The sequence below is a fragment of the Candoia aspera genome, chromosome 1 (assembly GCF_035149785.1).
Source record: "Candoia aspera isolate rCanAsp1 chromosome 1, rCanAsp1.hap2, whole genome shotgun sequence".
In the NCBI taxonomy this organism is placed as follows: Eukaryota; Metazoa; Chordata; class Lepidosauria; order Squamata; family Boidae; genus Candoia; species Candoia aspera.
In genome coordinates this window covers 72,263,053-72,384,948 of record NC_086153.1, presented here as the reverse complement: position 1 = coordinate 72,384,948, position 121,896 = coordinate 72,263,053, and the positions used below count along the sequence as shown (strand labels likewise).

The 121,896-nt window shown below is 38.1% G+C and overlaps 1 protein-coding gene across 2 annotated transcripts; it reads right to left on the bottom strand.

Annotated features, from left to right (window-relative positions):
* Positions 1-2,737: 2,737 nt before the first annotated feature.
* On the bottom strand, positions 2,738-92,134 carry LYST (lysosomal trafficking regulator). Of its 2 annotated transcripts, XM_063306540.1 has the most exons (52): positions 92,050-92,134; positions 90,414-90,612; positions 88,586-88,676; positions 85,681-87,763; positions 84,353-85,331; positions 82,107-82,268; positions 80,870-81,026; positions 79,807-80,033; positions 76,997-77,063; positions 75,397-75,506; positions 73,960-74,383; positions 71,975-72,116; positions 69,652-69,825; positions 65,082-65,242; positions 63,190-63,380; positions 62,378-62,623; positions 61,308-61,481; positions 60,786-60,935; positions 59,677-59,814; positions 58,556-58,754; positions 56,019-56,147; positions 54,805-55,435; positions 53,737-53,914; positions 50,562-50,731; positions 48,170-48,400; positions 46,827-46,993; positions 46,573-46,725; positions 45,983-46,174; positions 43,901-44,070; positions 43,204-43,410; positions 41,535-41,711; positions 40,857-40,933; positions 39,972-40,160; positions 39,226-39,371; positions 39,047-39,143; positions 37,935-37,996; positions 32,726-32,781; positions 32,133-32,285; positions 30,966-31,210; positions 30,742-30,808; positions 27,314-27,470; positions 26,708-26,848; positions 24,823-25,040; positions 23,269-23,499; positions 20,746-20,935; positions 19,990-20,126; positions 18,708-18,806; positions 14,909-15,048; positions 14,530-14,627; positions 6,608-6,764; positions 4,429-4,500; positions 2,738-3,288 (listed from the first exon to the last, which is right to left on the bottom strand). In XM_063306540.1, the coding sequence occupies exons 2-52, from the start codon at positions 90,603-90,605 to the stop codon at positions 3,150-3,152; spliced, it is 11,343 nt and encodes a 3,780-aa protein (XP_063162610.1). In that variant the 5' UTR covers positions 90,606-90,612; positions 92,050-92,134; the 3' UTR covers positions 2,738-3,149. The 2 variants fall into 2 exon arrangements, with proteins under 2 accessions (XP_063162610.1, XP_063162622.1); XM_063306552.1 differs by lacking the exon at positions 45,983-46,174.
* Positions 92,135-121,896: the final 29,762 nt, after the last annotated feature.

Sequence of the window (121,896 nt, the reverse complement as noted above, 5' to 3'; positions counted from 1 at the left end):
GTTAGCCTGTAGCTTTGCAGGAAACAGAATCCAATTCAAATCATGCTTTCAAGAGTAAGCAGTGTGTGGGCAACCCTTCAGCTGCTTCCTGCAAGAAAGACGAATCTAGACAAAATATTAAAATGGAAAGCCATCACACTGACAAAAAAAAGATATGCATTATCATGGCTATGATCTTCCCAGTTTTAATATGGCTGTGAAAGCTAGACATCAGAAAGGCTGAATGAAGAAAAAATCCTTTTGAATTGGGGTCCTGTCCTGAAAAAAATGGAGAATACCTTGGACCACAAGAACAAATTGTTTAATCCTAGTTGAAATAAACCCAGAGTGATCACTGAAATAATAATCATGAAGCAAAAGTTAATCTATTTTGGATACCACATGCAGAATCACTGAAGAAAGCTCTGATAGTTGGGTCAGATGGAAGCTAATTGAAAAATAAGCTGGCAGAAGACAAGATGGCTTGACACTATTACTGATACTATGAGTGTGAGCTTACAAAAATCGTTGACAGTCCTGGTGAACTTTTGTCTATGAGGGCATGAAGAATCAGAAGTAACTGAACAGTAGCAAACCCCCTTGTGATATCTTTTTCTGTATAACAGTGTAATGCTTAGCATGCTTCAGTTTAAATAAAATAGCCTTTTAGTTCTATGTCATTCCAATATCCAATAACAGGACACCTTGTTCTATTACCCCAGCTTGAGTCCACCCAGTCATTGTTTCTTTATTTGAAGTCCCTAACTACCCATGTATTCAGGCACCCAGCACTTAGATAAGCCTGCCTGTAAGCACTCCTAATACTCTCCCAAATTCTCTAGTACCTCATCCAAATTTCACAAACCCAAGGTCCCTGCTGTTTTGCATGCCCAGATAGTTTCACTCTCTTGTCAAGCTCCAGAGTGTTCACAGCATTTCTAACACAGGCAGCCCCTGAAGCTGTAAGTCCATTTATTTATTACAAGGGGAACCCCACCAGACGTGTTTTGCTACATCATAGGGTGCTAACCTGACCAGCCTCTACACATCAGAAGGAAGTCATAGGATAGTTCATTGTAGACCTTAAAATCCTTGTGCTTTTTGGCATTTAAGCATGGAATTTAAGGTATTTAAGGCAGAATTTTCCACGACTGCCAAGCATAGTCATTTTAATAACATGTATTCCTAAATAAATTTGCAGATACCTACCTCTTATTGAAGTCTACCTCATTCTGAAGAAAAAAGAGAAGACTCCAGTATCATAGCAGCCTTAATTGAAGAAACATTATTTTCTAAGAACAAGAGGAATGCCTGTATTATGGTGTTTGTCATTGCTGGCATTTTAATAAATACTTGCATTCAAATGTATTTTTAAAATAGCTGGCACTCATCTTTTTTCACTCCATTGAAAGCTTCTACAATACAATCCTTATTTTTAGAAAACAGTTTTACAATTATTTGAGTTCTGCTGCTAACCTGCAGAAATAGTTTACTGAGTCCAGTCCTGAAGAGGAATGTATAATACAGCCAGGTGGTGAAAGCATAGTGCATATTATTCTTATTTTTTATTTGTACTCATTTTTAAAAAGTGTTATCAGAATCCTAAAAAAGTTTCTGATATAACAAATAATATTCTATCCATTCTTGGCATATCTTCTGACTGCTAATTATGCTAAAGACAAGTCACTTCTGGGCATTAATTAAGGAACAAAAATTATCTTTATAATACAATAGGGAAGCAATATATTTTTTTCTGTTTTACCTTACATCTCTGTAAGGGCTAATTTTGTCAAATGTTAGCTGCTTCATATTAAGCCCTCACACAAGTGATTGTCTGCAAAACTTTAGGCTTGAAGTCACTCATGCTATAAAAGGCAAAAACAGAGAGCTTCCTGTAAATGGAAAATTCAAAACCTTACAGGCAATTGTTTATATGGAGGTTTGCACAGGCATTAAAGATAATTACTTCTTTTTAAAAAAAGCTAAATAAACAGTGTTCTATTTTGTGAGAGCAATGTCTTCTGCAAACTTCCAGATACATTTCAAAAACCATGTTGGCTGGGATTTAAGAGTTGGAATCCCAAGAGATCCTAAGGACACTAAGACTGTCTCAGCGTAAAGCCATGATTATTTAAGCTATATGCAAGGACAAAGACTTTCAGAAGGAAAGCCAGACCTGGTTTACAGATAATGCCAGGCAAGACTTTTTCAAACAATTGCTTCTTAGACTATCCATTGTGGCCTGGTCATATAAATCACTAACTGCAATGAATGGATTTGCACTTCACACTAATGAACAAATCCCCTTATCGATTGACATCATTTATGAACTAGGCCAGTGTACTAGTTATGTCATTTCCCAGTTTCTGCAAGATAAATCTAGTTAAAAAGTGGAGGGAAATGTATTCCATGTAAAATCAGGGGTCTGGTAGCAACTTTTCAGAGTAATGCAATTTATTAAAAAGCATAAGCTTTCATGAACTGCAGCTCACTTCATCCAGACTCAGTCTGTAGTTCACAAAGGCTTTTGCCTTTTAACAAAATCTGTTGGTCTAGAAAGATGGATAAAGATGAAATAACACACTTCACAGAATTATTAGTATTATTTCAAATAATTTTGGTGTAGAGACACCTACTGAATTTATCAGCTTCTACATAAAACAAATTTGAAATTCTGATTTTTAAAACACCTGAGACCATTATATGTATGGTAGAAGGAGGTAGATTACATTAATAATAATAAGTTAGGCACAAAGACTGGTATTTATATAAACCTTTGAAGTATTTTAATTATATTTTTACATCACAAATAAGCAAAAGTTACCACTAGTGCTTCAAGATACAGAATATGGGTGTCCAGGAAATTATCCATAAAAATATGTTTATGTTACATAACATATTGCAGCATACATACTTCTGGGTTAGCGCCCTAAGCATCCTCTTGGTACCAAAAAAGGCAAGCCAGAATGTTCCTATCACTGTGATGTGGTTTATAAATTTGGTGCATGAGCATACATAGCAGCCTTTCCTTGACGTCATCAATGATCTACTTGCTGATGGTAAAGTCATTTAATGTACTTCAAAATCTAGCAAAACCAAAGAGGCTCCACAGTCCACTCTGTGTTGAAAGTGCTTCATAATTTACTAAGGGTGAGAAGCCTGCAGAGCTGTCAACCAGCTGCATAGCTGCTAAGGAATGAGTAGAACATAGGAAGCTTCAAGCGCTGTTGGTCCTTGCGACACCAAGAGATCACTGTTCCTTCATTATTTGCTGTGTACAAATGATGGCCATCACACGAAAAGGTAAGGCTATAAAGATATTAAAAACACACAAATGAAAACAAGTCTGTCAGATAGCTTAGGGTATATTAAACATACACCATTAAAAGGCAGAGGGAAGGAGAAAGAAAAGGGTATAGCATATAAATGGGCTAAAGCCAATACAAACATTAAGTTTACTTATTTTCTGCATTTCAGTGTAGAAGACCTATTTCTGCTCAAAAGAGCTTTAGTATAGAATCCAATGAATGTGTGGTCCACATCATAGCTGGTGCATATCAAGTCTACTTCCATCTTTTATTTATTTCATTCTGTATGTTTCCCTAGCTAATGGTGTCTCTTGCAGTCCACTGCTTATTTAGCTAGATTTACATTTGGGTTTTATTATTTACAGAAAAAAAATCTCTCTACAATAAACTGGCATGTAAGCAATCACATATTTGCCCATCCAATGTAGCCTTTCAAATGTTACTGATGTGGCCTGGAACCCCATGAAATGGATGTGCAAAAACATTACTTGAACAAATGTAAAGCATACAGGTAGTCCTCTGTTGACTGCTTTGTTTAACAACCTTTTAAACTTATCACATTAAAAAAATAGCTTTGTGACCATTCCTCAAATTTATGGCCATTGCAGTGTCCCGCAGTCACATGATTGCCATTCGAGCACTTCACAACTGGTTTGTGACAAGCAGAGTTAATAGACAAGGCAGAAGTAAAATCATAAGTTGCAGTCATGTAATGTCTTACCTAATGACTGCGATGATTCGCTTACAACCAAAGAGGAAGTGAGGTCGTACACCTGTCATGGTCACATGTTTCATTTAGCAACCATGGCACTTAGCAACAGAATTGTCAATTCCAATTATGGTTGCTAGGCGAGGACTACCTGTACTCCTATTAGTACAAGAAGTCATATTAACAATTTTTCCAAACTTTCCCCTCTTTGATTTATTCTGCATTTTAACAAGGAACACATTATGGGTATAGTTTAATGTCATATTAGGCAGTAGGCACTTTTACTAAAATCAAAAGTTATTAAGTGCTCCTTCCAGAAGACAAACCTCAAGGGAACTCTAAAGATAAGCAAAGCATTCCAGCATTTATGTTGACTTTTTAGAAAAAGCATAACAATAAATTGCTAAATGCTACCAAATGTTTATTTTTTACCTGACAATTGGTTTATTTGATTTAGGAAATGTAATTTCCCGCACAGGTTTCAAATCCCATGTGCTCCACAATCTAAGAAAAAGAAAAGACAGAATGAATGCTACTTTATGCAATCTAAATGACAGAAATGGGTTTTATATCTTGCCATGGTTTCTGCTCAAAGTTACGTTGCAGATTTTTATAATTTAAGAAAACCTAATATTGAAAAACATGATCCTGATGTACTAATACATATCAAGCTAAAAATTGGGAGACCATGAGTTCTAGTCCCACCTTAGGCACAAAGCTAGCTGGGTGGCCTTGGGCCAGTCATTCTCTCTCAGCCTTAGGAAGAAGGCAATGGCAAACCACTTCCAAAATCTTGTCAAGAAAACTGCAGGGATTTGTTCCAGGCAATCATCAGGAGTCAACACTGACTTGAAGGCAGAGAGAGAGAGAGATCTCCATATGGACTTTAGCTTCCTGTTCTGTGTATAGGTTTTGCATGATGACAATGAGATGTTATGGGATTCCCATTTTCCTAAGGACATTCCACAGTTTGATATCATTAATACAACTGAAGGCCTTTCTTTAACCAATGAAGCCCATCTCGACTTCTTTTTGGTATTCTTCAGCATGAAGATGCTGATACAAAGGTAGTGGAGTCTATCTAGCTTGCTGTAAGGAATGAATGTCTTTTTGAAAGAAACAAACATGGCTGTGTTTAAAAGCTTCTACTGTGGAGGTCAAAATGAGAGCACTTACTAAGAGATGAACTCTTACCTAATATAAGACTTCAACTGTCTATGATGTGCTTGACTGCCATGTTTACTCTGAGCCAAAGTAATGCCATATTAAATAACCTACTTAGATAACCTATTTAGAGATGAACTATTTTGGAGCTGTTGCTTCTGTCAAGCATTATTAATGGCAATAGTGCCTCAGACCAATTCTAGAAAGGTTTAGGGAAGTAGGCTAAGCTAGGACACATGCACAAAGACCCTCCAAATACATATGTGACATATAATCCACCCACATCCATGACCTAATGATGTAGAAATTCTTAGGAATAGTATAATAATATAATGGAACTGCATAAAGCTATCTACGTAATTGGGGGGTTGGTGGGCTTGTTTGAGCTTTATGGCTGAAGTTTATAACAGAGAATTGCTCCTTCATGCAAAGTAAAAGAAGTGAAGCTTCAACAACTCTCCCTCTGAAGACTATCATTTCCCAGTTCCATTCAGTCTGTGGGACTGGCCAATCTCTTCAATCTCAGATCCTCAGATGCCACATGGCTTCTTGACTGCAGCCTATTTTCACCATGCCTAACAGCTGTGCTGTGGGTTGCCAGTCATCCTATTCAATTGCCCACAGTTCACAATGCCAGCACTGGACTCCTCCTTTCATAGTATTTCCAAATTTTATTTATTTCTTTTTCTTTCAGTGTTCAGCCCTTAAAATGGAGCTGAGAGAAAAACCACTGCTTCTTCCTAAAAGCCAGAGTTGAAGACTGAGGAGAGTAGGTTTCCTCTATAGTACAGGAAGAAGTCTTAAGCTCTACCTTTAGCTCGAAGAGATGGAGTTATCCTTTTCCTGTCAGCTCCATCTTTCTTATTGGTTCCATTGTTGATGACAGAGAAAAGTAAACTAGCATTCATCAAGAAATTCAACTTCGTTCCTGCCCATGCTACAGATTAATGTGCAGATTTTTTTCTTTATAAATCCCACTGCATGTATTACCAGCTCACCAGTGCAACACTGTCTATATTCTTGCCCAAAAGCTATTTGATGAATTAACACTACTAGTGGGGCAATTATTATCCTATGTACCTGTTGTATTCCTTTTCTCTCACTCCTCATTGTTTACAGTCCTTAGGATGACCAGACCACATCTGATGAAGTGGGCTGCAGTGCATGAAAGTCATTCCATTTAAAAGTTACATTTATTAGCCTTTAAGCTTTCTAAAGGCTCTTTGTTGTTTATACTGATATAAAGCTACAAAAGTAGAATCTTTGTAGAACAATGAAGGAAGATGTTTTCATTGCACCATAGAAGAAAGCACCACACATCTCTTAAAATCATGTATTTTGGGGGTGAAAATAATATACACCATAAATAGTATCCAAAAAGTGCATTATAGTCTTTATAAGCTACATGTATCATTAAATATGAAAATGCTCTATTACAGTCACTCACCTCACAACTCCATTTTCTAGCCCTCCAGCAATCACATTGATAGAGACTCCTTCAGGCTGGTTGGAGAAAGCAACAGAGCATATGATTTCTCTGCAATGCACATGTCCCACCAGGTCACCATTGACAGTCCAGAGTCTGAGATCACTACCACCACCAACTGAAATATAGTCAAATCATTGAGTAAGCAAAATAAAATCTAGAATACAATGAGAACAAAGCAATATACAGGGCCCAAAAGACTCAACTAAAACAATTTTTAAAAATTCTAGTCATATAAAAGCAGTGAAGTGCATAATATTTTGTGACAGTAACAATGTCTGCAAGAATATGTAATAAAAATTGTTGTAAGCATAAATAATCACCACTAAAAGACAAAAAATGTCACTGGATTTTAGGAAGGCTTTTTGCCAATGGAAAGATAAAAAATTTCTTACATTTGAGGATGTAAGAAACATTTGAGAAATTATAGTATTCACATGCCACAGAAATGTTCAAAATGAGCTAAATAAATTGAAAACGCTTATTTTGTTCAGTTTAAACACTTCTGTGGTTCTTTCAGGTGTAAATAATTTATCAGTATTATTTACAATCAGTTTTTATAGTATTATTAACAAAATATTAAACTGATTCTTTTAAAACATTGGAAGAGAAAACATTATCATATATCACTTGACCTAATGGAAAAATACTGACCCAATGCAAACTATAGTAGTCTGTATCTCAGGTTTCCTAGGCTGTGCTAAGAGGTGCACTGGATAAAAGTACAGGTAGTCCTTGCTTACGGATCACTTGTTCAGTGACCATTCAAAATTACAATAATGCTGAAAAAGGAGACTTGTGACCAGTCCTTGAAGTTGCGGCCATCGTAGTGTCCTCACAGTCATGTGATTGCAATTTGGGCACTTGGCAACCGGCACACATTTATGACAGCCGAAGCATCCCGCGGTCGCGTGATCACCATTTGCAACCTTCACAGCTGGCTTCTGACAAGCAAAGTCAATGGGGAAGCCAGCAAGAAGTTGCAAGTTGCGGTCAAGTGATGTAACTTTGAGCTTAACAACCCACGGTGATTCGCTTAATGACCTCAGCCAACTGACAAACTGACATCATAAGTCGGGCGTGGTCACATTTCACTTTTTGACCGCATTGCTTAGCAACGGAGTTGCCATTCCCAATTGCGGTTGGTAAGTAAGGACTACCTGTATCTACTTTTTCTTGCAAAATGTATGCTGAAACATAGGAAGTTAAAAACACAGGAAGCTACCTTTTATCCATCTCCTAGTAAGCCTGGAAAGTGATGATTCATCATACTTTCACCACTGTATTAAGATCAATATGGAGGGAGCATCCTCTCTCTTTCCTCTAAACACTCTGAAGGAAACAGTTATGTGACGCCTATTCCTGGTGTGCAGACTGTCAACATAGTTTATTGGGCTATTATTCCACAGAATTAACAGAGCTGAATTGAACCTCTTTGTTCAAGCACTCACTGTTTGAAGGTCATACCAATCTCCAGTTTGGTTCAGGAAAGAGAGAGATAGGGATTTCCAACAAATAGTTAGCCAAATTGTCAACAAGAGAGACCTCTATACTCAGCTATGCAACTGGTTTGATTTTAAATTGCTTAAGCTATTTAGATGCTTTTTTTAAATTAATCTATCCTTCTCTACTAATAATAAACACAGAAAATTTATCTCCATTACAAACCATTTGTCAGACTTGGAGAAAATCTGTGGAGACAAACAAAATAGATCAGAGGATCTTTTGTCTAACCCTACACTTGATTATATTTTTATATATGAGATTTTTATGTCCTAATAAAACCTTAAGAGCTTCAGATGAGAATCTTTGTAAGAAGACAATGTGCCAAGGACTAGCTATGTCTTGAAGTTCCATGCAAGCCCCTGGTACCTGCACACTATAGGATACTAGTTAGGGGAAAATTAGAAAAATTAATGGCCATGCATAGCCAATAAAAACTGAGATGATTATTAACCCAACCTCTACCTAAGTGTAGTCTCACCTTTCTCTTCTCTTCTCCAGACCTAAATGGACCTTCATTTATCCTATCTTAAAGAAATTTCTCTGCAGGGAGTTGATTTCTATTTATTGTTACTTCTTTCCAACCAGGACTCAAAAATACCCTCCCAAGTTGCCCAGTTTTCTGCCACCATCTGCAAAATACATCATACCATTAACTAAGTTTGGATACTTATTTATTCATCACTTTTATAATATTTTTATAATATTTTATTGTATGTGTTCTTATTTATCTTTAGATCTTATTACACTCATTGTTTTTCCATTTTATGTATATAAATGTATATAACAGTTCTATTATTGGATATTTTACTGTATCTGGCCTTATAGCTATAATAAACAATTTGATTTGATTTTATATTGGGATTGAATCTTCAGTAAGACAAAATTGAAAATAATGATGCAATGAAGTTATCATGAAGACTTCTTTATTATGGTGGACAGAGGACATCCTATAGTTGAAATCTCTTCCTCCTTTTTCTGTAAGAAGGCTGAAGATTTTAACCTTGACTAAAGAGAAAGCAGCTAATGCCCATTTTCAGATAACAAGTGAAGAAAGTGCCATCAAAATTTAATGGAAAAAGAGAAAAAAAAGCTACACTCCTGTAAATTGTCTATGGTTGATAATAGAGGATTAGATACCCTCTCCCCACCATGGAAATAAAGTCATCACAGTAAGTCCAGTGCTCCATTTTCCAATGAAGGAGGGCATTATTTCCATGGAAAGTATTTGAGAAAATCAGATACAATGGTTTAAATGATGGCTATAATAAAGTCTTCAAAACCAAGTGTAATGATATAGTTGGGAAGCTACAGTAACTTCCAAAACACTGTCCACAAGAGTAGGAAGAACAAATACTTGCCTCTTAAATATTATTAAAGTTGAGATCAGGAGGAACATTAACATCTAACTGGAGCTTTAATCATCACTGACCCTGTTGGCATTTAGAAAAACTTCCATGACATGGCTATTTAGAAAGCCTTTGGATATGATAGATGGTTCCCTCTCTGCAGTATGGGACTGCTATGTTGTCGAGAGTGACATTCCTCAGTATGATTTATTTATTTAATTAATTTTTATCCCGCCTTTATTGTTTTTATAAATAACTCTAGGTGCGGAACATACCTAATACTCCTTCCTCCTCCTCTTTTCCCCACAACAACATCCCTGTGAGGTGGGTTGGGCTGAGAGACAGCGACTGGCCCAAGGTCACCCAGCCGGCTTTCATGCCTAAGGCGGGACTAGAACTCTCAGTCTCCTGGTTTCTAGCCTGTTGCCTTAACCACTGGACCAAACTGGCTCTTGATAGGCCTGTTATTATTATTGTGGGGTTTTGTATTACATTATTATTATGAATTGTTTTAATCCTTCTACAGTGTGGGAGTGTGTGCCTAAAAGCCAAAATAAATAAGTAAACAAACACCCGAGGAACAGAAATCTTAAAAGCAGAAGACCTCCTCCTCTAACACTAGCAACACAAGCCATCTGAGTCATCTTGTAAGCACACACTGTAAACCCCGTGCAAGATGGAATAATAATATTATTATTGTGCAAAGGGCCAAGACTTCTATCTGAATTAACTTTCTTCCAGCAAAAGTATGTGGAGAGAAGGCAAGCATTGCAGCTCATCTGAAGATGCACTCACACTCCAGTGAGTGTTAAAATCCTGATCCTACTTACCAAAGCAACCAAGTATAGAATTCCCTTCTCCACCATTGGAAAAAAAAAATAGGAAGTTGTTTTCAGCTTTTAGGAACTAAAATGAATTAGGCAGAATTATTTGATACCTCTAGCCCCAGTAAACATGTGGCTGAGGAGGATAAGATTTTAAGAACTTAAGCTTTAAATCAATAGAGGAAACAGGTTGGAAGTAATATTTACAAGTCTCATATTTCATTCTTTGTGTCCTTCCCACTCAACTGATGTTTAATTTATGATCAAAACTATCTTCAGCATCTAGCAAGCAGAAGAAATGAATTAAGTATACGTATTCTATTAATATTTGTCAAAGGAATGGATGAGGAATTTCTGATCTGAAGGCCACATGTACTCCTTGGATGAGTCATGTTAAGAAGAGTTTGGAAGCTGCTCCTCCTTTGCTTCCGTACTGTTTGCAGAGGAAAGATTTCCTCCTCTTACCTAACAGATCGCAAGCGTGGGGATGGGGACCTGATCTGGCATGTGAGATAGAAGGCTGTTTGGAATGTGTGTGTATAGAAAAATATGGGATGCCTCCTTTATGATGTTAAAAGCTTGCCAATAAATATTTTCGGATGCTAGGGACTTTCAGATAGCTCTGGAATTCACACTATCTACTGGATCCTTCTCTTTTAGGGACACCTAGATTGCTCATTTTGAGAGAGAGGGAGAGAGAGAACACAACCATTATTTGCTTGATTTTTTCATCCACAGTTAATGAACATTTTAATGTAATCCCTATGCTGCCAATTATTTCGCATCAGAAGGTCAGGAGAAGATATAATTTCAACAAAAGCAATTTGGGTTTTATTTTCCCCATGCTATATCTTGGTTAACAAATCTAATGTCACAGCCATAACTTGAGAGAAATGAAACTCGTAAAACATGATATAATTTCGAAGCCACAGTATCACCCATATGTGCCTGATACATTTACAAAGCATATTCTCATTAGCATGCACAGTAAACATGTTGCTGAGATTCAAAAACATTAAATGGTGTTCGGTGTTTCACATACAGAAGATTCCAAATTTAATCCCATATCTAGACAGAATGTCAAAAACGATGGAGAGCCACTACTAGGCCATGCAAACTGTGACAAGGATGATCAGTCTGAGTCAATATAAGATAGTTTCCAGTTCTTGCCAGATACAAAATTAGAGTTCTCCTGGATACATTTCTGAATTCAGTTGATTTTATTCCACTGAATCACTGAACAAGTGTTTGTATAATTCTAGATTTCAACCAGTGAGATTATTTGCTAGATTTCTATCACTTGTGGAAGACTTGCTCCTTGAACAAGTGTCATATCCAATACTCTGATTCTAGTTGTACAAGTTCTTGAAAAATTCCCTTCTCTGCTAAAAATATAGTGGTGGATGAAAGAGATTCAAACCTGAGACCTTGGGAAAGCAGCTCTCAGTAATGAGTTGTTATAAACATCTATGTTTTTACAAAGGGTTTGCTGTCTGCCATAGTAAAAACAAACAAACAAACAAACAGTTACATACTGGCACCATTACAGAATGGTCTTGGCTTGGGAGCACTAACTCAGGAACTGAATATTTTAAAGGAGAGGAGAGTTCCAAAAAACTGAAATGGGAAGGTGTTCTTTTTAATTTAATTTAATTTTTATCCCACCTTTCGTTTCCTTTCCCCGAAAGCATCCTTGCACAGTATTAGAAGTGTGGTCATGCCTCTTCAAATAAGTAAACATATCTGGGCTGCAAAAATTTAGAGCAGCAATACATGGCAGCAAAAGTATACAAAAATATAATTTTCTGCTACCATCTAGTGGTGAACTGGATTTTTGCAGCCCAGATATGGTATGCCTATCTATGGAAGAGTCTTCCACAGAGAATAAAAATACAAAGGCTGCATGAGTTCAGGCTTGGTCCATCATAAGAATGTCAACCCTGGGTCCAAATCAAACAGAGAACCCAAAGCCCTGAGAAGCTCTAGGATCCAGATCCAATAATTCAGTGTATAGATAAAGAACAGGCTTTCTCAAAACAGGAAAGGGTATTTCTAAAGGGTATAAAGATAGCGGCTTGATCACGGTAGACTTGCTTGATTAGCTTTACAGTAACTTATGACCAACTACTGTTGGGAAAAGGGATTGGGCTGACACGTTGTACTAAGCTGTTGCTTATTTTAATAATAGTTCACTGAATAAATCGTAGAGTCTTGGTTCAGACATAATGCTGAGTCATAAGGCATGTTTTACAAATCACAACCAAACAAATAACACTCTGGCTTAGCACACTTCTTCCAAAAGTGCGAATTGTGACCTCCAAGGAAATCACCAGACAACAGAAGTCCTTGCTGAACTGGCTTACCAGTTGGATGCAGATCTATGCTAAATGCAAAGCAAGGAAACTGTTTCAGGCCTGCAAGAAGCCTGAATGATGTTCTTGTTTTCTCAACACTTTGCTCTTCCCTTTCGAAGGGAGAGTGAACATACCTGGTGGGCACAAGGGTTCTATAAAAGCTCTAACCATCTGACCTGACCCTTACTCTGAAGAAGGAATTACAATGGAGAGGATGCTGCAGTGAGGAGATTACAAAAGTGGGGGGAGCAATCTACAAGCACAGATCAGCAAGCTAGAAGTGAAAGAGAAAATGGGTTGTGGCTGTTATCTCTGGGAGGATGCACTGGGAGAAAAGAGGGCAAAAGCAACGTACAGCTTGCAAGTGATCTACAAGCTGGAGCAGTTTAAGAGAAGGTAATGCAAGAGAACACTTTTTATTCTCCCCCCGCACCCCATCCTGGACTTTGGTGAATGAGTTTTGGCAGCTGTCTTAATGAAACCCAGATTTCAGGAACTATGCAAAAGTAAACATTAAACAGCTTGTCCCCATTAAAAATATGTTGGGGGGTGTTTGTTTTCAATAAAAGTTTTTTAAGTTGTATGGTTCTATTGTTGTTTTATTTATTATATACTTTAAAATTTAAGTATTAAAAGTACTCTGTATGGTGTATTTATTTCTTGCACAACCTAATTCCAATAAAATTATTATTTTTATTTGGGGAGAGATAATTGCCTAAATTCATGCATCATTTTAGGAAGTCACAAGTCAGTGAGTGAATCCAGACAGCATCTGGTTCTATGCTCCTATCTTAACCTTATTACTGATAACCTCACTCTTAATTATTGGACTGACATATGATGAATCTAAACCTATCTGTTTATCATGGAAACGCTTGGCTTTTGCATAACAAGTGGTGAATGTGCACTGAAACCCAACAGCTTATTTAAGCAGGTAAAAAGTTATTTCTCTGGCTAGACTGTCTGTCCATACTGATTTTAGCTGGAATTTCTTTGTATGTTTGATTTTTTTCCCCATTTTTTAAAATATTTTTCTTTTCCCAACAACCCCCTTTTTTTCCTAGAGATGTGGCTTGTTATTATTGGTTGAATAAGTGAATTTGCCATTAAAACCACATGAGACTGCATAGTTGCATCTTGTGTTTCAGGACACATTTGTTAAGTTGTATACTTCTGAGCTTTGAGTTCAAAGCACCTTCCTTTCTATTTTTTCTTAGGGCTGTAAGGAAAAGACTAGGTGGTGCCAGGAAGCTCACTTTGATCCATGTTGGCTTGTCATGAGTATCCATTATTCGGAAACCAAGAATCCATTACTGGAAGAAGAGTTCCTCCAGTGAAGTTTAAAACTACCCCTTTCTCAGTTTGTAACAACCACCCACCTGCTTGAACCATGTATTGAACCTTAAACTATCTTCTGACTCCCTTGTATGCCAATGACTTTCTGATACATTAACTGGCTAGCCAGGTACCCAGGCTCTGGATAGGAGACAAGCACAGCAACCATTCTTCCAATTCTAAACCTTCTTCCGAGGCTATTTACTGTATACTTTAAAGACAAATGAGGGCCTATTAGGTAAGCCAGATTCACTTGCAGACACTCAGCCACTTGAAGTTGCTACTGGAAGTTAAGTTATCTAGTTAACTTGTCCTCAGTATAGTTGGGAATCAGTTACATTTTTCTTCTGGCCAATGGAGATTTCTGTACAGTTCAAAAGCTTGCATATCCTGACAGGTTAAGGTAAAGGTTTAACTTCTTACTATTTCCTTTGTAATTTGCTGAAAAGTTGTATACAATAGACTTCATAGACTTAAAATCGCTAGCTTGTATAGCTTCCATTTGACAGGGCACCTACCTGAATCACAAACAGTTGCAATGTCCCCTGTTGTTTCGCTAGCAGACACTGCCGTGACAGGACTTTTGTGCCCAGCAAGACTTTGCACATAGCAGAGCCTGTAACAATGAGTGGATTGTTCAAAGAATCAGCTCTGATCATTACTAGTAATAGTAGTAGTAACTTTTTAAACTAATGCTTCAAGCTCTTATTTCCAATACTAATTTTGAATATCTTATTACTTAATGTTTATCTAGCATCAACATACAAGTGGGGCAAAATACACAGGTTAAGCAATCTTACTGTTAATTTTATAAAATGGAGTGAATCAATCTTCATTATAATTCAAAAACTGGGGTCATTTCATATAGTAAGGAGAGTGATTTAAAGATGCTTCTACCTGTTCAAATCCCATATGATGCAGGTTCCATCTTTGCTCACACTTATCATGATACTATAGGGTTTGCAGACTAGCAAGCTGGTGACCTCTGCAGTGTGCCCATACAGATGCATCTGAGACTCCATGTCAATTTCAGAGGGCTAAAAAGGAAGACAGACAACCACACATTTACCAGAAGGAGGGGACAAAGGTAGTGTATTAGAAGTCAAATTTGAGACTAGATTCGAAGGTACACCTGCTTCAATCATTATTTTACTGATTCAACATGTACCACTTTATGATTTTTGTCCTATGTAACTGTTTTTTCCCCTATTTCAGCTACAAAAACAGTAAGCCAAGGCTGTTTAGGGCTCAAGTCAAGCTTTTATTTAAAACTGAGTGCTTGATTGACAAACAATTGGTACTATGGTATTAGCTGTGAAAAGTAGCTTCTTTAGATCTCTCACATAGTTATTAGCACAGAGGAAAGCTCTATACAGCTGCTTATTTTACAGCACACATTGTTGCTTAAATAATTCATGAGTGGTATATCCAATATATTTCTACAGTTGAAACCAAATGGTGTGCAAAATCAGAAACCTTTACCCCATGCAGTTTTTTTATTTTTGCTTTTTCCTCTCTTAAACGTGAGAGAGCTAATTAAGATGCAGGAACGTAATAAAATAAGCTGATAATGACTGAAGGCAGAGGTGACAGACAATAGCTTTGATATGCCAGGCACAGCATTGTCTTGTTGGAATTCCAGAAGAAAGGCTGCTAGACTTCAGAAACCCATTAATATACCAACCCTAAGATTTCATATACTGGAAAATAATTTTGGGCAAATTATCTATGGCACATATTCAAATCATACACTGAAAACAGTGTTTCAGCCTCTGACCTATCTTTTATGGATAAAAAGGGCACTGAAAGGTATTTAGACCATATTCAATAATTACTACATGTAGCTGACAACTTGTTTCATATTTCTTGCTCTGAACAGAATCTCATTGTTTCTCTAAATTAATATTCATTGTGGAAGAGAAACATAAACAGATGTTGCAGAGCATGTTGTCATATCACATGGCCTCTTCTCGTAATACCAACTGCACTCTATATTGTCCAGAGTGTGAGGATCCTGAGAAACGCAATCCAGGTCTACAAAGGGACATACAACTGAGCAGCAATGACACAAATGTTCTCAATTATCTTTAATTCACTGAGCATGTTTACAAACCGAAGCTAAGCCTGCATTGCAATAATTTATTTTGAACCCCTTAAAGTAGTGCTGTTATGAAAGTACTCCTTTCAGATTGCAAAATTACCCAATAAACTGCTTAGCCAGTGGAATAAAGAGATTAAAAGGTTTTAGATTTAAACAAACAAGATTATGTTTTCAATTTTAAAAGTCTTTTAATAGCAGCATATTTTGGATACAATTTCATGCAATGATCGTCTCTTTTCTAAACCAGAGAACAGTTGCTTTTACCCACACAATTCCTTTGACGTGTATAACCAAAACCTGGTTGGATGCAAAGAGGGGACTCCCCTCTAAGAGATGTGCCCTCTGGGTTTTGAGTGTGGCTTCAGCTGTTACACATAGAATTTTGTGGCTTTTAGGGGCACTGCAGTGCAATAACTGGAAGTGAGACCCTGTTTATGAAACTGTGCTCTAGGGATCCTATAGAAGGTATATACGTAGCTCAGAGTTGAACTGCTGGGTTCTGTTGGCAGAGTGCTAGAAAGCATTGGCCCAGGAGAGATCAGAAAAGTCACATACCAGGCATTTCTATAAAAATAATTTTATTTACAGAAAACAAACATATTTAAAGGCTGTTTGCTGAGAGGAGAGATTTCTCTCAGCTGCATATTATCTGCAAGCCTACACAGAAGGGAAACTGAAACTAAAACAAGTCCAGGCAAGTTCTTCCCCTTAGGCAATGCAACCATTAACACGTGAAAAGGGGACAATTAAATTCAACCTCTTCACCCGGCCAAAAAAATTAGTTACCATAGTAACCTTAATCTGTAGTAGAAAACATATTAACAGGTTCTTGGTACACTCTGGGCTTGGTTGTTTTCTTGAGGACATTTCATTACCAGGCTAGGCAACATCATCAGTGCAAGAGAAAGTGGGGTTTGCTGACTGTTTATATATAATACCTTGCCCTGCCAGTCTTGGTGGGGGTTGTGCTTTCTCCTTGATAGTTCCTGGATTAGAGTATTGACTCTTCCCTGATGGTTTATCTGGTGCAGTGTCCTGCTTATCTGGGTGCTGCCTGCTAGAAGAGATACATTCTAGCTGTTTGCTTCCTTCCTGGAAGCTTACCATTGAGACAAATCAGCCATCAATAGACACATGGAGATAAACTTAGTTTACATACCATTTAAAAGACACAATCAAGAGCCCAGAAAGGAAACAAACAGCCTACAACACTTCCACTTCAGCAGCCTGAATGGAGAGAAACAGGCTCAGACTCAACCCTGGCAACACTTAGTCACTGTGGATTTTTAGAACACTCCCCCCACCAAAGTTGAGGACTTACCACCTTTGGCTTTGAAAGTGGTTACACTGATGCACAACTTAGGGGTGTTCCTAGACTCTCAGCTCCTGCCCAAGAAACAGATGGCAGCCATGGCTAGTGTCATCTTGTGTGCCAACTGTGCCTGTACCTACACCAGGAGGCCCTACTCACTGTCACTCATGCTTTGGTCACCTCAACATACTCTACATGGTGCTGCCCTTGAAGATCATTTGAAAGTTGCAGCTGGTCCAGCATGCAGTAAGGTGGATGCCTCAGTTCACCTATGTAATACCTCTACTCAAGGAACTGCACTAGCTTCCATTAGACTTCCAGATGCAATTAAAAGTACTGGTTATCACCTATAAAGCCCTTCATAGTTATTTGTGGACTGCCTGTCTCCAATTATAAGGTCTGGCAGGGTGGTATGCTCCTGGACTCCTCTATTAAACAGTGCCATCTAATGCAACTCAGGAAGCCTGCCTTCTCTGTCATGGCACCCGCCCTTGGAAAAACATACCCTTGAGATTTGGATGACCTTAATCTTGCTAGCCCTGTGTAAGGCACTCTTCCTCCAAGCACCAGTTGTCGGCATCAGGTGAGCCCATTGTGGTGTGATGACTGTTTTGCCAGATTGTGCTGTGCGTGCAAAACTTGATTCTAATTGTTTTTAATGATCACTGTGTTTATTTTACTTACTGTTAGCCATTCTGAGTCATGTATTGATTGTGTAGCCATATAAATCTATATGATAAACAAACATGATCCTGGAGGGCTTTGAGGTCTGCAAAATGGGGCTGGGTGCCTTGTAGCCCATAGGTTTGCTTCTTTTTAAGTTTATAAATCAGGACCAAAATACATGAAACTCAAGAGATTCCTAACTGGATTACTTGATATATTTATATTTTAAGCTGATATTTGAAAGGAGCAACAATATTTGGTGGCTATACATGTGTACATGTATGTATGTAGGTAAAAAGACAGATATAGCAATTTTATGGGAAAGCACATTTGTTTGCAATTATTAGCAAAATGGCAGAGGTAAAAGACTTAACACTTCTTTTTTAGATGTCCAAACTTTAATCTAGCTATTCAGATGAAACTGGTATGTTTGGCAAAATAAGCAAAGTTAAATCAAATTATTAATATTTCAGTGGAGGGGTGGGCAAGAAAGACACCAGACCTAGCAGAGGTGTTCCTTCTTTAAGATTAGGAAAGTAGGACTATATTAGGGAAATTAAGTAAAATAAACTATAGCAAGCTTTTAAAACGTTACAGCCTCCATTTTATATACTTACAGTACTACTAGTGAATCTGTTCATGTATGCTGTGATAACTCCACATTTGCTACCAGTAAAAAGTTGACAACTGTCTGGCACCCAGGCACAACTTGTTACCTTAGATACAAAAAAAAGTGAGACATTGAAATGGTATTCATGCTTTATCTGTTGTTCATTTCAAAGAGTGCCAAATGGGATTATATTAAAAACAGATACATTTAAAGAGAAACACTTTGTGTTCCTTAGTTCTTCAGCTGTTTTGCTCTTGTACTGATTCCATTCCTCCACTAAAAAAAAGGTACAGCCACACTTTCAATAATTAATTAGGTTGCAAATCCACAAGCACCAACTCACATATTCAGCAGAACTTTCTCCTACTTTGAAGGTGCTGCGGTTACTCAGCATCATATAGCAAACTACAAGAGAAACTTACAAGGGTGCTAGAAACAGCTTTCCACGTGACAGAGGGAAAACTGCAGCTCAAAAATCAAAAGCCGTAATGCATGTAGCTTGGGTGTACGGTATATGTAACTGGGCTCTAGAATCAAGTAGCTTTACCAGTTCAAACACTCCCATTTATTCAGACTGAGAGAATCATTTTCTGATGACTATCGAAGTAAGCAGTGATTCCCTAAGTCTAGTTGCTGGTGGTATACTAGCCACAAATAGCAACTTCGTCTCTGTAGATATGATCAAAAGCAAACACAGATTTAAGAAAGCCAGGGAGCAGCATGAATGTAAGAGCAGTTTATTGTGGTATGCATTTGCCTGGCCCAGAGGCCATATGATCAGGTACACACCTACACAAGTGATGTAGGTGACAGGGATTGCAAAAACACTTATGAATTGTGGGGTCCATGAGAAGCTGCAAAAACAGCAGCTGGCTCTTTGTTTGCAACCAGGAACACTCAACCTTTAATATATTTGATTAAGCAAGCTCAAAATCATAAAAACCCACATCCTAATGAAGACTAATTACAACTCTATGGATTGCCTTCTGTTTTCTTTTTATGTTGTACCATAAAAACACATGCATAGACTTAATAAAATAGTTTTCCATTATTAAGAAAAAAATAAATTATGGGTTATGACAACAGAAGTGTTTATGAGGGAGTTTGTAGCAAAGTCATAAGGTTCATTCTCAGTCTGATAAACCATGACTTATTAGACTAGGATCAGTACATCTAGAGCAGATTTTATTTGTTAAGATGCCATTGGATTGCATTGTTTCTCTTTTTTTCCTAAATGCTACATTATATAAATTAAGTTACTTGAACAGAACAGAATTAACAAGTTTTACCTGGTGAAACTGTGAGCTCTGTATAAAGTTTACTGGAGGTTCACTTTGCTTGCTTTTTAATCTTAAGATATTGTCTGCATATCCCCAACTCAGAATGGCCGACCACTGGATATCTGTACTGTGCATGCTTCTAACACCTGCAACAGCGGTGAAATTCAGTTGACATTTCAAGGTATTCTAGCACATTTTTTTAAAAAAGCAAATATTGTAATCTATTTTTTTACTTTTAAAATCACTCTTATCCTAACAACTGGATGCCTTCGGTTTTGCAAACCCATTAAAGCCATAAATAATGTGGCCGTCATAAGAAGATAGGCTTTCTATATTCTCTATGTTAAAATCTCAAACAATGAACTTGTCGTAACAAGAAAAGGTGTTGGAGTCCCTAGGGTTTCTCATATGTTCTGTGTTGTAGTCATGAATCCATATTAAATAGTATTCCTGTAACTGATTTCTATGGGATCCAAGATGTACGTCAGCTAGAGATATCCCTGACTATATAGGAAGCTAGCTAAGCCTGGTTACATCTGCTGAACCACTTAATTGTGGATGTTTCTGCAGATGTCATCAGAATTGCGCCTTCCACCCAATTCAGGATCTCTATAGCAATTACGCCATTTAGTAATATGCAACTTGGGCCTCGATATGTTATTTGTCATCTTTGGACAACTGAACCAATGGATAAAGAGGATAATTTGGTCTTTTTTGAACTCTGGTTTCCCAGTTTCTGCTAGGACTGTGTACTAGAATGCTTACCTTGCTCTTTGCTATAGATCATCAGGAGGCAAAATTTTCGGGACAAACCACAAATTGCTCTAGTTGGTAAAGCCTGCAAGGAGCCAAATCTTTCTCCATGTGGCTGACTAAAGCAGACAACCGGATCGGGGGCACTGGGGGAACCTACATATTCCCCCCATTTTAAGCCTTTGATCCAAGGTAAAGGACTCTAAAACAAATAAACAAACAAGAAACACCTGTCAGTGATACCATTTTAAAACAATATTTTAAACAACAGGTTTAATGTGATTTTATTTCTAATGAAATTAATGTTAGATAACGTATTTACCCATCAGAGATCATTTTTCTCCCAAATGCTTCCTTGTGAATTGGAGGGTGGTCATTAGGGCTGTGTAGAGCTTCTCAGTAGAAAGCAAAAATGTGCTCCAGAGCTTGTGAGGGGGCAAACATAGCACCTGTCCCTAACTCCTTACCAAACATGTTTTTTCCTGGGATAGAGCCCAACTGCGAAGGGCAGCCATGTGATCCTAGAGAAAGGGGTTGCAGACATCTGCAACAATCATGTCCCCATCCATTCCAAAGTACCTTTTTACCTTTGATTCTGAAAGAGCTGCACAGCCCTAGCGGTCATCTTAAATTGGCTGATTTGCATAAAAGCAGCCACTGAAGACAAAATAATTAAACAGAAGTGCAGATAACTATACCATCCCTGTTACAAATGATATAAGCCTTTGAAAATAAGCTGCTACTTGGGAGGAGCTGTTTGGCTGGTGCATTTAACTCCAGTCTTTTAATAATGCTTAGAGTATCTCTCTTTTCTTTCCTTTTCTGTCCAATTGCCTTTTCCTCTCATGTCCCTCCAGTTTTATTCCCCCACTTTCTCCTTTCTGCCCTTTCCAAGTCAGTTACCTCTTTCTCTTACACTAACCCCATCCTTCCTTTCTTCCTGTTTCTGATGGAAGGAGGGAGAAGTGTGTGCTTGTGTCCGTGCAAGTTTCAGTGTCAGAGAGTAACTGGTGTGAATGTGACTGAGAATGGCTGGCATAGGCAACTGGGGATCAATTGATTACCTGTAAATAATTTTAATTAATCAAATTAATTTAACTTAATTTATCCAATTAATATACTGTTTTTTTCTTGTTCCTTTTTGGCAGGTATTTATGTCATTTGTTGGGCAGCGGACAGGAAATCTCCTTGAATGGTCTCAGCTGGAGTTGGCAACTCTCACTAGATGAGATGAGGAAGCCGGGCATAGAACAAGATTTTTGTACGTGTTATTCTCTGTTATATGTACAGAAAGTTAACTTCAATGGCAGCTATCCTAAAACTAACATCAAAAGGCAATATATGAAGTATAAAATTGTAGAAGGCAGAGAGCTACAGTTCATAATTCACAGTGCCAGTCTATTAAATCATTATTTAGTGATCTGGGAAAGATCAGTCATGATGCATATCCAAGTCTGAAGAAGCCCTTAGAACAGTTACCCAAATCAGAGTCCTGAGAAACTATAGATTCAGAAACCAAGGAAGGGTCCCTGAAAACAGATGGGAAGGGAAAGGAAGGAGCATACAAACCCTGTAGAGTGTTCTCTGATCAGTAAACCATGATTTATCAGACTGGGATTATTAAGTCTAACCCAGGTCTAGAGGTTTAGTAAAGGTGGGTCACAATGCTATCTTCGTTTTCTAAGTTAAGGAAATGTAGTTGGTCTGACACTGGATTTTCATTAAGCATTTCTCTGAAGAAACTGAGTGACAATATTTGAAGAAACAATGTTACTTATAAAGCATTATTTAAAAAACTTTTTTAAAAAAAGCATTTCTTGACTTCTTTGTTGGCAGACCCGGATCTTATAGTTCTTATAGAAATATAAGGTAAAGGTAAAGGTTTCCCTTGACGTAAAGTCCAGTCGAATCCGACTCTAGGGGGCGGTGCTCATCTCCGTTTCAAAGCCTTGGAGCCGGCGTTGTCATAGACACTTCCGGGTCATGTGGCCAGCATGACGACTCGGAACGCCGTTACCTTCCCGCCGAAGCGGTACCTATTGATCTACTCACATTTGCATGTTTTCGAACTGCTAGGTGAGCAGGAGCTGGGACGAGCAACGGGAGCTCACCCCGCCGCGTGGTTTCGAACCGCCGACCTTCCGATCGACAGCTCAGCGGTTGATAGAAATATACGTAAGCATAAAATGAACAAGTAATCTAAAGCATGAAGAAGTACTTGATGCTCTGCAATCCAGGGGGAAAAAATGTCTTATTGAAGGAAAAGAGGTGTAACACATGATAATCATTAAGACACAGCCTTGACACACATTTTGACAAAAGTTTTAAAAAGAAGATAGATTTCTTTACAGATATTCTCCACCCAAGGTCCTCCCACCATTAGAAAAGCAGTAAGAGATAAATGGACAGACAGACAGAGTGTATGTGAGTGTGTATGTTTGTGTGTATGTGTATACATGTGTGTATACAATGCAGTGCAATACTATGCAGGAAGAAGTTCTGTTATATAATAAACAGTAGCATTATGAAACATACTGGATAGACAATCTCTTTAGCATGCTCCCTTGTTTCTCGGAATGCAAACTGCACTAATAATCCCATTGCAGCAGGGAGTTCTCCTTCTATGATAAGCTTCGATCCAGGTCTGCTGACGTGTGCATTGTGGAACAGCTGGCGAGGGGTCTGCCCATATGTTTTTATCATAGTCTCTAGAGCTCTTCTTTGGACTGGATCTTCAACAGCTGACACATCCATTCCAAAATATGTCTAAAAAATAAATCAAAAACAAATTATATCTATGTACATGTGTGTGTGTGTGCGTGCGTATGTGCATTTAAAGGGATAAGAGAGAGGAATTAGTTCTTAGTGCATAGATATGCTCCTGACTTTATTAGATTTATGTTTCATCTTTATTTTTTATAACTCAAGGTGGTGTACATAATGCTTCCTCTTCCTATTTTCCCCACAACAAGCACCCTTTGAAGTGGGTTGGGCTGAGAGAGAATGACTGGCCTAAAGTCACTCAGTTGGTTTCTCTGCCTAAGGGAGGACTGGAACGCACCGTCTCCCTGTTTCTAGTCCAACACCTTAACCACTACCTCAAACTGGTGTACATAAAACTGTTTAAATAAAAAAATTAAGTAACTAAGCAAGTATACTATGAAGCTGAGGCAAAACAATAGTACCAATGCTCCAAGATAGCAAAAGCTCTTCTTACTTCCTCTTGGCTCAGTTATCATCAAAATAAAAAATCCAGAAAGCAGAAGAAAAAGATGAGTTCCACACTTGTAAAGCACTAACGGAAGAGACACCTATATTTCCAGTTTCTGAACCCCTACAAATATACCTTTGATCCTTCTATGATTTAGCCAGTCTAAAATATGTTTAATTTTTATCACCACAGAAGCAATCTACACTGTAGTGTGAGCATCTCAGTGCAGGCCTGATTTTAGAACTGATACTGCGTTGGATGCCTTAGTGCAGTGTTTCTCAACTTTGGCAACTTTAAGGTGTGTAGGCTTCTGGGACCTGAAGTCCACAAATCTTAAAAGTTGCCAAGGTTAAGAAACACTGCCTTAGAGGATGAAGTTCATTAGGAACTGGACTAAGAGAGTTTGTTTCTGTTGATCCTGCTTGACTTCTTCACAACCTTCAATTCTACCATCTTTAGTATCCTGTTAGATTCTGAAACAGGAACTGATGCAATAGTTCCAATTCTATCTGACTAACCGATCCTAGAAAGTGATGCTAGAAGATTTCTGTTTGGTTATTTAGGGCCAAGAAACAACTGAAGAGATCATTCAGAAACTGAGCTTCATCAACATATGGATGATACCCAGTTTTCTTTTCTTTTGATATAAAGGAAGCAGTAAAAGGTTTGAACTAACAGCTGGATATAGTAATGGACTGGTTGCAGTCTAATAAAATTCCTTAACCCATAGAAGACAGGGATGCTGTTCTTTAGTAGGGATTCCCAACTAAGAATGGGAATATGTTACACTTTAGATGAGCCTGAATCCCTCATAAATACCGGGTCTGATACTGTCCTTGAATGAAAGATAAATGAATTATGAAAAATAGGATACTTACAGCAGGGTGAAAGACATTAATAGCTTGAACTGAGGCCTTGCCTTTTTGTTTATACCCAAATACTAAATCAATCCAATGGCAGATGGTTTGGGAAACATGATCAGACTCTAAAGCTTGACGGTGGATCAGGATAAATAATCTTGGATCATTTCGAGCCCATGGTGGGAGGTTCACATGGTTTACTCTTTCACCATTCTGACGTACCCCAAAATCAAAACCTATAAATAGAAATAATTTATATTAGTTGGCTTAGATCTAAGTAGCTAATGTAAGAATTTATTTTCATGTTTTCACCATCCTTCCTAAAAACCAACTCAGAGCAGTAGTCACAAAATTATCTTCTCCAAAATTTTACATTAACAATTGGTTAATTGTTGGTTAATTATGCATCAATTGCATAGTTTGCATATAGCTTTAAACCTTAGTTTAAAATAATGAATATGAATCTTGGACCTGTGCGGTTCTCCTGTTTCTCTCCTCCTCCAGGAAAGCTTCTTTTTTCATCAATCTGCAGTTTATTATGAGTGAACCAAACATTTTGAATGTATTACAGACCCATTTCTTAATTTTTTAACCTACATATTTCAATGATACTAATGGTGCTGCTGAGTTCAACCTATGACTAGATAGTAAATTCTGACACAACAGTTGAAGGTCCATGGTCCAATTTATTTTATTATTTTTTAGATTTCTAGAACACTGCAATCATATGACTTCCAGCAGTGTATAGAAAAACAGTTAAAAACATATTCAGTCATGGAATAATAACAACAATAATATGATTACAAAAATCAAAACCAACAATCTAATTGGAGCAATATGAATACTGGCATTTCACCAGAGGAGATCACTTAACTTGCTTCCAGAAGGCCAGCAACACTGGAGCTATTTTTATTCAGGGGGGCATAATATGGGGGCCATTTTAGAGAAGCCCCTCCTCCTGGGCTCAGCCTCCCTGATTTCATGATAGTGGGGAACTATGAGTGAATGTTCCACTTCAGGTAGGACAGCAATGGGTATACTAGTTGTTGCTGGGCAAAGGCCCTTTTGGCCACAACCTTCACTTTTCCTTTCAGCAGCAGTCCTGAGTCCAGAAGTACCCTTGAGTCATGGATCTGCTTCCTTGGTGGTAGTGCCACTCCTTGAGAGACAAGACCAGAGGAAGCAGAGAACCTTGTGAATGAACAATGGCTTCATCTTGCTTAGATTCAACTTCAGCTTGTTTCTTCCCAACCATATCAAATAGCCTCCAGGCTCTGGAACAAGATGTTGACTGCACTGTGGGGGAGGCAATATAGAAGATACTGCTCCCTAAACTGATGAATGACCTCTTCCAGTGGCTTCAAGTATAGATTAAAAAGTAGGGTACACAGAACCAAGTCCTGAAATACTCTCTATATAGCAGGCCGCTGGGCTAGTCTCCTGTTAGTCGCAACCACTGATTATAAACACCTGCTGGGGAAGGGATGGAACACTGCAGCACAATGCCCCAATCCCTAACCCCCCACAGATGGTCCAAAAGGATAACACAGTCAACAAAGGACATAAACCAATGCAACCAGTGTAGTTTCCATCTCATACTCAGGCCTGATGCCTGAATGAAATGTGTCCAGTTAATGGCTTTCCAGGAGGTTTTTTTCACCAGCCTCACATGAGTCAATTGAAATAAAGTTTTATGTTTTTTCTTGCCCATTACATCTGCAATCTACCAACAACAACAACAACCCAAACCTATGGTACCTGTCAGGCCAAAAGTTCAAACCATTCCCAGCCCTGCTCCCCAACACTGTTGCTATTTTTAGGAAAGTATACTTTTGCTTATAAATGGAGTGACTGAATGCTGGTTAAATTATAAAAAATATGGCAATGTCTTTTTAAAGCATACCTTCCCTGTTAACTAAAAACTCAGGAAGATAGAAAAATTCTGGGATGAGTTCCTTTACATCAGTCATGGATTCATATGATGAAAGGCGCCAGGTTGTGTTAGTAGAATGGAAGGTTCTGTCTGGAATATCAAAGCTCTGATCTGAAAACAAAACCATATTAAATTAGTCACCCTGTATAAATTAATATATCACCCTAAGTATTTGGTTACAGACGAATGCATTTTAATTCTCCATTACTTTATCTGTGTGTATGCACTTTTACTGGTGCAGACACACATGAAACATTTCAGCAATTCTATTTCTAAGGATGGTAAAAATGTTGAAGTAAATAGTTATAATGGTTTGTTGGTTCTGTGTTATTTTTCACCATCATTATATATCACCATCCATTTTATCTATTGCACTTTTCTATAGAATATTATGCTCAATGCAACTCCCATCCAATTACTGTCAAAGTCTCAGTGTAAAGATTTCTAACTCTATCTAAATACAGTACATGAAGGATGGTGCATTTACCAGACAAAATAGCAATCTATCCAAATACTGCTGATTCAAAAGTAAGGAATTAGAATTATTTACATCATTAAGACCTAGAAAAAATGTACCTTGATAAGCTAAAAACATCTTTGTGAAAGGAGGCATTCTAACCAGAAAGTGAAGAACTGTTCCACTATTTGAGTAATGAGATCCATAATGATAAGGCTGTACGGGAGGCATTGGATCATCTTCTCTAGCTCCTTTACGGTATTCTTCTTCTAGGTACTGCAGCAGGAAACACATTAGAAAAAATAATGCATTTCTGTCTAATAAAGCAATACTATATTGGTGCTGTTATTTAAATATTTTAATTAGCAATATAGTAAACTGATTACTTAATGTTAACTTTGGACTGATAATTTAAAAATAATACTATCAATCAACATGATAAAAATAAAAGTTAAAGATAATTAAAAATACCAGAAACTGCCATAGTACTGTATAAAACAGATGGAAACTTCAGATATAAAAATCAGATGCCTCTGCAAGGCCTCTTAAAAGTGTCTTCGTTAGGACTAAAAAGACAACAAACAGTGCCAGTGAAAACATCTTGCAAAGAGCATTCCATACAAGACAGTCACAACAAGGAAGTCTGCACAAGACATTAGCGATCAGGTAGTTTTGGCACAAGGAGATGGCTCGTTAATAACTAGATCCTGTGCCAAGATAAAAGGGTAGGACCTAGCACCTTAATCATGCTTGAAGGTAGACAAGGACTCGAGAAGATACATCCCCCATTCCCGATCCCAATTAATTGTGTAATAAAGCCATTTGGTTTTGTATTAAAGCCACCCTGCATACAATATATTACACTAGCTAAAAGATTTGCACATATATTTAGCTTTTTGGCTAATGCCTAGCAAAACTGCATACAGCTTCATGTCATAGAGGCCATGTGACCAGTCCTCAGTTAACGACCACTCATTCAGCAACTGTTCGAAGTTATGATGGCGCTGAAAGAGTGGTACTTACGACTGGTCCTCAAAGCTCTGGCCATCCCTGCACCCCCACAGTCATGTGATCACCATTTGTGACCTTCCTTGCTGGCTTCCTACAAAGCTGGCAGGGAAGGTTGCAAGTCACTCCCACTCCTGCTGCTTTTTCTCTGGAGGAGCCCAGCTACAGAGTATGAGATCCTAGGGAGCAGCCACCCCTGGCCCGGCTGGGCTTGCACAGCACCACAGCAGCCACTCCCAGCCTGGCTGCTCTCACACTGGGCTGCAGCAGCCACTTGCACACCCTCTGGACCTCCAGAGCACCCACCCCATACCTGGCCATGCTCACGCTGCATTGCAGCAGCCATTTACCCACCCGCCAGCCCACTTATGAGCTGCCTGGGACTCATAACTTCCTGCCGGCTTCCCCATTGACTTTGCTTGTTGGAAGCCGGCAGGAAGTTGTGAGGAGGTCCTCACTTAATGACCCACGATCTTGCTTAATGACAGCAACAGGGACTGCTGGGATTGCTGTCACTAAGTGATGCAGTCATGTGACATTGTGCTTTACAATCACATTGCTTAGTGACAGAAATTCTGGTCCCTATTACCACTGCTAAACAAGTACTACCTGTATAAAATAAAAATTGTAGGTCAATCCAGAAGCCTGAAACGGCTTTCATAAACTGTATTAAGGTTCCATTAGTGCCTGACTGGGCGGACTTAGATGGTTTCTGCATGAAATTGCTCTTGGGATGAGGCATAAATCAGCTCTATCTTCTACTGCCCTCAGAGCTGTGAAAAGGTATCATAGTACTGAAGTTGTTACCTATAATCCACCAGACTGAAGCCACTAAAAAAGCCACTAAAAAAGCATTTCCATTAAGATGCTTTCATTCATTCACATTTTAAAATGTAATTCCTTAATTATTAACATTTAAAACCTTCTGAATTTGTCCTGGTGAAGGACAAACCGCACATTACAAATAACTGCATATCATAAAGTTAATCTTTTTAAAAGTGGCATCAACACTTCAGGTGGTGGAAGGAGAATTTTTTGCTCTTACTTAAATAGGTCCTAGGTTGTTTTTCTTCTCAAATATTTCTAGGCCCATCATACTTACTAGCTTTCTATTATGATCTCTCAGCAATTACAGTAGACTCTTTTCAAAGATGATAAACCATATAATCCTACATTTATATGTCTATGTCTATGTCTGTATGTATTTATTTATTTTAAGCTTAAGTTCCTCTTTTTACAGTGGGTCTTACTCCTAGATAAATGTGAGTTATCTAGTAAGGAAGGTTTATTAAGCAAGTAAGCCATCAGGAAACATGATCATGGCTAAAGGCTCTAACACTATAGACAAGAATCTTATTTGCTGAAAGAGATGCAGGTACGTGTAAAAATCCTGTACACAGCAGCATGTACTGTAACATCTTGTCTCTCTGCTCTGAGAGCTTAAGGGAAGGCAGACTGTATATAGCATACTGACAGATTCTTTCTCTCTCTTCCAGCAACTCCTGAGCTTCAGGACCTGGATACTTTCTAAAGCTAATATACTGTATACAGTCAACTAAATTGCAAGGGTCCATGAGTTCAATTCCCAGTAGAGGGTTTCAACCACAGAGAACACTGTTTCTCAACCTTGGCAACTTTAAGGAGTGTGGACTTCAAACCCCAGAATTCCCCAGCCAGCATGCTAGCTGGGGAATTCTGGGAGTTGAAGTCCACACTCCTTAAAGTTGCCAAGGTTGAGAAACACTGACATAGAATAACACCTAGTTACCTCTGTCTCACAATGCCCAATAATGATGAAACAAGTCACGTAAGGCCTGCCTTCTGGTGGTTTATGTAACAGGTATGTAACCAGTTTTCCAACCTAGTAGTCTTTGGACTGGACATCCCAGGTAATGGGAGTAATCCAAACATTTTATTTGATTTCTATCCCACTTTTGTACAGGAGGTCAAGATGGTGTACACAGTGCTCCCTCCTCCTATTTTCTCCACATAACAACCCACCGAGGTGGGTTGGGTTGAGAGAGAGGGACTGGCCCAAAGACACCCTTATGGAGAACACCAAGTTGGTGGATACCAGATTATATAGGATTTGTTTCCCCAAAATATCCATTAATACCACATGGGAAATGTACTCTTGAGATGTATCCTAAAATGCAGAAGGTTTTCTTCAGCTGCTAAGTAGCCAAACCATTTACATTTTCACAGGCTGTCTTGTAATATTACCACTAAAGCAGCAATTAACTGAAACTAACTCATCAGCCTAAAGATGGGTTGGACTATGAGCTCTAGCATCAAAGTAAAGTGGCCACCACAAGAAGTTCTGAGATCACTTGAGAAGACACACACAATTATCTCTTATCAAAAACCAGAATGGGGAGGAATATTGAGTACTTTATTCCCTTTTGCTCATTTGAATCAGCAGGCAGGCAGGAATGCACATGTTAGCAGAACACAAGGCAAACTCCATGGTTTAACACTGCTCTCTCTCTCTTACATACCCTTTTGATTATAAATATGAATGGATGAAATATTTCGGTACCTTGTAAGTGTCCACATAACGATCTTCCTTTTCTTTTGATTGTACAGCTATTGGTTTGATCAAATTTCTGAAATTACACAAATATTACAACTTGTCAATTTAAGAACTTAAGGAACACAACAAATGCAATCAAATGGTTTTTTTTTTCATTAGCATACGTGAATTTGACAGCAAGTGGTATATCTAGTAAAACATTTTAAAAGGCAAGTCATTATATTTATTACCTATAAACAGATGGGTCATTTAAGTCCAATGTTTCACTAGTATAGTCGGAAAGTATAAAGGGAAATACTGGATACTGCATGAGATCGTTGAAGGAACGCCCAGCATGTTTGTTTAAGTGAGTGAGGTATTCAAAATTAGTGATCTGTCCTGTATACCACAGGTGGGTTAATGCAGTAATATTGCCATACTCCAAGAGATTAGGAAGATTGTTTGTTAGGATATTGTGGTACACGTCATCCCGCACCTAAAAAGAATCAAATAAAGCTTTTACCAAGCCGCAAATCATGAGTCATCTGAAACATACATTTTCAACATCCTTGAATAATCATATATTTATTTCAGAATTGTAGCCAGATTAACACATATATATCTTCATGCCTCATTCAACTCTTGATATGTAGTAGCATGAATAGATGCTTGTCCTCCATTTCCAAAATAAATTGCATACAGGTAGTCCTCAACTTACAATGGCAATTAGGACCAGAATTTCCACCACTAAGCAATGTGGTTGTAAAGTGTAACTGCATTGCTTAGCGATAGCAATCCTGGCAGTCCCAGTTGCTGTTGTTAACTGAATCCTACGGTTGTAAGGCAAGGCAACTTCCTGCTGACTTCCCACAACCAAGTCAGTGGGGAAGCCGGCAGGAAGTTGAAAGTCCCAGGTGGCTTGCAAGCAGGCCAGCAGGCAGGTAAGTGGCTGCTGCCAGGAAGGGGAGGGTGCAATGGGTTGCGCGGAGGTGCACGAGGGTGTGGGGGAGGTGAGGTATTAACCAACTGATTATAGTGACAAAGATACCTGTGTCTCTTCACACCAGATGAAAATTGAATAAAAGATCTCAATCACAGATGTTAGCACTGTTAAAATACTGGTGCCCATCTGCTGGCCTTTGCCATACCTGCAGAAAAAAATGAGTGGGAAAATGGAGGCTTTCCATCTCCTGGATTCCAAACCCTTCCAGGATGCCTGGGTGTTAGTAAACAATTGTTCCTTTCCCAGACATATGTACATACAAACCAGCAAGGCTTCGAATGCTGAGATGGAACTGCTGCTTAGTTTTTCTCTGCCTGGACTCACTTTGATTTCCTTTGTAAATCTTCATACATATGAAACAAAGTTAACACAAAGCTCCATTCAACACTGCTGCATATTCACCCAACATATTTACCTTTGTGTTGTCAAAAGCCAATAGTAACGTTCTGCCATTCGTTAAAAATATTTCTACAGCATTATCTCTTAATTGCCACCAACGCTTGTGTACTTCTTTAATTTCTTCAAATGTCCAAGAAAATGATGCTGGCTCAGTTTCTCCATGAAAACTCTAAAGAAAATGCAGCATGTTAAAGCCTTTTCAAATAATAATACCCAGAATGTACTTCTTTGACATGGCAATATTTTAATGCTTTTGATAATTTATGTATTCCACAGCAAAAATATTACTGTTACTATTTTATTTTGAGATTTTACAGCAAATGTCAGTATTAATAAATACACTAATTCTTTCTATTCATTGCATTTTAAATAAGTAACAAACATTTCTAACCAGCCTAAACATTTTCAGATGCCAGAGAAAGGCTACTTACATAATCTTTACAAACAATATTTTAAATTTTCTTTCGGCAAACCACATAAAAATGGATGAATTCCTGAATCCTAGGATTCTTAAATAATATTACAGATTATTGCTGGGATTATACTCACTAAATGTACATAAATATATTTAAAAGTATGATTTAAAACAAATACAAAACTTTTGCTTACTGAATTTTCAATAATTTCAGAAGCATTGTCTTCCACAAAATACATTCCACACTTGCCTGCGAAGTGAAAAATATTTAAGAGATATTCTTAATTTATACATAAGAAAGTTATCATGGTCTATATTTAACCTATATAGCACTGTTATCAAAATACTGACATGAAAATACATTTATTAAATTTAGACACTGCCCACCTCCAAACTGACTCTGGGCAGTGTACAATAAAACCAACCGAAGTAGAAAGTAGAATATAATAAAATGATAAAAGAGAACAAGAACCAATGGCGAGTCCAGCTAACAACCACCAGCCCCCCCCCCCCCAAATCCAGTCACCTTAACCCAAAGCCTGGGAAAACAGCCAGGTCTTTATGGTTTATAGAATGCCAGCAGGGTGGGATCCACACAGTTATCAGGGGAACCTCATTCCAGAGGGCAGGACACATGACAGAAAAGGCACTCTTCCTGAGTCCCAATAGATGACAGTATTTAATTGAAGGGACCTGGAATGCACCGACTATTCCAGCTCAGGCCGGCCAAGCAGGCACCACGGGAAATAGGCAGTCCCTCAGATAACCAGGTCCTATGATTGACTACATCCTTTGCAGCCAAAGGTGGCGGACATCTATACAGTCGGTAAAAACAAGACCTGGAGCTGACTGTAGTTCTGATCACGAACTTCTTATTGCACAATTTAGGATCAGACTAAAGAGATTAGGGAAGACCCACAGATCAGCTAGATATGAGCTCACTAATATTCCTAAGGAATATGCAGTGGAAGTGAAGAATCGATTTAAGGGACTGGACTTAGTAGATAGGGTCCCGGAAGAACTATGGACAGAAGTTCGCAACATTGTTCAGGAGGCGGCAACAAAATACATCCCAAAGAAAGAGAAAACCAAGAAGGCAAAATGGCTGTCTGCTGAGACACTAGAAGTAGCCCAAGAAAGAAGGAAAGCAAAAGGCAACAGTGATAGGGGGAGATATGCCCAATTAAATGCAAAATTCCAGAGGTTAGCCAGAAGAGATAAGGAATTATTTTTAAACGAACAATGCATGGAAGTGGAAGAAGACAATAGTATAGGAAGGACAAGAGACCTCTTCCAGAAAATTAGAAACATCAGAGGTAAATTCCAGGCAAAAATGGGTATGATCAAAAAAAAAAGATGGCAAGGACCTAACAGAAGAAGAAGAGATCAAGAAAAGGTGGCAAGAATATATGGAAGACCTGTAGAGGAAGGATAACTATATCGGGGATAGCTTTGACGGTGTGGTCAGTGAGCTAGAGCCAGACATCCTGAAGAGTGAGGTTGAATGGGCCTTAAGAAGCATTGCTAATGACAAGGCAGCAGGAGACGACGGCATCCCAGCTGAACTGTTCAAAATCTTGCAAGATGATGCTGTCAAGGTAATGCATGCTATATGCCAGCAAATTTGGAAAACACAAGAATGGCCATCAGACTGGAAAAAATCAACTTATATCCCCATACCAGAAAAGGGAAACACTAAAGAATGTTCAAACTATCGAACAGTGGCACTCATTTCACATGCCAGTAAGGCAATGCTCAAGATCCTGCAAGGGAGACTTCAGCAATTCATGGAGCGAGAATTGCCAGATGTCCGCTGGATAATGGAAAAAGCCAGGGAGTTTCAGAAAAACATCTATTTCTGTTTTATTGACTATTCTAAAGCCTTTGACCGTGTGGACCATAACAAATTGTGGCAAGTTCTTAGTGGTATGGGGATACCAAGTCATCTTGTATGCCTCCTGAAGAATCTGTATAGCGACCAAGTAGCAACAGTAAGAACAGACCACGGAACAACGGACTGGTTTAAGATTGGGAAAGGAGTACGGCAGGGCTGTATACTCTCACCCTACCTATTCAACTTGTATGAAGAACACATCATGCGACATGCTGGGCTTGAGGAATCCAAGGCTGGAGTTAAAATCGCTGGAAGAAACAGTAACAATCTCAGATATGCAGATGATACCACTTTGATGGCTGAAAGCGAAGAGGAACTGAGGAGCCTTATGATGAAGATGAAAGAAGAAAGTGCAAAAGCTGGCTTGCAGCTAAACCTCAAAAAAACCAAGATTATGGCAACCAGCTTGATAACTGGCAAACAGAGGGAGAAAACGTAGAGGCAGTGAAAGACTTTGTATTTCTAGGTGCAAAGATTACTGCAGATGCTGACTGCAGTCAGGAAATCAGAAGACGCTTAATCCTTGGGAGAAGAGCAATGACAAATCTCGATAAAATAGTTAAGAGCAGAGACATCACACTGACAACAAAGGTCCGCATAGTTAAAGCAATGGTGTTCCCTGTAGTAACATATGGCTGTGAGAGCTGGACCATAAGGAAGGCTGAGAGAAGGAAGATCAATGCTTTTGAACTGTGGTGTTGGAGGAAAATTCTGAGAGTGCCTTGGACTGCAAGAAGATCAAACCAGTCCATCCTCCAGGAAATAAAGCCAGACTGCTCACTTGAGGGAATGGTATTAAAGGCAAAACTGAAATACTTTGGCCACATAATGAGAAGACAGGACACCCTGGAGAAGATGCTGATGCTAGGGAGAGTGGAAGGCAAAAGGAAGAGGGGTCGACCAAGGGCAAGGTGGATGGATGATATTCTAGAGGTGATGAATTCGTCCCTGGGGGAGCTGGGGGTGTTGACGACCAACAGGAAGTTCTGGCGTGGGCTGGTCCATGAGGTCACGAAGAGTCGGAAGCGACTAAACAAATAAACAACAAACATGCTGTGTAGGGCTTTATAGATCACAACCAGCACCTTGAATAGCACCTGGAAGGATACTGGTAACCAGTGTAGCTCACAAAGCAGGGATATCACATGGGCATACAGAGGCATGCCCATCACTGCCCACACCACTGCATTTTGGACCAACAGAAGCTTTCAAGTGGTTTTCAAGGGCAACCCCATATAGAGCACATTGCAATCGTCAGGTAGTGAGGTGACCAGGGCACAAGTGACCAAAGGGCTTTCCAACCCAGGAAATGGTGCAATTGCTGCACCAGATGGAGTTGTACAAAGGTCTTCTTGGCCCCAGCTGCCACCTGCTTATTGAGTCAGATACAGCTGGATATCAATTATAAGTTGATGTAGTTGTTGAGCGAAAACATATCAATACTCTACAAAGTAACCTCAATACTCTAAGACAGAATTTTCACACAGCCAGTCTTAGCATGTTGGTTGCTTATATTCTTTTCTATATTATTGTCTTTTCATTTGTAAGCTGCCCAGAGTTGTTAAGGAGTCAGCCAGCCTTGAAATGTGATAAATTAATAAAAATAGAGTATATTGATAAGAAGAAAATCTCTCAACATCTTTAACAATACTTAAATGTCCACTATATTGGATATAGTAGGAACATAAACTGCATAGACCAGGATTAAGGAGATTCAAGCTCCCACCTGACCACAGAGCTCACTGGGTGACTTCTGACCAGTCATTCTTTCACAGTGTAAGCTGCTTCACAAGATTACTTATATGGGATAAAATGAAGAGAGACTAACCACAGGTAGTCCTTGATTTACAACGACAATTGGGACCAAAATTTCCATCACTAAGCAATGCAGTCGTAAAGCATAACCACATCTTAGTTATGGCAATGGCAATCCCTGCAGTCCTGGTTGCTGTCGTTAACTGAATCTCATGGTTAGGAGAGGCAACATCCTGCTGGCTTCCCACAACCAAAGTCAGTGGGGAAGCTGACAGGAAGTTGCAAGTCCCAGCACACAGGCAGGTAAGTGGAGCAGTGGGGGAGTGAGGGGATGTGTGGGGAGGGCGTGCAGGGGTGCACAGGGTGGCACCATGTGGTTTGTGAAGGGTGATTGGGGGTGTGGCACGTTTTGGGAAGCGTGCGCAAGAGATGCCACCTGGGTTGGGAAGGGTACATGGGGGTGCAGCACAGGCTGGGAAGGGGGTGCAGGGGTGGGCAAGAAGTGCCACCTGGGTCAAGGGGGTGTGCAGGGGTGCAGCGTGGGTTGGGAAGGGCACGTGAGTGTGCAGCGTGGGCTGGGAAGGGTGCGTGGGGGTGCAGCACATTTTGGGAAGGGTACACGAGAGGTGCCACTGAGGTCAAGGAGGGTGCCCAGGGGTGTGGTGTGGGTCAGGAAAGGTGTGTGGGGGTGCATGAGTGGCTGGTGCAAGCGCAGAGGGGCTGGGGAAGGTGCGCGGGTGGGTGATACTTACCCCAGTGACTTGCGACCTTCCCTGCCAATTTTCCCACTGACTTTCTGGCAAATGGCAATTACGTGATCATGGGGTGCTTGGCAACTGGTTGTAAGTGCGAACAGGTTGCCAAGCACCCAGATTGCAATCATGTGACGGTGGGGGCTTTGCAACGGCCATAACTTCATGGTCCCTTCATTCAGCATCATCCTAACTTTGAACCGTCGCTGAACAAATGCTCATAATGCTGCCATGAGCTTCCAGAGCAAGTAAGCAAACAAATGGAAACAAAGTATCACTCTACAAGAGAAGGCATTTTGCACTTCAGTTTTTGGATGGAGAGTCTGGTTCAGTTACTGCTGTCCATAAGTAAAGAAAAAGGCAATGAACAAAGAAGATAGAATGGCCTGGGTAATACAAAAGAGTGGAAGGTAGAAAGGAAAAAGATCACACAAATACCTAATCTACTAAAACAAGTCACACTTAAGCAGTTTGTACTTATTCCTTTGTTTGCCAACTATTCTCAGCTTCACTGACAAATCTGAAGCTTCAAATTTGCATATCTATAAAAAAGTATTGGTTAGCAGGTAGAAATAAAATTGTTCACTAAGTGCCAAATGAGACACAACATTAAAAGTGTGCTTAGTTTTCCCTTCTGAACAACAGCAACACTTCCCAGTCAGAAGTGAGACTACCATGTGGCATGCCTCAAAAAGGTCATCATCATCCCACTTTGGTCCTATTAAAAGTTCCTCTCCTCTGAAGCTTCTATTAAGACTGAGATGAAGGTGATTTTTTTGAAGGTAATGGAAAAATTCCTATAGGCCAAATTGTATCTTTGGATTAAATCACCTTTCCCATGCACTGCAGTAGGTATCCCTGGCTCCCTGGCTGTTGTTCAGAAGAAAACAGCTGGACTCGCTATTTTCCCAGATATCAAAGATGATCATCTCAAAATTGCTACCTTTACATAAAAGCCAGGTTGCCTGGTTAAGTGCACAGCTAAGGGGAAAAAAGATTTACCTAGTAGCAATTCGCCTGGAGTCTCTCTAGATGGGGCCACATTTATACATCTTCGATTAACTCTGCAAAGACATACAATAAAACATGACAAATTCATTTTATGAATATCTGAACCATTCTATTCTCAAAAAAAATGTCATGGCTTAATAACACTCATTATGTTTCATGGCTTTGATGCAACCCAAATATGTCTGAAAAAGACAAGCGAAATTAAACACTAATTTTCCCTCTTTACTCCAGTTCTGCTCCAGAGATGTCTAGAACCCTCTAAAATAGATCAACCCTAAGTCATGCCAGGAAGGAGAGTGAAGGCACATCCTGCAGCATAAATTAATTCCTGCTCGCTTAATCTTGGTTTCCACCCTTAATATATAAATTGTCTAATCTTTTTAGCTTTAACCAATTTTCTTGGTTGTGTTTTATTTACAGACAATAGATAATATTAGCTCAGGGAACAGAGAACTAAAGCAGACATTACATATATGTTTAATCATTATTACAATGCCAGAGTTACAGTAATTTAATAATTAACTATTTAACTATATACATCACAATTTAAGGACATATTCTTTCTAACATTTTATTTTTATAAAAGTATGTCTGTGTGTGTGTGAGTGTACACACACACACACATACATACAATAAGTTGGAAATGTACTAGTCAAAAATTTTAAGTACAGAATATTACAACCTTTGTTAAGTATATTACCCACTAAATCCTTTCAAATTCTTTTATTGTATTTAATATGTTTAGCAGGTTTAGGATGGGAGGAAATGTAAACAGTTAAGGCCAATGAGTGGTATTACCAGACACAGCTTAAATGCATAAAAATACACACAGGGACGATATGTAATTGGTAATAACTGAGCCCTCCTCTTGTCGATTAAGTTAGCCTGCCCTCCCCACCACCTGCTCCTCCATTTATGCATTCAACCATACACTCACATTTCTCTAAATCAATTCTGGCCTAATTTATGAGAAGCTTCCTAGTTACATACAGATGATCCTTAAGCACCACAGGCGTAAGTATTGATGAACCTGCATTGTGGGGGGTTTTTCCATAACCCCCCTCCCCCCCACTTCAAGCTTTTTACCTCTCATTAGAACTAACCTTATATGCTCACTGGCAGCTTTATCTTTCACTGTAGAAGAGTGAGATGAATGCGTTTTGTCTTCAAACAGGTAAGCCAGAGGGGGCTTAAGAACCTCTAATAAGAAGCAAAACAAAACTTTGTATTTTAAAATATTTTAGAGAAAGTAACTGGACTTGTAAAGAACATCGTAGGTTACCTTCCACTTTTTGTCTGTCTTTGAGGAGGTATTTATTTGGAATAGTTAAGTAGCACCTCTGCAAGCGGCGCCTCTCCCTGTTAGGTCCTTCGGTTGGGTCTAACTGCCAAGACGTTGGGTAGGAGGCCGGGTCATACCAAAGAGCCCTGTAGGTAGAAGCACTGGAATAAGGACCACACGCCATCTCGTGGCAGGTTTAAGACGGAGGTCCAGCACACCAAAAGTCTGTACCTTCCCAATTTCACTTCATGCATCAACAATTCGATTCTGATGTGCTTCAAAATATTGTGTGTACAATATACGATTATACTAAGCAGGGATAAGAAACAATCACGCACTTAGGAGAGTTAAAGCTGAAGACGATACTAAATTTGAAGCCTAAATAAATCAGCTTGATCTGGTGTTTCAGCAATGTATTAATTTGGAATGAGACATATGAGTTTTTTTATTTCACGTTTTACATTACTGTAACTTGCCCTGATTTTTAGGCCATACCAGAGGAAAAGCTATTTGGTTCGTAGCATTCTCATCCTATACTGATTTCCTAGAATTGCAGACTTTGCTTCTTTTAAGGGAAATAAAGGCAGAGTTTCAAGTGAACATTTGCAGCTATCCTTATGCAATGCAAATCTTAATGTGAATGCAAATTCTATTTCACAAATAGGAACAGCTATCTCGGATCTTTTTCTCATTAAGCAATAACAGCAGCCACTAATTTTTTGAAAGGTAGATAGGTAGTTGCTTACCTATCGTGTGTAAACTGCTGAATGAGCTCCTGCCAGTGTCTGCTGGCACTTAAGTCTGTCTTATACATCCCCCTGATGTGCTGAATCACCTTCTTTCTTTCCATTCCCTGGGATAGAGAGGCAGCCTGGGTGATGTCCCCTGCAATTTTAGAAATCTCCTTTGACTTTGCATCCAGGCGCTGAAACAGACTAAATGGAGATTCCAATTTAAAAGGATAGCATCTACATTAAGGAATAAATAAAGCAAGCACTATCCCAGTTTATAGCTGAGATTTTCCATTTATATGGAAGCTGAGTTTTTTCTGTTCTTCTCTTTCAGTTTAGCCCCACACGCATACACACATACCCCAAATGTCTCCTCTGAAGTTAAAGATTTTTTTCAGGTTAGAATTCAATATGGCTTTTAGGTTTCAGAAGAAACTTCCCAACTCGTGAGATAATGCTGGATATAACCATGATTTACTTCTATAGCATGTTGCCTTAAAGCTATCCTACTGTGGAAAAACTGGATAAAACCAGAAGACCTTTGATGCTAGGAAGAGCAGCCTTACACTGTTTCACACACACACACACGCTGTCCTGCAATGTATAATAATGAAGCACATGGCATTTTCTATGTTTTCCTTTCCATTCCGTTGCCAAGATGCACAGAGGTGAAGAAAAGCACAATGCAACAATATCATCTATTTTATGCTCTGTCAGTGTTTCTCAACCTTGGCAACTTGAAGATGGGTGGACTTCAACTTCCAGAATTCCCCAGCCGGCAAGGGTTGAGAAACACTGCTCTATGTTATAGGAGAGGAAACTAGACTGGTACCTGTCTTGAAGGCTTCATTGTTGGGGCAACATCTGTTTTTATTCTTAGTAAAAGCAGTAGCAACTTACGTTTGCCGGTTGTTGGCCATTATCTTTTCCCAAGCAGCTTTATTCACATCTTCTTCACCCACATATTTCTTATGGTCCTGATAAGCAGTTTAAAAACAGTGATTCTCTTTTTCAGCTATTTTCCTAATATTGCTGCAATATCAAGTACAGTATTTCCAATACTTTAATATTACTTACCTATTGCAGTCAAAGTTTCATTTAAAGATACATGCTTTTCTATTTTTGTTTGGTATATTATAATAATTTTAAGAAATACGTTTATCGAGACAGAGAAGCTACAATTTACAGTGAAGGCATTAATCATAGGCACATTGATAATTAATTCTTGCACTTCTGCATGCAATTTACCAATTATATGTACTTTTTGCAAATAATTTTCTTCAATTCATTTTCTTTAATTTTCCAAAAATATGTATTGTTGCGCAAATGCTTTCCTGGAATTTCGTTTTTACACACATTTCTTCTTGAGACATCTGTACTACATTAATTTGGAAAAAGGTGGATTTTGACAGATAACTAAATTTCAGTTTGCCTATTGATTTGAAAATACAAAGTTGCATAACTTTCTATTGAAATGGGAAAAGGCTGATGCCCCATCTGTAGTTTTGCAAATATGTTAATGATAAAAATGTCATCAAGTGAGATCAGTAAAGAAAGTGATTATATAGATTTACATACCTCTTTCATTGCTTTTATGAGGTCAGGCTTTGGTGGTGCATTGAGAGGAATGTATTTGTAACCACAAAGTTTTAATGTGTTCATGAATGCTCCAACCGATATCTGTTCTTCTTTTGTTAATTCATCTTTGTGATCATGCATTAATTCAAATAAGTAAAGTGACAGCTTAGGCCCATGCTGCAAGAATAATAATAATAAAAATAATATATACAATAATAGAACAGATACAAATTAAGGACTATAGAAAACATTCATGTAAAAATACTTATTTACATATTTTATAATGCACCAGCTTATTCAACAAGTTTATGCACTCAAGCAGATTTTGAAGCTTGTGCTGTTTGAACAACAGTTCCTCATGTAACATGATAAAGGGCTTTTAAGGTTGAAGGGACATGGATGGCCGATTTAACATATCGCTTGGTAATCTGCCATTCATAAAACTAGTGTCAAAAATCCCACTGAGAATGCATAATCTCCTTGGCATGCTTAAATGTCTTTACAAGCTATTATATAAGGTACTTTCAAAGAAGGCTCAAAAGAGAACCATACCACCAGTGGTGCAACTCAAGACAACTAAATATGGGCCTGGGCCTTTTTGTAACATGAGTTGGTTCTTTTACCAGATGTAACTACTAAAATGCTTCCTAAACAAAAGGCCACAGCTCAATGGCACAGCACAGCTTAAAAAAAACTTCAGAAAAAGAAAAAGAGCTTCCACTGTCGTTCAGGGCCAAGGGAAATGAGCTAAATGGGCCTATGGTCCGAGAGATTCTCCCTACTGCTGAGCTGAAGTGCTCTCAACCTGTCCTTGATCTGCCATGTCTTATCCCCACTGACAGTCTTGATTCTGCCTCTACTGCCTCCATCCCTAGTCACTGCCTTCAGTTGACTTCCCTCCAAGGACACTGGTGGCAAAGCCTAACAGAATGTACACACCTTGAGGCTGCCTTTGGAGAGTGTCAGAACAAGGGGGGAAACACAACTAAAACCAGTACAGCTAAGGATGACTTACGCCTGTTTACCTCATGAGCATAAGACAAAGGCATGTCATGGAGACTTGGCAGAAAAAAAAAACATTGCCATAATTAGTTGTAAGAGGGGAAAGCCCCTCATCTGTGCCTCAGCTACAGTATATCACATTTTGATCTGGAAAATAAGCAGCTGATACAGAACACTCAGTCACTCAGTATATAGCTCAAAAGGAATACTCTGTTATGAAATACCTGTATTATATGTTTGCTTCTAGGTCCAATCCAAGGCACTAATTTTAATCACAAAGGAACTTCATATTTTAAGCCCAATTACCTCAGGGAATAATTTCTCCCATGTGATTTCCTACTTCTTCCAAATTTTGACAATGTGGCTTTGGTTCAAAGTGCTGTCAGCTTACAGGGTAAAGTTGTCATCTATTAAGATCACATTTTTCTTGTAAATTCCTCTTATCAAGGTTTTATTGAATAAATAAAAAACTAAAGAAAGCCACCGGTAGGACTAGAAATCTAAAATGTCATTTCCCATACACACGACAGGCCATTAAGGAATGGCACCTCTCTCCATGGAGTTTTGACATTTTAACCATAATAGAACTTAAATAAGCTATCCAAATTCTTCAAAAAGCATTACAGCAATCTCCCTTCCGGCATTTAAAACATCCCAGAATTCTTACTTGCAAAGTTGTACTTAAACAGTCTCGCAAAATCTCTTGGTGGTTTATTTCATGTAAGAATTCCAAAGTGTCCTTTCTTTCTTGCAAAGAGCGTGCTGGAGACAAAGCATGCACAAGCAGTCGTCCAAGCTGCACTCGAAAAGTATCCTTACAAGACAAGAGAATTTTCTTCCACTGTTGCTTGGGGGTGCTTAACCTGGTAGTGCCCTAGGCATGAGAAAAGCTAAGTTATCTCCCAAGATTCTTCTTTCTCATCTAAGAACAAAACACATGACTAATACAAGACAAGCATTTGACTAAAACGAAGTATCCTTAATGGGTTTTTTAAAAATAACATTTAAGATAGTGCATCACACCATTGCTGGTGAACACAAACCATAAACTTTACTAAAATATCTGGAAGGATTCCAATCAACAAAAAACAGATTCTAATTAGATTGAAAAGTTAGAAAGTTGTAATTCTGTACAATCCATATAAAATAATGGGCAACATGTATATTGTTATTTACATTCTTATTCCCATTCAGAGCATACTGCACCTCAGACAGATATACTAATGCACTCTAACAGATATTCTATAGGTTAAAAGTGGTGTAGGAAAACCAAGAAGGAAGAAATATCTCTCTTCAATAAGGAATAAGACTGGATCAGGGGAACCGGTGAACATAAGGAGGTAATACAAAGCATGATCACTTACAACAGATAATCCAATTCCTTCAATCATTATTTTAAACATTTCCCTCAAGAAAGTGTTTTTTGGGGTAAGTTGCTTCTGTTCATCCTCCTTTTCAGTCTTGTCCATTTGGGAAAGTGAAGATCTATTCTGGAATGGAGCCTCAATCATTTCAAGGCAATTTTCAGAAAGGTCTGCAAATTTTAAAAAGGGTTATATTGTCAGATATAGCCAGTATAAGCCAGACTGTCCTGATCCAAGGCCACAGCCATCCTACTGTGGCACAAGTCACATGGCTGTTACACTACAGCAAATTACACTTTTGAATGTAATTGAATTGAATGTAATTGTATTGAATTTTATTCAATTCTTTATTTTAGGCTATTATTTTCATTGCCTTAAAAAATGAAAGTAGGCTAAGAAGAATTTGTGGTAATTAAAAGACATGTAAAAATATGTTAAAACATTGCTAAAATAATGCCAGCTGGCAAGGCAGGCAACATGTTATTTTTTCAATATCAAATTTTAAACTGTACCAATATATGCATTTAAATGCACAAACATTTCTAAATAAAGGATTTGGAATATTTTAAAAATACAGGGAAAAGAAAAACGAAGTGAAAATAAATGAAAATAAATATGGTGCTGCCAGGAGGAGTAATAGCACGTGCAGCAAGAGGCTCAATTATCTGAAAGCAAATCCTGGCCTTTATGTGTTCCCAACCCACATCAGTGATTGCCTCCAAGGACAGGGTGGGAACAAAGCCTGAAATGAAGAGCCCTGACACTAGGACGTAAGTTCAGGATCACTGATGAAATAACTTGGCCTGCTTAACTTAGGTCTCGCAGTGGTTTACATGCATAACAAATGTTAATGAGGCCAAGAAATCAAAGCCATTATGACTATTGTGCATGTATCTTGGCCACAAATATTAAGAGAAACAGGAAGAACAAAACAATGACCTGCTTTTAAATAGGAACAATATTTGTTTCCAAAGTTCTTTATATGGAATGAAGCTTGGAATGGTAGACTTGGGTTTGAGCAAAAATCTACTTGTTCAGCACTGCTTCCATGCCCTACTGTAATCTTTGTTGCTACTAAAAACTCTCCCTATCCCTGGGGGTGGTGGAGAAATGAATGGAAATTAAGCAGTATTTTGTGCAAAGAACAAATGATGAACTACAATATGAAAGCTAAAGCTTTCTATAATATCCAGAGGACATAACCTGGATTAGAAATGCCAAACTGTACAAATCTGGAAGTTCTAGAAAGTAGTATCCCAAACTAGCTACCATAAAGGGGGACTTGCCATTCACCTAACGCATGTCATGGATAGTCATTGCATTCAGTCACATAAAGACAAAGCTGGTGAGGGTGAAAGGCAAATAATTCATCCAAGAACCTAAATACAAGACCAAGGTATAATCAGAGCCTCCAAAATCATGTGTAATGTTTATATCCTTTCTTTCTAGACCTCCCCCAAACACATATAAATAAATGCACATTCACCTCCCTCCCTCAAGCAGGACACAGCATAGCCTACTAAATTCAGCAACTGACATCTCCATCTGAGCCTCAGTCTTACTCTCCTTCTGTTTCTAGTCACCTCCTACCCTCAGACTTGTCCACCCCATCATTGTCCCACTTTCTCTAGCTCCTCAGTCCATCCTTAGCCTTCCCTTATATGTCTAAGCCTCCTGGTTTACTAGGTGATAGAAATGGAATCTGATCTGTCTTTTATTTCCTAAGAATGCATCCATGTGAAATGCAGACATGCTGAAGAATTCAGATGACAGGCAATTCAAAGCCATCACTTTAAAGCACTCTTGCCCACATTTTTTTTAATTAAAAGCAATAGCCAGGACATGCAAAACACCCTGTCACACAACTTTCCAACATTACAATGGACCATAACCTGCATAATCATTCTTCAGGGCAACTTTTAATATATTATTTAGTAAATAATTACAATATAGGATTCTTTCTGCTATACCTTGACATCTTGCTCAAGAGATGTGCCTTAATGCATTCCAAAGATTCATTAAGAAAGCTGATATTAGCACACTGGATTGATTTTAATAAAAATGTTGAAAGAATATTATTACCTTGATACATGAATCTATTGGTTGTTAGTACAGTAATCCTCTGTAACCTCTGTATAAGCTCTGCTTCAGTGGCACAAACAGAGCTGTCTTGACTCATTCTACGCTGCATCATAAAATTCAGTTCCTCACTTGCAATTGTACGCATTCTCATTAGCAATGTCTCAAAGTGAGCAATAGAAAATGTTCTAGGTGCTTCAAAAATGAAAAAGAAATATCAGTAAAACTCTGATAAACCCCTTGATGAAGTTTTAAATTGCAAATATTAAGTGTCCACAGTATTAGTGTTGACAGTGGGAGAAAAAGTTGTTGATTAATTTTCTTTTGACAAGGACCTTTATGTAAGGCAGAATTATTTAACAAAATGAATTAAAGGATAAAAACAGGTCAAGAGATTCTGCTCATATACTTGACATAATATCAAAGAAATATGTTGATCATACTTTGTTCTAAATACATATTTATACCTTTATTTTAATCATCTTCAATAATTAAACCTTTAACAAACATTGCACACTTCACCACAGAACAATAAGTAAACAAATGATAGTCAAAAGCTGCTCAGTTCAAAAAACTGGTTTTTCATTACTCACCAGCAATGCTTTTACGTTTTTGAAATACAGCCTGATGGTCTGCAACTGATAAATGGAATGAGTTGCTTAAATTCTCTGAATCTTGATTTCCTACAGTTTTGATATACTTTACAGCTGATTGTAGGACTAAGAATTGCAAACTAACTGCCATTTCTGAAAGCAACAGAGATGAAATAAACAAGCAGTCATTTCTTCAGATTATTCCAAAGATTAAATTCAAGCAGGTCATTCACACAAAGGAATTTGAGGCTTACTCTGTGTTCTTTCATTCTTGCTCATCTGCAGATGTGCAAGTAACACCATGAGATCTTCAATAATCCGAAAATATTGTGATCCTGAACAACTGCAGGCATGGATTGTCACTGCTGCAAGTAGCTGCTGTATATCACACACAAGTAATGTGGAGTCATCTGAGAGAATGCTGTGGAAAAGGTGAAATCAATTAATTAAATCCCATATTTTAGTTGCATATCCAAGGTCAACTGATCCAACTCTAGTTCATTCCAATGACTTACTGGACAATTCCTAACATTTCCTTTAAAACTACGTATCTCTTACAAGCTGTACACTTTCTGAAAAGGATTCATGAACTATAAGCACCTGCCTAGCTCTGAGCTATTTTTAGCAACATCATTCAAAGTTATGTAATATGTAATACGGTATTTAAGCAATGCCAACATGTTCAAAGGATCTGTCCAATCCAACGTAGCTCACTCCCTTTGGAAAATGGGGGGTTTACTAGGCCCATATTTTAGGAATGGGAACGTTTTATTTTATATGAAATGTGGCTTCAGTAATCAAACCCAGCTGCATGTAATTATGATTACAAACATGTTGGCATTTAAAAACATAGTTCTTATATTTTATTTATTTACTTATATTTTTTCTGTTATTTAAAAGCAAAATAAATAAATAAATGTTCTAGGACATTATTTGATCCTAGATTATTAGAAGTAAAAGGAAGGAATATAAACTTGGTTTATTTGATCAAGGCTGAAATAGATATGTTGTCATCTCTGGTAACCTTTACTGTACTTTTGCTGATGTCAGGTCTGAAATGACGAGGCTTTATGAATTTGTTCATAGATAAGAGATGGGATATAGCAAGAAGAGATCATTTGTTGTATTTTAAGAGAAAGTGATAAGTTATTAGTTGTTTATAGAAGTTGTTTATACTTGTTGTGATCCCCCTTCATCACATCATGTGATGAAGGGGAAAGTTATTTTCTTTATATATTTTTCTTTTTCTTTACTATTTCCATATTTTTTCTTTCTTTTCTAACTTTCTATTTTTTCTTTTTATTCTTTTATTTTTTAGTTTGTATTAATTTTTATTGTTGTAATTGTAATCTTTAATAAAATTACTTTAAAAAAAAGATGACATTTCTTTAATGGGACCTAGAGTGTACCCATTCTGCCTGAATCCACCAAAGACAGCCAATCCCTCAAATAGCCAGGCCTATGCCACGAAGGGCTTTATTTCTCTTCCTGCAATTCACACCATTCCATGGAAGCCTCCTCCTTGCATGATAATCTCAGAAGTAATCTAAATTATCTCATTGTTCTAAAACAGAAGAAAATTAATGATGCCACTTACTTGGCTTCGAGTCCATTAAGGGTTGCTAAAGTATTACAGAGCACATACAACAAGCCGTTATCCAGCAGCATGTCTGCCATTTTAGAACAAGAATTTATGATTTGCAGCAGGAAACAAAAGGAGTTGTGCAACAGGATGCAATCATGGAGGGAATTCTCAATAAGGCCCAGAACAGGAATTATACACCACTTTTGAAAAAGTCCAGCGTTTTTTACATCTTCTAGATCAAAGCTATAAAAACAATAATAATGCAGTCTTAAACTCAGAGCAGCAAGAATGCTTATAAAACAGAAATATTGAGTATTGCTACTGGCAGTAAGAAACACAACTATAAACATGAATTTATCAATTCATATGTCATAACTTCTGTTCAATCATAACAAGTTGTGTGGATAAATGGAACCTTTAGCAGTAAATAACATCACAACACGACTCACTACATTACTCTTAATTATTTATTTTGCTACCACAGCAAGTTTTAGGATTTAATTCAGCTTCTATATTATCATAGGCGATAGGATGACTAATAGCCTAGAAATGCTAATGAAAGTGCTATTAGCATAAAAATGAAGTAATATATATAAAATATATTGGCCATGAATAGAGGCTTGGATATGTTGCACTGAACAATACTGAAATAATACAATTATGAATAACAAACCGCCCTTCTTTCTTTCTTTCTTTCTTTCTTTTCTTTCTTTCTTTCTTTCTTTCCTTCTTTCAGTGCCTTAAAAGCCAGGATAGTCTAATGACATTCTATGAGTTTGCTCAATTCTTCCTCCCTTTTGTATACAAAACTAGGAATGTTAGACGCTATCATATTATTTGCAAGATCTCAAAGATTACCTCTCTTTCTATTAATATGGAAGCTACTAAGGAAAAGTATCACCTCTCAATGTTTTTGGCTTATAAAGAATTACCTCAAGAGCAAATTCACTCTGAAACAAACTCATTCAAGAAAATGCCAATAATTGAAGCCAAAATAGCACCAAATAAATAACTATGTAGGTAAGAATTATGTTCTACCCCTCTTCCGGCATTTCCCATTGGGAAAGAAAAAGAGAAAAAGAGAAAAAGAGAATAAAATAAAAGGAAAAAAATAGGAGTAAAATAAATAAACAGTCAAACAAACAAACAAGCAAAAATAGGAAATAAGATTACAATTGCTGCCTTATATTTTTTCCAGTACAAGAAGACACCTTATTAATCTTCTGCTGTTTCATAGTAAGTGGTGAATAACCTGCAGACTGCAACTCCATGCAGTCCCCGATCCTGCTTTTGCAAACTTCAGAATCCTCCATGTTTATATCATTGAAATTCAGGGTCAAAATTGAACTGAACTCCCCCTCACTCTAAATGCTTAAAAGTCAATTATTATTTGTCTTCAAATTTCCAGTCATGAAATACTCTGTGAATCTTCTGAATTCAGAAGTGAATCTTCTGAAAAATAAATGGTTCATGGTGTTCTAGACATAGTCTGGCTCTGAAACCAGACCGTGCCCAGAAGATCAAATTCTGTAAGATTTACTTCCAGAAAATAACCAACAAGCCCTGGATTGTCCAGATAGCACATTTCAGAAGAAATGGAACATTCCATGACTGGAACATATAGTTTTGCACAACCTTGCCAAATATTGCTGGAGTGTACCAGTAATGTTATCAGTCAAATATCCTACAGACCTCAGAGGTGGAAAAGAATTAAAAAATGAAGCCTATGAAATACAAATGTTACCCACTTCATACCTAACAGATGCAAATATTCTTTCCTTGGTGTAAGCCAGGAGGAACAGTTTTTAGAGTTATCTATCCGAACACGAGAATGTAGCAGTCTAAGCTAAGGGCATAGGCCTTGACTATTAATTTAAGGCCCAACGAAATGTGTTGCTAAAGGCAAAAAAGCTTTGCTCTGTAAGTAACAGCTGAGAATAGAATGGAAGATCTCTTCATATTGAATACTGTTTAAATTCTATATGGAGGAAATCCATGAACAGCAAATAAAATATCAAAAATCAAAGGCAAAATCAGAGCAAAGTTCAAAAGCACTATGGGAACTGGAATTTTGAAGAATAGCTTACAGCATAAATTGATTTTTTAATGGAATTCTGCAAACAGATCCAGGCATTTTGCAAACAATACATCCTGAATACCAGAGACCTATTTAAAACTTCAAAAAGGCATTTGGGGATGAGTAAGGCCATGCTATCCTCAAAGGGTGGCATATTGCTGTTTATAATTGTATTAATTATAATTTAATAATTAATTAAATTATTCAGAATCTCCAGAAATTGAGCTGCATAAACTAATAGGTAATAGGTTTACAGCACTTTACCAAATCTTTATTTCTGCTAAAAATGCATTATCTATCAAAAGAGGGGGGAAAAGCTGTAGTTACTCTTCATCCAGGCCAACTGATCGACCAAAAAGCATTTCTACAAAGCATTCCATAAGTTCCTTAGTTCCTTGGTGAAGATACAGCTGATTTGCTAACAAGGAGAAACCTCGATTCTTCAAGAACTTCTCCTTTTGTTCTCTAGTTGCTCTGTTGAAATAGGTGTTCAAAAGCTAGAGAAAAAAAAGAAAGAAAGATTCGGAGTTTGTAACGTGTTCTGAGTTTTCGTACAGGATTTGTATTGTCCCACTGCTAGTATACCATTACTGTACATTATTTGTAAAGCTTTCAAGCATTACTTAACTTTCATAAAATACTTTATTAAATTAAATACTCGAAGAAATATACAGGCAAAAGGAAACCCCACCCCAAACTGTTTTTATATATCATTAGTAATAGGGGAGCTTATCATGCACCCTGAATAGGTTTATATTACAGACACATTAACTTGCCCTCTGATCTTTTAAAATATTGCATATTGCCTTCCCCAGATAAGAAAAAATAATCAAGTCCGCTGGATACAATACTGTGAAAACTTTAACTTTATAAAAGTCCTGGTTACCAACATTAAGCAAGGACCACACAGGTCATTAAGTGAGAATCTCACATGATTGCGACTTCCACATTTCTGCTGGCTTCCCCATTGACTTTGCTTGTGGGAAGCTGGCAGGGAAGGTGTAATGGTATGTGGGAATGACCTTGGGAGACGGGGGGGCAGGGGGAAGAGATGCTGCCTAGGGAATGATCAGATAAGAGAAGGCGTAGCCCACTGCTGCATTAAGGACAGAGAAAGAAACTCAGAAAGGAACCTCCCTAACTTATCAGGCTGTAAAAGAGACAGCGGGAGATTTGTACTTTCAGACTTGCAAGATTCTGTTAATGTAGCTTTACAATAAAGTAGAATTAGCTCATTTGGTTGTGTTTCCTGTCTGGTCTGCCTGGGAAGGCTGACATCGGGTCACAAATCGCGATCTTGTGACTGTGGGATGCTACGATGGTCAGAAGTCTGGGCCGGTTGCTGAGCACATGGATTGTGATCACATGACTGTGGAGGTGCTACCACAGCTGGAACTGCAAGGATCAGTCACAATTACCACTCATTCAGCACCATCGCAAGTTTGAATGGTCGCTGAGCAAGTGGTCATTAAACAAGGATCACTTCTTATTTAATGTGAATAAAACTGCTTCACTGAATGAAACATATAACATATTCCAGTCCCTGATTATTGTAAACAGTTTCAGTGAAGCAGATTAAGAAACATGCAGTTTTAATATGCCATTTCTATCACTGGCCACATAAATACCTCTAATTTCAAGTAATTCAGAAACTAGCCCCCTTCTTGTAATAGTTTTTAAACACGAATATTCTATGTAACTAGGAAGGCTGATAAGAACTGATACCATTTCCTATTCTTGTCCCACTCCAACAATACTGCAGCATTAACATTGTTATTTTTCCACTCTTATTGTGTCCACAGATAGCTGCTCAGCCACTCTGTTTAAGTGACTTGGTTCTTGCTAGGGAGGGATGAATTGCAGTATCATCTGAAGGATTGCTGGTGAGGAATATTCTATCTGGCAGATAAAGTTGCTCATATTCACTTGGAGTTGGGCAATTCCTGTTGAGGTAACTGAGGCAAAGTCTTGTGTGGTTAGTGTGGATGAGTTTGAACCTGCCACTCCTGAGTAAGAGGACAGAGTACTTGGGGCTACAAACCTGACCAACTGCTTATTTGATCCATGCCCCTCCTGGCTAGCGAAGGCGACCTAGGAAGTGACATGTGGCTAAGTACATGCAGGAGCGTTAAGTCTTTGAGGGAGGATGCAGGTTTCAATCTGCCTTGAAAGAGGCAGTGGAGCACCATCTCCTCAAGAAATTATTGCTAGACGCAACAATTCTGGACAATTTTTGTCCTGTCTCCAACCTTCCCTTCTAGGGAAGTTGTTGAGAAGGTGGTTTGGCTGTGACTCCCGAAGGCCCTGAAGGAAATGGATTATCTAGACCCTTTTCAGTTGGGTTTTAGACCAGGGCACAGTACAGAGTGATCACATTTGTTGATGATCCCTGGCAGAGCCAGGACAGGGTGGTGTTACCACAGATCGTGGTATTCTGCTAGACCACCTATGAGGGTTAGGAGTGGGGGGTAGTGTAAGCAGAGGGGAGAAACTAGCCCCTGATATGTGGGTGCTGCAGGCTCAATGCTTTGCCCTTCCTGCTTAAAAACTACATGAGACTGCTAGGAAAGTTTATCTGTTGGTTTGGGATCAGGTATCATCAGTTATATAACTCAACCCCCAGCCAACTTAGTGATGCTGTCAAGGTCTTGTCCTCGTGTTTCAAGGCTGTGAGGATAGGAGAAACAGATTCAGGATCAACCCTACCAAGACTGTTATTGTGGATATTTAGCCACCTGATCCCAGAGAACCTCCATCTTTAGTTCTGGATGAGATAGCACTTCCCAATTCAGAATTGTGTGCAGCCCAGATTCACAGCTCCCGTTTGAAAAGAAAGTGGCAGCTATGGCTAGGAAAGTCATTGCATAACTCAGAAACTTCAGCTGATCTAATTCATGGTGCTGGTTATCACCTATAAAGACTTTAATGGCTTAGAAACTGGCTATCAGAGGTAGCTTCTGCCTATCTTGTTGAATCAGACATTGTTGGCATGCTCTGGGTCCCATCAGACAAACATTGCCATCTGATGGGACTCAAGAAACAGGCATTCTTTATCACTATGCCTGCCCTCTGAAAGAGCACTTCCTCAGATTCAGATGGCTCCTTCATTTAAAAGGTTGCTAGAAACATGGCTTTTCCCCAGGCCTTCGTTAGGGTGGGTAGTGAGCCTCTCATAGGCATTTCTTTGTTGTGTTTGTTCTGGATATCTTTTTTCTCTTTTCTGCTTCATTTATGGTTTTTGTATTATTTTTATTGTTGTAAGACACCCAGATTCATCATGGAATCAGGTGATCTTATGGGAGGGAGGGAGGGAGGAAATATTTTCTGGACCAATGCATTTCATCAATGATGGATATTTCTTTTTTTATATATGATTCGCTTCAGTGGATGTTCCGAATTTCTATTTCAATGGGATGTCCTTCCTTTCTTAATTATTTTAATACAGATTTTTCTCTCTACCCATTTCTCTCATTCATACACTCACTCACACATAGGCCCTTACTTTAATGACTCCTTGCTGAATGAGAGTAGATGGATGGTTCACAAGAACTATGAGAATGTCTGGCTGAATCAGCTTGTCCAATACATCTGGAAGCATGACATCTGGCAAAATTAAAAGAATTCTTCGCAGAAGGTGATAAAGACCATGGCATATGAGTACGAGACAATCTTCTGTTGATCTGATGAAAATAAAACCCTGTATTTTTAGGATATCCTATACTGTTGTATAATGAAAGGAGACTGCATCTACCAGACAGATTTGAGAAAGGGGAGAATACCACAGCCTGAACCAGGCCATTTCTTCCATATTTTTACCATAACACAACCTTTCAATAGCACATGGCACGCCAAGGCTTGTACTATAGTCTCTCAGTCAGCCCTTATTACCACTAACAATCAGCAAAAATTAAATAACAGAAGCACAGTAAAATCCTAAACACTGATGCCATTATTAAGCAGAGTTATCGTACCACTTAATCAATTTAAAAATTCACTGAACCAAAGAATTCAATTTGAAGTATATGCTGTCAGTTGTCACACAGAATACAGTTGCACTGTATGATGTACTACTATCTTAGTTGTACCTAGGCAAGAAACTAGAAACATTCTTGCCAGGGACATTTTTTACTGGTGTCTGCAGAGAGGAAGAATTCATGTTCTGTTTGTTTTAACATAGCATTTATTATTAATGTTTAATTTATATTTCTGTTCTACTCTCAATAGAAGCCAGTCTGGTGTAGTGGTTAAGGTACCAAGCAAGAATCCGGGAGACTGTGAGTTCTAGTCCCGCTTAAGGCACAAAGCCAGCTGGGTTACCTTGGGCCAGTCACTCTCTCTCAGCTCTAGGAAGCAGGCAGTGCTAAACCACTTCCAAAATCTTGCCAAGAAAACTGCAGGAACTTTTCCAGGCAGTCACCAGGAGTCAACACTGTCTTGAAGGCGCGCGCACACACACACACACACACACACACACACACAAAACCCTACTCCAATACGATCTTCATCAAGTACCTAAAATATAGTATCATAAATGTGCAAAGTGTTCCAGAGCACAGCAGCCACCACTTACCTATTGGACATGCTTTCGAATTTTAGTGGAGCCCATGTGTTAGCTGAAGAAAAGGTGAGATGTTCCCAATCTTCTGAAGGCACATTCTTACAGCTTGGCCACCGAGCAATAGTAGCTCCACTGTGAATGGAGAAGGCTAATCCCAACCCTGCAAAATTGCCATGGCTTTTCTGTATAGGAGACAATCCCTTCAGATTGTCAGGCCGCTTCAGAGATAACTCAGGAATAACATCATCTTCACTATGTTTCACTCCTGGGATTGTTTCATGGTTCTCAGAGGTTTTATCTAACAATTCTACCTCTTCTCTTGAAATACCCAGTGTCTCAGCAGGTGTTACTTCTTCCAAGCCTACAACTGTTTTTGCAGATTCACAACTACTAATGAAATGCTCCTCCTGAATCCTTTTAAAGGCTTCTGGGTGCTTTACCAAACTGCTTTTCTGCAGTGGCTCAATTCCATTAGGCTCTGTAACTTCATGAAGATTCTCAGCACTCCTGCCTATATTCCTAAAGAAACCTCCTTGATGCATTCTGGGAGAGGATGCAGGAGTTGATGGTAAGCTTTTACAGAGCCTTTCAGGTACCCGATGAACTGTTTTTTGTGAGTTGCTTGCTTCAGAAGAATCATTTCCTGAGAAAACAGATATGCCAAATACTTTTCACTTTTTTTCCAATGGTTCTTAACAAATATGACTGTAATGAAACAAGTATATTTTCTAATTCTGTTCCTGCACCAAATCTGTAAAGCACTTTCAGGGAAACTCTAAGCACACTTTGACTTTTACAGTCTTCCTTGTCAACAAGTATTTCCACGTGGTTCATTCATCACCCTGCTTTCAATTTAATCCAATCCTTACAAGGGCAAAATACTGTATCCTGAGACAATAAAAGACAATGTACATCTCTGAGTTAATGACAAGAGCTCCTATGCCTCCTGAAGTCTATTTCCAGCTCCTCCTGCTGCCAGTCTTTACAAAGAGCCTAGCTACTTTTTTGACAACACTAAAGCCATCTCCTATAAGAAGCTAAGTTGCAATGTCAACTCCACACTTGCTTCCTAACATGAGTCAGGAAGAGTAAGTATATTGATTTCACCAATACAACCTGGATCAATGTGCATTTCTCCTTTCAAATCTCTGTGTTCAGTTTTAACTACTGTAATACAGATAATGTTCCAATGATTAAATCAATGCATATTATTATTGGTTACTTACCTTGTCGGACAGCAGAAAATCTAGCTGGGCTCATCCTAGCCAAAGCTGGACTGTCAACAGATTTTCCACCACTACTGGAATTCCTCATATACATGATGGATTGAACCTTCTCTTGAAAAATGTTGCCATCTAGAAAACGCAAACAGTGTGAGTTAACACCGCAGATGATTTCACTCTTAGAGATAAAATTAAAGACATAGAAGCTTAGACTATGAACTACACTTGTAAATATAATCCTAATTCAACAGTTATCCATCAAAGTCCTCTTGAACAAACCTGTAACATTTCTTTACTTCTGCTGACACTGATCCTAAAAAGGAACAAAACATATGTGTCCTTTGCTCTAAGACACGGGAAGAAGCCAGAGATGTGCAATGCAGTCATATGCATATTTGCTCAGAAGTACGAGTTCAGTGACGTATATTAGCTATGGAAAGAATTGCACCTCAATATCTGTCTACACAGTAAATAGCTTTAATTTCCAAGCCTAAGAACACCAGAAATAAACTGCTGGGCTCACTGAGACTTTAATAAATATGCTCAGCTATTTAAAGCTGTAAAAGGGGAGCTATGTCGGGCAGTTCATTGTTTTTGCTCTTGAAATTAGTGGTAAAGTGCCTGAGGATGAGAAAGGACACCCGTGGAAATTTTACTATTAATTTCAATAGCAAAAACTTACTACCAGCAATATACAATATTTATTCATTCATTCATTTGATTTCTATAGCCGCCCATCTCAGCAAGGGACTCTGGGCAGCTGACAACAATAAAGCCATAAAACAATTAAAACAATTACAATTAAAACAGTTAAAATATAAAATAAATACAAAATAAATATACATGGCTGCCAAGTGAGCAATGCATGGATATTAATACAGCCAAGAGACGGGACCATCCACACGCTCAAGGCCCCAGGCCCGGGCACAAAGCCAGGTCTTTTCGGCCTTACGAAAGGCCAACAGGGCCAGGGACATCCTAATTTCTGGAGGGAGGATGTTCCAGAGGGCAGGCGCTACGAAGGAGAAGGCACACCTTCTAGTTCCTGCCAGCCGACACTCCCTGGCTGATGGGACCCGCAGCATACCCAACCTACTAGATCGAATTGGATGGGCAGAAACAACTGGGAGAAGGCGGTCCCTTAGGTAACCCGGCCCCAAGCCATGAAGGGCTTTAAAGGTGACAACCAGCACCTTGAATTGCACCCAGAAGCATACTGGCAACCAATGCAGCTCACGTAGCAGTGGTGTTACATGTGTTGAGTACCCAACACCATTTACTATCTGTGCAGCTGCATTCTGCACCAGTTGAAGCTTCCGAATGCTCTTCAAGGGCAGCCCCATGTAGAGCGCATTACAGTAGTCCAGACGGGAGGTCACAAGGGCATGAGTGACTGTGAGCAAAGCCTCTCAGTCTAGGAATGGGCGCAGCTGGCGCACAACCCAAAGGTGTGCAAAGGCCCTCCTAGCCACGGCTACCACCTGCTCTTCAAGCAGGAGCCGTGAGTCTATGAGGACCCCCAGACTGCGCACCGGGTATGTCTGGGGCAGTGCAACCCCATCCAAGACCAGAGGTGGAAAAACCTCAGCACCGGGAGGCCCACAAACCCAAAGCCACTCAGTCTTGCTTGGGTTGGGTCGAAGCCCATTGCACCCCATCCAGGCCCTCACAGCCTCCAGGCACTGGGTCAGGACATCCACAGCATCACTCAGGTGGTCTGGGGTAGAGATATAAAGCTGCGTATCATCAGCATATAAATGTACACGGGGGCTATAGCTCCTCCATTTAATCAGGAAGCTTTGGAAGTTCCTTCTATATGCTGAAGAGCTAACAAGGCTGTTTGGAGTGATGCCAAGTAAGCATTTGAGAAGATGAGAATGAACAGCTTTTCAGCAATATTTCACATGAACATAAGGGCCCTTGCACAATAATCCACCAAGAAGCTTTATGATCATATTAAGGCTACAAGAAGGCCATTCTGTATAGGAAGTTGTAACTCGTATCAGCTGGCTATAAATGACTGACATTAGCATGAACTTTTATTGAAAAGATTCTTGGTGATAAAATGTCATGTCACAGCTACTCTTCAACAATACTTCACTTTCACTAAATCATTCCTTTTAGTTTTTTCAAATTACATATCTTTTTTTCCCTAATACAATGAATTCAATATTGTAAGAGCCCCAACATTTAACATAATAGAGCTAAATAAAAATACAATGAGAAGGTCTGGGAGGAATAAATCAAAGCAGAGGTTATAGAATGACTGAGATGGGGGAGTAGAATAAAATATTATTGGGAATAGTTCCACTACTTAGGGTAGTGACCTATTACTGTCTTCCTCAGTGGAACAGCATCCATCTATACAATAGATTCCCGGAGACTTTTCTACCTCAAAAATGCCCTGAAGGGTTGGAAGACTTGCCAGATCAGATTTTGTAAAGGAGGGGGAAAAGAGTTCTGTTGGGTGTCTGAAAGCCTCCTACTGCAAAATTAATTTGTTATTTCCTGACTCATATCAAATGAAATATTTCATCTACCTATATGCAAAGTAAAATAGAAGTCTCTGGGATTGTGACAAACATATGTGTTGGTAGCAGGGTGAACTGCTACAAGGAAATTGAAGATCAGTGTCAGCAGTTCCAAATCTGGTGGACATCCAAGCACTTCTTCAATTATTTTCACAAATGATTTGCAAACTTCTGAAGGAATAGATGTGAAATGTTCTTCTTTGTGCTCCTGGGAAAGAAAAATATAGGCAAAAAAACCCTGAAAATAGCTTCCTACAAAGTTAGTATTCCACTTTATAGTTTATCCAAAGATAACTCAGAGAAAAATATTGTACATGATGCAAGTGTTTTCCTTAACTTTATGTTCTGCTTATATTCGTTGAAAATATGTATGTAGAGAACAAGACATGTTACAACATTATGCACAGCTACTGTTACTATACACCTTTCCCTGAAAAGGGTAAGAAACTTTCAAGTGAATATGTTTTTCTATTTAGGATATTGGATTAGATCCTCTTGCCAATTCTAAATCCAGATCTATAAGGTAATCTATATGGTAATTTGATAGCAATCCCAATCCTCAACAATTATGGCTCAGTATTACCTGACAACTCACTGCACATGTGTAGCAGAAAGCTCTATTTTAAGCTTTCTATTTTTTCACTGTTCCAAAAAAACTAGGATCAAAGAATTGGATATAAATATAAACTAATTATTACTGGGCTTTTGTGAAGCTGATTCCAGTGAGATCTGAGGGACCAAAGGACATGCAAAGCTGAAAGCCCTTCGAGGTTCTTGCCGTCCACCTTCATGATGCTGTGCCAGTGGCAAAATAACAGTATACAAGGTATTTGCCAGGTAGAATAAAGCCACACAGACTGGCAGCAATAAAGTGAGTTGGAAAATAAAGATGTATTTCAATAGTCAACAGCTTCTGCTTCTAATAAAGTTCTAGCTAATTCTTATTTGTAATATATTTGTGAAAAGGACAGGAGAGATTTGGGGAAGAAAAAAATAGAAAAGCATTATCAAAAGCTATGAATCATTCCTATCTATCTATCTATCTATCTATCTATCTATCTATCTATCTATCTATCTTCTTTCACAGATTATGACGGACAGTTATATTCAAATTAAAAATAGCATGGTACCTGCAGAACTTGACACGTTCGCAACAAATGATGCACAACTTGAGCTTTAAGAAGTTGTTTAATGTTAAATAGCTGTTGCCAGTGATTATCTTGGATAAGCGTTTCTAGAGCTGATAACAGTGTTTTCCACACCCCTGGCTAAAGAAACCAAAACAGCAATACCATAAGCAGATGGAAAAATCAATTAAGTTAAAAGCAAGTCACCATAAAAACTGTAGTGAATATGTAGTGAGAAATATCTCACTTTGTTGAATGAAACTATATACAATTGTGTGCAATTTCATGATCATGGAGCTGCTTCCCACAACTTGCTATGTTGGAACCAGAACAATATTTAGAAATACTCTTTTTGTCATTTGGCAACCATTTTGGGATAGGTTGCATACAAGGCTTCAGGGGATGCATGAGCCTGTATTTTACCGACAAAGAAGGAACTTTTCTCTTTCTCCTTGTCATTTGCCTGCTGTTAATGAACAAAATGGAGAACAAGTTCCTCCCATTTCCCAACAAATGCACAGCTTACTATTGCGACATTTATAATGGGATGGAAAACCTCAACCTATTATCTCTGTTTTCTAGATGCTTAGTCTGTGGACTCCCAATATGCCCATCTGCCTTGCATAGCTAAATTTGGTTCCTGACAAGTTAAGGATGCACATGGGGCCTGATCCACAGATTGTTTCAAGGAAAGAAGCCAAGACCCTTGAACTGCTGGGGTATCAACTGGGGCACTCCTGTAAGATGAGGACAGCAAAAGCTTTTTCATTCCATTACACAATTGTACAATGTGACTCTAAAGGTACATGGGACTAAGTTAGCTAACACAGCTAAGGAGTAGCAGATGGGAACAAAGCTTGAATGCAGTGTAAAATTATTTTCTTTTCAACTGAAACTTATGTCTAACTCCATATGAATTAAGTTCCCATTGGGCATCTATAGTTTTAAGAGTTTGGTGAAAATTAGGAAAAGGGGGAATGACCAACAGACGGTCTGCATCTTTCTTTCTAATGTATTTTACTCAGGACAGAATAAAGAGACATTTCATCCTGGGCACAATAATATTTTACCATCAGTTACAAAGCAGTTGTTTTCTGATTAATGCAACTTACCTGGGCTTTAGACCATATCTTCCAATCAAACAGTAGCTCTTCCAACAATTTAACATCCTGGATAATTGCTCTAGATTCCACATCAAGTACAAATTGTCCATTCTCATTTAGATGGATCATTTTCTCATTGCAGCATCCTTCAAGAAGAGTCTTTCAAGGTGTAAAAACATTTTGAATTGAAAATCTTTCAAAAATACCTTTCAGAATTTGTACATGCCCTGTACTGCACCACTAGCACTGATACCTCTTTTCCAAGGACCCAAGCTCCAGCAAAATTTATAGTAATTGTTGGCTTTTTAACTCATATTCGAGTTTTAGCTCTAAACTTAAATGGTATGTTTGTCTGGCTGCAGTAATTTATTTTAGTAATCATAAAACAGATTGGTATAATAAACTGTGTGTCTTTGCTGATACCAGTCCCAAGTGTTCAAAATGAGGGCAATCACAGTTTATGAAAGTTGTATTAACTACTGTATCTTGCTAAGAAAATTGAAAACAGAACATTTCTATTTAGAACCTTACCTGCAAAATGTGAAATCCAACAATACACTCTGACTTTATCAACACCTGATGAATCATTGAATAACCATTGCAGTTTTCTAACTCATGTATTCTCTGTTGATTGTGTTTTGTTAAGGCAAGGATAACTTTCAGAGCTAAAGCTTGTGTTTCTTCACAACTGCTGATCTCTACAACCTAAAAATAAGCCAGTATGTCATTAAAGAAATGAAGTGTTTTTGACAAACTGTGATTTGCTGTACTAGATATAGCTAATTTTATTGACTAAAATTTGTGGTAGATATTTTACTTGCAAACAAACACTAGTGGTACACGCATTTTGTCAAAACAAATGATGCATGTGTAACTGCATCAGATGGCTTGTTTTGTGATGAAACCTGCACAATGCATTCTTGAAATGGGGCATTTAACTTAATAAATCATACAATAGCAGTATTTACATAGCAGTTCAGAGAATCCTGGGAGCTTCAAATAAATTATAAAGTCTTTAAACAGGTACTCCTATTATTATTAATTTTATTATGGTCACTGACCAGTATGTCTAGGAAAAAAGAGACCCAGTTTCAAGTCCACCCTCAGTACTGGAAGCTCACTAGGTGATTTTAGGTTGTCACTATCACATAGCCCTAGCTACCTCTGATGTCTGTTTTTAAGGGGGGGGGGAAAGGAGGAGGAAGCACTATGTACACAACTGCAACTCTTGCAAGAAAGGTGGGAAATAAATCTAACACATAAAGAACACTGATTTATTTTTTCAAATTGCTTGGGTTTTTTTTAAAATTAACACTCCTATGAATTGGACGTTTCTCTTCCACACTCATTGCAATGAGTGTGCGCTACCATGATAGTTCACAGCAGGATAAATACACAAGAATAGAATACACAATGTGGGAATTCAATGTCACTTGCACCCTACAGCAGAAGATCAATGTTACAAGTCATTTCTGAAAGCCACTTATTCCTATGGAATACTCTTTTTATACTGAGGCTTCCTATACCCTAGCAACACTAACAACAACAAAAACCCTGAAGGCCTATCATAAATATAGTAATGTAATTTTTCAACATCTTACTCTGGCAAAAAGAAAGACAAATGATCCAATTCCACCAATCTCATGAAGTATGCCTTGGAGACCTTTGTATTCAGCAGGCTGCAGCATTTTCAGATAATCAGGATCTGATAAATTGCTTTGTACTTCTTTTGAACTGAAAGGTCGTTGAGAAGGAATGGTTTTTGTTTGGCCTTTAAGTCTGATTACTGGTTCATAGATTGTGTAGTAACCAGGGCAGCAAGTGGTGTAAACTGTAGCAAGGTTTTCCTGAAATATAATAGACAACATTTAAGAAGGGGAGGACCTGTGGGAGATTAACAGGATTAAGTTGTCAGAAGGATATGTTCACTGTATTTCACTCTACTCATCCTCCCTTTTTCATTTATACAAATTGTTGGTCTCCCTAGACTCATCTACTCACCCAGACCAAATCTGGAGCCAGAGAAGGTTATGTCCAAGATAGGAAATCAGGACTGCTTCTGAAATATGGTCATTCTCACACCCAGATGGTTTGATGACAGGTTCTTTGTTTATTTATTTAACAAATTCATATGTTTAAGAAAGGGAGTTTTCTCTCTCCTTTCCTCCAGTATATTTAAAATTTCACTCCGATACATGTTCTAAATTGGTGTTCGACCCTAATTATTGTTATTCAGGATGTTTGAAATCAAGTAGAAATAAACTATTTCAAAGCAGATAATAAAATGTATTTGTTGTTTCATAATGGTTCATATTCCATTTGATTCAACTTCATTTTTCATGATGTATCTTTTGTGCTGCCTTAGCCGAAATTGCCATACAGAAGATATTGAGTACCAGGATTATAAACTTACAGTTAAAGGCCCAGTGTCTACTTCTTTTTTTGTCATCAGAAGTTCTTTGATTTGTTCACACTGTAGAATCTCTTTATCTATATATTTGGAATAATTAGTTATTGGTTTGCCATATTTACATGGCATTATAGAAGTGAAATCTGGTCCACAAGCATAGAGATAAAATGCTTCTTCAGGACCAATTGTTGCACCTACAAAAAACAAACACACCACACACTGCATTTTAATACATGCTGTTCATGTACACAAATTACATTTATATTAACGTGGAATTAACATACTCCTGGAAATTTCACTGAGTTACTAAATCAGCATAAAAGATTATATAAACTTCCCACATGGGCAAGATAAGGTGCATTTAAAAAACTAAAGTGGCTGAGCCACAGAATACTCCAAGGCATGCAGTGTTCAAAATAAGTATACTCATAAGACTTGCAGGGGCTGAGATCCATCTGTTACAGGCTAATATATTACATTGCTCCTTATATTACTATAGCTGAATATGTATGATGCATAATGTAATATGAACACAAGTCTGCAGTATAATTGAAGTTTTTATCAACATGGTAAAAGCATGAGTTCAAGCTTGGTTGAAGGAAGACAATGATGAATTAAACACTGAATAGAAGCAGCTCTCAAATGTCTGTCAAAACTCCCTATAGTGAAGTTATAAGAACAAAAACATTGTGTTTACTCTGTGATGCCATGGTGACTCTGGGAGAAACTCATGACCTCACTCTGAAGCTTCCCCCAATGGTTTTCTTTGGAATCACCATTTGTCAGCCATTTTCAAGAAAGCAGCATTTTATTTTCTTAGGAAAACTCATTCTGCTGCTTTTCATCTCTTGCAGAGATTATTTTCTTATACTTTTTTAGTAAATATTTCTACCCATCTTGCCTGAATTAAACTTTCATTGGTTTATCCCTATTCAGTGCCGTGCCTATCTTAAGTAGTGATTCCAAACAGCTCCTCTGGAATGTAAGAAAGTTTCACACTGACTGTATATGGATGATACCATCATTCAGATCCTCAGAAGACTTCTCCCAACAATGTCATGCAGATGCTGACAAACATTGGGAACTCCAAAGCTCTTCACTCTGTGAAATGCTGCTTAGCACCACCTTTTTAAACTGTTGTTCAAGGAAAATCTGGTTCTGCCGCCTTGCTTGGGAAGGGGAGAGCGATAGCTCCACCTGGGGATGGCTAGCACCATAGCACCTTTTAGTGATTGTGTTCCATCTCCACTTGGATTTTTCATTTATTTTATTTATATCTTAATGGTAATTTAGATGGCTATGTTTTTAGTGTTATTTCATTGTAAACCGCCCAGAGTCCCCCATTGGGGGAGATGGGTGGTGACATAAATTTAATAAATAAATAAATAAATAAAATCAGAACATGAACAAAGCTATTTGCCTACAGTTTCTTCCCATCAAGTGATACAGAATACTTCCACGGTTGATATCTTTAAAGATGACTAGGGAAGGGAATGGGACTGAGAAGCCTGAACATTCTCGGTTGAGGGATTAAGAAGCCAGAACACTCAAGGGAGCCCTGTTGTTTTCCAAAGAAAACAGAGCTATAAGTGAATAGCTATAAATGAATTTCCTTAAAGTCTGCTACTATAAAAGGCCATCCTATTTTTTTAAAACAGAGCTAAAATTAACTGGTCTGCAGTTTATATCTTCTAGTATCTTTAGTATAACCATTTGATAAAATAAAAGTTCCTAGATTTCAGGTGCATCTAATAATGGCTTGCTTGATTTAAACACTTCGAATTTCTATAACAAAACAAGATATAAATATTGTAAAAAAGGCTTAAGACCAATATAAGACACAAATTCAACACAAGATGACAAGCAGTTTGTAAAGAGCAAAAATTACAACGTACCATTGAAGAGAAGCAAATTTCCAAGGCTCCATCTTCCAGTCAACTGCAAAATATCATCTTGGGATGATGTATAATGGCCTGTCATACAGAATGTCTTATTACAGTCGGATGACAAACTCATTTTTCTTGGAAGTGTATAATCTAAACAAATGTCAGGTTTTCTAAAATAAATAAATAAATAAATAAATAAATACACACACACATACATACATACATACATCTTTTAAAATGTCCTAAACAATTTCTCTGAGAAAATAAAGGTAATAAGGTAATGTTATTTATTATCTATCATCCATTAATAGAAGTGGCAAAGAAAGAGATTTAAGTAAAATGGAAGTGTTCTACAACAGTCTCCATCCATTCTCTTCTCTTCTGCCTTACAGGGTTGTGACTGCTATAACCTGCATCAGTAAATTCTGCTTTTCTGCTTCTAATGAAGTGGCCAGCATGTAGCAATAGATAGTTATATGATAGCAATTCAACATTCTAGCTTCCGAGAAACTTAAGATACAGATCTTCATCTACACTTTTCATTGTCCCCTAAATTTCCCCTGCGTTATGCAGTTGATAGCATAGAAATCCCATTCACCTGAACCTAAAGTTTCAACCTCTTCAGTAACATTTCCTGTTAGTCCCCAATTCTGACTGACCAACCAACCAACCAACCAATGAGGAGCTTATTTATATCAATCCCATTAAAATATGAAATATGTTCCTGTCTGCTGCCAAAGAACATTCTCAGTGAAGCACACAGAAGAACTATCGTGAGGACAAATGGACACAATTTATCCATACCAGTCAAATCCAGGCATCTGATGGTTTTCTAAATGCACATGAAGAATTTCCCATTTTGTTTGTCAACTATACAGGTAGTCCTCATTTAGCAACCACAATTGGGACCCGTAACTTGGTCATTAAGTGGTCACTAAGTGAAAAATCATGTGACCGCAACTGTGCTTACAATTTTACTTCACTTTCCTTTGCCTTACAGTGTAAGAAGGATATGACCCCAAAAGCCGAGTGAGCCCAAACGGCAGGGGAGGTTTCCGAAACTCAAATCACAACGAGGCCAGGTAAAAGGGCAAATCTTATAGCCCTTTTTCCCCACTTCTGCCTTTTGGAATGCTCACCCCAGTGCTGGGATAATTAGCAAGAAGAGAATTGATGTTTATATTTACATTCATTGGAGAGGAAGGGATTACAAGAGAGTAAGCAGGCAGACAATGGGGAATACATCAAAAGGAATGTACTAGTGCTGGCTGTTTGCCTAGCGCTTAGGAGGCAAACAAAAGCCTTCAGCGTGAAACTGATTAGGGTCTTGTCAAGCAGCCGGAGGGTTCTTGTCATGATACTGATGGCGAGCAGGAGGGGGCCCCTATCCAGGGGGGAAAACGCATGTGTAGTACTGAGGAATTAAGCAGCCATTCAAAGAGACACAGAACAGACCCGCCTTAACTTTCGGGGTTTATCTGTCTGGGTTTTTCCCACACTTCTTCAGTTCGTTAGGATTTTCGGTCTTATGTAGCAGTAATAAACACTAGAGACCTACTCCTCGTCTCAGCGTGATTCCTGACTGTTAGGACAGTTCTAATCAACTAAGGTCACAGAGTTGAGCTTGTTAACTTGCAGTTAGCACCTTTTAGGTAAGTATTGCACTGCGGAGAAAAGCAGTTCAGGAAGAGATAGCTTGTTTAAGCAATCTCTCCTCCTTGCGAGTGGGCAAAAAATGGAAAAAAAGAATAGGTCAGGCACAGGACATGATAATGTAGTAACAGACTATAATGGTGAACTTGTGTGAGAGAGAGAGATGCTGCAAAGGTCATAAATGTGTGCATTGGTCGCAAAGTTACTTTTTCATCACCATCATAACTGTGAACGGTCTCTGTCCAAGCCAGTCACTAAACAAGGACTACCACTGATATCAATGCCCAGGCAGTTGACACAATTGCTCTTAAGTACCTCTTCCATACTCCAGGAAATAAAGCCAGACTGCTCACTTGAGGGGATGATATTAAAGGCAAAACTGAAATACTCTGGCAATATAATGAGAAGACAGGACACCCTGGAGAAGATGCTGATGCTAGGGAAAGTGGAAGGCAAAAGGAAGAGGGGCCGACCAAGGGCAAGGTGGATGGATGATATTCTAGAGGTGACGGACTCGTCCCTGGGGGAGCTGGGGGTGTTGACGACTGACAGGAAGCTCTGGCGTGGGCTGGTCCATGAAGTCACGAAGAGTCGGAAGCGACTAAATGAATAAACAACAAGCTCACTTGAGGGAATGGTATTAAAGGCAAAACTGAAATACTTTGGCCACATAATGAGAAGACAGGACACCCTGGAGAAGATGCTGATGCTAGGGAGAGTGGAGGGCAAAAGGAAGAGGGGCCGACCAAGGGCAAGGTGGATGGATGATATGCTAGAGGTAATGGACTCATCCTTGGGGGAGCTGCGGGTGTTGATGACCAACAGGAAGCTCTGGCGTGGGATGGTCCATGAAGTCACGAAGAGTCGGAAGCGACTGAACGAATAAACAACAACCTCCTCCATGGAGACAAATCATCATCTTGATTTACTAGGGAAGCAGATGGACTATCAATCAGAGTGCCAGTGGAGGGACTCTTGGGTAGTTCAGATTGTGTATGGAGTACATCTGAACTCAGAATCTGAATGTCTACTCTGCCACAATGAAAGTAGCTTACTTCTCTGGGTCTACTGCTTCTATACAGAACAGGCAAATTTTTGTACTATATGGCATTTCCTTTACCAAGAAATCAGAGGATAAGAACTACAATATGCAATGGCACATTCTAAACAAGTTGCATTGTCTTTGCAGACAAAGTCGACTGGAGCTGTCAGAATCACAGCAGGTCATGGAGGTATGATGTCAGCAACCACTTGCCTTGTCCTTTTTTATTCTTTTCAGCTTGTGGCTCTTGAAAATGCAGACAGGATGTGTGGAGAGGTGAAGGCCACAGCAGAGGCCCCTCATGGTTTGATTAAATCAGGCCCATGGTTAATGCGGATGACTGATACCTCTTTATGAGAGAAATATATTTCCCTGCCTAAACACAGTCATCAGACCTTTACTGAAGACCCGTACAATTATAAACCATCTGAAATGTTTGTTTCTGAGTAAGCTGATGAAGAAGGTAGCAATGGTCTTGCAATTCCACATTCTGAATTTTCTAGATCCACATTTCGAATTTTCTAGATCCATTTCAATTAGGTTTTCAGACCAGATATGATACTGAAACTGCTATGTGGGATACTAGATGAAGGAAGTTTAGCCATGGTAATTCTTCTGGAGCTCCTGGCAGGCTTGGCACTTGGGGGCAGTTTTAGAGTAGTTCTGGTTCTTCCTGTTGAACTCGTTTAGCCTGTTGATGGTGCAGGGGACTATTGTTTGACATCTTAGCTACTATGATATCCCACAGAGTTTCATCTTGTTTCCATGTTGATCAACATCTACATTAAACCACTGGGAGAAATCATCTAGAACCGGAGCAGAGCACCATCAGTATGCTGATGATGCCCAGATCTACTGCTTTCTACTTAATTCAAAGGAGGCAAGCAATACTCTTGACTATTTCCTGTTCGTTAATGATCCAGATGATGCAGAACAAGTTCAAATTAAATACAGACAAAATGGAGTTGCTACTGGTAAACAGGAAACTGGATTCAGCAATCAATAGCTGTTGTCAGAGGTTCATTTTTCTAGCATGTAGGAATGTACAATCTTAGGGGTTGCATTTAATCCTCAGTCTCTCAGTGTAAAGATACTTCCCTTGCCAGTCTTTTAATTTATGGGTGATTTTAGTATTTTATTTTATTACTTAATTTCAACCTATATTTTTAATTTTTACACTGTTTTTGTTTTAAATCAAATCAATAAATGTGAACAAATGCATGGGCAGTGTTTGGGGGCAGGACATGCTAGAAACCTTTTCACTTCTCTTTTTTGTGGGAGAAGGAGGAAGGTTTATTTGTGAAATTATGAATCATTGGAAGCTTGGCAGTGGGTGCAGCAAACTCAACAACTGGAAAAAGAGAATGACTATTGGTTGGCTGGCATTGTCAGTACTCAGCTACTGACTGGCTTTGTTTAAGCTCTGATTTGCTGAAGATATCCTCTGTGAGCTCCAGAATTAAAGCATATTGTCAGCACCTTCCTGAATTTGTTTTGAATCTGCAGTTGGTTAAGAATTCCACAAGGGAAAAGCAGGTTGAATTTAAAGTACATTGAGAATTATGTGCAATCAGTAGGGTGGCAGATCTTAGCATCAGTTATCACATATGGTGCAATATATGTCACAATCAGAAAGTCTCTACTGAACTAAAGTTTGTAAGGGTAACCACAATGTCAGTTGTAAGTTATTTAAAACATACAAGACTGATACTAGCAGCAAAGGTTGACTGAAAGAGGCGAGAAATGATTCTATGATTTGTAATTAACATTTCTTAGTATGCATTTCTATTTTTTATTAAGTTCAGATCTTAAAAGAATAGACAAGGCTTCTAATGACCTCCTTAGTTATATGTATATATTATTTACAACCTTGGGAAAACATACCTCTGTCCACAAATCCACAGAGAGAGAGTTCCATGGATGTTTTTCTTGTTTTCTGGTTGTTCAATGTATGTTAGTGCCAAATGCTGCCATTTGCCTACAAGAAAAGTATTCTCTGGTGTTTCAGCTTGCGCTAATAATCCAGCTTTCATTTCATCATTTGGATCCATACACATACTATGAAAAAAAAAAAGAGGAAAATCACTAAGTTATCAAAATATCTTTCAAAATATATATATTTCAAATATATATTAAAATTCTCTCTCTTTCCCAATACTACTTTGCTTATATTATTCTATCATGTATTTTATTGATCCAAGGCATAACACAGAAATCCAATATATATTTTAAGAATGCACCAACTTATTTTTCTAGAAGCTGCAACTCTATTATGTATGCCAGTTTTTTAAAGTTAAAAAAACACTACTCCCATCCAACTAGTTTCTAGGGTTGCCCTTAGGAGTGTGCAATTTTTTTATTCTGAATTGTGTGAAGTGCAAAATTAGCAAAATGTCCTCCTTTGAGTACAAACTGGGGTGTTTTGAACACTTTGGAATGTCTCAAACTCAAAACAGAGTTGTTCTGAGGTTAAATGGTCCATTTTATGAAGTCTTATAAATGTTTGAAATGATTTTTTTTCATATCCCTACTTGCCTTATTATTTTGTAAACTTTTTTCTTTTAAAACCCATACACTTCATTCTTCAGTAGGCATTTTCCTTAGCAATTTTAAGAACAAAGACCCTATTTCATTGCTATTTCTCTAATATGATCACAGTAATCCAAATGTTCCTCTGGTTTCTTTTCCATCATTAGAACAGCAATTGCTGGAGTAACTCCCCCCAATCTTTTATCTTACTTCTCCAAGAATATTTGAAAGTACCTAGATCCTGTTTTCTCTCTCTCTACTGTAATCCCCTCTATCAATTTATTTCATCTGCTTTTTTCAGAAGAATTAAAAGTTATTTTCAAAGCAACATTTTCTCCTTTTTCATTCCTCTCTGAATGATCTTAGCTCTGAATGACCCTAAAATGTCATGGGTATGCTAATATTAAGACACTATGCACTAGACATAAGAATATAGGGAGAACCATGCTAAAAGCCTGTCTTGTCCAGCATTCTGATCTCACAAAGGAGAAAAGGAGGAGAACATGATTTCAACAGCATTCTCCCACTGATACGCCTTCCCAACTTCCATCAGAAAATACTGCCTCAAATTCTGGAACTAATTAAACAGCCTAATGACTCATCGCCATTACAGCATATAAATATATTATGCTGCAAAGTATGATGGAAGCATATATAAGCTAGATGTTACAGCAGAATCAATATCTGGCTGGGTGGAAGAAGGTAAAAAGCTGGTGTCAAGGGAATTTCAGTATTCTTTTTTATACGTGAACAGCGTAGAACTTTTTCCCAAGAGGCTCATTCTTCATCAGTGATTACTGGACGTCCCTGGTAGTCATGCAACACTTTTATCACATAGGTGGTTAGGAAGCAGTGCTTTCCCCAAGATTTTAATGAGAACCTCATCCTCTCCCCTTCCACCTTCTCCACACCATGCAGTTTTATTCATCTCTATACTTCCCTGAGTTCTTGCCTTTTTCTAGTCAATAAACCCTGTACCACTGTAAGCTTTCTTCACAGGAAGTTGCTCTAGCTCTTTAATCATTCTGAATAATGTTTTTTGTATTTTCTCCAGAAACTCTCTGACAGACTTGGCTATTTGCCTTTAGCACTACCCGTAAAGATAAATGACTTTTACATAGCGTAAAACCAGTCCTTCTCATACATTGGCCACCATGGCAGTTCTAACTAGTGATATGTCCACAGTTGCTACTTTTGCAGGAGTTCATAAAAATCATCAAAATTGCTAGTACCCCTTGATCTGGGGAATGTTTTCAAAAAAATTGTCATGAAATCATCAGCTGTACCCTACATGGTATTACAGTTCTTTGAGCTAGATCAGCATTAGCACCAAGTAAGACATTTAACTGAGTATTGGCTTTTGCATGATGTCTAGAGAAGCATGTTTTCTATGCTTCTTCAGCATTGTTTAGTCAAACACAAATGTTAACATTTTGTTACTAGTTAAAACTGATTAAGCAGAAGCATCATTTTACTCATTGGGTTTGATTCATTCTTTGACCTCAACTCAACATGGATAAATTTAGGGTAAATTTAGGATATACATAAGTATAGTTCATGGTAACATTATATGGTAATGGTAACATTTCATTGGATGTTATAGCAAATCACTGGTGACAAAAGGCATAAATTATCTGTTCAAATGCATTCTTTCATCTCTAAAACAAGATAATGGTACCGAAATGTGAAAGCTCCTGAGTTCACATTAGCCCAGACTTGTATCATCAATGCTTTGGAGCCCAATGAAAATATATGAAGGCAGCCATCTTCAAGAAGTTTGTCTCCCAAATTGAGGTAATCAAATCCAGGTTTGCTTTCTTCTATAACACATAACAATTATAAAACCAAGCATGTCATTAATCAGAATATTATTTCGTAAAAAAGAAGAATCTGGAACTTTGGTTTATTTTGAAATTTAATTTATAGACATGCACAAGTATTATGCACAGAAGCATTTCATTTTGCATTTCTCATAATTGGGAAACAGTGAGCTAAGTGTAGAATTGCTGTATAACTATCAAAGAATGAAATTGTTGTAGTGCTACTAAGGGTTAAAAGCACATATGAATGTTGCTAATATAGGAGCCAATTAAAATAAAAATGAGTATGCCTCCTAAGCAAGGTGAATATGCCTCCTACATCCTCATCTGAACTGATTTAGAAAGACCATATCAAATTTCAAGTATGAAAAGGATTAAAGAACCAGTGGTACTGATATATAAGAATATTAAGTTTTAACTTAAAGCTATGAATGACAAGTTTTGTATTCTGTACCAATAATTCACATCTTTATTTCACAAAATACCAATATATCAACGAACTAATAAAACAGCACCAACCCCACAAATGCAAGCCTTCCCCAAAGCTAATACACTTCTTCTCTAAAACAAGATATATAATTTTATATATTTCTCATTAATTTTGAGGAGGACTGAGATTATGTTCTATTACTTAATTTTATGTATTAATAGAAACTAATCTCAGCCCTCCTCAAAATTAATAAGCAATATATAAAATTAAATAAAGGTAGAGTTAAATGCTAGTTTAAAATGAAACATCTCCACTTGCTGGCAGAGAAAGAGAAAAATAACCCCATTTGGGGCACCAAATTCCATATATGGGGTACTGCCACTAAGAAAGGGCATACCACTATATGTGCTTAAAGACTACGGCAGCCAGGACAGAACAATTTCAATTGATTTTTTAAAAATCTCTGAATATTTTCCCCACCAAATTCTTGCTTGCTTGAAGTTCAGTTATATAAAGGCTTTACTCTTTACACAAATGATGCCTTAAAAAAACAAATCAAGGCCAAAACTTTTGAAATATAAGTAGTCCTCACTTACCAACCACTCATTCAGTGACCATTTAAAGTTACAATGGCGCTGAAAAAGGAGACTTACAATAGTCCTCAAAGCTGCAGCCAATGCAGCATCCCCATGGTCACATGATTGCAATTTGGGCGCTTGGCAACCAGCGCTCATTTATCGCGGTCACAGTGTCCTACAGTTACATGATCACCATTTGCAATATTCACAGCTGGCTTCCAACAGTCAATGGGGAAGCCTGCAGGAAGTTGCCCTTAATGACTGTGGATGATTTGCTTAACGACTGCAGTCAAAACTGGTGAACCATTTAGCAATGGAATTGCTGGTACCAATTGCGGTAGGTAAGTGAGGACTACCTGTAAAGGGCCAAAAGTATTTAAAAGACAGACTGTTTCCAGACACGTGCACAGACTATATTCATGGCATGGGGCCAGGATACTTGAAGGACCACCTCTCTCCAGTTGTTTCTACTCACCCTATCAGATCTTGTAGGAAGGGCACATTCCAGGTCCCCATTTTGTGGGACCCAGGAAGTGTATCCGCCCTCTGAAACACCTTGACACCTGAGACTGAATTGACACCAAGCCTGTTGGCCTTCCAGAAAGTGGTTAAGATCTGACTGCCCAGGCATGGAGGTTGGGAAGTAAGGAAGGTCTGGATGGTTGTCATTATTTTGAGGTTTTTTACATTTGGCTGCTATTTCTTTTTCTTTAATTATATGTTTTTACAGTTATTTATAGTTGTTTTAATGTTTAACTCTGTTCACTGCTCAGAGGAGCAGCCATATAAATATAATTAAATCAATCATTTCCACAGTGTTACATGTGTAACTTACCTGGTTCATCAAAACTGCTGTCATGTGAAATTAGTGACCTGCTCCTTCTTTTCATTCTTTTGCCTTTCTCCAAGGAACTGCCTGCTCTGTGAATACATTCAGCGCTAAACCACAAGGAGATACTGAATCCTTCAGACATATGTGGCCAACAATTTTGCCCCACCAGCGGCAGATGGACTGGAGCCACATGCCATGGAGAGAGAAGATGGTGTGGCAAACTCTCACCCTCTGGTTCTTTCTTTGACGGGACTAATTTTGCTCGCCTTAGTAATGCTACAGTTTTGCTGCTGAGTGTGGGCACTGGTTTTTGGCAAGGGCTGCTTCCTAAACTTGGAATTTGGTGCAAAGGAAATACAATATGCTGTAAAGGCCTCATCCCGGTAATTGCCTCCAAAATCTTTAGGATTCCTTTAAGGAGAATACCCTAAAAGGAATAAACAAAATTAAAAAATGATCATTATATTATATAACTTGGTTCCCTAATGAAGCTTTTATGAGTGTCAATGTGCCTGTTGACAGCCCCTGCTCATTTTCTAAAAAGTTTTTTAAAAAACTAAAAAAAAGATGCATAGTACAAAATTAAGCACCACCCTCAAGCATAATCTCTATTTCCAGCAATGCTTCTGAGCTTCACACAGAATACAGAGGCATTCTTAGAAAATAAAACAGTAGATGAGCATAGCCAAAACTCTGTATAGAATTGTGCTGCCCAGAAAAAAAAACAGGCCAGGGTAAACTGAGAATATCCTGGAGGTCTAGAAAGAGTGGTAAGAAGTGAGCTCACCAGTTTGCCATCCAGTGAATGGATGGTTTGGGATTTGGCCATGTGCTATCTTCCCATCATTGCTTTTACCCATACCACTCAAGTCACTTCTGAAGATCAGTTAATCTCTAGAGCAGGATTTCTCAACCTTGGCAACTTTAAGACGTGTGGACTAGCTAGGGAATTCTGGGAGTTGAAGTCCACATGTCTTAAAGTTGCCAAGGTTGAGAAACCCTGCTCTAGAGTAAACTCTCATCACCACAAAAAACCAACCAACCAAACAAACAAACCCCAAGACACTACCTCTAGGTATATATATGGGGCTCTTTAGGGCATAACCTATGCCTGAAATTTATATTGTTGAAACTATTTTTTAACCAGGAATGTTATTTCCCTCTGTGATTAAAATAAATAACCACAAATATAAAATATAACAATAATTTTTACATAGCATCATTTTCAAAATGCCATTAAGTTATCTTTCCTGTCTGCTTTTCCCCAAATTTCTAACAAAAAATGGTATATTGTCCAAATCCATATGAACTGTTACTATCCTATTACCAGTTACAGGATAACATGCTAATTTATTTGACGATCTCAGTAACAAAACACCAATAATAAATCAATAATTAACTTCAATTCAAAGTACTTCCCTTTTACTATTAAAATATTACCGTAGAAGGTGTTTTTTCTAAAAAGATCCTTAGAAGAAGTGTGAGCTCTTCTGAAGATGTACTTGAGCTCATCAGAAAAACCAGCAGATCCACTAATATTTTCTGACATACTGAAAAGCAGAAACATTTATTTATTTATTTATAAATTTATTCACCGCCCATCTCCCCCTCATTTTAAAATCATCGCATATTATCGCATACTAAACACTGTTAAAACTGTTAAAATTAGGCTACAATCTGAAAAATTTAATCCAATAAACCACTCAGTGTGGCTTCTAAGACTTTTCATATTCCTCCTAGCAACAATCCCTACATTAATGGATATTTTTTTCTTACAATAGAGAAAATAATTGAAAGCAACATCTACAAAGACTTGTGATTAGGAAAAAGTCCCTTGCTTCCTATCTATCTCCTGTTTCTTTACTGCTATGACTTCTGCTGTGTAAGCATGAGCACAGAGACATGCTGCTCTAGAAGATTTTTTTGTTTTTGCCTAATAACAATGTAAAAATGTGAATAAACATGGTATCATAGTGATGACAGTATCTTTATATATATGCATAATGCACAAGTAGGGGCAAGTGTATTTTAAACCCTTTGGGTTATATTAATAATAACAAGGATAAAGCAACTTGAAATAGCTACAGATAATATATGTTAGATTCAGAATCGTTGCTTGTAGGACTATATAGGTAATATTAGATTTTACCCCAGATGAGATATAGACTGTTTGAGTTGTACCACTTCATTATAACCAGGTTTTTTTCCTGAGGTAGATACTAGACAGGTTATCGTAAACAATACTGTGAGAAAAACCTGCCTACCTATGTGCCTTCAGACCTATACACTACCCAAACTATGGTAAAGTAAGTAGAACTGAAGCAAAAACAGAAGTGTCCAGAAAATAAGCAAAAACATCTATACAAAATGTCATTTCCCAGGTAAGTCAAGGCAACCGAAGTCATATTATTGTTCAGTAGATAATATATTATGAAGAAGACAACATATACTAAAATCAATTTATTTCATTGTTTTTATAAATATCTACCTATCTATCTGAAGAGATTTATCAAACCAGAAAAAAATCGATTCTGTATCTAACCTAATAGAGGCTATTGCCTAACGGATTATTGCTCTCTCATACTTATAAACCTTTCCTAAAATTGAAAATTAAAACTGGCTGTCTTCTGAAACCCGTTAGAATGTGAAATGTAATGGAGAATGTTTGAACAGGTAGTTTAAGAACTGAGTAATAACTTCTTTCACAGCACAATCCAAACATCATCCTGGGACAAATATGAAATGCTTGTTTACAGACAAAAGCAGGACATAATCCAACACAGCAAAGTACATTTAAATCTCAGTATTTATTTAGGAATTTAACTTCCTTATTAATGCTCTCTCACAGAAATCAATAGAACTTTAAAGTGCTTAGCTTTGCTGGACTGTACCCATATTAGATGCATACACTGTGAAAATATATAACCGAGTATGAACATCTAGCATTTCAAAATGCAGATCTATTCATTTGTATCTTAAGAGTAACTGCCAAGTGTTAAGGCAGATCAAAAGGAAATGACTGTTTTTATTTATAGCTCACCATGAAAACTGGAATCTGTTTGTGTTAATACATGGAGGAATCCGCCCAGAAGGCTCTTTATAGCTCCCTATAAACCAACCAAGATAAAAAAATTATAATGAATGCTTATCAAGAATTAACAAAATATCCAGGAGTGATGGGGAAATACTGTCCAGCGATATATTAGAGCTAAATGAATAACAATGCCAACCCCAATGTTCCTTCCGATATATTTTTAACTAATCCCATTTCAACGAAGCCTCTGTTTCATCAAACTCATAATGATGTTTTCACATTACCAAGCTCATCGCCAAGTGATATGAAGATGCACAGATTCTAGTCTAGACATATAATCTTGTATCTAAAACAATATACTCTTGTTTGTGCCAAGCACTGTTTATTCTTCTCTAAATTCTCCTAGGCAGTAAGCTGGATTGTTAATGCTTTCATCTATTACACCCACAATCATCTCCAATCCTTTGTTTCCATGCCAATTAAGAATGTCAGTCTCTCTATTTAATGTAAGGTTGATGGACATATGAGATAAGCTTGGCATTGGCTTAATGGCTGCTGATATCAAAACACAATGACCTAGTTTACCCAACATGCTAAAGCCCTCCCAATGATTAATACAACAGCGCACACTGTAATCTGACTCCTTATCCATCATAGTCCTTTAAACATGCTTTAAATCCTAACTAAGGCCAGGTATGACACTTAAATTGGGAGTGGCAACCATTTCTAGTTAGCAGGAAGTGGAATTTGAAACCAAATATTAACTTGGTAGTTGAGTGACAATATGCTGTTTGCTGGAATATTTCACTGTTCTCGAACAGCTTGAATTCAGAGATAGTTACTCTATTTTTGGAAATGAACCCTCTACAAGAGATATATCTGTGATCTGGAACCCAATGGATTAACATTATGAACACATTTAGAACACAATGAATTACTTATCCGGAAGATTCACTTCCAGAAACAAATCATTCCTGGAATGCTTTGATTAGCACATTCCAAAGGAGAAAAAGAAAATGTTTTGGGAAATACCAGAATGTTTTGCACACCCCAATAATCTGGAGTAAGGTGGAAGCTTCCACTAATCATCCAGAGTGAATATACATTATCGCATGAACATATTCACTAATAACTTTCCTAAAGCAGAAGATGACAATTGATGGGGGCTGGGAAGATTACGATAAGGATCCCTTGAAGGTTTCCTCTAGTTGAAAAGCTTCCTCAGTCAGTTGATTTCCCTTGTTTCTAGGCTTTGTAGGAATACCTCTCTTGCCCCTCCTATCCAAGCAATTCATGAACAGACATAAATGTGAATATAAAACCAATATATAGCTCATCTTTCTAGTGTATTTTTACCACTTAACACAACTAACAGCCCATAACTAAAATCATGTATAAGAAAAATAAACAATACACATACACACAATCTGGTAAAACAGAAGATACAGGAGAAAACACAGTATCTCAACTAAAATTTATACTCCCTGTGAAGTGAATGTTTTTTACAAACAGAAAGGTCTTAGTCAGTCAATGAAAACCAGTGCCTGACATCCCAAGGCAGGAAATGTTTACAGCTTAGGTATGGCTACTGAAGAGGCATTTCTCTTGTTCCCATCAATGCAGAAAATAATTTCTCCATCAAATCTTACAGCATGAGCAATCTAGTGCCAGACTCTAAAGTATTATGCATCAAATTCTTCATCACCAACATTCTGAATTATGTCCTCAAACAAACCAAGACTTGTGCTAGATGGAACCCTTAATTCATTGGCTGGATTGGCATAACACCTTATACTGATTAAAATGGGTCAGGTAGTTTGTCATCAGAATGTTATCAGAAGCCAACCACTGTCTTAATAAAGGGCTTCTCAGACTTTGCAGTGAAGTGACCCCCTTAAATAATAAATGAATTTGTGTGACCTCCCCAAATAAAACTAAAGATTTCCCTGGGATTAGGGTTGGGCAAGAAATAAATATACATTTAATAATTAAATTTTAGTCCCTTTAGCAAATAAAACAATGACAGAACCCTCCAACTTTATAAAATAAAATCTTTTAATTGGAAATAAACAGTAAAACCACCAAATTTAAAACCATATTTGTAACAGGAAAAAAAATTCTGAGTGCTGCATTATTTCTAAAATCTGCTAATGTTTGAGCCACTCTCATTTTTAATTCTACTATTTTGGATTGATACCTGCTCTTTACAGCAGCGACTGTAGAAAATCCTGATCTTGCTGTTGGCTTACCCAGGCACAGCATGAGGAAGTCCTGCCAGTGATCCAGCTTAGTGTCTGTAAGTCATCAGTCAATGCGCCAGACTCACTCTCCAGTATGCTTGGACAAGCCAGGCAAAATGGGAGCAAGTGTAATAGTGATGCAGCTTTGGGTATCCGTGCCATGAAGGGTAAACATATAAAACCTGAACTCATTGGCAGCTGGCTTATTCAAACAAACTAGAGAGCAAAACCAGAGCCCTGTCAGACCACACCAAAAGTATACCTTCCTATTTTGCTTGGACAAGCCAACAGTCAGTTTGTCTAGGGAAAATAGGTGCAAGTTCTGACAGCAATTCTGAATTTCAAATACAAGTCCCACAAATTTGCATTGTATTAGCACACTGTGTGAACTAGGCCATTATATTAAGCCACTACATGCTTTCTTTGGGCAACTGGGTTTTGTAAAGTTGGATTTAGTACTTAACGCATTCTGTGAACCAGATTATCATAATGTGGTTTCTTTGTTTAGACAGATGGATTTTGTAAAGCTGTGCTTGTGCCTAGCATGTGGTTGAACCCAGTCACAAGGTCATATACCTGTTGCATTAGTAATGTTGCATTTTTTTCCTTCAACCTGACTACTTTCAAGAAGCTGTGGAAGACATGAGTGAGCACATCTAGGCTTGGACTGCCAACAGAAAGTAAATGTAATTCCAGCATACATAGTTCAGGATATATCAGTTCTCCTTGAATAATGTTTTCAGCAAGATCACTAGGAATATTGCAATAGCCAAAACATCCTTTCTCTCTTTTAATGTCTGTTCCTGGGGGAAAAAAAAGGCACATATTTATATATGCAAATTCAGTTATTCAGAGGCTGTTTGCCCTACCTGCACTTCTTTGTGAGCCTTATGCTACTACCCAACAACAATGTTCATTACTTGATGATGGGATGGATGATTAGAAACTAAATCTTCACCACAGTCCAAGGTCCTGGGTAAACTTGTAGCATACAATGATCTCACTGAAATGTAAAGGGTAAATCATACACACTAGTATTCAGCAAGACAGGGCTGGGATTAGACCTTAGGTTGACCACCACATAACAACATGCACACTGCATGATAACACTACCCTCAACTGTCCATTCTGATGGCTTTTTATTGGCTTACTTGTGCATTAACAATGCTGCATACAAATGCTGTATGCCTATTTCACAGAAAATTATTCTACAAAGTGACAGTTTATAAAGGGCTGCATTGTACTTCAAAACATCACATAAGGCTTATAGAATATAGCTCCCATAAGCAAAAACAAAAAAATTCTGAGTTGTATTCTTGAGTGACAAAATTATGAAGCAAACGAGAATGGAAGAAATACAGTAGTGGCTTCTGTTTCCTAATAATAATACTATTGCAGGATTTTCCAGGTCACTGGTGTAGTTGTCACTACATTCCCCTCAATTTATGACTCAAACAGCAGACTATAATGATGAGCTAGAAGAAGAAAAAATAGCAAAAGGCTAATATGGGAAACGTTAGAAACGGTTTATTAGACAATACTTGAACAGGTCTGTAACATAAAGGCTGCTATCATCAACGGCAGAAAAATACTCTACAATTTGCTATTTCAGTGCAAAAGGGATTTCAAGAGCACTTGCCTTCATCCTTGCTTTCATTGTCATCAGAATTACTTTCACTATCAGCATCATAGCCTTTTTCTTCAGCAAAAAATTTAAAACAACAGCACTGTGACTCATCAGCTTCTTCAGATATATCACCAGGCCGAGATGCAGGCTCCTTTTCAGGCTGATGGATCTGACATGCATATTACAGAAGTTTAAAATGGGCAATTAGAACTTAGGCTATCATCTACTTTCATAGATTCTGGGCTTCATAGCAGTGAGAACTATGCTGAAATATTGACAGGTAAAATAGGATAGAATATATCTGACTGGATATACTAACCCCCATATGATTAGATAACTAAATCCCTTAATATTTTCAGATTAAACAGGTGCACAAGGTAGCAGACAAAAGAGAGATACAGAGACTCTGAATTCATGCTAAATGGAGTAAATAGATTAGAAGGCAGCCTAGTAAGTTTGATATCTTGCATCTTGAAATTCACATACAGGTAATCCTTGCTTAACAACCATTTGTTTAGTGACAGTTCAGACTTACAACGATGCTGAAAAAACTGACTTACAACCTGTCCTCACACTTATGACTGTTGCAGTGTCCCCACAGTCACGCGAACATAATTTGAGAACTTGGCAACCAGTTCACATGTATGACTGTTGCAGCATCCCATGGTCATGTGATCACCATTTTCAGCCAGTTTCTGGCAAGCAAAATCAATGGGGAACAGAGTGATTCACTTAACAACCACATGGTTCGCTTAACACGAGCACTGATAAAAACTGCTGCTGCAAAAAAAAAGTCATAAAAACAGGTCAGATTCACTGACCACTATGCTTAGCAACTGAAAGTCTGGTCCCAATTGTGGTCATTAAGCAAGGACTACCTGTACACATTCTGGCTTACAGTCTTCCAGTTCACCAGGCTCCCTAGTTTGCCCAGTGTTTTATAGCCTAAACAAAAAGCCATGCTAGATCAGATGAAAAATTCCATCTAGTCCAATATTCTGTTCCAGTTGTTTCCAAAACTTCTAAAAACGAAACTGTATTTAAAAAGAACATGAAAGAGGAATCAAATTGTTGCAGGAATCTTGGAAGTTACTCAAAGTTACCATAATAGTAGCTCAGCTAGAATATATATACTACCAATTCCAAGAGGATTCCAATACACCTGAGGGCCAGAAGAGGAACCTGATAACTGCAGGGCACGGGGACAAGCAGGCAAACAATAAGAAACATCAACTTGAGCCAATTATACCTTTTCTTTCTTTTCTTCAGAATGATCCAGATCAGTAAAATATGTTCCCAATGCAACTCGAAGCAAAGAATCAAATAAAGGCTTCACCAAGTCTGTTTCCATTATTCTAGCTTTTGCAAGCTGTTCCTTCATTTCAAGTAAAATGTCTTCCACACAAATGTTCTAAATTAAAGCACAAATAATTATTCTTAACTTTTGATTCATGGAAATGCTATCAAAAACAACTATAGTTTCTTCTCTCATTTGCATTCTAAACTTCTAAAAGTTGCTAAAAGCAAGAACCAGCATTCATTTCTCAGTGAGCTTTTTTGTATATTATGCTCCTATTACAATTACTATTTCCAACTAAGCCTCTAAATTTCTCTGTTGCATTCTGATGTGACATACATGGTTCAATTTTTTCAGACCTACAAACCAAGTTAGTAAAAACAGTGATTGTGATGGGATGTAAGGGTGACCTTGGAAGAAGGGGAAGAGATGCCGCCTAGGGAATGATCAGATAAGAGAAAGGAGTCTGCAACAGGCCACAGAAAGAAACTTAGGAAGGACTCACCCTAATTACTCAGGGAGTAATAGGGAGGGTGGGAGACTTGTACTTTCAGACTTGCAAGAGTCTGTTAATGTAGCCTAACAATAAAGTAGAATTAGCTCATCTTGTCACGTTTCCTGTCTGGTTCACCTGGGAGGGCTGACAATAATGCATTTCTTTTGGAAAAAGGAGCATTCTTCCATCTTTGAGCATATAAGAGCCTTGCTGCTGTTATCATATATAAAAACAGAGTTCCATGTTGTTTATCAAGCTGTTGGTCCAACAGCTCGTTTTAATTGTAAGTCCACCTTAAGAATCTTTTGAATAGTACTACATATTTGGTTCAGAATTTCTTAAGTTTTTCCACAAGTCCACCATAAAAGATAGAAAGTTCCTTACCCCTGTGAGCATTTCCAATAGACATTTGATATTCCATTATACATTTTAGACAGCTTATCAGGAGTTAAATACCAATGGTACAGCATTTTATAAAAATTCTCTTTCAATGTATAGTTCCAAGTGAATTTCAGACCTTTGTTCCACATGTTTTCCCATTGTTCTATCATAATATTATACCCAAAATTCTTAACCCATTTAATCATACAATCTTTAACATATTCATCTTCTTTGCCTCTATTATACCTGAAAAGATCAAATTGATGGAATTGGCACAAATGGCTAAACTGACAGCGTTGATAAGAGAAAACACTGTAACTAAATTCGTTTTCATCTGGAAGCTGCTCTTGGACTATTTGTTTGTAATGCAAAAGAATGAAGTCCCAGTTTTAGGTTTTGATGATGGAATGGTTCGATTTTAGAGATACAATGTTACTAAATGTTTAATTAATAGTAAGAGATTAACTTTTATGTACTCTTATACCTGTGCTGGAAAAGTCAGAAGCCACTGGTCTGATATGCTTTTTTGCTTATTCCTGCACCATTTTAGCTTTTCCTGTTTCTTTTTTAGACTTGTATTCTATTGGTCTTATATTCTGCATTATGTGCCTTAATTATATCTTGAACTATTAATAATAAATATTAAAGTGCAAAAAGAAAAAAACACACCAAGTTTTCAGTTAACATAATGACTGCTGTTCATGCTACTAAGAGTAATAAAAAAAAAGGAAAACGGAGCATGATATTACAACAGAAATTGAAAAGTACACTATGAATAAGCATTCGTGCAGCTTATCCCTAGGCAGCTTTCATTCTGTTCCCCTCAGACCCTTTATGGAAATGCATTTCAATCCATTTTCTATAGAGTTCTTTCATATTATTCCAACGTTTGCTTTCTCCTCAGAATTACCTCATACACTCTCTTTTAAATGCTGGTTCTCAGCTGTCCATATTTGCAATTATATTCCTGCATATGGGCTACATCCAAATTATTGCACTCTTTATTCACACAGCAGGACTTCCCTTTGATCTTATCTTTGCTACAAATTCTGCACCACACCCAGCCCCAAAAACTGCTCAGGAATACGGAGCACTCACAGCGTGGTGGATGGCATTGACTTTTGTTTTTTTGGCTGACAAATGCCATTCTGTCAACTGACACTTTTGGTAAAATTCATTAAACTTGAAAATTCCGCTTGTCATGAGATAAGATACTGTTTCAACATGCCAAACAACTGACATATTTTGTTCCACTTTCTAAGACAGCTGTCAATTAGAACTGGGAATATAAATATTTCATGAGGTTTTAATGGCACAATACCTGAAGAAGAGACTCCATTTCAGTCTTCTGCTGGAAATTATTTGCACTGTGTAAACAAATTGCCAGCAGAGCTTCCAAAAGTCGTATACCTTGCAGTGACCAGTCATTTTCTTGCATTAAGACATTTTTTGATTCTGCAGTGCCATCAACTGAAGCTTGCTCTGCATTTGAATGCTGGTAAGATAGTTGTTTCTGTTGACCTATTTTGTCAAGATTTCCATCAGTATTATTATGGTCTGACTGCCCTTTCTCATTGTTCAGTATCGATTGCGATGAGCAATTTTCAAAAAGAAATTCAATAGGTTTCTCCTGCTCACCTTCTTCCTTTTCTCCTTTCTTGCCAAGTTTCTCAATAATCATAGCTATTAATCTGTGACATACTTCGAAGCCACCAAGTCTATGGAACTGTCTTTGGAACACTGCACTGCACAAATAAATCCAACGACACATTGACCAAATATCTGCTGCCCTGTGTATATGTTCTAAGGAAGGTAAAGACAAACTCTCAAATGACAGACGTGGCAGCTTATTGCTGAAAGGTTCACTAGCTGTACTGTCATAACCTGAAGTGTCTTCAGAATCATTTGTTGAATCCTGATCAGCCTCTGCTTCCTTACTTACGCATAAAAAAGCAACACAGAGAAGTATGTTTATCATGTTGATGTGAGCATCTTGACTGACTGATTTCTTCTTTTTTGGATAGACTTCTTTGAGCCTAGCATAAAATTTACTTAGGCTCTGAGGCACATCTGAAACCATTTGCTGTCTATGAACAGAAACACCCAAGTCTAAGGCAGGCACTTTTTCTTCACTGTCCAAACCACTGACATCTGGCATCAGTTGATCTGTCTGCTGGTCTCCAAAGGAAAATATTAATGTTTCAAATACTTTCAGCGAGTATGTTCTCACACTGTCCAAGTAATTTAATTCAGTCATTTGATTTATTCCGTTACAGCTTAAAAATAATTCTCGTATTATTCTGTGAAGAAAAATAGATGTTAAATTGTTATCAATTAAATGAGAGAGAGAGAAAAAATAATTTACTATAATGCTATATGTCATTTGTAGGGCCTTATTAACCCTAAACTTATCCTTCTAAATTATATTCCTTTACAAACCTTTTGTTCATTAATAAGTAGTTTCTTAATAGCTACTAGTAGATATGCTAGTGGGGAGCTGCCCAGGAGTAGGAGTTTCTGACTTTACCCACCACCTACCTTTATTATCACCAGTGAGATTCTTAGCTTCCATTTTTATTATGCCAAGAAGAGGTATGGAAGAAACTAGCCAAATTTGTTTGTTCCCCCCAATGAACAAAATGAACAAACCTGGATTTAAACAGTATTGGTAGAGTCTGTAAATAGATTTGAAGGACTTCCTGAGGCAAACATCCTTTTTGATAGCCACTTGCTTGACTAAAAACAGTAGTTGCACCAGTTTGTTGGGAGTAATGAGCCAATTCAACACCTCTCTGGAGAACTGGGCTGAATATATAACTGTATAGTTTCCACTGAATAATCTCATTGCCTTTTTGGATCAAATTACAAATATGACTAGCAATCTGCATGCAACGCAGTTTGTCGTCATCCTCAAAAACAAGGCTCTGATATTCCTCCAAGGCATCCCATTTCAGAAACATATCTTCAGATCCTCTGCTAGGCAAAATTCCTTGAAACCTATATGGAGCTGATGAACTTGATGCTGATACTTCAGTAGCATTCCCATGTAAGAAATCATCAAGTTCTGCAAGTTGATCACAGTCAATGCTACAGATGTTGCAAGAGGCATGTGTCACTTTCTGAGAAATTTGCAATCCTCCCAGTTGATCTAAAATAAACTTATTAAGGATGCTTAATATATGTGGCTGAAAGTTCTTAAATATTTGTGATCTGAAGGAATGAAGCAAGGGGCTAATTACTGATTTGGGATCCATGCAACAACATATGCCTACATTATGGATACCAGTTAAGATCTGAAAACATGTACTGTTCAGAGAAAGTTGCTGCAGCAACCTCAGACACTGGTGAGCACAAACAGCAATGCAGCAACACCGGTCAGGATAATGAACTTCCCCATCAGCTGTTTCTTCAAAAGGACTCTTAGAAGCTTGATTTTTAAAAGTAGAAACTGGCAATCCTGAGAGATCTCTGTGGTGATGCATGAAGTGGGAATACTCACATCGTCTGTGTCGTTTTCTTGTACACACAGACTGATGAAGTTGTTCCGATTTCACCTTTTTGATAGTGCTGATTATTTTCATAATGCTGTTGATGAGGGCTTTGAGATACTCTGGCGCTTCTGTGTTGACTTCTGTGCTCCTTGCAGCCAATCCTTCCATCTGGAGTACTGTGGTTTCGAACAGTTTGAAACCCTGCTGCTGTATGAATTCATGAACCAGATCCATTGCTTGGCTAAAATAATTTGGATTAGAGGCTGCACTCTGAAGGCAGCAGATTAGAATTTGCAGAACTCCTTCTATGAACTCAGGCAAAAGGAGGAATCTGTGACGATACTGTGAGAAAAGGTCAGCCTGAATTACGTTTTGTAAAGTTCCTTGTGGTCTTGAAGCAAAAGGATCACATAGTGTATCTAGAATACATTTCACTTTTAAGGCTGCTTTAAGTAAATCAGTAAGATTTTTTCTCAAATTGCCAGGCATAGTGTCAGCATTATTAACATCCATTGCCATAAGATGTAGCACTGTCCTAAAGAGCATCCTCTGAACCAGTGCAACTGATTCTTCTGTCCAACATGATGAAACAGCTTCATTTTCAGCAGCATTATTTATATTGTAACCATCTCCAAGTTTAGACAAGAATTCCGTTAGTGTGCCTATCACACTGGCTGCCAGAGCAGACTTGTGGTTCAATGCAATATCAAACTTACATATTTTCTCTAGCAATGACAGTAAGACGTGGCACAAATCAAAGGGAGAGTTGTCTAGACAACTGACAGATGATGTAACTGGCTCATCTGAAGCCTGAACAATACTTTCTTGAACTGGAATGAACTGTTTGGAGTTTGCATTCTCCCTCCCAGAATTACAGCTCTGGGCCATTTCAGTTTCTACAAAGTTACATCTACTTGTAACAGATCGATCTTTAGATTGGTTTGTTAGAAAAGGCTGCAGAAGCTGCGGTCTCCTGTGCCTCATCATCGTGCTAGTCTTCTCATCCGAATTGCCTTCTGAATCAGAGGTGGAGATTTGGGATTTCCTTGCATCCCTCACAGAATATCGATGAGTAGTTTTGCGCTGACGTCTGTTCTTCCAAGAAGAATTTAGCTTTACAGAAGCCTGAGCAGACAGATTAAAATTCTCTCCTATATTTTGTTTTTCCTGAGTAGGTTTGGGAGAACTTAGGGTTGACTCTTTGGTCAAACATATTTCAGCAGAGAAGGGCAGATTAAAATCTGTTGGAAAACAGAATTTACAATTAGATTATTTCATCTGTCAGTAGAATCTCACAGCCTGAGATACGAATGTATACATATGTATACATATCTAGAAGCAAACCTATATGACCAACCTATCACTCAAGATCTTTAAGGACTGAAAGCTACTCAGAAGTGCAGGACCTAATTGTGCAATTATTATATGCACCTAAAACTTTTAGCACGATCTAAATGAGTCTCGTTAAGACTCACATTACAATAAATATAATCTACCTAGTAAGTTCAAATGTGTCCTGACCCAAATTCATATTTTTTTTCTTTTTTCTTTCGGTTACATATAACAAGAACGACAGGTTTTTAAATGTACAGTGTTACATATTATTTGTTTTGGCAAAAGGTTTAACAAAAGATTTAATGATACTAGCCGAAGCAGCGAACAAGTTTGACCTATGAGATTAGCCCCTGAACACCAAAAACTGATACAAAACTTTGCACATGAACTCTTTAGATCAAAGCTAAAAAAAAATCTCAGCTTATAGTACTTTCAGACGCAACTCAGCTCAGTACACTGCCTACAGCGTATAAATATTAATTCCTTCCAAGCTGTCATGAATAGTTATGAAGCACTTTAAAAAGTGCAAGTATTTTATAAGGTAATTGAGAAATGTAGAGGACTGCAATCATAAAAGCTCTCAGACACATATTAAACAGTCTTGCTCTTATATAGTTATGTGCACAGAAATTTTAGATGTTCGCTTATCTGTGAGAAATGTAATTCAACCTATAATTATAAAATATACTATATTTTAAATTCATGTATTGGTACTACAGAGAACCTACCTGTGGCCTTTTCTTTTTCTACAGGTATTTTCCACACTAGCGGCAGAAGTGATAGAAGGAGAGTCAGAAGGTCTTCTCGACAGGTAAGCTCCTATTTAAGGAAACAAAAGCTCATATTTTTATGATAATTCAGAAATTATAATTTATCAGACATTCATAATCAAACTTGTATTAAAGGTTTACTGTTTTTATTTGGTTTTTCAAAGCTTCCAATACTGATTTACAATATATTAACACTTTAACCATTTAACCTGAAGTGGAAAAAGTTAATTCAACTGAGCCCTAATCCTGAGAGATTTTCTTTCATCCATCTCCCAGGATTATCTCTTGTTTGTTTCAATCTAACCTGACGTTGAGTTTTAAGACCAAAAAAATGCCTTACATCATTTGTGGGTTCCTCAGACTTCCCCTTAGGTTTCAACGGAGTTGAATTCATAGTAACTTTCTAGAACAGCTCTCATAAGTTGAGAGCACTGTTTCCTAATAGTTCCACTCCTCCTTGCCACCTTCAGACTACTCTACTTATCTATGGCAATTGTTTCACAGAGTTCGGTTTTATCACCCATTCTTTTTAACATCTACATTAAATTACCTGGGTAATTTGGGGGTGCCCTGCTTTACCTTTCTTTCTAACCCAGATGAGGCAATGGCAACGGGCTAGAAACCAGGAGACTGAGGGTTCTAGTCCCGCCCTGGGCATGAAAGCCGGCTGGGTGACCTTGGGCCAGTCACCCTCTCTCAGCCCAACTCACCTCACAGGGTTGCTGTTGTGGGGAAAATAGGAGGAGGAAGGAGTATTTGGTATGTTCGCCACCCTGACTTATTTATAAAAATAATAAAGGCAGGATATTCAATAAATAAATAAATAAATAAAATCCTGATCACAGGGTACCAGTTCTTTTTAGCTGACACTGATGCCTGCATAAATTTCAATCAGGATTTTCTTTGATCTCTGGATAGGTTGGCTCCAAGGTGGATTTTTTTTTTTACTGGCTTCTGTATCATTTTGAAAAACTGATTCCAGAAGATGCTAGGAGTATCATAAGTTTTTGCCTCGTCTCCAAATACTGTTTAACATTGACATGAAAACCCTAAATGAAATAATCAGTTTGGAAAATAAATGTCATCAGTGTGACAACATATACAGTATCCACAAAAAAAAACCAATCAAAAGAAAATAGAAGTAATATCATCTAAGACAGTATGGCTTAATCAGGCTATTAAATTTCCACTGGCTGCATTTGTACAACAGGTAAACTTGAGAAATTTTAACTTTGATTTGTTTTTCGGTGGCTTAGCAAGGTATTTAAACCTGCCCATTTACTTAGTTGATGATTCACAATGTATTGTGAAAACTCTTAAAAAGTTACCAAGTTTAGTTGACCTATGAGCGAACTGGTTAGAAAGAGATCATCTTTCCTGAACCTCTCCTTCAGGACATTCATATCTGATTACTTTACAAAGCAAAAATAAAATATCATGTCCTACATTATTAATACAATGTACAGCATTGGCTTCCATCTTACAACATTGGCCCAATGGAAGGCTTTTGTGTGAAGCATACAATAGCACCAATCAGCGGACTGGCAAGTAGCAGTGTATCTGTCATCCTGATCCTGGCTGACATTTAACAGTAAAAATCCAATCCCCAAACAGAATGTGATCTTATCTGAAGGTGAAGGAGACAAAGATCCTCTGCCATCCTTCCCAATCATTCTTCTTTATAACTATAAGTGCAGTGAAGGTTATGCATCATGTTATTTTGTTCAAATAGATATTGTTCTAGCTAAATGTATCAAATTTTGATAAGTATGAAAATAACATTTACCTGGTCAATTATGGAATTAAGTTTAGTAAGCAAAATGAATCCACGACCTTGGATAAGATATTGCCCAAGCGCAGCTATGTGCGTTTTCTCTTCCTCTTCCTCCCTGGCTTCCACCCTTTGGTCCACTGCATTGCAAAGATGGCTGACATCGGACAAAAACTCTCGTGCCAGAGAGTTACTAGCACTGCTCATGTCTGAGCTGTCATAAATAAATAAATAATTTTCAACATTTCAAACAAAATGAGATTTCCAAAGAAGTAAAGAAGCTAGAATACAAGTTTGTATAGTTTTTTTTTATCTGTGTGTTCAAGTCAGTTTTTGACTCCTGGTGACTACCTGGACCAGTCCCTGCAGTTTTCTTGGCAAGGTTTTTTGGAAGTGGTTTGTCCTTGCCTCCTACTGTATAGTTTAGCAAGATAAAATAGAGACAACATTCATATGGTAGTATTATCACAAAAGTTGTCAGCTAACTGGCTCCACTGCAATCTACATTATAGTATTAAATATTTTCTTTCCTAGATTAGGATAATGATATTTTCCCCATATATTAGAAGAAGGTACATGAGAAATAATCTTACATTGCATCCCTGACATCAGTGTTTAATCATGATTATGATAATTAAACAATATGCATATTATTGGGATACATACAAATACAGGTAATGCTTTTTAAAAAAATTAACTGATTTTTTACCATAAGCTAAAATTTCTAAAAAACGGGCAAAGCTCTCCAATATTCTCAGTCTTTGCAAAACTGTTCAGTTTCAAATAAATAGACTTTAAAACATGTTGAAAAGCTATTAACAGAATTGGCTTTGAGTAAGCTATGGTATGATACATTCTGTTCTCATCTCAGCTGCACAGAAGGAGAAGGGAATAATAGAAAGATTAAAACAGGAGCACTTCAAAGGAAATGTGGAAGCAGGTATTTAAAATTTATGCACAAATTTTAAAATTCTATTAGGCTACAGGAAAATTAGATCAGTCTGGATACCAGTTCACTGGTAAGAAAGCGAGAGAAGAATTTGTGCAAGGATTGCTACATTTATCTGCTTAAAGCAGCTCTTTTTCCAAAAACCCTTCTAGGCAATTACTTATATTGTAATGCATTACACACAAAGAAAAACAGGTGGGGGAAGAAGAGGAATATCCTGTATCAATTCAAATTTACATGATTCCAAGCTGGAAAAGAGGAAGTATCCATTCATGCAAACAGTATAAAAATTAGAATTTTTGAACTTTCATTATTCATTCCATCTATAGTATTAAATTATAGTACTGCAGTAATGAAATATGATGTAAGGTACACAAATATTTTTTAAACTTTTTTTAAAGATCAAATGAGATGTATGTAAGCAGTATCCAAGACTATTTATTAGTTAATTTTAGTCTGTAAGGTATCCCAAGTTTACTTAAGACACATGAAAGCCTGTACTAGATGTACCGTCACACAAATCATCTCACATCACAGGAAGATTTCGTGTTCAACTTTTAAAATTATAATTGTTTTGCTATTGCAAATAGTAGAATTGCAATGGAATTGCTCTGTTTTCCACAATCTTCAACGTGACTTTGAGTCAACACACTTTCGTGCTTATTTTAATATCTTAAAATACACTCAGTTCCCAAAACTCACCAGATTACACTTCCTCTCGCATGGATGGTATACTATGAAGTGTCAAATAGGTATGTTCTCAGTCTGTCTGTTAGTGACTGACCTGTAAAACAAGGCAAATATGAAATCAATACAATGCATATTATGGCTAATAAAGTAATGTGCCTAAAAATCATTTTTAAAATCCTTCACAAATTAAAGGTTTGTTTACAAAACGGAAATTGATTCCTAATGGCTGCAATACTACATGCTGTATGTTTAAGCTATACTGCTCCCATTTTCCCCCAAATGGGATCTGTATACAGAAGCCAGCAGACAGGAAAAGTATGCATCACTAAAGACAGAAGCTGTGCTCAAAGTGAGCAGGTGAAAAGGTAATTAGAAAATGACCCAAAACAAACCATTACAGCTATTCAAGACTCAAGGTTTTTAAAAATATTTTTATTGAAATTTTTAATTACAATAGTAAACGCAAATAGAAACTAAACAATTTAGTTCCCACCAAAGGCTGTTTATTTATGTAATTATTTCCTGGACTCATGTGTTTTTGACCTTAAGATTTTTAGCTAATTTATTAAGAAAGAAATAGAAAAGGAAACCAATACAGGTTGTTACTGTAAAAAAAAAAGTGGTCAAATTTCACTAAAATTTAAATGCTCTTTCAAAGAAAACTGGTTTGGAAAGAAACAGTTTGAACAGACAAATAGTAAGTAGCTTCCTACTACAACATCTCTCCCAAATTATCTCTTCCAAATGCACCTTTGCAAAATGTTCAAATATGGCCAAAGCCTTGAAAATGCTATATAAATTAAATAAACAGTGTAATAGAAAGATGTGACAATGTTTTATTGTGCAAGGATTTTTCTAAACAAAGTTTGATTAATAAGCCAAGAACATGTATTATGCTAATTCATAATAAAGGGTGTCGCAGCATGATTTAATGAATCCAGCCATTTAATTATAAATGAATATCATTTTGTGATCAGGTTTGAATCACTCTTTCAGAGATATGGGAAGTAGCATGAATGGAAAGTGTGCATTAACTAACTACTATATGTTACTTAGTCATTTATATTCTTATCTCACATCTGAGGAGTAAAAATGATCCATTCATATCTAACTAAAATGGCACAGGAGCCGTTTCTCTCTTCCTTCAATTCAAACACCGAGGTGGCATGACAAGCACAGAAATACGTGAATGAGACAAATTGGATGGATTCTTTCCATCGGATAATCATTAATCTGGGAGAGAAAGGGGAAAAGTCAACCAATTTATCCACTGATATGACTGCAGCCTTCCATACAAGAGCAATAGCACTGGAAGAAACCACAGCAACTTAACGGTTTGCCAGAAACGCATTTTTCCTAATTTATGTATGCATTTATATGGTCACCCAACTCAAGCTATGTGATTAATAATAAACCTTCATGGCTGCAAAAGCATACAAATATATTATCTTAATACTCCTGCCCAGAAAGTGAAGGGTGCTCAATGCCACGTAAACATGCAGGCTGGGCCACAGGGAACACTCCAGAAAGAAGATGGGCAGAGTGGCTAATTTTAACCCAACCCAGCAAATATTCTGGCAACAGCGGACCTGATTGGTGCCCCAAGGCATCAGATGCTGAAGAGCGCTGCCCTCCAGGAATCTGGACCCGCACTTGCAATCTGTAGTGGTCACTGCTTCTGAGCACTTAGTTCTCCAGGCAAGGGGGAAGTGGAGAAGCAAGGCTTAATCAGCTCTGCTATGGCATGGCAACCTTGGGTTGAATAACAACAACTTGGCAAAGCTTATCTTGTTTTCCTCATAGTGGACTTGGAACATCCATTTAGCCAAGTTCCCAGTACATCAATTTTTAAATAAAAATAACAACAACATAAGAGAATGTGCACACACACACAGATAGAGAGGCAGAGAAAAAGATATGACCCATACTGGAATCACTATCTCTTGGGCTGATTCATACTTACACTACAATCTCAATGCCTTCACTTAAAAAAGAATTTCTGGACTAAATGGGTTTTACTTTTGTTTGAAAAACTACCAGCCTCTAGCTATGAAGACAAAAACAGTATTTCTTTGATTCATATCCCACTATTTCTGCTCATCAGCTTATCTATAATCCCTCTAGCCTTCCCATATGCATTCTCACTCTTGGTTTTTCCATCTCTCAGCAAATTCAGATGCCCAAATTCCTTAGATGGCACTGATCTGCAAATAATTGGTTTTTAAAAATCCATTGCTTATATCAGAACTACAATGTTTGTTCAATCACAAGCATTTAATGAATTAAAAAGAAGTCTTGAAGAACTTGACAGCAGATTTTGAATTTGTAATAGAAGCACTTAGAAAAGATGAAAAAGGAGGATGCTTCCAACAATAGTTTTCTTCTGAACTACTCATATTTTGGAAAAGCTAGAGTTTCATAAGTGTAAGAATCCTTTAACCTTATCGAACTTCTGCTTTTTATTAAATAAATAAAATACAACCTCAAACATATGCTTTTGGGGTATCCATACCAAACATAATAATATATTCAAATCCCTGTAAATTAAAAAGAAGTCTACTTTCTCCTATTCCACCTGCCTAATTAAATACTTACCATTCAACAAAATTGACACACGGGGACCATTTTTAAAGAAATATAAATTACTGTCAAATTATATTATACACATCATAGAAGTGTGGACAAAAATAATTGTAGCATACAATATATGTCCTTGATGACATCAAATATCTACTAAAAATTTGTATATATATAATCTTGGAAATCATTATAAATCCAAGACCGTAATGTAGGTCAGGGGAGAATAGAATATGGAAAAAGTATCCATATTCCCTTCCAACTGTATATAATCCACCAACTTGATATGCAAATTTTGAAAAATGGTTATGTATTTGTTTAGGAAGTTTTCACACATCTCCATCTGCTTATCTCGACCAGAATCAGATAAGAAAAGCATCAATCAACTCCTATTTTAAATTGACCTTTTCTGAGATGATATGTGTTCCACTGGACTACTGGAAATGCAGGTTAAAATAACAGGATTCTAGCCCAACCTTGACAGAAATATAGGGAATATCTATTGACTTTGAATGAGTTCATGTCCTAACTACCAGGAAACACACTGAGACAATGACTTGGTCTCTAATATTTATTACTAGTACTTAACAAGAATCCTAACAAACTGAGGAAGCGTGGGAAAAACCCAGCCATATAAACCCCAAAGGTTAAGGCGGTCCTGATCTGTGTCTCTTTGAATGGCTGAACAGTTCCTCAGTGCTACGCATGCGCTTGACAGTCTGGGTGGGAGCCCCCTGCTCGCCATCCTTACTCATGACAGTTCACTTCTCCAGGGCAGGATGGAATGCATCCTAAATAATAAAGGAACTTGTTGATGAAATTCTGAACTCCTATCTATTTTTCCTGAAAAATCTTGAAGTGTGTGTGAAATATCAGATGACTGGAAGAAAGCTTCAAAAAGAAGAACTGAGGATTTGGGATGTCAGTTTGACATTAAAGAGCACATTATAAAATAGCTGATCCATAAGCACTTTGAAAACAATGAAGCAATGTTTCATTGTAAAATCATATTTATTACATTTTTTAATTGGATAACTTTGTGCATAGATTCTACAATCTATGTAGAAATGTTGTGGACTTAAACAAATCTAACCCTATGATATTCCAATGGGGATAATTATAGGGTTAATTTTGGGCAAGCTAATTAGGTATAGGGTGGGTGGCAAATCTTTTTATGACAAACTAACTAGTTTAGTAGACAAAGGGAATGCTATGGATGATGTATATCTTGATTTCACTAAAACATTTGGTAAGTTCTCTCGTGATATCCTTGTTGTGAGGTTTCAGCCAGCTTCTGACTCAGAAAACAACCTTTTCTGAGTCAGAAGGGGAAACCGAAACTTACCAGGCAGAAACCAGGAAAGCAAAACCCAGAAATGACTCAGCAGTGCAGGGGAGGTTACAGACGCTGATTGGCCAGTGTTCGGAGAAGGATTTGAATCCTCTAATCAGCACGCACGAAAGACATGCCAAAAAGCACACAAAGGAGAAAGCAGTCCGATTGGCTGCAGAAGGGAATAGGCGCACAAGGGATAGGCATAAAAAGCAGATGTGCAAAGAGCAAGCTGCTGGAGATAACCAATCCTTCAAGCTCACAGCCCTTGCAGAAGAGTCCTTACCTGCATCGGAAGCCTTGCCTATAGCCAGAGTGGAATCAGCACCAGTGTCTTCTACCTCTGAGGACCTGCCTTTTGTGCCAGCTGCTTCAGAGGATCCATTTCCTGCCACCCCTGCTGAGCACAGCCTTGCATCCAGCTCCAGACCTCACTGCCACATTCCAGCGCAATCCAGGTTTGCACCCAGCCTTGCTCCTAGCTCCCAGTCGTGCCAAGGGTTTTCAGTCCAGTCCAATCGTGCTTCAAGCTCTCAGCCTTGCCCAGAACCTCCAGTTCAGTCTAGTCATGCTTCAAGCATTCAGCCTTGCCCAGAATCTTCAGCTTTGTCATGCTCTAAGCCTCCAGCCTTGCCCAGGAACTCCAGCCCCATTTCATCGTGCTTCCAACTTCCAGCCTTGCCCAGAATCTCCAGTCCAGTCTAGCCATGTTTCAATTGCACAGCATTGTTCAGGAACTCCAGACCAGTCTCATTGAGCTCCGGGTTCGCAACTTGTCCAGGATCTGCAGTCCAGTCGTGTTTCAAGCTCCCAGCCTAGTCAAGAGCCTCCAGTCCAGCCTAGTCATGTTCCAAGTTCTCAGTCTAGTCCAGAGTCTCCAGTCCAGCCTAGTTGTGCGCCAAGTTCCCAGCCCAGCCTGGGGTCTCCAGTCCAGTCCAGTCCAGTCCTGTCCTGTTTCTAGTTCTCAGCCTTGTTTCGAGTCTCCAGCCCAGTGTGGTCTTGCTTCCAGTACCCAGTCTAGTCTGAAATATCTAGTTCCGTGCAGTCTTACCTCCACAGTCGAGCCTTGCCCAGTGGTTCCAGTTCAGTCCCACCTATCCTCCACGTGTTGCTCCAGTTCAGGTGGTGTTTCAGATCGCGGATGTTTGTTTCCAGTTCCAGTCTTGCCACGCACCCTAGATTCGTCCAGTTCCACAGTGCCAGTCAGTGAATCCTGCCCTGTGGTTCTGCCACACTGTGATCCTAAATGACTTAGAGGAAGACTTACCAAATTTGCTAAGATATTTGTTCTTGTGCTTTTACACTGTTGCATTGTTTTGCTTTTTGGTGGTGGCCTTAGTTTGCTTTCATTATGTACTTCACTATGTGCATGTTCATGTATGACATAAGACACTGCACTCTAAGTAACTAACATCAATAAGCACAGTTGCTGTCACCCAGGGATCAGAATACCGTACATGAGTTTCGGGATATAAAATTCAAGGAGCACAGTAAAAAAAATGGGACTAAAATTGAATATAAAGAACACCAGGATGACAACAGGTACAACAATCAGCTTTAAAACTGACAATGAAGACACTGAAGAAAACATCTGTCTTTTAAGATCAACAGGAAAGAAACAAGCAGTCAAGAAATATATTGCAGACTAGTACTTGGTAGAGTAGCAATGAAGGCCTTGGAAAAGATATTCAGATGCTGACTTCCAGTGGGAATGGCATTTTGAACAATGTTTCTTTGCTAATTAGCTTCATAAGTAGACCCGGCAGCATGGCGTTTTAGGGCTCGGGCAGGATCCCCTAGAGCCCAAAAGTGTTCCCTGGATAACAGCCGATCATAGCCAAGGAATCATAAACGGAGGTTATAGATCGAGCGGTGAGTGATCAGCTGGGAGGTGCAAGTGTCATCCATTCCCAAGCCTGTCATCCATACCCAAACTGTGCTGCAGCCGTTTAAACAGACTCTAAAATTGACCACCCAATTTCTTAATGCACCAGTTTATTTGCCTTTTCTTCGTTTAAAAGAGGCTTTTTCCAGCACAGAGATGAGATTTCTCTTGGTAACTTTTACATTATTTTTGAAACTTAACTGGGTGCTACATCTAAGGACTTTGATCAGATGTCTGCCTAATCACGGCTTGTACTTACTTTACTTGGAATGTGAATGGGGCAAATGCCCCACACAAAAGAAAAAAATTTGAAGAAATTAAACCGTGATATGTTTACAGGAGACTCATATAAGGAAAAAGGATATTAAATATTTGATGAATAAAAATTTGGGAGAGGAATTTACTTCAGCATGTTTGAAGAAGATAAATGGATTTGTAATATATGTCAAACCACAATTGAAACCATGTTTATTGCCAATAAACCTGGAAGATGGTTGGCCTATAAATTAAGAAAGGAAAAAGAAAAGAAAATGATTTTAAAAATTCAAGAAGGAAATATTGAATTAATGGATAATGAAGGAATTCAGAAATCGTTTTACAACTTTTTTTTCCAATTTGTATAAAAAGCAAGAAGTTTCTCTGGAAAAGATAGATGAGTATTTGGAGAAATAAAAATTACCAAAACTCTCACAATCACAGAAATTATTAATAAACAATCCTATAACTACTTTTGAAATAGTGAAAGCTATAAAAAGAACCAAACTGGGGAAAGCACTAGGTCCAGATGGTTTGCCAGTGTTGTATTATAGGTGCTTTGAGGATCAGCTTCTTCAGCCCTTTCAAAGATTGATGAATTCTATTTTGCAGGGCTGTGCAATGCCTGACTCTTAGAAAGAAGCCAATATTGCACTTTTACCAGAAGAAGGCCAAGATATTACTCTAACTAAGAATTATAGGCTAATTTCATTGTTGAACAATTATTATAAAATATTTGCTTCAATATTGGCTGAAAGAATGAAGAAAATTTTACAGGACTTTATTCACCAAGATCAATGTGGCTTTCTACCCAAAAGGCAATTAAGAGACAATATAAGAATAGTTTTGGACATTATAGAGTATCTACAACACCACAGTGAACAGCAAGCAGCTCTTATCTTCTTAGATGCAGAGAAGGCCTCTGACAATTTTAATTGGACTTTTATGTTCAAAGTTTCGGAAAATATGGACTTTGGAGATAATTTTATTCAAGGAATTAAAACAATTCATGTGCCTCAAAAAGCGCACATTATTGTAAATGGTGATTTAACTGAGCCTCGTCATCTACAGAAAGGAACAAGGCAAGGGTGTCTTTTGTCACCTTTACTCTTTATCCTAGTTTTGGAAGTCCTGAACAGAGACATTAGACAAGATGATCAAATAAAGGGTTTTAAGATAAAGACGGGGGTCTTCAAACTGTGGGCCTTTGCTGATGATTTAGGTTTAATATTACAAGACCCTTTGAATGTTGTTGAACCTTTGATGAAGAAATTAAAGGAATTTGGGTCATTAGCTGGACTTAAAGTAAATAAACAAAAAGCAAAGCTGTTGATTAAGAATATGACTACACATGATCAAGAAAAGTTGATGGGTAAGACTGGTTTTATAATTGAAAAAAGGTCAGATACTTGGGGGTGACGTTATCAAACACGAATTTTATGCTGTTTCAGAATAACTATGTTAAATTGTGATGTTAATGATGGGTTGGATATCTGTGATTAAGATGGATGTTTTGCCTAGAACGTTGTTTTTGTTCCAGACAATACCGATTTTGACAACAGACCTACAGTTTGGCAGAAAGATAGAAATATTCGTTTGGCAAGGGAAGAAACCAAGAATCAAGTATAAATTGTTACAAGATGCCAAAGAACGAGGAGGTCTAGGTTCCTCTGATTTGAAATTGTATTTTGTTGCCTGCTGTTTGCTATGGATGAAGGATTGGGTGACCTTGAAGAACACAAAAGTATTGGAATTAGAAGGACATGATCTCCGATTTGGATGGCACGCCTACTTGTGGTATGATAAAGTTAATAAAGATTTTAAAAAACATTTTGTTAGGCATGCCATACTGAGGATTTAGAATAAATATAAAGCAATATTGTCTCCTAATGTACCTATGTGGTTGTCCCCTCAAGAAGCTTTTTTTAGAAGAGAGATGGCAGGCAAACCAAGCTGGTTGAGATATGAAGATCTGCTGAATTTTGAAGAAGGGATACCTAAACTTAAAACAAAGAAACAACTAGAATTGGATGGTTATATTTGTCACTGGTTTAATTATGCACAATTGTCAGAATGGTTTAATTTGGATAAGGAAGTATATAATTTTGTTCATGAAAAAACACAATTTGAAATGGAATTTTGTACAAACGATGAGCATCTTCTTAAGAAAATGCATTAAATGTTGTTGTAATTGAATTTAGAAGATGAATATGTTAAAGACTGATTAAATGGGCTAAGAATTTTGGGTATAATATTATGCTTGAACAATGGGAGAATATGTGGAACAACGGTATGAAATTTACTCTGAATTATAATTTGAAAGAGAATTTTTATAAAACAATGTACCGATGGTATTTAATTCCTATAAGTTGTCCAAATGTATAATGGGGTATCAAATGTTTGTTGGAAATGTTTACAGGGTGAAGGAACTTTCTATCATTTATGGTGGACTTGTGGAAAAGCTAAGAAATTTTGAAATCAAATATGTATTATTATTCAAAAGATTCTTAAAGTCTATGTTAGAGAAGGTCAGAAGTCACCTGTCTTTATGTTTTTCTGTCTATTCTTGCACTGTTTTAGTTTCTCTTGTTTCTTTTTTAGACTTATATTCTATCTGTTCTATAGTCTGTATTTTGATTATATTTTGAAAATGAATACCGCTTTACAAAAAAAAAAGATATTCAGATGCTGTGATGTGTCTATACCTACAAAGATCAGAATCATTATTTACTTTTATTTTATTTATTAAATTTTTATCACCGCCCATCTCCCCCCTGAGGAGGGACTCTGGGCGGTTTACAATAAAAATAAAATTTAAAATTCAATCCAACCTATAAATAATACATTACATATAAATATAAATAGGAGATAAAAAATATAAAATGCAATAAAATCCAGACTGCAGCGAGGTTCTACTTCAGTCCGTGAATATATAAGGGGCCATTCTAGGATACCAGCCATCCCCAAGAATGACTATTCCCGTCCCCGCCCCAGGAACGACGGCAAAACCAGGTCTTCAGTTTTTTACAGAAGTCCAGGAGAGAGGGGGCTTGCCTCACCTCCGGGGGAAGAATGTTCCAGAGGGCGGGAGCTGCTGCAGAGAAGGCTCGCTTCCTGGATCCTGCCAGATGGAATTCTCTTACAGACAGGGTCTGTAACATGCCCTCTCTGCATAACCTGCATGACCATGCAGGCAGTGAGAGCCAGTTTGGTCTAATGGTTAAGGTGCTGATCTAGAATCCAGGAGACTGAGAGCTCTAGTCCCATCTTAGGCATGAAAGCCGGGTGGGTGACCTTGGGCCAGTCATTCTCTCTCAGCCCAACTCACCTCACAGGGTTGTTGTTGTGGGGAAAATAGGAGGAGGAAGGAGTACTAGGCATGTTCGCCACCTTGAGTTATTTATAAAAATAATAAAGGCAGGATAAAAATTAAATAAATGGTTTTCCCAATGACACTATGTGGAAGCAAAGGCTGAACTCTGAAGAAGCAGGATAGAAAGAGCATTGACACTTTTGAACTTTGGTGTTGGGGAAGACTCCTGAGAATACCATTTGCAGCCAGGAAAACAAAGAAATTGATCATTCAACAAACCAACCCAGAATTCTCACTCAAGGCACAAACGACCAGGCTCAAATTATCTTACTCTGCTCACATTATGCAAAGACCTAGCTCTCTGGAGAAGGCTTCAATCCTGGGAATGATGAAAGGAAAAAAATAATAGGATGACCAGCAGCAAGGTGAATGGATTCAGTTACAGTGGTAATGGGTACAACATTGGAAGACCTGAAGGACCAGGTTAGAGACAGAATATCATGGAGAAAATCTACCTATGTGGTCACTAAGAGCCGACACTGACTTGATGGCACATAATCAATCAATAGGAATGAACAACAGAGGGCAAAGCACAAGTCCAGTTCCAGTGAATTGCTTGGTAAATATGTTGAACACATAGTGATTAATGCCGTTTGCTAAGACTATCTAAACATTCTGTCTTTCCATGAATACACCATTGTACTGTTCTTAGAGAGAGCTGCAAATGATTCTTGTTTTATTTATTAATTATAAAGAGATTCTTCAGCTGGCTCTTCTTGGCTTATTAAAAATTTAAAATACAATGGATACTTAGTATCTCTTTCAAAAGCTAATCTATCCTCAACACTGTTTTGAAAAAAAAACATACTTTCAAATACTCTCACACAAGAAAAAGTGTATTAGCCCATGATAACTACCACTATTACTGGACTATTAGTCAATAATTTCTCATAACGATCTCTATTATGAAGATACGGTAGAAGTCTTCTGAAAGGCAAGTTTTTGTCTTTCCTTTTGTATGTCATCTCTAAACCAAGCCAAATTAGGAACCTTCAGCATTGCAAGTTACTCGTTATTAAGTTACGCAACATATACTGTATTTCACTGCTTTTCACTTTAGACTTTCAGTGAAAATAACTTACTTCCACTTTCAGAATGCTTTGTGGGGAGGAATTAGATGAAATGCATTCCATTATACATGTGATCCATGCATTAAAAGGAAATTTTATTTCTACAAAAACTTGTGGAAATGTCCTTCCAGAGACCGCATTCAGGGTGGATTGATACTGTATGTTGTAGTCCTTGAACAGCATTCCTGAATCTAAAACAAAGCAGCCCCAATAGGAGCAATAGTAAAAGTAAACTACAACTCTCTACACCAAACCAGAAAAGTCAAAATAATCCTGCATTCATTTCACATCATCATACAAAAACAATTCTGAAACTCACAGGAATTGAAGGAAAAAAAACTATTTTAAGCCATCAGATAGGCATCTTGCAGAACCTCTGACTCAGCCTCACAACTAACAGCTCCACCCTAAGCAATTACACAGAAGGGAAGGACAAAAAAGTTCTAGGTTGTTATTTAATTAAGAGGACCAATCTAATAACCTGAGTCAAGAATGTCAGCAAAGAATTCTCTGTTACCTCTTTGCAAACCATTCTGAGGTCTCTGACAAACTTTCCTAATGGATATTGCTATCAAATTTTCCCAGTAATGTCTAGCTGGTGTTATGCACTCAGCTCATGCACAATAGCTACCACTGTAATTATGGTATCTCACATGAAGTTAGAATGGTGTACCTTCTAGTACGCAAATTTGAGTGAAGAGGCAGTGTGTGTAGTAATTAAAGTGTTGGACTTAGGTGTATGGAAACCCAGGTTCAAGTCCAGCCTCAACCATGGAAGCTCATAGATCAGCCATCTCTCAGATCAACCTACCTCACAGTCCGTATTGGGGCGGGGGGGATGTGAAAGGGCATACCTTGAGTTTCTGGAGGAAAGGAAGGATATGTTGCTAATCAACAAGTAAACAAATAAAATTCCTTGATAAATCAAACAACATAAAAGAAACTGGTTGAAAGCAAAAGATTTGCAAAGAATCTTGCAATACTATAGTATTGACAGTTCAGGAAACAAACTTTCTGAAAAGGAAGTAGGCATATCCTAGAACTGTGAGTTAACTGACCACAATGCCAACATGAAATGTAACTTAACACCATGAAAGCTGGCTCATCAGGTTAAAATATAAACAAACTACAAGTTCCACAATCATGTATCAGACATTCCAGATGCTTAAGATTATCCACTCTAAGATAATCATATTTTGTCATTTGCTTCAATGACTGAGGCTGGTGAGAATTTATAACTACCTGGATACACCAGAATCTCTACCCATGTTAAACTGTCTAGACATAAAATACGTCCTAAATTATACATAAAGAATATGCCATAAAGAAGGAGCCATGAGAAGGCTTTCAATAAATGTCCTTATATTCTTAAATACTTCACAAAGGAACTTATTAAACATTATTGCCTCCTCCCTGAAGTCCTGTAAGAAACAGCACAATAAAATGAACTTCTGGATCAAAGAAACAGCAAACTTTCAAATATTGTTCAGCAAACCTCTCAATTTATGGCAATTATGCAACCTTTAAGTAGCCATTGTCTTTAGCAGCTGATGTCTATCCAGCTACTGTATCCAGCATAGATCATTAGAATATCAACTGGATGATACTAGTGCAAAACAAAGCTTGATGAAGGCAAATATATTTTTGTATCAAAAAAGCATTAGACATAGAAGGTATCACTTGATTACAGTCTGTGTAAAAGAAGCCACATTATATGCAATTGCAGATGACAGAAATTTAGACAAAACAGCCGGTAGGCAATCTGTTACGACAAAGTGTGCTTTCTTTGCATAAAATCCCAGTTCAACCCCATACATCTCCATATAAAATTTCTTGATACAGAGGATGGGAATGGTCTTTGCTTGACATTCTAAGTTACTTTATTCTAACAAAAATAAATAGACAAAGCATTGCTGCCAGTCAGAGTAGTTATACTGAATCAGATAGGCCAATGATCCAACTCAATAGAATGCTATTCTAAGTGGTGATTTCTTCATTCACAACTACATTACAAGCAGAGATAATATTTATTAGCCTTAGACATTTTGCTACATTAAAAAATCTGAATTAAATCCACAGCATGCGGTCATTAGCTCGTTCTAGAAGACACAGGAAGTATACCAACACTATGAAAACCTCAGATTATAGGTTTCACTTCCACGTACATAATAACAACCATAATTCATGAAAGTAAATTACAATATATTAATACTGCCACTATTGTATTGATCACAGAGCTACATAATCTAAATTGAGCTGGCAAATTATTCTGGGACATCTGTTCTTAAAGAATTACATGAGTTTAAAATAGTTTTTTTTAGTTCTGATTCTTTTATTTCAATAACAATTTAAATTGTGTTTTAAAATAGTTTTGCAAATAAATCTATTAAACTAATAGCGAAAACACATGATTACACCCTTTCACACACTGATATTGTGAGCCAATTTGTTTTTTGGAAGACCAAACTTTCTTGTAATTCTTTCCTTGCCCTGTTGACATATTTCTGGTTTGTCACAGGGAATGAAGCAAATGATTATTTACTTTTCATATTTGCATGTATCTAGTTCATCTAGAGTCCGTAAGAACAAAATAGGTTCTTGCTTACAATAAACAATCTACAAATTTCAGTCGCACATTTCTTTCGGTGGAATGAGTGTGTTTCATTCTTTCAATATCCAGAATTACATGTTACCATCCATTACCCAGGTACAAAGGCATTCCACTAGAATTCCAGCATTTGTTGCATGATCTGACAACTTTTACATCAGTGGAGACAGAGAGAGAGGAGGAGTAATGAGACGTATTTCTGTTACATAATTACTATTAGACATAAGAATTATAGGATGATGCTCAGAACTGAAGTTATTTATGTACAATTTTTCTCGGACTTTAATTTATTTATTTATTTGTTTATCCAATTTGTCCCCGCCCATCTCCTCCCTTCAGGGGACTCTGGACGGTTACTTTTTACTAATTTACTAATTACTTTTCTGTTAAGCTCATAATGTGTTTAAGTATAATGTGCTAACATATTGCACTTCTAGCCATTAGCTTATATTCCAAATTTGAATCTAGATTCCAGATCTTTCATAGGTTTTTCTAGATCTGGATATAATGGAAATTCTTGAGGTTAGTTTGAAATCATGTTTGCATGTTATTCAGTTATCTTCATCCAGAATTCAACACAAACCTTTGCAAAGGACAAAAATAATAAAAAGACAAGCTTCTAATTAATATTAAAAAAACATAAAATCCATAAGATTTCTGATAGCACATATCAGGGGTTTTATTTTCAAATTCTGTTTTATATTTATGAACAGGCTCCTCCTTTTCATCATGCCACTGAAATGTCATGTGTGAAATATAACTACAAAAAATACACATCCTCATTTGGTTGGAAACCCAGACGGACTATCAAATGTAATAATCTGTTATGGAGTTTGATAATTTTAACTGGATTAAAAAAAAAACCTCTAAGAAGAACTGCCCTGCATACTGTATGTGATCTGGACTCTATTCAGAGATAGAGCTCGTGGTGCTAGCATGTTTTTACAAGTAGTACATTCAATGCTGTCTTCAGAAAAGATAACAGGTAATATGCAAAGAATGGTATTTTTAATTGTGTTTGTTTAGTGTAAGAAATGACATGTAACACATTGCAACAGAGATTAAGTTATCTAATCTAAATCTAAATTAGTGGATAAGTGTTTCATAGAACGCATAGTGGCAGAAAAGATAACAAATTCAAATTGTGTTTGAGATATCATAATGAAGATAAAACTTTGGGTTCATGTATAAAATAAGAGGTTCTAGTATCCATCTGGCTACATAGTTCATTGAATTCATTACACAATTATTTCTCAACCTAACCTATCTCTAATTTATATTTAGTATACAAATATATAGAATCAAGCCCTCCCCAAAATATGATCCAAAACCATCACAGCTTTTCAAAGATTAAAGTACATAGATTATCCCCAGTATTTTAAGCAGTCAGATACATGTAACGAAGTTCCCTGAATCCCCATTAATCTCAGAATATATCATCCTTGTGTCACAAGACAGTTATATTAAAGTAAGCCCTAGTGAACATTATGAACCTTCTTTGTAAAACAATTTAGGATTGCATTAAAATTCACACAAAAAAATCATCAAGCGAAGAAGAAACACAAATCACTGCTAGCCTATCCCAATTTAATTCTTCAGGCTCCAATCAAGCCTGGATATAGCATCAACCAGTTATGAGGGCTTGCATTTAACGCTGAGGGGCAACTCCATAACAGTGACGATTTTTTTCTCTTTGGGACTCTAATGTGAATAAAGTCTTTAACTCCAACATTTTCCTTTCCTTCCCTTTACTCCAATTTTGCCACTACCCTTAAGGTTGCACTCACAGAACATGCTTAACCAAGTCAGATAACTTAACAGAGATGTGTCTGAACAACACATTAAGCTTGATTAGTGCCAACATTGGTTTGGTTATTTACTTGATTTTTAAGGCTATCCAACTCTGAAAAGATTCTGGGCGGCTTACAATATTTGAAATATATAATTTATGCCTGACATTTTGTATTAACCCAATCTATTTTACAGTTTATAGCTCAGTGCATTGTGCAAATCCCCCCCAAATATATTGTCAATAACCAAGTTATGTGTTTACATGAATGAGCCTAAGTATATTTTGTGACTTGCTGAGTCTTGGGTTTTCCGCAGCATAAACAAAACACTGAGAAATAATAAATTAAACCGAGGCAATTAGCCACCATATGAGGAAATTGTCCAAGGAGGTACAGAAAAGGAGAAGCCCTAAGCGCATTTCATATTTAAGATTTCCAGCAAGGCTTGTGTTTATCCTCTGCTATAAGGAAGTCCTTGCCTTCACCTGGCAACTGCATTCTGCTACTGCTGCTGTATTAATAAGAACTGGTGCCCAGTGTTAAGAGCGCATTGTTTTCCCTCTACTCCCAACTTCAGGGCTGCTACAGCTAATTACTATTCCTGCTTCCCCGCCATCCTCTTGCAGCCAGTCTGATGATCCCAGACAGACGTGGGGGAGTTAAGCTGAGTATCGGCCTCCTGGCAAGCTCTGTGTTCATCAAAGCTGCTAATGTATCAGAGATGATGATGCAGAGACAGCAGAGAGCACAAGACCAAAGGACAGGCGGAACCTTTTCTGCACCCATGAAACAACATTCTGCGCAGACAGAATGGAGGAAGAATCTCTTCAGAGGTAGAAGAGTCCATTTGATTCTTTGTATTAAAAAAAAAAAGTTACCAACTGTCCCAGGGTTGCCAAATCTGAACGTGCCCCCTTCCTCTACAAGGTAATAAAAATCCCTTCTATGAAGTAGTCGTCGGAATGATGATGATAATAATAAGAAATGCCCATCGCACCGAGGAATTGAAAAGGAAGGGAAAAGTGCCTCCAAGTTTTAAGTCCTCTCTTCCCTCCCTACCTCCACCAAGCAGACCCAACAGTGTCCCGGCAAACCCAGATTACAGAGGAAAGTGGGGCGACGGGAATGCCACCCCAAGGCAAAGCCCCTTTCTCTCCCTCGCAGGATGCAACCCTATCCCCAACAAGGGCGGCATCGAGAGCTGCTCAAGGGGCTGAGAGAGCAACATCGAGCGGGGGCAGCCGGGCAAGGCAGCAGCCCGTGCCAACCAGAGGCAACGGAGAGATGCACCTCGCTCGCTTACAGTTTAGGCCCCAGCGCGGCGGCGGCGGCTCGAATCCCTCCACTTCCGTCCCGCCGCTTACCTGCTCCCGCCGCCCGCGCAAAGCCGCCTCGCCCAGCCCGGCCTTCCGCCAGCCTCGTCCTCCTCCCTTTGACAGCGAAGCCGGCGGCGGCCAACTACTCCTGCCCATGGCAGAGCAGAATCCTGCCGCCTCAAGCCCTCCCTTTCCCACTTCCAGTCGCCAGGGAAACCCGAGAGCCCGCCCACTCCAGCAGTTGTTGCAGCAGCAACCCCATGAACCTAAACTACCCGCGAAGCCCCTCCAGCGTCACGTGCAGCACAAGGGCCAATCAGAAGGGCAGCTCTAAATCTTGACCTCATTGAATGAACGCCCGTTTCTTACGCAGCAGCAGCAGGGAAATCCTTCGTTCGGACCCCTCCGTTGGCAGGATCTTGGGTTTCCCTTCTCGGCTTCTTGAATTTGTGGCTTCCGGTATCTCGAGTTCGTTTGACCTAGTTTTTTGGGCTTTCCTTTCCTGTTCCAATGTTATTTCGAACTCGGATCCCTTTCTCTCAGTTTCAATCTTGTTTCTCGGTGACTTTTTTTCTTCCTCGAGGGTTGCAAACGCAGTCACATACTCAGACTCAGTAGCCAACCATGCTGTACCTTAGTATGTTTTGTGAACACAGCCGTTGTGCTTTAAGGTGTTAGGCAAACTCGGGCAATTGGTTTGCGTAAATCATGGATCACTTAAGAATAGGAAAACAAGTCGTGGGAACCCAGCCAGTGATGCTTAATGTGTGATGCTGTACATTGTGCCCATCCAAGCAGTTAGGTTCATTCAGTAATACAGGATCATCCACAGGATCACAAGCTCTGTCCCATTGCTTTGATGCAAGATCTGCCCCTTTTGCACACATACATGATGATCTGATGCACATACAAAAGTGGCGGAGCTTGTCTTGCAATGCTGTTTTCATCAGTTGCCCCCTCTGCAGTAAAGCAAAGCTTAGCATGCTCTGTGAACACATCCATTAAGAACTGTGTTAGCTGCCACATAGCTGTCTGCAGGAGGGCAAATGACAAATAGTGCATTGTGATATCATGATGCAAACTATGTGACTTGCATGCTTTTATGAGATGTCAAGATGCAAATACAAAAGTTATAAGTTATTTTAACAATAATAAAGGCGGGATAAAAATTATAAAGGGCTGGGATTTGCATTCGGATGCTGCAGTGCACAATTTGTCAGTTTTTGTCGTCATAGTTTGTACCAGATGCCTATGTATTGCCAACTTTGAAATATGTGTGTGGCTTATTAAGAAAATACTAGCAATTCCACAGTACCATTGTCAGGTGCAGACTTATATCACCACCTTGAAAATCAATGTAGCTGTAGAAAGGAAAGCATTTATACTATTAGATTCTAAACAATGTACAAAAATGTGGATTTCTTCACAGAATTAGCTACTTTCTAAACCAGTGTTTTTCAACCTTGGCAGCTTGAAGATGTGTGGACTCAACTCCCAGAATTCCCCAGCCAGCCATGCTGGCTGGGGAATTCTGGGAGTTGAGTCCACACTTCTTCAAGCTGCCAAGGTTGAAAAACACTGTTCTAAACTGATCAAGGTGATCTTATGAAGGTCAAACAGTGTGAGCTAAGCTAAACTCTATTGTAATAAATGGGAGGTTTTGCCTTTGACTTCAAGTAAAGTACAAACCTCTTTACACACAGAATTGTTCCAGATAAGACAAGACACACGTAGATCTGGGCAGATGTGCTTCATTTTGTGGACTTGCAATTAAGGAAGAGGGATCGAAGTTCTGTTCTGAGTTACATTACTGATAGGCTTAACAACTGGGACGTGTCATTGTCAATTTCTTAACAGCTCAATGCAAACCCAAGCTTAAACACTGAAAGTCCTCTCTAAATAATTGAGTAATAATAAGTATACTTATTTTAGGTTGCAGTCTACAGCTAAAATCCTAAGCACACTTACAAGGAAATAAGTCCTTCTGAACTCAGTGGAACATTTTATTAGTAAATGTACACATAATTGTGCTGTAAATCTAGCATTTATAAGTATATTAGGTAAGTATGTGCAAAATGTAAGAATTCAATATTTTCTGAAGTTCTTTCATGTTATTCCATCTTAGAGGTTACATTTGTATGTGTATACATTTAGTAAACATACTTGTGTCAGCACTCTTCAGATAATGTGTCTCTTGTTTTGTACTTAATAAGCCAGATTTTCAGGGCAAACTCTAATTTAAATGTATCTAAATATAAAATATAATCATTGTGCAGTACAATTGCATAGAGTACTAATTTACTGAGAAGGTCCACTTTATTCAGCTTTCACTAAGTGTATTTAGGATTGCATCTGTCCCTGCAAAATCTTTTCTCTCCCCTTAAATTACTTTTTTTTCTCATACACATTAACCATGGATAAAACCTATAATTTGCAGGGAGGGGGTTCAGCTCAGTATATAACAAAACAACCATCATACACGTATATACACATTTTAAATATTTCTCACCACATAACAAATGAGCAACTAGCAACTAGAATAGACTAGCTAGTCTATTCACTAATTTGTACAGCCACCCATATGGGCAAAACTTTATTTTCATTTTTAAAATAATCTTGTTAGGTACAACACAAAACAAATGTGCATTGGATCAGGATGCAGTACTGGTGGATGGGGTAAAATGCCCCACCCTTTAAAGTTACCATTATTTGCAGAGAATTAAAAAAGAGGATTCTAGTAGTATACTTGTCTCTTTTTGTTTTCTGAAACTATGCTTGTGTATAACCCTAACGTTAAACTTAACCTGATTGTATGAGTTTATATGAAAACTAGAACCCTAAGCCATAATCATCATCATCATAATGCCTAAAGTGCATTCAGTGAATCCAAGCTGCTTTGCTGCCTTTTCTCTCTTGCATTTTCACCACTGCAGCTAATTCCAGTGTTTCCATTGTGGGGTAGGGAGAAGAGGAGACAGATTTCCTTTTTCTGTTCCCACTAAACTCATCCAACTTTACCACCACCAGAGCTCTGCTGTCACTTGAGAGGTCAGCTCCTTTTCCCATACTCTTGTCTTTTCCTCCTCTTAAGAATGTGTATTTTCCACATTTGCAAGAATAGTCCATTTACCTTGCCTATCTTCTATGACTGAGCAAGGTTACCCATCATCTTTAGATAATCTGTGACGTTGCCCCATTGCTATGATAAGCAATCTTGTTTACCTTTAACTGGGAGCAATCCATGACTTCTACACAAATGTCACCTCTGAAGTATAGGACTTTATGACTCAGCAGTTTCAGCCAAGTTTCAGAAACATACATTTTAAGGTTCATATTTGTTTCCAATCTCTTTCAACAAAGCCTGAATTATTGGAAGTGAACCAAAAGCATTGATTTTATAGAGAAATAAGGTGGTATCTCCTATTATGATTGATAAACTAATATACCGGGAGCCTTGGTGCTTTGATCTTAATATATATGCAGAATTTTTCTATCCCTTGAAACTGCCCTCCAATCTCTCTCCGTTTTTATGTTTGCTGTATTTGTGGTACTTAGTTTTGAGATTTGCTCTCATTGTATATGGGTCTCAGGCATTGCCTTCCATACTCAGAGTATCCTCTCTTACATTGGATCAGTAATTCCTCTGCCTCCATTTCTGCCTTTCACTTCCTTGGATTAGGAGATCAATATATCTACATTTTATATTGTAAACCACCCAGAGTTCCTCCGCTCGGAGGAGATGGGCGTTGACAAATTTGACAAATAAATAAATGTAGCAATTTTTGCTCCAAGCCATTCTGTATGAAAGACACATATCAGCTGAGGTTGTACAACACACTACTCTAGGTTACATTGTGGATGGTGACTAATTTATGCTGGAAACCCAGCCACTTTGATTAGTTTATGTTTCAATGCATTTTGGAAGTCCAGAAAATGAGTTTAATTGAGATAAACATGGTTAAGCCAATAATGATTCAACATGCTAAGCTACAGTGAGACAGACTGGTTTGATTCAGTGTGTCATATTGACACAGCCAGAAACATCACACAGCAACTAGATTCATGCATTCATGCATTCTCTTAAGCCATGATTTGCTGAATTAAGTACAGTTGCCAAGTTCACACCAAACTAAGCCAGAAATCTTGGTTGATACTCCACTGGGTTCACACAGCACACTAAGGCCTGGCTCAAAAGAAGACAAGACTGGAAGAGAAATGCCACTTTTGATCCAGCTCTTTCAGTCTAAGAAGCAAGGAACTTGAGCTAGAAAAGCTGAACACGTTGTGTTTTGTTGTGTTTGTTAGAACAATAAGCTGTTATAGAACAGCCTATATGGCAAAGGCTTTCAGCAGCAACTCTCTCATGATGACTGATGGCCCAAAACCTACCAGCTTATAGCTTCTTCATTTTGGAGGGGTTTGTTCTATGCTTAGTGGATTTATTAGCCACAAAACAAAAACAACAAGTTTTAAGAAGAGGATGCAAAAACAACTATTCAGGTAAAATGGGAGAAGGTTGTTGCTGAAGTCAGCTGTACTCATGAGAGTTTCTTTATATTAGTGTTTTTCAAACTTGGCAACTTTAAGATGTGTGGACTTCAACTCCCAGAATTCCCTAGCCAGCACTGATTTAAATTATATCAAGGTATATTCAGATACTGTAATTACCTAGAAGGTTCCATAATCATTGAGTGCAGTGATGACTTCAACTCACTCAGCTTTTTTACTCTCAGTGTCCATCCTAAAAGCATTACAGCTCTTATTCCTCCATGTATTTTCCTGTTTTCTCTCTTCTGAGAACTGCAGCATTGGTACTGATTTAAGCGGGTTTAATACAGTGTTTCTCAAGCTTGGCAACTTTAATTCTAGGAGTTGAAGTCCACACAGCTTAAAGGTGCCAAGCTTGAGAAACACTGGTTTAATCATGTCGTATTGATACAGCCCTGCAACGTTTGGCTTACTTGAGGCTTCTTATATGAAAGGTATGGAACAGCCTGATGGACCTTAGCAGAGCTCCATGTCAGTAGTGTTATATGCTACCTTTCTCTCTTTGCTTTATGATGTTCTATATTGGATCTCCTGCAGTAGCTGAGGATTAGACCTGTCCCTCCCATTATGCACAGCTTGCTTTTCAGTGTCCCCTACCCCTTGTATAACCTTTTGCAAAACCATAAATGCTTCAGGCAAATTGTACATTTTTTTTTTGGCTAAAAAGCAACTTACCCTTTATTCCTACTATGGGCTCCACAAATTTGGAGGCTGCTCAATGACTATTTGAGGGGGTTGAAACAGATCGAAGAGGGTAAATTTGAAATATATGTGCTTAAGGAAAGGACTTGTATATCTGTTTACTTAGAAGTGTGGTGTTACAGAATCCATAATCTATTAAAATATTAGCCATGTGATTTTATTTTCAAGAGGAATATTGGCGGACGTTTATGAACTTATTGCCAGACTTTACTTTGGGTGGGAGAAGAAGCATAGATTAAAAAAAAGAACAAGGCAGAGCCATAAAACTGTATCAAATACACAGGAGTGATTAAACGGTTTGCAATATATTTTTATTGATAGGTCCTGTATATGTGTGCGGGTGTGAAATCTTTACCGTAAAGGCTAAACACGCTCGCAAATATGTACCTATACTATCCAATGTTTACCTATCCTCTTTATCTCTCTGACAGAACAAGTAAAGTGTTTAAGCCCTTGTGTTTGGGAAAGGAGGCCCACAAAATGGATGCCACCTTTATCCATTTGATTAAGAGGCTCTTCTTGTGGCTGTGTTAAAGTGCTTGCCTCCAGGCCTGGAGGCAGCAGAAAAGTATGAATTGCACTGCCCCAGCTGCCAAGGAGTTGGGACACTGGTTCTGCTTCTGTAATGAGCCCAAAGAATAAGGCTGCCCTTACAGCCTTAATGCAGGACAAGGGAGGGAAAATACTTGGCAGATTCCTCCAGCTGTCTTTGCTGTCCCATCAAAGTGACCAGCCAGAGGTAGAACATCCACCACTGTGGGGTAGAGGTGGGGCACCGGTGAGTTTAAACAGATGGCTAGAGCAGCAGGTTTGGCTCTTTATCACACCACACTCTGATTTTGTGCATGTGCATTTAAAGGGAGCCAGGGTATCAGTGGATATTGTACTGTATACTTTGGACATGGGTTTAGTGCCATTCCAAAATAGTTACCACTGTTCTGGAAGAGTGCTAAACCTGTGCTTAAAAGAAAACCAGCTGGTGCACATGGGATGCTGCAGTTATGAAATGAGAAGGATTGTTAGGTGTTGGGAAGAGATAGGTAAAGGTAAAGGTTTCCCTTGACATGAAGTCCAGTCGTGTCTGACTCTAGGGGGTGGTGCACATCTCCATTTCAAAGCCAAAGAGCCAGCGTTTGTCTGTAGACACTTCCATGGTCATGTGGCCAGCATGACTAAACGGAACGCTGTTACCTGCCCACCGAAGCGGTACCTATTAATCTACTCACATCGGCATGTTTTCGAACTGCTAGGTTGGCAAGAGCTGGGACTAGCAATGGGAGCTCACCCCATCACGCAGATTCGAACCGCCGACCTTCCGATCGGCAAGCTCGGCAGCTCAGCAGTTTAACCCGCAGTTCCACCACGGGAAGAGATACCTGGCAAATTTTTTGTGAGGAAAAGGGGGGGGGTGGAAATGAAAGGGAGATACAAGAATATGGACAACTTTTATGAAGAGGATTTGAATGTGTGCATGTATATATTCCTTCTTCCTATCCATTTAAACATAATTGGCTCTTCCTTTCCTCTTTAGAGCTAAAGGTATTCAGGGTAGAGTTCACTAATGGGTTTTAACTTTGGAGAGGAAGAACACAGAAAGGTGAGCCCCAGGAAGAACAGGCCAGTGATCAGGGAAGTGTTTTCTCCCCCACCAGCCTAGATACTGCAGTTCTTGCCAATTTCTCTGCCTTGTTACGATCATTTCCGTACTAGCAATTTGTAGTGCCTTCTAGAGTTATCCAATAATCATTGTGCCAAAAAAACATTAATGCAAACAGGCTTCTTTATCACTTCCATGGCTGGGTGATCTTATAAAGATGCAATAAGTTGCTAGCACAAAAATGCACATGGACACATTTACTCTCATCCAAGACAGCTATAATCGTGTAGCTTAAAGATGGGTCTGCCATGCTTTCAAAACAGCTATAAACCTGGTTTTATAAGGAGCCCATGTAAACAGCCAACACATATTTCAGAAAACACTGGGAAGGCATGACATGAGCAAGTGCCTCTGCAGAAGCCAGGTATGTGGTCTCTCCTGCAGTCCAAATCAAAAGGCCATGGAGGGCCATGCTAAACAACAAGTTCTGGGAAATGCCTGCACCAGTCTAAAGAGGTCAGTAGAAGCTGGGCAGATCCCAGTTCCTCACAGCATCATTTCTAGCATTGCTGACATGTTTAAAAAGGCAGGACTTTGATTGGATGGTTGTGAGTGCCATCGTGACATTTTTGACATCCCTGTGCACACCTCAAGGTGGCAAAGGGACAGGAGGAAGTAGTCTCTGAGATGCTGCATTAAGTTCTGAAAAAGAAACTATATACTTGATAGTCACTTTGACTGTATGGTCCTTACTAGCTTATTTAGATGCTAAGAAGGAATAGAATGCCCAAGGTAAAGGACCAGGATAATGAAATGGGAGGCTTGATGGATCTTGCGATGCAGATATTATGCAACTTTCTTGTCACTAGATGCTTATGTCATTTTATAGAAATTGAATTTAGGTGCACATGTCCTGACTGAGTATACTGTAATTGGAGGCAGAGTTAAATACTCTAATAGCCCACATAAAATCTCTAGGGAAAAATGGTACCCCCCAGAATGCTGTTATCTAACCCAGCCATTTCTGATTCTCATAAGCACTGCTCTAGCTTTCTGTTCCTGTGATCCATGAAGGGACAAGAGAACAGAGGAATGACAAGCCCCATGCCCTTCAATGCTTCCTCCTTTGTATGCTAAGACTGAGCATCAGCAGCACATTGACATCTGCTTAGGCTCCATTCAGCCTGCAAAATTCAAGACTGCAATAAAACTAGTGCAGAAATACTTTTATAAACACATGTTTGCTTTGTCACTGCCAGCAAGCAAGTTTATAATACACCCCAAGACACTGCATTTTCATAAATAATTAAAACACTCCCCAAAGAGCCCAGGTTCATAATAAATCAAAACTATAAGTAAGCCTTTCAGGTATCTGCTTTGGTTTCAAATTCTGGGGAAAAGGTCCTTTCTTGTTTGTTTGTTTGTTTTCTCAGTAGGCAGGACTGGTCCTGCAACTGTGCAGCTCTTCTGCAAAACTAAAAAGCGGAAAACTTTGCTATTTATCTTGTAGTTGGGTCAAGCTTCAAAGAGCAGCAAAACCACACTAGCCCAGCTGACTGCAAGTTCTCAGATTGGAGGGAACTGGCTGCAGCTCATGCAGGAAATCAGAAACAGACTAAATTAATCACTTGATGAAGAGGCATGAGACTGGGTATCATGTGGTAGCTAAACCTCTAAGCTCTGATCTCAGGTGTTCATTGGTACAGAAGAAATGTGAATGGACAGATGGCAGAAATGAGCAAGCTTACTATGATTATGTACAGAAACCGTTCAAGTCAATTATCAACAGAATGTACAACAGTCGGGCATTTATATAAACTGTTTTAACATGTTTCTGAAAATCAAAATAAAGCCCTGTACAGTATCAGTCTAACCACGTCCAAAGCTGCAGCATTTAGAGAGGTCCTTAATGAGAAAGGGTCTTGTTTGAGCAGAATAAAATGGATTTTGTTGGTTTGAATTATTAGTTGTTCAATAACAGCTACTGATATTTGTGCTTTGTCATACGTTGTTTTACTGTTGAGCAGCCTATAAAAACTAAAGTCTGCTTATAAATGGAATGGCATATTGCATGGCATCATGTGACATGGAGTTTGATTCTCAGATGTAATCCCCACCCTATCCCTCCAGTGCAGTTCTCTGATTCTTTTTTACTGTGGCTGGGACACAGTCAGCTTTTCAATCAGTAGTAATGAGCTGCAAGATCAATCAGATCTTAACATCAAAGTGGAACCAGGGACTGAGAGATCAACAAAGGGGGATTCAGGCTGTGCATCACATTATGTCAGCTCTTCAAGGTAGAGCAGATCAGGACCAGATCCACAGAAAGGCCGGAACTACTGTATATTTTATTGACAGAGGCTATAAGAACAGAATTTTGCAAGTCTGTGCTTTTCCTCCCTTTCCTCTTATACCCCAGTAAGTCAGGGAAGAATCACCTTGAGTCACTTCTTAACACTATCTCCCTTTCCAGGACTTCTGTTTGCATAAGAATTTCTGAATATTTGCTTCAAGGCCATCTCTCTGGTTCTCTACACCTTAAAAGAGAAATCAGTGATTCAAAAGGTAAACAACAACAGTTGCTTCTGGATAATTGGTGAGAGGCAGCATTGCAACTAAGGCTATTCATATTTTGATAATGTTTCGAAACATGTGCTTTGAACCACAAGTAAGCAAAACGCTTCTCTGCTGTGCATTAGAGATGCACCTTTTTTCTGGCTTTTGGAGAAGGTAGGAAAAAAACAGGACTTGCTTTAATGACGAACAGAGAGGTGCTGTGCTGTACAAGGTCTAATGGACTTTTTCCATCCAAATCATTTCAAAGCAGGGACTGCCCTAATTAAAACCTTCCTAGGCTTAAGCAGCAAGTAGCATTTGAAAAGGACAACTTACTTTAATGGCATATTTAAATATTGGATTTAAGTAATTTGACTCCATATTAAATTATCCATGTAATTTTATACACCTAACATTTGTAGTGAAAATATACTAAAGAAGTAAGGCATCCTATCCCATAATCTTGTTTTAACATACACTCAGATTTCTATTTTAAATATTGTTCTTTTAGGAAAAATGTTGCAGTGGTTGGGTGCACAGGCCAGACTAAACCACAAACTAGCTAACTCTATTCCAGCCAAGTCTAGTGTGTGAATCCAGCCCTTGTGGTTAGTTTTTGGTTTGGTGTGATTTGTGGTCCCAGAAAATAGGGTGAATTCTGTAAACCATGATTCAGTTAGACATTGGTAAAAATGTCATGCAGTCTTCTGCAGTATAGTGTTTGTTGGGTAAACTGATTTTGTTAAGGAACAATTGCTACAGTAATCTGATATTAGGTTTCATGACATGATTCTGATTTCTAGCTAACTGGGAGAAAGTAGTAAATATAAGAAGGACAAATCTTCAACAGTTCTTAACCCATAAACTCAGATGTGTAATTTAGAGGTGATTTTATAGCTAGTATGTTGGGGTCATTGAATGGAATCTTAAGAATATTAAGGGGATACATAGAACAAGTAAGTTAAAATCAAAAATAATAAAATAGTTAAGCTACAGGTAGTTTATTTGGTTTTGGGTTAGCTTGGTATATGAACCCAACCATTGTGGTTTACCATTATATATGAACTTTGCTGATGGGTCTATATTTAATACATGTCCATATCAGTGATTTGAATAAAATAAAGTAAGTTTCCTTCAGGTTGAACTTGATCCTGGCGACTTCATGTGCAGTTTTCTTGGCAATGGTGTAGAAGCGCCTTCTTTCAGGATATCTTTTGATTTCCCAGCCCTAGGATTTCCTGTAGGTTTCTCCTCTGGGCATTAATCAAGCTTGTCTCTGCTTACCTACCCAGCCAGATAAGGTCAGCCAGGAGGCAGTTTGGGTATGGGGAAATGAAAAATTACTGGAAAAATCTCAACAACATTGAGCCATATATCAATGTGGAACAGAACATAATCTTTATTGTAGTCAATGACCACTCTATAAAACACTTGGATACATAAAATGTATGTCAAAATTTGGCTACACTTAGAGTCATTTGAATCTAAGAGGTTTAAATATACCTGATCAGAGTACCCAGAATATTTAATTAGGTCTGGAATTAGCAGCTCACAGAGAGTGTCAGCATTAAATGGGCAGTATACTAAGGCATGTTTAATGGTTTCTGTGGTTCCTTAACCACCTGGGCAGAGTCTGGATTAAAATGAATCCCTTTGTATCTCTCCTCTAAAGCCACTGATGAAAATGTGTTAAGCCATACCAGGTTTAAGGCCCTCCTTAGTTTAGGAACAGTGATTTGGTTTAATTATCAAGCAAGTCAATAGGGGTATCAGTGTGGAGATTCAGAACATTTCTTATTAAGAAACAGTATGATAACACTGATAAATTACATTCATTTGCAACTCTTTGAGATGTTTTTTAACCAGTTAGTAGGAATGTCTCTATTAGAATAAGCCATTTATTATCTTAAAATTAGGGAGGCTTTGAAGAAAAAACGTTATCCTTAAAGGAGGAAATCTTAACATGTTGAGCTCTTGGATGATAGGAATAAGGGCCTTTAAAAGACAAAGCAAAGAATTAAAAATGTGCTGATTTAAGGCAGGTTGGCATCCATGAAATCAGGACACTGGAAGCTGAATAAATCTAATGATTCCTAAACAAACCATAATACTATCTGGATAGAAAATTACGAATTGAGAAGAGGTGGGTTGGGCTGAGAGAGAGTGACTGGCCCAAGGTCACCCAGCCGGCTTTCATGCCTAAGGCCAGACTAGAACTCACAGTCTCCTGGTTCCTAGCCCAGAGCCTTAACCACTAGACCAGACAAGTTGATAAAAGCATATGAATCTCTCCAGGATTAAAGATGTAAACATTTGACACCCTTTGAATGAGATAATGCAGCTACCTGAGCTTTATGTCGAAAACAGAAACAATCATATCTCCTGTTCCATTCTGCCCTAATTCTGTAAGCATATCAAGAAACAAAATGATATGCTAAACTTTCTGCTTGAGACAGACATATACCTTTAACTTGTATTGAATAATGCTTGATGGTTTATTGATGTCTTTGTTGCTCTTTGATATCTTTGTGTTGTAATTTGAGTGCAGAAATAAAGACAGATAGCTTTATCCATTAATCAGGTCTTAACTTAGTTGGGTTATCTAGATTCAGTTTCTGAACTTTCCAGTGCAGTCTTTGCATCAGATGTCACAAGAGCTGCACCTGCCTTCAAAAGGCATTAAATAGTGAAAGTGGGGGTAGGTAAAGGTAAAGGTTTCCCTTGACGTAAAGTCCAGTCGAATCCGACTCTAGGGGGCGGTGCTCATCTCCGTTTCTAAGCCTTGGAGCCGGCGTTGTCATATACACTTCCGGGTCATGTGGCCAGCATGACGACTCGGAACGCCGTTACCTTCCCGCCGAAGCGGTACCTATTGATCTACTCACATTTGCATGTTTTCGAACTGCTAGGTGAGCAGGAGCTGGGATTAACAACGGGAGCTCACCCCGCCACGCGGTTTCGAACCGCCGACCTTCCGATCGATAGCTCAGCGGTTTAACCCGCAGCGCCACCACGTCCCTGTAAAGTGGGGGAAGAAACTCAATTGACCAAGCAGAGTTAGCAAACATTAGTAATTTGATATCAGCCATACTTTTCAACAAAAAATAGTTTGAATGCAGTCAATATCTACTATATTATAAATGCTATTTGTAGTAGATTCTGACAATGATTCTAACTAGAACATTATTTCAGAGGTTGTTTTTAATTGTTTTTAAGGAAATCGCCTTAATTTATTTTCAGATTGTTTGCAGATTAGTGTACAGCATTCTTAATGAACAGGAAGAAATGGCAGCCAATTAATTATTCATCTTTTATAAAAGCAAATAGGTTATGTGTGTAGCTGAAAAGATCACATGGAAGGTGCCGATTTCCTAATTAGAAATATATCTTAATTGACATACCAATTGTGCTAAAAGTCTTGCACTTTCTAAAGATTTTGGATTCTGGCAATTGTTCCACAGCAACAGAGAATGTCAAGCCATCACTGTATTTACTTTGCTCCTGCTCATATATCATTGATCAGTTCTTACTTTATGATTTTTTAAAAAATTATTACTTACTGCTTAAAAAGTTTTACAAAGAGGAATAGAAAAATTAGAAAATAAAATAAAGCTAGAAAGAAATACATTCATAACTGCAAAAAGAACTGCAAAAAGAATGAACGGAAAAGGGGAAACTATTTATATATCACATGCGAATCAAATGTCAAACAGATTTCTAAATCTACCTTAGGAAAAGATAATTATTAATTGTCTAACATTACAAAATATCATAAAATCTATGCCATAGAAAACCAGGTTGAGTCATTTTTTGATCAGGAAATAAAAAGTGCCTTTTGTCAGAAGAAAGGGAGTGAGGATCTGCACTACAAATTGCTGAAAGCTTTGGAAATGCTACAGAAGTGTTCTGATCAATCAGTTATGATTAAACAACTGTGTAACTTGAAAACTGCACAAATTTTTATGACATAAGATATCCTTTATCACTTCATAATGTCTAACATTCCAATAAATGCCAGTTTATTGAAGCTAAGAGCAAATACCTGATGGACATATTACTAAACCAGATTTTAAAGACCCGTAAGTCAAAAATCTCTGCACCGATTTCTGTGAAATTGGACAGTTTTCATCTCCTTATAATCCTCCAGCATTCCTGGAAATTGTGTCCTATTTTGATTTTTTTAAGAAGTTATAAGCAAGGTTAGGCGTTTGTTTGTTTGTTCCTACATTATCCAATGAGAGAACAGAGC

Excerpts from the sequence above, each read along its gene's own strand:
- LYST (XM_063306540.1), bottom strand. The coding sequence starts at position 90,605 with ATGAGCAGTGCTAGTAACTCTCTGGCACGAGAGTTTTTGTCCGATGTC. Across the intron at positions 25,041-26,707 it reads GTTTTTAGTTAACAGGGAAG|GTTTTGATTTTGGGGTACGT; the intron begins GTATGCTTTAAA and ends TTCTATTTATAG. Across the intron at positions 4,501-6,607 it reads CTAGAAAATGGAGTTGTGAG|ATTGTGGAGCACATGGGATT; the intron begins GTGAGTGACTGT and ends TCTTTTTCTTAG.